This window comes from Rattus norvegicus, chromosome 6, assembly GCF_021556685.1.
Source record: "Rattus norvegicus strain SHRSP/BbbUtx chromosome 6, alternate assembly SHRSP_T2T, whole genome shotgun sequence".
Lineage (NCBI taxonomy): Eukaryota > Metazoa > Chordata > Mammalia > Rodentia > Muridae > Rattus > Rattus norvegicus.
The window spans coordinates 59,059,742-59,173,974 of record NC_141539.1 but is presented as its reverse complement, the minus strand read 5'-3'; the positions used below and the strand labels follow the sequence as shown (position 1 = coordinate 59,173,974).

General features: G+C 42.7%; 2 protein-coding genes and 1 pseudogene across 4 annotated transcripts; 1 reads left to right on the top strand and 2 right to left on the bottom strand.

Moving 5' to 3' along the window:
• Positions 1-4,559: 4,559 nt before the first annotated feature.
• Ankmy2 (ankyrin repeat and MYND domain containing 2) lies at positions 4,560-45,965 on the bottom strand. Of its 2 annotated transcripts, NM_001399649.1 has the most exon segments (10): positions 4,560-5,864; positions 6,944-7,073; positions 8,182-8,310; positions 15,567-15,702; positions 16,418-16,632; positions 20,566-20,726; positions 27,775-27,873; positions 33,781-33,919; positions 37,747-37,811; positions 45,703-45,965. In NM_001399649.1, coding segments are annotated over 10 exon segments (1,311 nt in total). In that variant the 5' UTR covers positions 45,770-45,965; the 3' UTR covers positions 4,560-5,694.
• Positions 30,151-32,610, bottom strand: LOC148005199 (non-POU domain-containing octamer-binding protein pseudogene; annotated as a pseudogene). The gene has a single exon (XR_015623001.1). The product of XR_015623001.1 is annotated as a non-POU domain-containing octamer-binding protein pseudogene, transcript variant X2 (transcript).
• A 366-nt stretch (positions 45,966-46,331) lies between the features above and the next one.
• On the top strand, positions 46,332-106,861 carry Bzw2 (basic leucine zipper and W2 domains 2). Its single transcript, NM_134402.3, is given in 12 exon segments — positions 46,332-46,459; positions 66,332-66,396; positions 71,279-71,455; positions 77,997-78,100; positions 81,533-81,598; positions 83,173-83,308; positions 86,961-87,070; positions 91,291-91,461; positions 93,896-94,042; positions 95,074-95,212; positions 106,071-106,193; positions 106,814-106,861. Coding segments are annotated over 11 exon segments (1,260 nt in total). The 5' UTR covers positions 46,332-46,459; positions 66,332-66,338; the 3' UTR covers positions 106,843-106,861.
• Positions 106,862-114,233: the final 7,372 nt, after the last annotated feature.

Below are 114,233 nucleotides of genomic sequence, written 5' to 3'. Positions count from 1 at the left end.
TGTCTGCACTTCTAAACTAACCACTTTCCTGACTTCTAGAGAGCAATTAATCATGTTTGATTAGGAAAGTCATATAAATGCAGTTACAGAGGATGAATACTGTGTGTGGCTTCTTGCACTTGCTGTCCCAAGACAGCTGTGTGTTGTTGCCATGGTGATGGCTCTTCCTCACTGCCACACAGCAGCCCCTCACAATTCAGCTAGCCAGTACACTGCTTTCACATCTCTGGGACATTTGCCAGATCTGGGTGTCGGCTAATGATGTTGGATCAGCCTTGCCAGAGGTCCAGTGCTGGGGAATAAAGAAACTAGACAGCCTTTACCAATTGTCTAGTGACAAGTTGAAAAAAAATTATCATTGCTGGTTTCTCCCTAACTTGAAGTTCTGTCAGAAGCTTATAAGTGTCAAGTGGCATTTCTCCCTATTCTGTATGCTCAGAGAATACAGGCACACTGGAATTGTGGAGGGACAACATAGAGGGCAAGACATGACAGCTGAAATAGTGAATCAACACTGTTCCGAGCTGCAACATTCAGGGGTGGTTCCGAAGCCAAAAGGTCAGATAGGATCAGAAAAAGCAACGATTTGCACATCTGTGGGAAGGTGTTTGATATTGTGGTGGGAGTACTGTGTGGTGTTTACTGTTAAGTGATAGACTGAATTGGCATGTTCTCTTCCTCTTTCCCTAATCTATTTGGGGGAATCCAGGCACTGTATCTTGACACCTTGTCTTCTGGAGAAACTCATAGTTTGTGTGAGACTCCAAGAGGAGGCTAAGAGTCATTTTCACAGGTCCTTTAGCAAAATCACACAGACATAGCAGAGGTCCACTTGGTCTTCAAATAGTCCTCAGCATTCTGCTCCACCTGTCATCATACTGGACAACTTCACTTAGTAACTGGAGCCACTCATAATGAGCTGAGCTCAAGGGGAACCTCCAAGTAACAATACAGTGGGCAGGTGTGTGTGTGTGTGTGTGTGTGTGTGTGTGTGTGTGTGTGTGTGTGTGTGTAAGAATCCATTTTGATAAAAACAGTGAAGTCAGGAACAGGCTTAAGCAAGCCTATAAGTTGTATAGGTAGTATTTTTAAATTATTCTAGTAAGAAACAGACAAAACATTGTAATCTCTAGATTAACCATAAAAGATAAAGATAAGATTACCAAGAAAGGGCTGCATTAACCATAGACTGCCTGCTGCAATCCTCTGTTGCTACAGAGTATGTGTTGTAACACTTTGTACCAAGAGTGCATTGTATATGGGGTTAGAGCTCAATACATTGCACATGTGTTTGTGGTGACTGTGGTACGAGCAAAGCATCTGTGCTGCTGGTCATATAAGAAGATAGCACGTGAAGTAGCTCCATGTAGCTCCCAACATTGTGATTTTACCAGCACCTTAGTGTACTCTTTCCATTTCTAAACATAATACACACAGTAATTCAAACACTGTGCTCTGATGTGCTGGAAATAGCGACACTTATCTCATCCCACCCCTACCCAAGACACGCAGTCCAGTTCACATTAAACACAGCCTAGGATGACAAAAAAAGGGGGGGAAAAAGAGTGCATGGTCTAGACCCCCAGACAAAAGAATGCACTGTAGCAGGGGTTTTTTTGGTTTGTTTGTTAGTTTGTCTGTTTGTTTTTTGTCTTAGTTTTATTTAAACCCACAGTAACTGAAAAGTGGCAAATTCACTTTATTTTTAAAAGTGCTTAATATCGCTTTAACTTACTCTTCACATTAGATGACAAATTGAAGCATGCCCCCATTTGAATGAAGAAAAAAATTTCATATGTGTACTGATTCTGTAGTACAAGGTCTTGTTACCTTGGCGTCACCCATTTCTTCTGACTCTTATACTCTTTAGGCTCCCTCTTTTACAGACTTCCCTGAGCCCTAAGAGGAGGAATCTGATGGAGACGTCCCATTTAGGACTGAATATTCCAAGGTCTCTCTTCTCTAGACATTGTCTACTGTAAGAGGAAGCCTCTGATGAGGACTGAGCAAGGCCCTGATCTATGAGTACAGCTGAATGGCATTAGGAGACATTTTATTGATGTTCCTTTAGTAGAAACAGTAGTTTTCAGTTTTACCCTAGGCCACTGAGTCTCAGGTCCTTGGTCACCTAAGCAGTGCTGGGTATGGGTTCCATCTTCTGGAGTGGGCCTTAAGTCAGATCAAATATTGGTTGGTCACTCCCACAAGCTTCGTGCTACCCTTGTATTAGCATAGCTTGCAGGCAGGACACCACTGCAGACCAAAGTGCTGGTAGCTGGGCTTTTATGTTTCTTCTTTGGAAGCAGGTAGAGTACTTTCCGGTATCAAGAAGCCTAGCCAGTAGGAATGAAGGCTGTACGTAGGTGCCAGCTTGACATCTCTGTGTTTACTGAGTCCTGTAGGTGCTGTCTTCAGCAACGGTGCCCTCAGTTTGTGGAGAGCCACCAACAGCCTGAGTGGTTTAGGGATTCCCATGTGGCCAACAACACAATGAAAATAACACAGGACCTGCACTAGGTCAGCATCAGATGGAGTCCTAGAGCTGAAAGTGTGACCAGCCCCCCACCCCTAAAGCATAGCTATCTCCAACCATTTGCAAATGCAAATTTGTCTCCAAGGGAGTCTCACTGGGGAAATGAACTACTCTTAAGGGTAGGTATACCAAGGTTTATTTTTTAAATTTTGTCCTTTAAAAAAAATCTCTCTCTCTCTCTCTCTCTCTCTCTCTCTCTCTCTCTCTCTCTCTCTCTCTCTCTCCTCTCTCATTTTCCCCCCCACAGTTCTTTGTATATATTATGACTTCTGGCTTTGTGTCTTTTTGTGTCTTTAGGAGATGCCTGACTACAAACAAGTAGTGTCTGCATCTCTCCTGAGTTCTCTTCCTTTTGTTTGTTTTGTCCTTTCCCAATGTATTTATTTTATCTCATATTTTATCATTATCATCCCTTAGAGGCCTATTTGTTTTCTAATAAGACACAGAAATCGGGTGGATTTGGGAGGGGAAGTGGGGACCAACTAGGAGTAGAGGGAGGGGAAACTGTATTTGGGATACATTGTATAAAAAAAAAAAAAAAAAAAAAAAAAAAAAAAAAGGCTACCAGCAGGATACACTATACAAAAGATCTATTTTCAACAAAAGAAAATCTTTCCTGAAGTACATTCTTCTATACTGGGTTCTTAAAATGTTATTAATAGACAGCTGACTTACTTGCTGTGAATGAGAAATACTGTTCTAAAGATCATTGATTTAAACACAAAATAGAAGACATGACTCATCAACTGGATAGAATTCTACTAACAGTGGAACACATCCTTAATAAGACCTTTTAATTATACTTCTTGTTTTTAAACAATGAAGAGCCATTAAGGTGGACTTTGGTGAAAACCTTTATCTCAGGATCAGTTGGGCGGTCACATGAATAAGAACTAAAATCTCTGGTACATAAACAACTTCTCCTGGTATAGACGGCTCTGGCTAAAAGCTGGGCCACACAATCAGTAGGTCTAGACTAAGCCTACTTGTTTCTGGAGGCTTTAGTCTCCTCTTAGGAAAACTAACAGTAAACTACAACAGAGTCTCATGGGTTGGGAAGATGATCATAAAGTTACGCGCGGCTATCCAATTCCCTGTGTAGCTGGGACTCTAGTGTGGTGGTGCCTCTAGGGATGAGATCTGGTATATCTCCCTTTCCCAAAGTCACATTGTAAAATGAAATCCAAGGTGACGTTTAGAGTTGGAGATGTTTTGAGTAAATTGAGTCGCAAAAGTAAAGCCCTCCTAAGTGGGGTTAGTCTTTCCACAGGGCTATTTTGACGTCCTCCTTCTCATAAGGAAAGAGCAAGATGGGCCTTGTCAGAATGAAGAATCTTAGGAAGACTCAAATCAAACCAGAGCCCTGATTTTGGATTTCTAGATTCCACAACTCTTTGCAATAAATATTTGTGGTTTAAGTCACTTGGAGTGGGTCATTTAAAAGCCCAACCTGGCCAAGACCACCTGATTTATTAGAGTTCCCTTGGAAAAAAGCACCCATCAAAATAGCTATAGAGAGTGTATAAGGAATTGCTCATGCCACTGATGGGGGCAGATGATCGAAAAGTATAGAGTGTGGCTACAAATTCAGATCTGAGGGGATGTTGCCTTCTTGGGTTTATAGCAGTGTGGGCTAAAGTGTGGCAGGCTTTTGTTGGGACTTTGGGGAATGGGGGTGGGCACTGAGTTTTCTGATGTTGTAGGGTTCTTCGGCTCTTAATTTGGGGACACATGAAGGAAAAAAAAACATGCCCAGAGAACTTACCACATGTCAGTGCGTGGACTCCAGGGTTCATAGGCAGGCTGTCAGAGCCTAGCAGAGTGTGGGCAAGAGCTCAGTGAGGCTGGGGTGAGGAAAACCATGTATACATTCAAAAATCACTGAGATGCATGGAGAGGAGTGTGGTAACATTCAGAGCGGTCTGGAAGGCTCACTCACAACCTAAAGGTAAGTGTTTATCACCACGCAATTGTGGCACGTTGATGAATGCCTTTATTTTGCAAGAGAAATCTTACAACTGACAAGTATAAATACCATAGTTAACTTTAATAGTTTACTCACGTGAGGTCATCACTGAATGACTGTATACATGTAGAAGGGGATACGTGTGCTTAGGCTGAAGAAAAAGGGCCACAAGGAAGATTAGAATGAACCAGGACTCGGGACCTGAACAGCTGAGAAAAGGAAGAACTCTAACTGTCTTACAGATTATATAATCTTAACTTCATTCCCCTACGGGTGTCAGCCTTGGTATTTGTTACCTTCTTTGCCATCCAGCCTCTCAACACAAACTGTGAGACAAGATGAACTGTGTATGTAGGTAGATTTATTTTAAAGCCAACAGAGGAAACGGAAAGACAGCACCTTCTTCAGACACGACACTCCCGCTTTGCTTACAAGCCACGTACACTGAAAACGCAGAATGGGACATTGTCGAAATGACAGCTATAAATCCATTTCTGGGCAGGAGGAGGGTCATGAAAAGCTGATGGGAAGGTAAGAGTTGGTAGGTAAGAAGGGTAGAGTATGGTACAGGGGTGGCTCTACGGGAAGTGTGTACAGTGACTACCCAGGGTTGGATCCAACCTTTCTGATTGTTCAAATCATGCAGAGTATCGCTGCAAGGAACGCGGGGTTCAAAGTGCTCTCGAAAATTCCTATTTAAACTACAGCAGGCTTAACTGTATATGACAAAGCTTTAGGAGCACGGAGAATTCCTCATGATAGCTTTGTATGTACAACTTCAGGACAACATTCACAGGTACGTTTTGTTTCTCTGCCCATCTCTGTGCCCACGATTCCTTCTTCCCTAAACATCACTTCTCTTTCACATCCTCCCTGTTCTCTTTGTTCCCTAGAACCCAGATTTCTTCTTTAAGGTGATTTACTTTCCTTTGTGTACAATCACTGGGGAGCCAGCAAAGGAATGGACTTGTTTGGGGGTATTTTGAAAAAAAAACTTTTTTATCCGCAGAAATGCCTGTTCAATTATAGAACAGAAATCAACAGGAAATCATGGCGTGGGAGGCAGCTTTGTTTGAAAGCCTCTATTCTAGGGATGTGCAATCCTGCCACTGTGCCCTGCACTGTCAAGGCCAGTGAAGTTCTGCAGCCATCTGCCAGGATGAAGTCCACCCAGGCTGGCCACTGTCGACAGCTTCTACTCCTCGGACAGCTGTGGCCCTGCAGGAGCATCCTGTGCACTGCCCAGTTCAGCCTCCTTGCTGGCTTCCTCCTCCCTTTCCACAGACTCGCCAGGAGTGGGATCTTCGTGAGAGATACCCACTTCAGCCTCTGGTTCATCTTCATTAACATGGTTAGAATTGGCATCTAATAAAGAGAAAAAGTGAAGGTATTTGTGGCTACTCCGTACCGTCTGACAATGTTTACTCTAGGAATCGCTGTTACTCTAAGAGGTGAATTATGTTTATTATAATCATCAAGATGAGGGGTTGGATACTTTGCTCCAGGCTTCACTCTGACAGTAGCAGTATCTGCATAGAATTCTCTAGCGCCAGAAATCGACATCAGAATTGTTTGGGGTTGAGAAAAATCTGCATTTAAGGAGTTTTTCTTTTAATTAACCTGATATCCTTAAGGTAGCTGCCTATGTTTAGTTATGTGTTTTCCACTGAAGATCAAAAGTAAAAGCCTACAGGATAAAAATGTCTGATCCACAGCAAAGGAAGCAAAAACAGCAAGACCAGTCTCTTAGTAACAAATGTTTCTTTTAAGAACAACTCTGAGCATAGCATTCAACCATATTAATGATAAAAGAGCCACACAATTCATGAGTAGAAATGAAAGTGTCTAGAAACTTTTATGTTGGGCATAGCCAATGTTTTCCAACTATACACCCTCCCTTGAAAGCAGAATATATCCAGGCTTAGGCCTGGCAGATCTCTAGCGTATGAGAATCACTGTAAAAACAAGTCTCAGCTTCAGTGGAAAAAATAGTCACTTAAATATCATGGGGAAAAGGGAAAGCGTGTAGCTCAGTGCTCTCATGCTTACAGAGTTGAGTGTGCATATCAGATCTACAACTCGATCTATAACTTATAAATAAACCACAACTTCATTCATAATATTGAACTGTCACTAAAAACGTAAAGGCTTCTAACTTTAAAGCCTTCTGGTTGCCATCAGGGTGACATTCAGGGCCTTAAAATGACCTTAGAATCCTCCATAAAGACTCATAGCACTACAGGGCAGGTAAATGTGGAGGAAGCCGCATCCTCGGAGTCATGTGTGTCTGACTTCCAGGGATGTCTCAGCTGACTGCGTTCTACTGCGGAGCAGAGCCTCTTCTGTTCTGAGAGCGACTCAGCTCCTTTGTGTCAGCGTCAGGATGGCCTAGCCTGCACTTCCCACACACGGAGGCAGCACGGGCTCCGTGGACTGGTACCTACTCGCTTCCTCCTGCCTCTTCTGTTTGGCAGCTTCGGTCTGCTGCTTCTCATAAACATCTTTCAGACTCTTACACATCTTCTTATGTGCGAACCAGTGTGTCTTCTGGCAGATCTGGTCACAATATATCACCTGAAAGCAATTGCAATTTTGATTTTATTTTAAGATCCAGAGTTCCACAGTTTCCCAACAAACATCAAAACCAAGAGGTATCCTAGAAAAACGCCATTTCCCACATTAAAAAAAAACTACTATATGAGGTGTGGTTGTATGTAACATAGCTGTGTGCTGGTCCAAATTTGTAATTTTAACCTTAGACTAGAACAATAATAATAATATCCGATAAGGGGCTACCAAAGACTTTCATTAAGTAGCACATTAAGAACCTGTGATCCCAGCATTTGGGAGGTAGAAGTCAAGAAAAACTGAAAGGAATCCTTCTGCATTTCTTGTCACCTACTTGTTCCTCTACCATAGCCTTGGGAACATGTGCACCGGCCAAATTGCCAAACCAGAAGGCAGCCTGCGCAGACAGAGTGACCATGCACTTAAACATGCGTTTACCGGGCTTTCCGGTGTGCAATAGTTAGCTCTAACACTTTGGGGCCTCTCTCTCACACGAGGAAGCAGCGTAAGGAAGTGGTTTAAACAGGTCAAGATGTTGAAGTACATGACCGTGGGAAATGCTGATATGTGAAAATAAATTGAAGAATTCTGCCCTCGAAATCAACAGTTACCAGTGGGATTGGGTCAGCGTAGTGGACACACACAGGAGGGCAGGATCAGGATGTGAGAAGAACATAGTCAGATGTGTACTTTACAAAGATTAACTCTAGGAAAGGGGAAAGTAGTGTTCTCAGGGACCATCACTTGCTGGCAGTTATAAGTTCTCATTTAAAGGGAAGAGTTGATGAAAGACTGGGAAGCCGATGTAAAATAGTTGTGAACTGTCCCGGGCTGGGTTTTCCTATCAGCACCATCCTGTGCCCTGCTGCTCTCTGATCTGTTTTCTCTTCTTCGTGTTCCGTTTCTTTCTGTGCGGTAGTAAACACAGAAACCACAGCACCCAGGCAGTTCTCTTTCTGAGCTACTGTTTAAGATTAATATGATTATATTCATTTATTAGAGCTTATTAGAAAACTGGTGCCAGTGCTGTGCCTGTGTGGCGTTAGGGATGCAGCAGTCAGCTTGGTGCAAACTCATCCACACATCAACGAGTTTAAAGAAATCCAGCTCTTACCATTTTACAAACAGAACATCTTTTGCTCGCTCCTTTTTCTCCACAGGTGGTACAAAATTCAACATCCACAAAGCCCACTTGTCCTGTGATGGCTTGGGTAAGTACAGAGAACGCCGTGGGATCAGAACCCTGGAGGAATGTGAAGAGGAGAAAATTCATTGGGATCCCCTTGCAAGACCACAGAGGTATGTATCACTGACACAAAGTGTCGACTGGAAATTGCTAATGTTCAAGACAGCACACACTCGATGACAAAGAGTCAGCATTCCGAGAACACTCTCTTCTACACAAATTGTATAGCAAGTAAGGCATGGATCCCCATAAACGAAAGAAAAAAGCATCCCTATTCTAGAATACAAGCATTTCCGATTAGTATCAGTCAGTAATGTCATGCTAACTTCAGAAATAGAACAGAGCTTGCAGATTTTTCTCTTCTTGCTGAAAATTGACATCAAGTCAATATAGCTACCCCATTAAGTCAATACTGATACTCCATTGTAGGGGGTCGGTCTGGGTGCTGCTATGGATTCCAAATGCTAAATACTGGCCCCCAAGATATGGTTGTCACCAGGAGCAGATTCTCCTGTACAAAGAGATGCTATGTAAACTCTGTTCCCCAATTTAAAACTATTGATTAAAATAAAGTGGCTACAGGGGTCACAGGTGGGGGGCGGGGTTTGGTAGGAGAAGGGAGGCAGAGGGGACAGGTTTCCATTAGACGTGATGGACCAGGAGCATATGTCTGAGTGAAACGCCCCACCATGACAGACTTCTGAAGCGGAAGTCAACAGGCAAGGTAGATTCAAACAGGAAGTATACAGAGAGCACCAGCTGGGAATTAGAAGTGCAGTGAACTAAATAGTTCTGAGCCTCATTTATTTGGAAGCTAACAGAGATATTAATAATCTAATTATTTTAGACCCATCAAGTTAATATCGATACCTATCATCGTGATACCCCATCAGGTCAACACTGATAGCCCACAGAATAAACGGAGATCTCACTAACTTCTATCTTGTCTTTTTTTTTAGTTGTTCTCTGACTTTAATACACACATACACCTCCTTCCACATACAAATAGTAAAATGTAACAAGAAGCCATAAATTCTTTAGAAATCAACAGAATAACACATGCATTTAGCAAAAACAACAGTGGCTCTCCTCCTAGTGCCCTGTGGCCTCTTCAGCTATGGGCTTTTGACTAGGTCTAAATTCCTTTTGATGGAACAGATCCAAACCTGTAAGTTGTCCGTTACTGGGCATTGGCCATGACACCATTACACCAGGGGCCACTTTAGTTTTTCACTGTAGTTGTTTAACACAAAGGAGACCCATCTGGGTAAGACTGTTGGCAACTACATTCTATTAATCTATTAATCTATTTTTTTATTAACTTGAGTATTTCTTATTTACATTTCGAGTGTTATTCCCTTTCCCGGTTTCCAGGCAAACATCCCCCTAACGCCTCCCCCTCCCCTTCTTCGTGGGTGTTCCCCTCCCCATCCTCCCCCGATTACCGCCCTCCCCCCAATAATCACGTTCACTGGGGGCTCAGTCTTAGCAGGACCAAGGGCTTCCCCTTCCACTGGTGATCTTACTAGGATATTCAATGCTACCTATGAGGTCAGAGTCCAGGGTCAGTCCATGTATAGTCTTTAGGTAGTGGCTTAGTCCCTGGAAGCTCTGGTTGCTGGGCATTGTTGTTCATATGGGGTCTCGAGCCCCTTCAAGCTCTTCCAGTCCTTTCTCTGATTCATTCAACAGGGGTCCCAATCTCAGTTCAGTGGTTTGCTGCTGGCATTCGCCTCTGTATTTGCTGAATTCTGGCTGTGATCTATATCCGGCTCCTGTCAGCCTGCACTTCTTTGCTTCATCCATCTTGTCTAATTGGGTGGCTGTATATGTATGGGCCACATGTGGGGCAGGCTCTGAATGGGTGTTCCTTCTGTCTCTGTTTTAATCTTTGCCTCTCTATTCCCTGCCAAGGGTATTCTTGTTCCCCTTTTAAAGAAGGCTATCTTGTCTTTTAAAGCATTTTAATGACTTTATACTTTTGAATGCTCTACCTTCTTTAATAAACATACACATAACTGAAATTTATTATTATGGGGTGAGTAAAAGAACAGGTTGTGAAAGGTTTATAAGAACTTTTGATGGAGAAAATTATAAGGGTAAATACTTATCTGCCTGAAGCAAAGGTATTAAAGGCTTTCGAGAAGCAAAACAAAGAGGCTACTTTAACTGACCCTGTTACCAGCTTCTTGTCCTCTGTGCTGGATCTGCATCTTTGCATATTCTGTGTAAAAACTGTTTTCACTGTCATAGTGGATCTTTAACAAATGTCACCTGAGAACAATATTCCATAGCTCCCTGCATACTGAAAATAGTCTAAGAAAATATTCAGAAGATTCAAGAAGCATTTTTATTTTTTTTATTTTTTAAAGCTTTTTATTCAATTAAATCTTTTGACAATTTAATAAACCACAAGAGGAAATTAATAAAAGCATATGATTAAAACTGTGTCACCATTAACATTTAGATAGTTTACAGAGAAATTATAGAGCTGTTTTGTTTTGAAGGTTATTTTCTTTTCTTTTTAAAATTTTTTATTAGATATATTTCTTTACTTACATTTCAAATGTTATTCCCCTTCCCGGTTTCCTGTCCATAAGCCACCATTCCCTCCCCTTCGTCCATACGGAAGCATTTTCAATTATCGGGTTCTTGAATATAAGTAACTTTCCATGTGGGAGGGCTAACAACTATCTTTTGAAATAAATAAGGTAATAAGGAAAAGTTAGGCAAAACGAGCCCAAGCAAATTTCATATTTCATCAGGAATGAAGGTGCATGGCCATTACCTTCAAATACTGACAGGACATGTAGCACAATGTTAAAAGTAGCTTAATGTCCCCAGCTCCGAAAAAAAAAGAAAAATAAAAAATGTAGCTTAATCCATATTTTCTAAATCAGAACTTCTAATGGGTGTGGTCTGGGAACCTGCATTATTATTAATGTCCCAGGTAATACCAAGATATACTAAAAGTGAAAAATACTTCGCTTAATATTATACTGAATCTTTATAAATCTATGTAATTCTTTTCTTTCACATGTAGAGTCTTGCTGGTTCTACTGGCACACATAGCTTAAGCTATGAGGAAATAGAGTTCTGTATCAGAAAGTAGTTCTGGCCCACCAACGGACTGAAGCATGGCACATTCGGTGGCCATCACCACCACGACATTTTCATGTTCAAATTTTTCTTTTAACAAAACTGCCTGAGACATCATGAAGACAGGAGCTATATGGGATATTTTGCTAAGAGTATAAGGACTGTACATATAAATACTACTTCAGAACAAAAAAAAATGTCATCATAGTACAAATGGATAACCATAGACTGCTTCCTGCAGTGGCTGTGTGAGAAGAACTTTCTCGATAAGCAAATCTTGTCATCTACTTTGCTAATCAGCCTGAAGACAAGCAGGATATTTTTACTCAGTGCACGTCACAAAGTCAGAGACAACGGATGATGCTCTGGAGGAGGGAGCTGTGCTGAGCCAATCGGAAGGTTACTAGTTCAAGGCAGTCTGGGCTCAGAGTAAGGCTGCCTCTCCCTAGAGTAGGACCAGAAAGAGTTAAACTTAGCATGTTAACACTGGCTACCATCTACCTTTAGGCAGGGGGATCCTGGCAACAATAATGGCAATGCAAGGTCACTCTTTAACACACAGTTCCTCAGCAGTTTAACTCTTAGTACCCCATGCTATACTACACAGATAGCCACTCCTAAGAATAACTGACCATGTTTGTTCCTTAGCAAAATAATGACATGTCTGTTTGTCCATCCAGGAATGAGCCTCACAAAGGCATCCTAACCTATAAGACCTAAACCACCAAGGCACTGGTGGTTTAGGCATTGATATTGAACCACTGCCTGACTATCCACAGAGAACACCCCATATTAATAGCCTCCCGGAATAACACTAGTAAAGAGCTCTTCTCTGTGCTGTAGCTCATTATGTCATATCTCTAATAAATCCTGCTTCTGCCTGCTTCTTCGTCAGTTCTCCCACAGTCCACACATCACTGGCTTATCACTACCTTCAACTACTGCAGATAAAAACTAGCAGGGAAGCGCCATCTGTCAATACAATGCTAACGGCCATAATGAGCTGAAACACAACTAGGAGGTGGGAGTTCCAACAGGGAGAGAGGAACTCTGGGATAGAGTCAGGTGTGGAAAGAGAATTGCCCTGAACTCTGAGGAAAAAAATAGATGCAGGAAACTGAGAAGAGGTAACCAGGCATGTGGCACCCATAGAGTAAAATAAATGGGTTAATTCAGTTATGAGTTAGTTGGAGAACAAGTGCAAGCTTATGGCCCAGGCATTTGTTGGTATAATTATGTCTCAGAGTTGTTATTTCAGGAACTGGGACACAGGTCGAAAACCCTGCCATTAAAACATGAGTTGTTAATGGATAGACAAGGCAAGCTCTCTACCATGTAACCTGCTACAGTGCTCAATTGAGATTTTCTAAAGAAAGCCAAAGCCACTTCCTGTTGAGCTCTGCTGGGAAGAAGCCAGAGTCCCACACTCATAAAGGGAACCAAAACCTATGTGGGGGAGGGGGGCGGGGGGGGGATTCAGAGCAGGCACAAGGAACAATGACTGTGAAGGCCACCGGCCTCATGTGATAGTAGTAACGGGTCAGTGTTCATTTAGAGATGGCAAACCTTACAGAATCACAGAAAGCATACATGGCTGCTACTTGGGAAACCCAGTCCTAAGTTTTCAAAATGTTCTTTCTGAAAACTCCCTCTTGCTCGGGGAACTACAACTAAGGCTTTGTGCAAGCCAGACGGCTGCTCGAACACAGAGCTACAGCTCGGTGTTCCTTTTGCTTTTTGAGACAAGATCCTACCAAGCTACTTTGCTTATGAATCCACTGCATAGCCCAAGGCCAGGCAGGCCTTGAACCTGCGACTCTCCCGTTCTAAATCCCTCAAGCAGCTAGAACAACAAGTAGCTAGAACAAATAGCTATCAGGCCTAGCATACATAGCTCTTAAAGGACAAAAACGTTTGAAAGAGAAGTCTCTCCAAACTCCACTAAATACTATCTCAATTTCATTATCAACCTTCCCCGACAATGTAAACTGCCAGGAAAAACATTAAGCATTATGCTCTGTAAAAATGTAATTAACAACTCTTTTGTGGGACAAAGATGAAATGCTGACTTGTCCCGACTCTTAAAAATAAATTTTTAAAAATGGACTTGTATTGTGTGGGGGTGTGCCAAGGTTGCACAGCTGGAGGTCAGAGGTCAAACAGTGAATCAGTTCTGTCTTTTACAGCACATACACAACTGGCTTGTCACCACCTTCATGAACAGCAGTTTCTTACAAGTTAGAAATTAAACTGATACCCTAGCTATTCATGTGGGTCTTGGTGATCATAATCAAGTTGTCACACCTGGGGGCAACTGCCTTTTCCTGCTGAGACCACCTAAACCTGGAAAAAAAATTAATTTGGGGCTGGAGAGATAGCTCAGCAGTTAAAGAGCACTGACTGCTCTTCCAGAGGTCCTGAGTTCAAATCCCAGCAACCACATGGTGGCTCACAACCATCTGTAATGGGATCTGATGCCCTCTTCTGGCCTGGAGGCATACATGCAGATAGAGAACTCACATAAAACTAAAAAGTAATTTTAGTGTGTATATGTACGCACATGCACATGCGCACATAGATGCTCTAACATATGCGTGCTATAGCATACATGTAGAGGGCAGAACACAAGTCTGGGAATTGCTTCTTTGTTCCAACATAGGATTCAAGGACTGAAGTCAGGTCTGGGCTTGCTTTTGACTTCTCTCCTGGAGGTACACTACCAGTCTCCTCTTACCAGTGGAGTGCCAGCCCTGCTAGTCACTTCTCTGACATAACTCTGCAAACTTCCCACCGACACAGAGTGATTTAGTTTGAGGCGCCGGTGTGCAAATAAGTCAAAACCTTTATTCCACCGGACATAGGTGCGTATCAGAGTGGCCCTGTGATACAGATTTAAGTGGCGATTGTGTGAAGAGCACTGTCCCCTCAGGGTAGAGCCTTTGTCCTATCTGCGTGCCTGAGATGAGCATTTGTCCTGCAGGATTCTGTGCACACAAACCAGGTTTGTTCATGTCAAAGCTCGAGGCCTCAGAGGGCTCACGCCTGAAGACCTGAGTTCAGTCCTTGAATCCAGTGCAGGAGCAAAGAAGCAACTCCTCTGAGTTATACTCTGCCCTCTACGTGTATGTGAGTCCGTACAGGTAAAAGTACGGGACAGAAACATGGGTGAGTGAGAGAACCCCCACCCCAATCCCTGTCCATTTCTAAGCCACTATGTTAGTCCTGGTCTCCAAGCCTTACTGTTTTAAGTCTGTTGGCCAGCCCTGGAATCTCCATCATGATTCACCCTCGTGAGGTGCTACCTATCTTCTAAAAGCTTAAATGACAAGTAGCCAACTGGATTTTAAAAGGAAGAGCTTCTATGTGAAAGGGGCAGAAGCTTGTGAACTCACGACTGAGTTTAAGCATCTTGCTGGGAATACCTGGGACTCACTTCTGTTTTTATATTCCACACTGAGGGTAAGAATACGGCCTGCAGTAGAGACGGAGAAGGGAACCAGACTGCCAGAGGGACAGGGGAGGCTATGTTGTAGGGACTACATCAGGCAAAAGACTGATGCAGGATTTGACTGAAAGGCTTATAAAAGCGTGAATCGGTATGGTCAAGGTGAACAGAAAACTACTCAGGACGAGGAAAGCAGGTGTCTCATGAAACAGAGCTTAAATGCGTGACAGAGAGGTAGTAAGTGATTTAAGGCAATGGTAAAATTTACCTGCAACTAGGACAGACGGATCTTTTTTTTTCTCTTCAAAGTATGACACATTCCTAATGAGAAGCACTAAAGTTGCACATCAGAAGCAGGGACACTTTGAGATTGTTACCAGGAATCACGGCCAGTGTTCTGTTGGCTCGTCCAGCTGTGACCCATTGTCCCAACCTTGGTAGACTAGATGACCAATCTGTGCATCCGTCTGCTCTGAAAATTCCCACTGGTAATTCTTCCAGCCACCAATGCATGCCTGTGTGTCCCTGCCCTTCAGCAGACAGGCATCCAAACAGCACAGCATTCACAGAGGGATTCACAAGCCTGTTCCCTTTATAACCAGCTACTTTCCTACGGAGAGAAATACTGCCAGCTAACTCATTTCCAGTTTTGTTCCTAAGATTTTCCTGAAGCCATAAAAACGAGTAGTAAGGAGGACTTGTCCTTAGGGACTCAGCATGCGGTGGTCTGATCTTACTGGACATTTAAGCTAGCAAAGCAGAGCCTTACGATTTCAACTGGAGCGATGCTTCGCACCAGCTGCTGGAGGAGTGTAGCTTCGCAGTAGGGAAACTTCCTGATGCTTTCTCTGATGATCTTTTCCTGATACACTGGGAAGCCGTCCGACGCTCTGCCTTTCAACAAGCTGAAAGACATTTTTTAAAAACCATTCTAAGTTGAGACATTAAAGCAATTCCTTCCTTGGAAGACCCAAAAGCCTTTAAGTTTCCTGTTCAAATTGTCAGTGTCTCCTCAAGCCTCAAGGATGGATTCAGTCTGGATTGTTATTCAGACCATATAGTAGGCCCGACTTTGTTTCTAAGATCTGACTAGCATAAGCCCTCAAAAGGCCTGAGTGCTGTCCTCTGGCCAGCTAGCTCCCGATGACCTAGTCAGCTGTTTGTAGGAAGAATAGAAGCTCTCAGAGAGCCACGCACTCGTGACTCAGTTCCTTTTCCCCAGTAAAGCAGTATATCTGATGGATCCCTATGGTCAGTGGGCAAAGGTCATACTCCGCTCTGGCAGGTGTGGTAACAGCACAAGAAGTACCAGTAAAAATCCAGCCGAGGCAAGGGATGTACACAGTCCTAACAGGTGTGGTAACAGACACAGGAGTGCCCGTACAGCAGCCTACTTCACAATACACTTGAGCTCATCGCTTGGACCATTTTCTAGCTGTGTGGTCTTATGGATGTCACTGACCATGTTTGACTAGATCCCTTGATTCCTCAAGAGTAAATCAGTAAAAACAACAACAGAAATGACCAAACTTCCGTCTGAGTCTAATACTGTCCCTCCTTAACTCTCGAAGAAGAAGGCATCTTGAGCATTATGTCTACAGGACATAGCAGAAGCCATACCTTTTGATCAGGGCGTCCAGCTTATTCTCCCCTTCCTTGAGGAAGGTAATGCATTTCTGAAAGATGCAGCTGATATAGTGCATTTTCATAGCCAGCACTTCATTCATGTCTCTTTGCTTCATGCATTTCTCACAGATCAAATCCATCACCTTGTAGCATTTACCGAGAGCGGCTGCGTCTGCCAGCAGAGGGTTCTCACTCACAAGCATCACGATCTAGAAGAGATGCCACGGAACACTGAAACCCCCCCCAGAAGACCTCTCCGAGAAGCACTTGGTGCAGCCAATATCCAGACCGTCCGGGTTTTTCTTAGAGTCATGGGTACTGCATAACTCAAATCAGAAGGCAGTTTGCTGCTCCCTGTTAGAAAGCTAACACAGCATTAGGGAATCTCTTGACATTAAAGTTCAGACGAAGCCTGTCATCTGCCCATATCGAGGTGTTAGCATGCCTCCCAGAGCATAGTTCACTACTCTTCAGTACTGACAAGTACTTTTATGAATGATAACATGCATGATACCTCTGCAACTATTCATTATACACAGGACAGTATCACCAAGCCATCGACTACTTTCAGTTGGCACTACAAAGCTCAATAACCCCATAGCTAGAGTACAGCTCTCCCTACTTTCTCTTGATGACTCTGAATTCCTGATCCTCCTGCCCCCACAGCCCAAGTGCTGGGATGACAGATGTGCGTTGTATTTATGGGGTGCTAGAAAGCGAACCCTGAGCTTCCTGAATGCTAAACAAGCATTCTGTTATTGAGTTAGATCCCGAGTCCTCAGATTCTTATTAATTTTAATAAAATCAGACCTCTACAGAAAGAAGTCTAGAATCAACATGGGCCTTTACTTCATTCCGTGGGAAAATTTTCCTTGAGATTTGTCCAGTCATCCCCAATAATTCAATTATGTTAAAATGAAAACGATAAACAATTTTGAAAGGGAGACTAGCAGAAAGTTATCCTATCTCACAAATTATGAGTCCCACATTGCCTATTTATGTACTAATTAAGCTCAAGTTTATCTCTAATAAGGAGTGCTTTCATGAGCTTTGCTACGGGGTATATTACTTGAAGCTAGTCCGCAGGCAACCACCACACAGTCTGCTGGTGAGAATAAGGATGAGAACCTGTGTGCTATGGCCAGAGGGTGGGCAGCAGACAGTACTCACAATCCCATGTGCTTCAGTTCAACCCCTGTGCCAAGGACAACTACTGCAAGGGAGGAGACTTTGTGAATTGTAATGTCTTCAGACATGAAGAGAAATCATCTGTGCACTGACAAACAATACCCAGGTCTGCCCTTCCCAGAAATCTCACATAACTTCAAGGTCAATTACCTTTGGCACTACTAAATGTTTTTATATAACCAAATATTTTTCCTAAGATACAGCACTTTATAAGAAATTGTCAGGCTTCAGGAAGTAACTAAACCTGAATCCTTATTAGTAAATTTGCTGATTATTCACCCTTCTAAAACAAATTTAAAAAAATAATTAATCTGTGGGAGCTGGAGAGGTGAACAGCTCAGTGGTTATGAGCAATGACTGCTCTTCCAGAGGATCCAGCACCCATATGGCTGCTCGGAACCAGCCAAAACTCCAGTTTCTGTGGCTCAGATGCCTGTTCTTGCTTCCACAGGTACCAGGTACACATGTGGCACAACTACATATATGCAGGCTCGGCAGTTAAGAGAGTTACTGCTCTCGCAGAGTTCCCAGGACGCACATGGCTGCTCACAACCATCTGTATGTAACTCCAGTTCCCCGGACCTATTGTCCTCTCCCACTTCTGAGGGCTTTGTACCTAAGCAGTGAACTCCATGCCCTCAGGTACATAAACAATTTGTAGAAAACCAATTTGTAGAAAAAAATTAATTTGTGATGTAGAGGACCCATTAATGCGTCTGCTAATTATGATCACTGAAAACTGTTCGATATTTTATATATGGTCTCAGGAATAAGGATATAGACTCAAACTTACAAATAATTTTTTTTAAAAAATCTAAAATGGAGCCTATATTAATATTTTTTTAAATTTTTGAGATGCTAGGCTTTGTTTATTCTACAAATCAGAGGAAAGATTTATGAGGACTATGATCAATAAATAGGGAATTACAGAAACATCCCTATGCTGTTCACAGGGGAATATTCTCACTGGCTTTCTTCATATTGTGGCATTACAAAAGGGGACAAAGGAAATCTTCATTATGAGCTACCAAAGAACGTGCGTTCCTTTCAGCGTAAAATCAAAATGAATCTTCTTTCTCCAAGGACTGCTAGCAAAGATGATGCACCTGCAGTAGCATTTTAATTCTTTTCCCTCCGTCCACCATTTTTTTAAAGTGGAAAGTCGACACTCCTGGGCTTGAAACCCATCCGGACAACGAAGGACTGGATCGCCACGCGTGCACCTGCCTGCTCTCCCCTGGGAGGCCCTTCTTGAGGCTCTTGTGATTTTCCCTGAGATTCTGTTTTTCTCCTAGATAGCCATTATCGTCTGGGCACCCGCGCAACTCCCCAAATCCCTTTTGAAAACAAACACAAGGCTATAGCAGCCACGTAACCTAGATGCAAAGGCAGCCATTTCGCCAAAAGCGGCGAAAAGGTGAGTTGTGCCTGGGGAGAAGTTCTGCACTTCTTTTTAAAAGATGTCTGACCTTAGCCGGGGGTTTCTCCTCCTCTTTAGAACCCTCTGAAGCTGAGTGACGACTTGCAAGGGGGTAAAGCAGTGAAGTAGGCCACCACCACAAAAGCAGTGGAGCTGCTTTTGTATCCAAAGTAGAGATGAAAGGCCGAGCTTCAGTTGAATGGCACGCCCGCTCCCACGCTGGGCCTCGAGAAAGGACCACGGTTCCAGCGGCCTCTCTAAAGACCCAGTCATGTAGATCACCTCGGACCATATATATGCCTTTCTTTGCATTGCCTGCATGAGTAGGCACATACTCTAATGTATTCATAACCTGTGTATATCTGTGAAAATAACTAAAAATAGAACAGAAACTGTGGGCGTCGTGCAAATGTCAGAAGCAGTTCCAGAACCTCTCTGCAATCTGAAGGCAAAGAAACAGATATGGAAGCCAGTGTGTGAGAAAGGAAATGTGTATGTCAGTCAGTGGGAAAGGAGGGAGCCTTGCGCATTCTCTGCATTAAACCTAGTCTTCCAGCCCAAGCTGGTTTGTGGGTAAAAGCCCACTGAATAGGAGCTTCCAGTACTCCTAGGAGTTCTCAAGAACTGCTGGGTTGCCCAGGAGAGAACAGAGTGGGCTTTACAGGCACACTAAGCGTCACCTCCACATTTCTTATGTAGTGTTTTGTTGTTAAAAACAAAACAAAGCTGTCAGTGCTGGTGCACGCCTTTAGTCCCAGCCAGAGGCAAGCAGCAGATCTCCTTGACTTTGAGGCCAGCCTTATCTAACAGAGTTCCAGAACAGCCAAGGCTACACAGAGACACCCTCTCTTGAAAAACAAATCAAAATCAAACCAACCAAACACCCAAACAAAACTAACTGAAAATGAAGAGGACATCAGGAAAAACAGCTCAGTGTGGCTCTTAAAGCTCACATCAAACAACCTGAACTCCGTCCGAAGTCTCAGCTGGCCGTTTGATTTCGCTAACAGTGTCATTCAAGGCGGCACATATCCACGTGCACTGAAAACATGCCCATGTTTAATGGAATGGCATACCCTTCTGAGTATCCCCACTAGGACAAGTACCGCCTGCGTGAGTAGCTAGTGTGACCTAGGTTCATATTGCCAGGTCTATCACACTCGGCATGCTCTAAAGGCACAGCAGTTTCCTCCAGAGAACTTCCCTCAATCAAGGGAGCCACCCATTTCCTCTCTCTAGGATGTTCTTTCCCTCCTGGGACAAGCCCAGGCCAATGACAGACTGAAAGACACTAAAAGGTTTCTGCTCTCTCGTGGCTGAAGCCAGGCTGTCTGCAGCAATGCCTCAGGAGAAGCAAAGTTAAACCTTCTCTTCTGGGCCTTCTCTTCTGGGCCTGCTCCTCCAGGCAGTGCACTGAGCTCACTCCTGCAGTGACTTAAGCAGGTACGAGAGCTCACTGCAAGCCCTGCCGCCAGAGAACTCAGCCAGAGATAATTACAACCCCACAGAAGACACTGAAGCAGCCCCGCGCTACCTTGACAGGGTGGAGATTCGTCGTGGTGATGATTTTGTGCAGTGGGCCTGCCAACTTTGGAGGGAGTTTTGGCTCCTTATCCAGTCCCTGGGGTTTGGTGTAATAATCCAGTCTCTCTCGAGGGAAAAAATTGTTGATGATAGCCACACAATCATACTGACCTTTAAAGGGAAAAACAGAAAAGTTGTTATTTTATCATTAAATACAGGAGTCTGGGTTGTTTTTACAACGGGACTATTTGCTTTTGGAGTAAACATGCATCCGTGTTTTTATTCTTCAGGAAAAGGAATAGAGAAAGAGAGGCAAAACATTTCAGAGAACATTTGTAAGCATCCAAAAGTGTAGAGAGATAACACTTAAAGAAAGGATTCATAGTAAATTTGAGCATTATGAAGACTGCCAAAATAATTAAAAAAAAAAAAACTTAACTTAAAAAAAAAACCCTAAAATTATTTTTATAAAAATTGACTATAATTCAAGTATTTCTTCTTCCAGCCTGACAGCAATGACACTCATGCTTCCCCCAATGTCATTCAGTTGCATTTATATAACTTTAATATATTCTATTCAAAGTATCTTTGTTATAGTAATTAATATTCTCAAGTAACCCCACCACCACCATCACCCCTGAATTGGAGAGAAGCTTGGTCCCTTTGTAAAATGACCTAGGAATTGTTGATCCCACAAGCTTGGAATCAACACCGTTGTTCCTCACAAGTTCCTAAAGCGCATCCTTAAGCCATGTCTCAGATTAAATAGAGTTCCACAACAGCACAGTGTTCCTAGGGAAACGGGTGGCCTTGCCTGATCCTGTTCCTGTTGTCTCCATCCACAGTTCCCTCTCCACTACATCCCGAGAGCCAAGAAGTGGCTACTGTGGGCAAACTGGTAGAATGGGCAGGGAACATTCCAGAGAACTAGCCAAGGTCTCTAGATAGAAGACACTCTTCTCCCTCCTCTCTGCCTGTCAAAGATGGCTAAGGGATGAGAGGCCGCCAGTCCCAGGGATAGCGGTCCACCCTGGTTTCCTGTCTGGCTCCGTCCACAGAGACAAGGTCCTGGGGGTGCCAATGATCCTGCTGACAAGCGACCTGTAGGGGAACTGCACTAGTGGCAACCTGGCCCCCACACCCGAGCTGACTGGGAGCTCAACCTGTCACTCAGCATTCCTGAGAAATGGAGAATGACTCCATTTCCACTAGACTCCACTAGAATGGGTCTAAGTGGCGCTAGACCTTGGACCACAGGCACGGAGGCTGCCGCACGTTGTTCCTCTGGCCCACAACCCTGGAGGCTTTACCTGGCTGCCTGGGCAACGCCAGGCAAAGGACTGCGACTGCGCAGTGCTCTCCAGGGCAGCTTCTGGTGTCCCAGCAACACGGATACCAACTTCCCTGCCACCGCCATCACAGGTCTCTAACAACTACTTAAGCCGACTCCGTAAGAGTCTCCAAAGGCTTTCAAGAACCACAGGAAAGCTAAATTTTTAAAAAAATCAATCAGCAAATTCAAAAGCAGAACCCATTTGCTTCTATGAACTAAATTGTAACAGATTAACTGGAGGAAATGCTTCAGAGCAGAAAGTCACTCAGACAGGAAAGTATAATGAGAGACACCAGGCAGCCCGCAGTACCCAGGTACTATCACCAAAAAGAATGAGAAGCCAGAGTAACAAACAAAAGGATAGGTGTAAAGTAAGTAATAGAGGAAAATATCCCTGATTTGGAATGATAGTTCAGTACTGACGACAGTAGCATTTTATGTCGTGCTACCATTAAAACGCCAACCATCAGTACCTTTCTGTTTCCAGGGGAAAATGAGAGAGAGAGAGCTCCTCTCCCTCATTCCCCCTCCTTGATGTCTTCTTTCTGCCTACTAGAAATTTCTATTCACATCTTGAGGAATCAACCACATACTAAGAATCTGAAATCAGCCAAGGTGCTATGTTTAGTAAACGGTATCTGCCTCCAGAACCTTCCAGGAGAAAAACAGCATTCATCTGAGCAAATCTCCTACAGCAAGCAAGTTATAAACACCACAGCATCAAAATCAATACAGGCGTCTCCGTGGGAACTGGCGGAGGCGCATAAGGGAAGGAAAAGGCTGAGGGCGACCAACCGCACTGATTCTTTGCATGTAACCTACACCAAGGCTCCGCAAAACAGGTTCGTAAGCCAAATAGCTCAACAGAAGTAGCAAAGCAGGCATGTGAAGACTGGGACGTACACGACCAGAAGAAAGCATCTATTTCTAGAAGTCCCTGAGATGTAAAGTTCTACTGTAACGTGATCACCTTTGGATCACCTCAGAGACAGCTCTGGGTGAGTTTGTGGAGGTGTTTCCTGCAAGGCGTGAGTAAAGACTGAGGTCCCACTCTTCTGATGTGACTGAAACCATCCCATGAACTGGAGCGCCAGAGTAAAAAAACAAACAGACAAACACACACACACACCACACACGATGCCGAGTCCCTGAATTTATTGCTTTTCCGGCTGTAGACAGTATGACCAGCCTCATACTCCCATGACTTCCCTACCGTGATGAGCCTCAAATCATGAGCCCAAATCAACCCTGCCCTCCTTTCAGAAATTGTTTTCGTCAGCTCTTTTGTCATTGGGAGAAGAAGAGTAAGCGAATATAGCCAGCTCCTAACTAGACAGTCAGAAAGGAGGCTAGCAACTGTACACATCCACACATAGAATGTCTGCAACCTGAAACTGACACGGTCAGAGAACCACTCTAACCTAATTCACTTGCTAATCATTATTAGAATGGCATATGCCTAGAGTTTATCTTTGTAAACTTAATTTTACTTGATAATTTTAAATTCCACATAAAGTTATATAAAAAGCAGGTTTCAACCCCTTTTCATTTAAAAATTCTGATTCTGATTAGCTACAACTAGAAAGCATTATTAATAAGAAAGCAAATGCTACGGAGTGGGGAATTTGATTGTTATGGACCAAACTAAATCATTTCCCACCAGCTCGAGTGTTTCACACTTGGTTCTAAGCTGGAGGCACTATTTGGGGAGGCTGCGGAACCTTTGGGACAGAGGTTAACTCGGGGTGAGCCTTGGGGGTTCTAGAATGGTTCTGTGCCAATCCACCATCTGCTTCCTGGTTGGCACCACCTAACAAGCAGCTGTTTGCTCTCCTGCTGCTACTGCAGAGACAGCTCTTTGCCAGGCTTCCCCACCAGGCTGGACTCTAGCCCTCTGAAATGTAAAGTCCCAGTCCAGCATTTTACTCTAATGCAGTCGAGATGCAGGTCTTCTCAATAGCAAAGACGCACTGACATGTCTGAGTAAATTTTGACTCTGCAGGGATGAACTGAAGGTCAAACTTCTTAAGCTTGGAAGGAAAACTGAACTGAATTCTCACTTTTAAAAGCTGTAGCACAACGTTCAAATGAACAGAGAGAAAAGAATATACCGTGATATAACTGTCGAGGAACAAGTGAGAAAAAAAAAACTGTACATACCAGAATGATCATTCAACTGTGGTGGGTTTCAAAAGATATAAAATCTACATAACTCATCTCAGAAGGTCCAGCAATGAAATCCTAAATGAAAACAGAGACCCCAGAGGCCAAAAGAGAGAGGGGAACAGAGGGCTAGGAAGGAGTGTCCAAGAAACCATAATGTCAAGAGGACCATTAAAAGATGTGACATCCTGCATGGGTCTTCTAGAGGAACGGGCACAAAAGACTGATCCAACAAGGTTCAAACAGGAGCTACAGGCACAGTAGTGCAGAAGGCTGAGAGTGAAGGCCTAGAGGGTGACAAGCCAAACACAGAAAGAAGAGAGATGAGATTATGAGGACTTCATCCTGCTGGAGATTATTAAACGGGCAAGCAGCACCTCAAGTATAGAGAGCAAAGTACGGGCTGGAGAGATAGTACAGTGGTTAAGAGCACTGACTACTCTTCCAGAGGTCCTGAGTTCAGTTCCCAGCAACCACATGGTGGCTCACAACCATCTGTAATGGGATCCGATGCCCTCTTCTGTAGACAGCTACAGTAATTATAATAAATAAATAGAGAGCAAAGTATAAGTGGCTATAACTGTCACCAAAGAAACACACACACACACACACACACACACTCACACACACACACACACACACACACACTCACACACAACCACCACCAAGTAAAATAAGGAGTAATGATGAGAGAGGAGAGGAATGGAATAGATGGATGCACATGGCAAATACTAAAAAGAGAGGGACTATCACTTGGGATTAGAAATAATTCTGTTTATAAAATATATCATTTAAATGAAAGACAGGAGTACCTGTCTGTAACCCCAACAACTGGGGCATGGAGGCAGGAGGATAAAATTACAAGTCCATCTTTAGCCACACATCAATTTTAAATGATGGGACCCTATTTGAAACAAAAACAAAAACAAAAAGGAAAGGAAAGAGGAGAAAAAGAAAAGATGAAAAAGAGAAAAAAAATCAAGTTATTGACAAATGTAAAACAGAGAACTCAGAAGATGACTCAGGGGGAAAGGTGCTTGTCACAGAGGGAGCTGAAACGAAGTCTCCAGAAACCATTCAGAAAACCTGGCTTGTTGTGAAAGCCATTGTGATCAATAATAATAACAATGATGATAAAAGTAAAGCCTACGATTCCTCTTTTTCCTCCATCATGAGCTAGAAGGAGCAGAATATAAGTGGGAGTGGGAATTCTTACAATGTGGACACTAGCTAGAAAGGACTTATTGGTCAACTTTGTAACAAATGCCAGACTAGTGCTTTCTAATGAGAGACAGAAAGGGGGTAGATCTGGATGGGAAGGGGAGTACGAAAGAACTGGGAGGAGCACATGTAGGGGAAAGGATAATCAGGACATATACATACACATATATATATATCAGGGCAGGAAGCTGGAGGCAGGAGCTGATGCAGAGGCCAAGGAGGGATGCTGTTTACTGGCTTGTTCCTCCTGGCTTGCTCAGCCTGCTTTCTAAGGACTCACGATCACCAGCCCAGGGGTAGTCCTTCGAACACCCACTAGGTCCTCCAACACCAATCACTAATTAGGAAAATGCCCTACGGTCTTACCTACAGCCTGATCTTATAGAAGCATTCTGTCAGTTGAGAGTCCCTCCCTCAGATGACCATAACTTGTGTCATGTTGACATAAAACTAGCCAGTACAGTATATGTTTTAGTTAGTGTTCTACTGATGCGAAGAGACAGGATGACCAACTCATATAAAAGAACAAATTGAACTGGGAGCTTGCTTAGAGTTTCAGAGGCTTGGTTCATTATCAGGATGATGGGGGAGTGTGATGTCAGGCAGGCAGGCATGGTGCTAAGAAACACCTAAGAGTTTTACAACCTGACCCTGAGGCAGCAGGCAGAGCATGATTCTGGGCCTGATGTGGGCTTTTGAAATGTCAAAGCCCACTCCCAGGGACATGTCCCCCAACAAGCCCAAGCCCAGTCTTTCCAACTGGAAACCAAGAATTTAAATACATTAGTCTATAGGGAGCCATTCTCATTGAAACTTTCACAGCATATATGACTGAAAAAAAAAAAAAAAGTATCTCCTACTTTTAAAATAGAACGGTATGCTAGATAATTTGTGTTTTCAAATTTTGGTAATGATGTGGTGTGAAGAAAGAAAGACAAACAGCATTGTATAGGCGTGGGAGAGCAGTCTCTTTCATTTCTAGTTCCGTGACTTTGGGAAAAGTTAACTTCCATTGGAGCTGTTTCATTTTATTGTGGACGCAATAAAAAGCTGTAGGGTTAAACAAAACTGAAGGTCACCCGAGTCCCTTCTTATTATACATAGTCAGAAACCTGAAGCCCATGAAAGAGATTCCCCCCCCCCCATAATCCTAATTATCAACAATCTGAACTAAAATGCCCACCCCTGATCTCCCAGCTCTGTGCTCGCACCCTCCACAGCCGCTTAGGCATTAGTTAGGGGCAGTCAGAACATCTCTGAGACTGAAACTACTTCTCTAAAGTGGGCACAGGAAGGCCATAGCTTTCTCAAACATTGTCATTAAAAGCTCGCCTAAGTAGTCTGCCTGGCTGTATGAAAAGAAGCAGCTACCAATTTCAAGAAAAAGTGACTGCAATATGTAGTTAATTTTGTCCATACCTGACTAATTCCTATTGTATCTCAGCTTAAAGATAATCTCTCTTAAAAACCTATTGGAAAAAAGGGTAGAAAATCCTTTTTCTCAAGGGATGTCTACAGTACTCAATACTCTCTGAAGAGTATAATCTCACACCGTTGGTCCATTGCTGGATGCATGGTGAAAACTCTTCCTTGCTCAGCACTGTAACCAAGGCACCTACAAAATACTCAACAGGGTGTGACCATCAAGGCTTGGTCATCACAAGACCACAGTGATACCACTAATTCAGTTGTTTCTGTCTTTGCTTTTCTATTAATGGGCTCTTGACTTCTAGTTCAGAGGCCATAATACCAATGACCAAGCACTCAGTCTCCCTTCATTATGTTAAATAACAGGACCAACATGCCAAGAACGAGTGGGCTTTGAAATCAACGATTACGGCTGATGAAAATAAAGAGGCAGTTTAACATTGTTATGACACTCCTTTCCAACACTGCCATTGTGGTTCCGATGACTATTCACAGACATAACAACTACTTGATTAGTCCTACATATGAAGATCTCAAGTCAGTCATCTCAATCCTTAAAACAGTCCTGTGTCTGTTCTACACTAAAGAAGCCGAAAGACAAAATTGTTAAGTACTTTGCTACAAAGTGGTGGCAGCCAGAACTTCAACTCAAGTTTGCCTAGACTTTACAGTCAAGTTCTCCATCTTGGCACTAAACTCCCTCCATTAGAGAACTAACACGCCTTCATTCAAAGAGTTGAGTGCAATGAAATGTTCTTGCCACGTTGTCTCTCACAGAGTGGGAACTCCACATAGCCATTCGTTTTCTCAAGAGAGCCATCAGGGATCTCACTACGTCAGAGTGAGCTATCAACATTTTGCCAGGCATGGTAGCCCGTGCATTTAATGCCAGAGCTAAAGAGGCAGAGGCAGGTAGATCTCTGAGTTCAAGACCAGCCTGGTCTACATAGCTCCAGGACAGCCAGAGCTATATAGTGAGAACCTGTCTTAAAAATCCAAACGAAATAAACAAATAAATAAAATATTAGTAACAGGAAACAGAATAATTCACTGTGAAGTCATACAAACCCTTACCCACAAAGGCTGCCATCTGGGAGGCCGTTCTTCCCACCGAGTTCACAACGTCTGTCTCTGCTCCCGCCTCCAGCATGGCCCAGGTGATGTCTTTATTACCTAGAGTTACAGGAAACAAATTGGTGAGATGCACAATTGAAACATCTTTTACATGTGCCTGCCCTCTCCTCTCTCTCAGGCCCCTCCCTGACTTTTAAGTTCCTACCACATAAGCATTTTTATTTTTCCAAAAGTATGAGTCACAACACAGTACAAGAAAATAAGTGTAGCAAATCTATTTAGTCAATCTTATTTCCTAAAACTTCCACTTGGTAATGCCAACATGGCACGGAATTGAACATCACTTTCAACAATGAAAGAGTATGTTTGCATAATGATTATGCTTTGTATAACATCAAAACATACATCGAAATTATCAAAAACAAAGATGAGAGAAAATGAACAGAAGCACTCCCTTGAGTGCCATGGACTCGTTCCTTCTCTCATACCTACAGACTCGGGTATTAAACTCCCAGCTCTTTCTGCAGAGTTCTGTGTGAACATCTCTCTTCGTTCTCAGCCTTTCAAATCATTATAGATATTTTACTAATATTATCTCCACTGAGTGAGCAGCAATTTTGGTTCATTTTTGGTATTTTTTTTTTAAAGAACATTTCCTAGAAAAGGAGGATGAAGGCTGTGTGTGTTTTAAACATCGTCATCCAGCAAGGAGAGACAGAACACATTCCACAAAACAGTGCAAAATTCCCAGGCTCTACCACTTTAGCTGTTGCCAATATAGTAAGTGCAAACATGATCGATCACAGGTGCTCTGATTAACGCTGAAAACATTTTACATATTGATCAACTGGCTTTATTTCTTTCTTTCTCTGTCCAGTTGTCTACTACAATATTTGTCTTTCTCTAGTTGGTTTATAAGACCTCCTTATAGATAGCAATGAGGCCGAGATACACAATAAATATTTGTCTTCATTTTTATTTGTATTTTAACTCTATCTATAGTGTTCCATTTATAGCAGTGTAATGGGGGGGGGTGGCCAATTTGGAGGGTGATACAAAAACCTAGTGCAGTGGAAAGTCCCTGGAATCTATATGATCAACTCTGTGAAGATGCATAGTAATGGTGGTATGGATCCTGGACCTGAACGGGACATTTTCTGTAACCGGGCATTCCAGCAAGGCTTTCACTGTGGGACTGGGACACCAATCCAGCCACAAAACCGTGGGCCTATAATTTGTTCTGACTGCAGGATGTGCTGAGGTAAAGGTGATGTAGAACTTGTGAAATTGGCCAACCAATGACTGGCCCAGCTTGAGACCCATGCCACAAGAGGGACAGTACCTGGATGGCTGGAACCGGAGGCTGGGCAGCCAGAGAACTAGGATAGAACCAAACATGATTGGAAAAAAGGAATCAATGAAATGATTCCTAATAAACGACTCTCTGCTATACTCATAGATGAGTGCCAAGCCCGATCACCAGAGAGGATTCCTCTGGCAGCCGATGGGAGCAGATGCAGAGAGCCACACATGAACATTAGGCAGAGCTCAGGGCATCCTGATGGAGAGGTGGAGAAAGGATTGTAGGAGGCAGAGGGGTTGACGACACCAGGAGAACACGGCCTACAGAGTCAACTAAGCAAGGCTCCAAGAGACTCAGAGACTAAAGGGGCCATCATGGGGCCTGCATAGGTCTGTGCTAGGTCCTCTGCCAATGTGTCATGGTTGCTTAGCTTGGCGTTCTTAAGGGACTCCAAAGAGTGGGACTGGGGGTGTCTCGTGACTCTTGCCTGCTCTTGGGACCCTGTACTTCTTACTGGGTTGCCCATCGAGCCTTGGTAAGAGAGTTTGTGCCTTGTCTTATTGTATCTTCTTATGCAGTGTTTGTTTTATCAAATACTGGGAAGTCTGCTGTGTTCTAAAAGGAAATGAAGGAAGAGTGCATCTGAGAAAGAAGGCGATAGAAAGGAATGGTGAAGGGGAAACTATGGTCAGGATGTATTATTGTATGAGGGAATAATAAAAAAAAATCTATGTAATTAAATCACTGATGTCCTCTTTGCTTATAAAGTATTATTATTGTTGTTGTTGTTATTTATGTGTGTGTGCCTACAATTGTTTACTGTACATGAGTCCAGGTACCCATGGACGCAAAAGGACATTGATCCCCTGGACTTGAGTTACAAGATGGATGTGCCAGAAACTGAACCCCAGTCCTCTGTAAGAATAGTAGGCATCCTTTTTTTTCTTCTTCTTCCTCTTCTCCTCCTCCTCCTCCTCCTCTCCCTCCCCCTCCTCCTCCCCCTCCCCCTCCCCCTCCTCCTCCTCCTCCTCCTCCTCCTCCTCCTCCTCCTCCTCCTCCTCCTTCTTCTTCTTCTTATTTTGGGTGGGAACCTCCAAATGTATTTTATAAGATAACATGGCATTACTGCTCCATTTCTCAGGAAAAAAAATCAAACTGCAAGTATCAGGAACAAATCAAACACTGCAGTACAGCAATAAAAATATACAGCTTAACTACTCGAGATAAGTAAGGCTGAGGGCGACCGTCAGACCTTCAACACAGCAGCCCTGTGCCCAAGACTGTACCAGGCCTATCAAGAAAAGCTGGAATGGCAACATCATAGACACAAAGTATCATTCACTCTCGGGTGGTCCTCATCCAAGAAAAAGATGGAAACAAGTTGCTACCAGGAGATTATTCTTAAAGACATACTAAAATGGAAATCTCTAAGAGCAAAGGTCTTCCTTAGAACACGGAGGGGTCACATATGAGACATAACAGAACTGCGAGGGTGTAGTAACCTCTGTGGACTCTTGTCTGAACTCTCACCAGGGAGAGAGTGGAGGAACGGGCAAGGTCACTGGGGGATGTTTAGGTGTTGTGGTATACAGGTCTCTGGGGTTGAAGGGAGTAAAGATGAAAAAGTAATTAAAACATTGGACAAAGAAAAAAACAAACAAAGAAGAACCAAAAACAAAAACAAAAAAAAAAAACCAAAAACAAACAAACAAAAAAAAAACAAAAAAAAAAAACCAGGAATGATTAAGATTAATGGGGCTCCGAGTCCACTTTGTTGTGGTTCCTTGGGTCAGGTCAGGAATCCCCAGGCAGGATAAGGCTCTATACCACAGACTTTGACTTGTTAAATACCACACGCCTCCCTTGCCTCGGCCCCCAAGGATGCTTCCTACAATAGTGTAGGCTGAGAAGACTGCCTATTGGGAAGAACCCCTTACACTTTTTTTTTTTTTTTTTGTTCTTTTTTTTTCCGGAGCTGGGGACCGAACCCAGGGCCTTGCGCTTCCTAGGTAAGCGCTCTACCACTGAGCTAAATCCCCAGCCCCTGTACCCCTTACACTTTTGCAGGGTAGAATTCTGGCTAGTCTGAAAAGGTCCTTCTTCTAAGGGTAGCAGGAAAACAGACCCTGTGACTTTATTTAATATGGACAGCATTTGCTTGGAGCCAGTGCAGCTCCATGAGCTGGACGGTTGAATGCAGGGGTTACACCAATTGCTCCAATTCCTTCCACTACGGCAGCTTGGCCGAATCATTGAATCGTCGGTGGGGTCAATCCCACGGTTCTGTCTGGCATCATGGTGCCAGGTTCTGGAGGAGCTGGGGTACCAGCTGGCACAGGAGCAGAAGAAATGGTGCCTCTACTGTTTATGCCCATAGCATCTCCCAAAGCTGGCTGGCCCATCCATATCTCTTGTTCTCTTGCATCAGGGCAGGGTTCCCTTAAATCCTTCCTGCTGTCTTTTTTTTTTTTTTTTTTTTTCTCACAGCATGAGTTCCTCCTCCTGCCTGAGTTCTAGCTGCTTTCATTTCCGAATGTCTTAGTTATGCAGCACCTCTATTCGCCAAGGCTCTTCTGGACACCTCATCAAATCCTGCCTCATTAGCATAACCTGGTATTCATGGCATGCTGTCCCCATCTCCAGCTTCTCACTAGCCGTCCTGATGTAGCGATCCACTTGATCCTGCTGCTGCTTCTCCACCTCAGAGAGCGCATTGCAGCTCATGGTGTGGTCATACTCAGACCCAGGCTGGGCACATCTAGGAGGCAGCGCTCACTCCTTGGGAAATCGCTGAGGGGTTTTATAACCAGCTTCTCTGGAAGTCCCTCTTCATCATGTATGTTAGCTCCACAGTCATAGGTTGAGAAAATGAAGTTAGCATCAAGGAGACTTTATAGAATCTGTCTAGAACTTTCTGAGCAGTTGATTTCCCTGAGGGACTTCCTAGGTCATTCCCAATGACCTCTCCTCCTGGCCAAACACAGAAACAACTTCTTCAAGTGATTCTCTTTAGACACACACTGAGGAAGTATGGGTACTATAAGCAAATTCCACAGAGTGGCATATTGTCCAGCTCCACTTTGGCAAATTCCACTCCGGTCCATGTTTCCAAGTGGGTAAAGCCAGCAGACTTCATCCTTATGAATGAAAACTGCACCTGCTTTTCCATATTTCTCAGAAATGTTCCCCATTTCCTCCTCAGTGACGTCAGGGGAAGGTTGCTCACAAAGAGATGGTTATGCCAGGTAAAGCTCTCTCCTGGTTTCCTAAAATTCTTCAGTTCCATAGTCAAGTCTTCATCCTGACTGCTGGCCTGGTGTCCACTCACAGGTACTGGGGTGGGGTTGTGGGGGGAGACAGGTCTACTGCTGCTGCTGCACTGATGTCCATGATGCTTTCTTGGAGAATGACTCTGCTTCTCCAAGTTAAAGGTGCTCTTGCTCTGCATTTTTTGCACCCCTCTGCCCACAGTTATTTGTTCAGACTAACAGCAATGTTGCACGGTCTCCACTGTTCCTAGAAGACATTCTTAACTGCTGAGCTATCTCTCCAGACCCTGGTGCTTTTATTATTTATGGGTCCATTATCACATGTACTACTTAGAAATGGTTTTGTGCCTCAAAATCATAATATATATAATATTATCTATACATATATATTAGTGTCCTTAAAATCAGAGCTTATTGTATCACACCTCTATTTTCTGAAAGGCCTACAAACCACCGGGCAGGTATCACACACCTTTAACCCCAGCTCTCAGGATCTCTGTGAGTTCCAGGCCAGCCTGGTCTACAGAGTGAATTGCAGGACAGCCAAGGCTACACAGAGAAATCCTGTCTTGAAAAAAACAAACAAACAAACAAAAAAAAACAAAACAAAACAAAAAAAAAAACCAAACACAAAAAAACAAAAAGGGAGGATGAGGAAGGAGGGAGAGAGACAGAGAGAGAGCCTCAATAACTTAAACCCTGTTTTAATGTACGTGACATTTTTCAATGATTTTATTCAGTAAACAGGCTTGTAAGCATGTAAGACTTAAGTTTCTACACAGATGATCCATCAAGCTAATGGCCAGCACTTTCACGGCAGCTGTTTGATCAAAAGACCAAAACAAAAACTGGTTTGGATTTCACTAAAATGTAAAGATTCTTTTCTCAAAGAAGCCAATTTGAAAGAAAAAATGCAAAGAGAACCAACTGATTTTAAACCACTAAAAGAATAGATCCCTGGGCTGGCAAGATGGTTAAGTGCGTAAGAGCGCTTGCTGCCGAAGCCTGAGGACCGGATTTCAATCCTTACAATTCACATGTTCTCTGACCTGCAGACTATGGTAGGCGCCAAAATCCTCCGAATCACAGTAAGCATGTTAAAACAGAAAAGAAACAGATCACTAATATTGTTTGTTTGTTTTAGTTTTTCAAGACAGGATTTCTCTGTGTAGCCTTGGCTGTTGTGGAACTTCCTCTGTAGATCAGGCTGGCCTCAAACCCTGATATCTATCTGTCCCTGCCTCCCAGTGCTGGGATTAAAGGTGTGCACCACCGCTGCCCAGCTGTTACAGCTTTTCAAAAGTCAATTCTCACCACTGTTTCCTATTAAACTTCTAAGAATTACTAAGGTAAGACATGCACTGAATTTAAACTATATGCATTTGTAGATCTTATAGGTAATTACCACTAATAAAGTAAGTACTAAAACCTTACCAGACAGTGCGGCAAACATGAGGGCCGTATACCCATGCACATGCTGATGGCAGTTGACATCAGCTCCATGTCGCAGAAGCAATTTGCACATTTCAAGTTTTCCCTTATATGCCGCATGCATTAAAGGAGTCATTCCATTCTTTAAAAGGAAGGAAAATTAGATTAATTATGGACATTTTCATTGTTATACCTCATAAACACAAACATAAATTAATAAAAGCATCTTTTAAAATCTATAAAATCTATTTATTTCCTCTCAGAGCTTACCTCAACTTCTGGGGATTAGCAAATAGAAAAGATATGTTTAACCTCACAGACCGTCAAACAAGTAAAGCAAACATCAGTACCTAGACTGCCTAAGGCCCTGTCTCCCCAACACGTTTGTCTCTTTATGACACAAACGAACAAACAGGCAGGCAAACAAAAGACAAACAAAGATGAGGACCACACAGTCAAAGCCTGCATAAGCTATAGCTAGGTAACTCAGTGAGACCTCATCTTAAAATAAGAAGCTAAAACTGGGTTTAGAATGTAGCTCCGTGGTACAGTACTTGTCTAGCATGTGCAAGGCCCTAGTTTCAACTTCTGATACCAAACCAAAGAACGAGAATTCTGAAGCCATCATAACACTTAGATAAAGGAAAGCTGAAGGAGATGCGGTGCAATCCTAATACACAATTGTAGAGCTATTCAATATGTGAATATGGAGACTGAGATGACCGACTCACTGGGCAAAGTGTTTGCCGCCACGACTGGCTTCCTGACTTTGATCACCAGGACCCACTTGGAAGGAGAAAAATGACTTCAAAAAGCCGTTCTTTGAGCACTTGTGCCCCCCACACAGAATAGACACCGAATAAATAAGATGAAGTTTTAAAAATGTTTTAGAGGAGATAAAGAGATGCCTCAGAGGTTAAGATTGCTTGCTGTCCTGGGGACCTGAGTGCACATCAGATACTCAAAACTGTTGTGACTCTAGATCCAAGAGGTCCAATGCTCTCTCCTCACCTCTGTGTACACACAGACACACAGACAGTCTCAGTCTCTCTCTCTCTCTCTCTCTCTCTCTCTCTCTCTCTCTCTCTCTCACACACACACACACACACACACACACACACACAAATAAATTTAAAATTTTTAATGAATACATCTGCGCATAGTGACTTAAAAATTCTCAGACTACTGCCTTTGAGAAAAAGCAGGTATGGGATATGCTGTGACATCATATCTTAAAACAAAGGTCCCCAAATCACATACATATTTAATTACAATATGATTTGATTACATATGATTACAAACATACTTGGCAATATTTAAACTTGACAGAATTGGTTGGCCTCCACATCTGTTTGTGTTTACCTAATGAAGTAATAATATTATGTAATATTACAGCATACACAGGGTTCTGTTATTTCTCATATAGGACCCCTTCATGTCCTAAGGAAGACATTTTCTCTTAGAGATTTTTACTTTAGTGTATCAGTTCTGTTGGATTTCTTGTCTTGCACTCAACTAGAAAGAGTCTCCTTTACCTCCTGTGTCCCTGAAATTGTCCTTCCTTTCTACCTTGCCTTAAACCACCATCTTAGAGGGATTTGACAATAGAATTGGAGTTGGGTCCTTTCTGGTGATTGTATTAGTGGTTAATCAGTAGGAGTAATCAAAATTTCTTGGAACTAAGAAGAGGAAAATAAGGAGACTATACAATATGAAGACTCCATTGATTGGGTGTTTAGACAGTGAATACTTTTCGTGGGTTTGATCTTCTGTTCTAAAACAACAACAACTCTTACATATGTGCACATATATACATGCTTACATGTGCATGTGGGGGTTAAGTCATGGAACTAGGCAAGGAACCATAAGAGATGGAAGCCTCCACAAAAGAGAGCCACTGAGGAAGAGAAGGGGGTCATAAAATAATGTGGAAAAAAAAAAAGAATACTGGAAGTAAAAAAGGAGGAGAAAGACTGGGGTAAGATGAATGACCAAACCAAATGATGTTTGAAAATGTCCGATAGAAACCCAGGGTTTTGTACACTAATTTAAACACACACACACACACACACACACACACACACACACACACACACACACACAACAAAAGACCTTTTTAAAGAGACAGACTTCACTCAGGTTTCCATCTTTTCTGTTCTTCTTGGCAATCCAGGAAGCCTACCCTACGGTGAGAGTTCATCTGCAGAGAACAATACTGAAACTACACAAGTTCATCTGCAGAGAATAATATTGAAACTATGTAACCATCTGCCTTTAAAACAGAACTTCTCAATACAATGTGACAATCCTTAGACTTCAAAGAGGATGTGCAAAGCCTTTACAGCCTTGGCTGCAGATGGTGCTGTCGCTGTGCTTTGGCTGTTAGTACCCTCTGCCTATCTGCACTCTAGCTGCCCTTTGTTTCCCATTTCTTCCCTTTTTAAAGTATCACCTCCCTCTTTCTTTGTCTTTATTCTCTTCCTCTTTCTCTTTCAGCAGTAGCTGCCTTAGCAAGATTGGATTTTAGGGCCCTAAACCAGGAAAGCCTCTTTCCAAAAGAGTTCTCTTTACACTAGGTGTGCAGACCAGCTGTCTGTCACGTCCACATGGGATGTGGGCTTTCCAGAATCATTATCTCAGGCTACCAGAATCTGAGAAAAGTTAGACTAGCTCTAAGAAGCTTGGGATATCATTCCTACTATCTTGTCTCTTGATTCCACTTTACATCACTCAAATGGAGGACAACGTAAAGGGGAATTATAAATTCCCAAGGCAGTGGTTAGCATGCATTATGTTGGTTCTAATGTTACACTTTATGACTCACGGAAAAAGCCTAAAGTAATGTGAACACACTTCTACATTCTGAGACAGAAGCGTCTACACTAGCCTTTCTGGTTGTTTTCATAGTATGTCACTGTAAAACAACACCAACAACAATCTTCAAGAACAGGAGACAAATAACTCAGAACAGAACAGTTAGAACAGAACAAAGCAGAACAGAATAGTAACATACACAATCTACTAGTACGTAAAAGATAGCACTGTAAAATATGATAAAGGCCAGCTCCAGGCATAGTAAGACCTTATCTCAAACAAAAACAAACAAACAAAAAAATTACAAACGGAAAACAAAAAAAAAAAAATATTTGAAGGCAAACACCTTTAATTACATAACTGTGTCCCAAAGCTTGGGAAACCAAGACAAAATGACCAACAGTTCAAAGGGTGTCATAGGCTATACAGTATTAAGACCCTATCTCAAAAACAACAATAAAATTTAAAAAAGAAGAAAGGAAAGAAGAAGGACAAAAAAAAAGATGAAGAAGAGAGGGGGAAAGGGAAGAAAAGGGTTTTATGACTTGAGCTTAATTTGTATTTATTTGGTTGCTCAAATTTTCATTGTCTCTAATCTTGGTTTCAGTAGTATAACCTGAGTATAACAAAGCTGCAAACAACTTCTATTGAAAAATCTTATATATATCTCCATTTTGGGGTGTGTATATATGGTGTGTGTGTGTGTGTGTGTGTGTGTGTGTGTGTGTGTGTGTGTGCGCGCGCGTGCATGCTCACATATGCGCATGTGCAGGTATGTTTGCCTACGTGGAAGCCAGAAGTTGATGTCAAGAGTCTTACTCTATTGCTTCCCACCTTATTTTTAAGCAGAGTCTCTCACTAACCCTGGAGTTCACTGTCGTGGCTAGACTGGCTGCTGGCCAGTGAGCTCTAGGCATCCCCTGTTTCTGCCACCCATTCTCTGGACCCAAGCTGGGACTACAGGTGTGTACCACCATGCCCAGTTTTCACATCAGCGCTGGCAATCTGAATTCAGATCCTCAGGCTTGCATGACAAGCATTTAACCTACTGAGAAATGTCCCCAGTGTCTAGGTTATTCAGTCTCTCAGGAAGTAAAATGATAATATTAATATTAATGTTAACATACATTAATAAAATGATAATATTAATTTTACCTCATCCAAGCAGTTGACATGAACATTCTTACTAGACAACAGTGTCCCGGCTTCTCGGACGGTACCTTTAAAAGAAGAAAGAAGGAAAGTGGTGAAATGTGAGGTCGTCTCTGTTGGGAATTGGTTCTAATGCTCTGTCTTAATTTGGCTCTCAAAGCTGCTCTTCCAGACCTGAGGGTCCCTGTCCCAGCTGGCTTCCACTAATAAAGAACTGCTGTACAGCCAATGGCTGGCAGGGAGATTGAGTCAGAATTTTAAGATTGTGGGGCGAGAAACTGAGAACAGAAGTAGGCGAGAAGAATCTCCAGGACTCAGAGTCAGGGGGATGAGATTTTAGAGCTGCAGGAGAGAAATCATCCAGCAGTGTAGATGAAAAAAGGGAAGCAGACTTATTGGCGGGGGGACGACTGCTGACCAGAAGGTAACAGGGTAGCAAAAATATAAATTTGGAAGGTATTAAGTCAGGGATATTAGAGGGGAGAGTTTGCTAGCCTCGGGGAGGTTTAGAAGTGCCTAGTCATTGATCTGGTCAAGCCATATCAAAATCACCCGGCACGTGCATGTGTGCCTTTCATTCCTGAATCCAGAGCTCTTGGGTGGCTTCAGCAGGCACAAGCGTACAACTGTCAGGAGCCAAAGCGGATTAACTAATTCGCAGTTACACATCTCTCACTAGAAATGGGGGGCGTCTACTGAGGAGGCAATAAACTTTAACGGGCTCTCTGAAAAGTCAAGACCAGCTAGGCTGGGTTCTAAGACATAGAGCACACAGTCACGGGCTCCTGAGAAACAGTTTTATACAAGCTAGCATAATTCCATCTTACATTTACTTCCGCTGACCTTAAATTATATTGCCTTGGCCCCATTTTCTTCTGGGCAGTCATACCATAACCACTCGGCATAGGAGTTAATGCCAAAACAAATCCTAAAAGCCATCTAATCCAAATCACCATCCCAAACGGTCAATCTCATCAGCGTAACGCTTGGAATTCAGGATGCAGTCTGTATGGAATCATTTGTCAGCCCTGGGTCTTGTAACTGATGGCACGTTTTAACAGAAGGCGTGGTTTGTAAACTGATAGGTAGGACATACCTACAAAGTCTGCTACTAAGTACTCTCTGGTCAGTATTTAGTCTCCCGTGCTATAGCGGGGATGGAATCAACATTGAAAACTCAGTTCTCTGCAGATTTGGAAGTGAGCTGTAACCGGGTCAGAACGAGCAGGTTTTTCCAGTTTTGTGTGCGACATGACAGAGAGTGGCTACAGAAGAGAATGTTGGTATTATCACCACGAATCCACGACAGCCACATCTTCTGCCAAATAACTTCTGGCCTGATTAGGAAGTGAACAATGAAAGCGAATGTCCTCAGAGGCCAAGGAAGAGAGATAGGCCTCAAAACAAGATAACAAATGGGAGCACCCCCATCCTGAGGGGGAGGAGGGAGGAGTGGAGTGCAGACGAAAGACCAGCATGCTCCTTTCCTCCTGTAGGATTTGTAGGAAAATCCTACCCCAGTGTAGGAAAAGCAAGGACACCACTGGCTGTGTTGGGAAAATGTCAACAAAACGATCCACACGCCCCTGGAGCATGATGATAGCTATTTCTATAAATACTGTGGGGTTTTCTTTTCCTGCCACTGAACTCCCTGTGAAGGCCATTGGTATCATTGGCTAAGTGGCTAAGGAAAAGGGGGAATTTGCTGTAGCACATGCCAGCCAGTCTGGCCTAACTAGTGAGTACCAGGCACATGGTAGACTCTATCTCAAAAGAGGAAGATAATGTTCCTGATAATGACACTGAAAGCTGACCCCTGACCTCCACCCAAATGAACAAACACCTATACACCTACAATTACACACACACACACACACACACACACACACAGACAGACACACATGCACACACACACTGTGGCTTCTAATCGGAACCTTTCTCAGACTCAAGGAAATTTGGGAACAAAAAGTCCCTTACCCCATTTGCACTTGGAGAAGACGCTTCAGTTGAACCACATTCTCCACTGAGAACTCATGGAAGTCATTCTCTTTCTGGCCAGAAGATGTTTATGGAGTAAAAGAAACTACAGGGCTGGTGAACACATCAAAGTCTGCCACATGTTAAGGGCAGGATGGGAATTGCAACTGTAAACATTTGGACTGCATTAGAGAGCAGGCCGTTAATGCTAGAACATGTTTGCCCAGAGGCCAACAGCCTAAAGAGAAAGTAGTAGGCATGCTATAAACCATAGTGTAGGGGATGCTTTCTCCTGTCCCAAGACTTTATCTATGACACCAGACAATGCCCCACCCCTGCCACCACACACACACACACACATCAAGCAACTCTCCAGCAGACAGGATGTCTTCCTCAGGTTTGACAACTCACAGGCCTCACATTAACACTTAACTCACATTCGCCTATTAAGTATAAAAGGTAACAGATCAGCAGTTCTCAACCTGTGGGTCATGATCCGTTTGGGGGGTCGGGGGGGAGTCAAACGATATAAGATACCCTGTATATCAGATATTTACATTATGATTCACAGCAGTGGCAAAATTACAGTTATGGAGCAGCAACAAAAATTTATGTCTCACCTCAATACAAAATTAATATGCAAAATAAATAAATAAATTTATGATTGGGATTATCACAACACAAAGAACTGTGTTAAAGGGTCACAGCTTTAGGAAGGTTGAGAGCCACTGATACAGATAAATAAATAAGGCATGATCTGTAGGAAGAGGCTTCCTATATTCCAGCAGTCTGAGCACTTCTTCAACCCGTTCTTTCACAAATATTTCTAGAGGCTTTGACACACAGATATGATCAATTATCAGCTCAGTCTTCAGCCCCTCCCCTTCCTGCAAGGTGATGGGAACAAGATGAAGCTGAAAGTTCCAACCTTGGAATACTGTCTTGGTCTTTCCAGTGACCAGCCCATGACGCAATGCTATCTCAGAACCTTCCAAACAGCAACAGATAAACAGACTCCACTGTCACCTAGGAAATGTCAAGAGATGGGGAACTATGTTCCCAGGAGCCAAGGTCAAAGACCAAATATTTAAATAAAAGATGCACCCAGCACTCCTGAGCCTGAGATGTGTGAGGGCCTTAAAAGCTGTGTCAGGAAATGAGGGCAGAGAGCACATACATATTATATCCCATCCACGCAGACACGTGTGTGCATACATACAGATCACACATCCGGCAACCTCAGCCTTTTGAGATATGGGAACCTGGATGAAAAGAATATCTCAAAGTGTTTGGGCCTTTGCAAAAGCAAACTATACGGAGGGGAAAATATATGTAGTATGACTTTTCCTTGGTATTCCCAATCTAAAACAAAACCAAAACCACAGGACAATCAGAATATCACAGAGATGTGAAATGTGTTGTTTATACAGGATTCGGACTTATTTTTTGCTGTCCATAGGAGACGCTCAAATGATATTTTAAGTTTTTAAAAACTCAATTGAGGTCTTACATTTTTAAATTTCAATTTTAAAAAAATCAATTGAGTTTTCTAAAACATGTTTTACTAGGGGAAAGAAACGTGTCTTACCTAATTTAACAAACTTTTGTGTCTTACCTAATTTAACAAACTTTTACGGTAGGAGAGCCAACCCTGTGAGAAGTACCTGGATTGAACTGGATCAGCCCTCAATGCAGACAAAAATTAATGTAGTTAAGCTATTGAAAGTGATTAAGGACTTGAGCCTTTTGAGAGTTTATGCCAAATGGCTCAACCAAAGAAAACAGAACCCAATTTCCGTCATTAGAGCGAGGCAGGTCAGTTTTATCTGGATAAAACCAGCATTGACTGACATACATTCTCATTGTTATCCCCTTCTAACAACTCTGACATTTCTGGGGCTATTGTGAAACTTAATAAAGAATACCAAGCCCTGAGTTTCCTGAACAGTAAAACCCCAGAGAATTCTGAGGAAGACTCAGGGCTAGCCCTAACACTGACACACTGCAAGCCTTCTTTAAAAAAAAAAAAAAAATTCCATGTGTGAAATTTTTTTGTCTGCATGTATGTCTGTGCACCCATCCTTACCTGGTGCCCAGAGGCCAGAAGAAAGCATCAGATGCCCTGGGCCTGGAGTTGGAGATGATGTTAGCCACCATGTGGTTGCTGGGAATGGAACCAGCATCTCAGGAAGAGCAGCCAGTGTTGGTCCCTGCTGAGCCATCTCTCTAGCCCCAACATGCTCTTCTTCTTATACGTTCAGAGCAATTGCTATCATTTTGAGGTGCTAGGCATTGAACTTAAGTCCTAGTTACCACGTCGGGTAAGAGCTCTATCACAGAGCTTTGCCCTAGGTGTATAAAGATTTGATTAACTTTTTAGTGGCCTTCAAAAAATGTACTTTGAAAAATTATGTATTTATGTCTATGAGCATTCCACTCAGACACATAGTTAATGACCATTCCATGATATTTCATACTACAATTCAGAGAAAACGAAACAAACACCTAAATTTAGCTCTTCTAGATTAAATGTATGTGGATATGGCACGTCCTCAAAATGGCATATGTACCACAAATCTGCCTGGGGACCAAGGAAGCCAGGAGATGGTATTTGGATCCCCTGGAACTGAAGTTACAGATGCCTGTGAGCACTGGGAACCAAACCCAGGTCTCCAAGAGCAATAAGTGCTCTTAACCGCCCTAGACTCTCAAAATGGATGCTTGAGGGCATTTATACCCAACTAAACATCTAAAATACGATTTGAGTCGGTAGTCACTAAAATGTTTGTGTATAGATAAAATGATATAAAAATGCTCCATGCACATTAACTGTATGATGTATGTGGAGTAGGTGTGGCCATGCCATGGCACACACATGTTGGTCAGAGGCAACTTCAGGAGGACAGTTCTCCTTCCATCATCATGTGGGTTCCAGGACAAACAACTCCGGTTGTTTAGCTTGCTCAGAAAGAATCTTATACACTAAACTGTTTGTGAAGCCCACATGTGCCTTAATTTTCAAAGAAAAATATATCACTATAAATTGGAGTCATCACAATTTAAACTATAAAATATTTCTGAGCAGACAATGAGAGGCTGGAAAGATAGTTAAGAATCCACACTGCTCTTGCAAAGGTTTGGAATTCAGCTCCCAGCACCCATTGCATCCTCATGGCTCCCAACAGTCTATACCTTCAGTTCCAAGCGATCTGATACCCTCTGGCTTCTGAGAGCACCTTCATTTTCCAACAAAAATACACATACTCAAAATATTTTAAATTTATTTAAAGGTAGATTTAGTATAATAATAATATTAAATAAATACAATATTTTATTACATATTAAAGTATAATATATGTAATATATTAGATATATTATGAAAATAAAAAATAAAATATTAAAAGTAGAAAATAATAAAAATATTTTTAAGATCGTTTTTTAGAATCTACTATATCTAATATAACTTGTGTTTTAAAACAGATTTCTCCGAGGTTTCTAGAAGTTCTCACATTCCACTTTCCTTCTCTATGAAGGTGTGATTTTTACCAAAACCACAGGCAGCAGAGGGTACTAGATCTCTTGGTCCTTACATCAATATTAGGGTTAGGACTATTATACCATTTTCCACCAGAGACCCTGACACAGAAAAGGTAACCTGCAGAAGTCCACACCACTAGGAAATGGTGGTGGTGCTGTTACAAACTAGGCTGATATGGTGATCTATTTAGCTTTCTATTGCTGGGATAAAAGATCATGCCCAAAAGCAACCTGGGGAGGATGTAACAGTCCATCATGCAGGAAGTCATCTGGGTAGGAACTCCGGCTGGTACTTGGAAGTGGGAACTAAGAGAGACCGTGGAGGGGTGATGCTCACTGGCTCGCTCCCCATGACTCAGCCTGCTTTCTTAAAGAACCCAGGACCAACTGTCCAACTGTGGCACTGTCCCAGGCGGGCTGGGTTCTCTCTTATCAATCATTAATCCAGAAGATGCTGGCACAGACTTGCCTTCAGGTAACTTATTGGAGATATTTTCTCAGTGGAAGCTCCTCTTCCTAGACGTCTCTAGCTCGTGTCAAATTCACACACGTGTGCGCGCACACACACACACACACACACACCTACCTAACTCAGACACGTAGTTAATGACCATTCCATGATATCTCATACTACAATTCAGAGAAAACGAAACAAACACCCAACTTCAGCTCTTCTAGATTAAATGTATGACATGGATGTCCTCAAAACGGCATTCAATGTTGTCTTCTCTTCTCCTATCTCCCAGTGTTTTCTCTGCGAGCAAAAAAGGCTCAAAAACCTGGATAGGGCAAGAAGGGATCCCTAGGTGAATCCACCTTGTATCTTTTTTCAAGGCTTGGGCGAACTAAGTCAATGAAAATCAGCACCTGTGCACTCACCAACCCTGAGCACAAGGTGGCCTAAGAAAAGCCAGTGACAAGCACACTAATTCTGTTTGATACAGCCTTAGAATAAACCCTGTGGACATGTCCACATACACGCAAGAACTCACACCTCTCCTTTCGCACACATATTTTTTTCTAGCTACCCAACTAGTTTTCACTTTTCAGCGGACATGCGATAGCTCTGGCCTGTTGACAATCAGAATCCCCATCGCTGGTGGATAATGCACTGAAATCTGCCCTTTCTTAATTTCGATTGGCACAGAAGGCAAGAAGCTCTCCCAGACTTACTAAAGGCAGCGAGAAACTGACGTAGAGATAGCACAAAAAGCCCAAACTCATCGATAACCATGCACTTCACAAAGTAAAAATCCAACCCAGGGCTATGAGATTTCTAGCAAATATCGATTACCCTGAGAATCTAATCATGACTGATTTAGAGGTTGAGATTGGTTCCTAGTCTTCTGCTGAGTTCAAAACCTGTCATTGTTTACCCTTCTCATACTCTTTAGACATGTGGACATTCCCTGTTAGGAAGAAAACATTTGTCTTCTTATCTGTGGTTCTATATGAGTTTAGCTAAGTAGAAGACTGTAAACCCAGGAGCTCTGTTTTACAATGTCCTGCTTCTCTGTTATTCAAGGGCACATGTTTAATTTTTTAACTTAAAGCATCCACATTAGTCACGCCCACAGGCCCCGCATTCTCATCTCAACAAAGCGACAGTGCACGCGGTCATGGTAATGTCACCTGCCAGGTAACAGGGATATGGTCAGGAACTCATCTGGGACATCCACTCAGTGACTGGTGAGGAAACATGGCCTCTGGCTGGCTTCCTTCCTACAAGCTGCACAGAGGAGAAGGGACTGGAATCCACAAAGTGGAAGGAAAAGCACCAAGGAGCTCGACAATACCAAGTCTAACATCCAACCAAGGTCAGTCGTGAGTGTCTCGCCCATCTCCTCGCCTTCCTGCTAGTTCCTGAGCTGGCCTGGGCTACAGGAACAGACACAGAAGGCCTGGATGCAGAAAGCTCAAGGATGAACATTCAGACCGACTTCTGTGCCCTTATAAAGAACCCCCCTTGCTGAAAGCTCCCTCCACCCCCAGCAGGGGCGGGGATCCGCAAGGAATCCAGATCCTTAGGCCTCCGGAAGTCGAAAGGGCCCTTGAGACATCCGCCTAAGAGCCTAGAACTACCAGGCCACTGTGGTCTTGACTGACTACGGTCAAAACATCCAAGAAGCTGGCAAGCATGCATACGCAAACACAGGCGCCCAGGGCCGCGCGTGACAGTCTAAGATGTATAGTGACAGTCAGTCGGTTTCCAAAAAGCTGATATAGAGGTCTAAACTCGGAAACCTAGATCTGATCGCCGCAATGCTTCTGCCTCCCATCCAGAAAGGCTCCCATCGTCCCTGCAATCCGTCCCCAGCCAGAGACAGAAAGGCTTTTTCTGGATTGCAAGTTGCCCAAGGTACTCCGGGCCTGGGGCACGCTCCGGGCTCCTCAACGCCCTGCGACCAGGTGTGCAGCGCCCGGATACCAGCCCTGCACCCGTACCTTTTCCGATCACTTCCAACAGTTCCTTTTCCTCCTGGGTCAGCTCGCCTTTCTTTATGTGACCCATCGTTCCCGCCAGCTTGACGCTTATTCTATTTCTTTGGAAAGGTTTTTTAAAAAACACCAGAGACGTGTGTGCGTCGTGGATGACGACCGGAGCAAGGAAACTCGAGGCCGGAGCAGCAGCCCAGTGAAGTGGCACTCGCCAGGGTCTCGCGGCTGGGGGCCGGCGGGTGCGGCGAGCTTGAGCGAGCCGGGCTGGCGCTCTCCGCAAGTCCCGCCCCCGAGTCTCATTGGCCCAGACGGGAGGAGGAGCTGCAAGAGGCAGCAAGAGACTCCAATTGGAGCAACCCACGAGGTCCAAACCAAAAGGAGAAATTCGAAAGGGGGTTCAATACAACTTCTAGATTTTTCTATCCCTATGTTAGTCTATTAAGAAGTACAGAGACACAGGTTCCCTTGAATTCTAAAGATACTATTTCTCTGCCTGCTAGTGACTTCTGTGGGCACGTACGGAGGCATTAAGATGCAGCTAGATGGGCTGCACTGCCCCTTGAGAGTGGAGCGGTTCGGGCGAGGGGCGGGGATGGGGCGGGGCCGGGGCGGAAGGCGGAGCTACGCCGGGTTCCGTGTGTCTGTGTCAATGTGTCTGTCCTTCACTCCTCCATTGTCTGCCTCAGCCGCTGCCGCCGCCACTGCTGCTGCAGGATCCGCCGCAGCCACCAGTCTCGCGCGTCGTCGCTCCCTCCTTGGACAGGTAAGAGGTGGCCAGGTGGGGCGGAGGGAACCTGGGGGTTGAGGGAGCGGTGACCGCCTCCGAGCCAAAGGCTCCTACGGGGCTGGAGCTGGCGTGGAGGAAGCATGTGCCACCTGGGGCGGTTGCCCTCTTCTTGGTAAAGGACCCCCTTGCCGCGCCATCATCCGTGCACTTACCGCGTATTAGTGCCTCTCGAGCAAGACCTAGACCTCGCTGCGTTTGCCCGCCCCAAGAGCTCCGGGGACCGCGGGCGGGCGGTGAGCTGGCCACGCGGTGAAAGTGGCGGGTGCACATGGTCTCGTGCGTGGCGATCCCCGGGGAGGCCCGCTGCCGGGAGGTGAGGGGAACACCCCATGACCAGCGAGAGTGGGAGAGGCTCGAAGAAGGTAATTTTCTTTTTGCAAACCTCGTCCTCCCCACTAACTTGTCTGTCATCTCTTGGCCTCTGTGGAAGCCATAGAACCTGGACCTGTGGTATTCGTTAAGGATATTTAGAAGCGCTTTACGCTTGTACTGATACTTCGTTGGGGTGTGGGGTCTTTTTGCTCTGAGAGAGTTGCCTGTCTTTATAACTCAGGTTTGGGGATTTATGGAACTAGGGAGGGGAGGCTGAAGAGGGCGGGGATTAAATTGGTGTTGCTGTCTATATATAGCCTTAGATTAGCTTCTTAATCCAGCCTTCATTCAACTGTGGCGTGGATCCTGGAGGGTCCACCGTACGTAGATAGGTGGTGAATAAAGTGTGTACCTTTCAGTGCCTCGGATGCAAGGTACACTTACGAAAATGTGTAATCATTCCTCCAAGGTGCTTATCTGTAACGTTCTACAGCGTCAATCAATCACTGCTTCTTCAGAAATGACTGTTTAGTTTTACTGTTGTTTCTCAAACAGACTAGTATTGATGTTTCCTTCAAGACGCGATTGTGCTAGGGAGAAATACTTGAATAATTAGGTAGGCGGTTTCTATTAAGTATCCTCAGCACCCACCACTCGTTCATTCTCCAGTGCCAAATATGATGCGAGATGCCTTTTCCTCTGGCCCTCTGTTTCATTTTGCTCAAAGCGTGTTCCGGCACTTCAGAGACCCAGGGATGATGTTCCCCATGTCTTGTCCCTAACCAAAACCTTTTCTAAACTCCTGCTGCCCATCCCCCAATGGCCACAGACAGACAGAGCTTCAGCTTGGGGAGGGAGGAGCAGATTCTCACATGAAAATGGTTGGTAATTATTCATCTCAATGTATAACAAAGAAACTTTTGTTTGATGGTGCTTTAAAAACGATGTAGCTGTTCAAACAAGCAGTAGGGCTTATGAGAGTGACCAGTGTTGTGTAACACATTAGTGCTTCTGCCACAGCAATTAATGTGCCAGAGGTAGCCACAGACCTAAGAGAATGCCTGCGCGTAACCTCTCCATGTGACTACACATCATTTCAGCAGATGCAGAGACAGAATTGGGTACTTAACTGCCAGGATTTCCATCTCTCGTGCCAAATCTGGGCCATGGTTACTTGAAGGTCACACCTGTTTGTCTCCCTGGGATCGTCCGTTCCTCGACCGATAGAGACGTTGGGTTGTGTTTTAAGCACCTGGTGGGTATTTAGTCTTCTGAATGCACGGCTTTAACTTAGAGTTGATGATCTTTCGGGACAAAGGAAGATATCCACCTAGAAGTGCAGATAAATCCTATGTTCAGTTTGAATTTTGGAATCAGATACCTAATGGAGAGTGTTCAGAACCCTTTCAATAGTAGCATAAATATTTAATGTCAAAATTAGATTAGTTAACGAGCTTATTGAAATATATTCTCATTAAAGAACTCTATGGATGATGAAATAACTATTCATTTTGACTATCTAATCTGTTCCAGATATTCTGCCAGATGCTGGCAGAGGATTATTTTAACCATTGTTACTATAGACCAGGAATTAGCCAATATTATCATCATTTACAAAAATATGAACAGAAACTAAAGGAGGCGAATTTGCCCACAACCCCAGAGTTGGAAAGTATGGAATCTGGAATTAGATTCTGGTCTGTCTGTAAAAACCTTTCTCAGGGTATGGTAGTACACACCTCTAATCTCATTATTCTGGAAGCAAAGACAAGCAAATCTTTCTACGAACTGGTTCCAGGCTAGATGGGGCTATGTTGCATAGTCTCAGAGATTAAAAATAAAATAAATAGAAACACAGCCAAACTGAATGGGGGAAAAAAGAAAAAGGAAGAACATAACTGTTCTATCTATGCTGGAGGAGAAACTTTATTGTCGATAAAGTAGCGACGAGTATAGGCAAGGACATCTGAGAGAGTCCAGAGTGAACATGACCCAGAGCTGTATAAGGAGAGGACAGCGAGGGGAACCAGGTACAGCAGCTAAGAGGACAAAAGGTAAAACAGGTATCCAACATGGCTGGATTATATAGGGAAGAGCGTCTGAGGGAAGGGCAGCCCAGACCTTGTGTTGGAGAGTTCATGTAGATGGCAGGGTATGCCTGTCAAACCCTGTAATAGGTAAGGACTGAGGGATGCTGGGAGAACCTGGCCACAAGGTTGGCTTTGATTTGTCAAATAAGCATCCCAGCCATTTGGCTCAGGTTTAGAAGCATAATAGAAACCTTTACACTCGCTCTTCTCCACATGCTTGGTGCTAAGTGGGGAAGCACATACCCTACCTAGCTATTTTATAAGATGTTTATGTGATCCAGCAGCCCATAAGGACAAGCCTCCTTTCCACTTCTTTCCCTGGGCCCTTCTCTTACTCTCACCTTCTTCAGATGGATATTTGTAGCTTATGTGTCTTATTTCCATGGTCTTTTCATATATATGTGTGTGTGTGTGTGTGTGTGTGTGTGTGTGTGTGTGTGTGTGTGTGTTCTGTCTTCACCTTTAAACCTTTTTAGAAAGCTCTACTACTACATCTCTGAACTGTCATGTGTGTCCTATTACCTTTTTCCTACTACCTGTATCCTTGGCATCTGCTGTGGATTCCTAAGCTTTTTTTCCTCACCTCTTCCTACCTGGCTATTTCAAGGAACTCTCAGTTGGGTAAACACCAAACACAATCACCCTTTCACTGGCCACTGAGTAAGGCTCCAACCTGTGGTCCCAGCAGGCCTTTCCAGTCAGCCAGCTCCTCCCACTCTCTGCCCTAAGGTCGCCATAGGCTGCTTCCCTAACCTGCCAGTAATTTCCACCCTTTGTTCCTCTTTTTCTCTTCCTGGAATTCTCTGCCTTTCCTGACCGCCCAGTCTCTCCTCTTCCATTGTTTGGAATTACTCTTCTTTCAAGATCACTACTTTTCTCCAGCCTGTATCTTTCAGCTTGTCCAGTGAGGAGCATTACAGACCCTCAAACAGTTGAAGGGACATACAGTCTTTGCATAGGCAAGGCACTGACAGATAACATGACGGCTGATACCATTATGGCAGCCTCTAAATTATAGTACAGAAACCAGCCAATCCCCCTCAGATCAGCCTTCAAATTAACACCATTGTTTCCAGATCTACATTCCTCATGAATTCTCATCACATCCTATTACGATTTGAAATAGTTGTTTGGACCCCTTTTTCTTCTTGATTATAAACTCACCAGGTCAGCTGTCTCGGTGCCTCCGAAGATACTGGCCCATATCTTGCAATTAGTAGGGGTTCACTCCATGCTGAGTTGAATTCATTTGATCTCTATGTTATTTTAGGTGGATTTGTTTCCCTGGTTGACTAATCCTTCCTGGCAGTGTGAAATGATGTGGCACTAAACACACATAGCCATAACCAAGGGCAAGAAGTCTTGAGACATTTGAGGTTTCTGAGCTTCTTGACACTCCAGGACTACCAGCTAAGAAAAAAAAAAAAACCTCACAAGTTTAGCATGCCATTCTTGGTTCCCCCTTTCAAGGCCCTGGTCTTTCACTGTCTGCTTAAAGGTAGAACTTTGCAGGGTTATTGACAACTAATTTTGAGCATTTTATCTGACAGGGAGATCCCCCCCCCCCCCCCCGCCCCCTCTGGTACTTGAACTCCTTGGAAACTAGGTACGTTTCTTGATTGACTGGACATTTAATGCTATCAAGCAGCTTTAACTTTTTAGACTGAAGTAGTATGCTTCTATTTTTTCAAAGATCCCTTATCCTTCAGAATCACGCCCTGTACTGTTCAGGAAGAAAATGGTGTGCAGTTTGCTGTGATACATCTGTGGCTTAAAGAGTATGGGACTGAGTGGGAACACAAGGGAGACAAGACTGTGTTGTTATTGGTTGAAGCTATTTGGAGACTTCACTAAGCATCCTTCTTTTGAAGATGTTTGAAAGATTTTGCCATTTTAGAAGGACATTTGGAAGTATTAAAGTCCCTAAGATATTATCCCACACACAACATAAGAAAGTGATATGAATACTTGGTGTTTAGGCTGTGCAGTTATTCCCTGGAGAGCTAAAACAGTCACACCGAACTTCACCGAGGACTAAACACATCTCATGTTTTAACTTCTCAACACAACTTTTTGGAAGACGGGTGTTACTCTTGCTTCACGGGTTTATGAATATATCTGGCTGGCAGTCAGTTGCTGTCCCTTTTAAAACTGACAGTTATTTGCAGACAAGTCTAAAGAAAGACACACATTCAATTTATCTGAGAAAAATCAAGATGTGAACCTAGTGGAGATACTGATTTTTCTTCTCTGTCTTCTAAGCCAACTAAGAACTCATTCCCAAAAAAGGCCTGGCAGAAGCACTGAGAGCCATGTCAACTTTGCTAACTGTTCAGAGCAGGATCAGCGCGGCTAGGATAAGCTGATTAATTCAGGAAAGTTGGGACCAGGGTCAGGACAGGGTGTGTGCCTAGGTTCTCACCCTTGGCTTACCTGAGTGCTTCCCTGGATGCTTTCTTCCTGATTCTTCCAACTTCAGAGTTTGTATTTCTTGATGTTGACAGTTTTTCTGCTCATTGGGGAACCCTTAACAATCATGGAGCACTGAGTTGGATCTCCTGTATTGTCAAAAAAATTTTTTTTCTCTTTTATATTTTCGGGACTATTGAATATTATTTTAACATCACTTTTGCAACTTTGAGAGATTTTTAGGAAGCATTTTATCAACATGGAATCCACCAATGAGAGCAAACTGGGTACAGTTACACTTCTCTTTCTTAGTCCTCTCTGGAGTCTGTTTATTGGGGACAGATCTCTTCAGCAAGTGTCTTTTGGGAGGTTAGGTGCCAAGTGGAATGATTTGGCCTGTTCTAAATTTGGCATGTGTTGAGTAAAGAGTGCCAGAAATGCTCAGATAGTCCAATTTGTAAGCTGTCTCCTTTGAAAATCGAGCTTGAGGTAGATTATTGAATGGCCATCTGGATTCAGTGCCAAAGATACGGGACTGACATTATTCTGATTGTCTTAGCTCTTTTCTTTGATTTTTGTTTATTTGCTTAAATCAAGAACAGAGGAATATATAATGATGGAGAGATAAGGGTAATGCTCCCACTTTAATATAAGGAAAGAATAACCATCTGGCTAGCTTTAATTCTTTTCATCCTATAAATATTAATATTTAATAGCAATAGGATAATCAGCTTGTATATGAGGAAAACTGCAGTTTTTCCTTCTTTCCAACTTATTTTTATGTTAGAAGAGAACTTTTTTGTTTGTTTGTTTGTTTGCTTGCGTTTTTTGAGACAGATTCTCTAGGTAGCCCTGGCTATCCTGGAACTTGCTATATAGACCAGGCCGGCCTGGAATTCACAGAGATCTACCTGCCTCTGCTGGGTTTATAGGTGTGTACCACCACACCCATTCTAGAGCAGGACTTTTTTAGAAGACAATTGTTAGATAACACTGTTGTTTAGGAATCTGAGGAAAAGCCCTGGAGCCACAGGGCTGCGAGGACTTCCAGAGGGCTGTCCAGATTACTGTGGCATTTATAGTTTCTTGGTATCCCACTGCCATCCTTGTCCTCACACGTACTTATACAAAAAGAGGTTAACACTTTAATCTGTAAGTTTCCTAGAACTGTGATTTCTAAAGGGGAAAAAAGCATAGCCTTTGTTTTCCTCAGATTACAAGCTAATAGGATGGGACTTTTATGAACAGGAAAGATAAAAGAAAGCCTGAAGTTCAATGGTGCCAAGGAGACTGCTGGCTTGAGAGGGATGTCACATAATATTTTGCGAGTCTGAAGATTGCTTCCGTTCAATTTGAGCCTCTTGCAGGACATAGTTGAAAATTGGAGAATACAGAAATCATGGAGCCATTAATTTCCCAATATCTGAGTGTTCCCAAGAGGCAATATAGTTAGGTCCTTTCCCTAAAGATACATGGACATTTTCCTTAATAAAAGTCTATAGAGAACCATTTGCCATTTTGATGGTAACATGCTGGTTCAATCTGTCCAAAAAAATTAATACTTATGCTTTACTCTGCCTAACTCTAAACTATAGAGTCTGTGGAGCCAATAATGGCAAAGCTTCTTTCAGGAACCATATAAATATCTTTCCAAGATAATTGTGACAACTGGGCTCTTCAGCCAGTATTCTGAAGGACACAGTAGACTTGTGCCATCTGGATAGACTCCAGGGGGACAAGACTCTTTCTGCAATATCACCAGTGCTAACATGAAATGCGTGAGCTTTATCTGAGGGGTCCTTGAGAACCTAGGTTAGGAATGGGGCTTTCAAAGTTTTCCATTCCTTCTCTATGTCAATGGTGCGTTAAAATGTTAAAGAAAAGCAATTCCACACAATGATTCCAACATCAGCCCAGCTACTGCTCAAGTAAAGGATACAGAATATTTTGATACATTAGTTGCCACCAGGGCCTCTGCTCTGCTAAAATGATTACAATTTAGTAAATCAGGACAAAACTATCTTCTGACAAGTGAGCACCAGGAAACTGCTCTGGTCCTTCTGTGCCTCCCAGACCTGGCATATTAGGTAAACAAATGATTTACCACATAGCTGAATCACATTAAAGTCAGAGGTGGGGAAGTGGTGGGTATTAGTAACAGGGCTCTGGCCTGCAAAGGCAAGGTCCTGGCTTCCATCCCTACAACTACTAAGGAAAGAAAAAGGTGTTTGAAACAAATTGTAACACTGTACCAGTTTGTATATTTTGTTGTTGATATGCCCTGGGCCCTAGAGAGATAGGACCCTGTGAAGGACTCCAGCTCAGTTCCCAACACCCAAATGGTGGCTACAACAGCTGGTAACTCCAATTTCAGAGGATCCATCATCCTCATCTGATCTCCATGGATACCAGAGAGGTTTGTGGTGTGCATACCTATACATGTAGGCAAAACCTTCATACACATCAAATTTTAAAAGTAAAAAAAAAAGAAATTTAACATACCTGTTTGTTTCCATTAGATTTGAGTTCACTGCCTGATCACCGATAAAACTGTTTGAATACAGTACCTTGTCACTGGTGTGCTGTGCCCTGTGTCTATTGAGTACTACTCTGGTACTTGGCAATTCTGCCTAGCCCATGCTTTCGTTGTCTAAAGCATATGCATGGGTGTGTGTGTTAAGCCTTCAACTAAAGCTTCATCTGCTAGGCAGGCTTGGGCAGGTCCTTGTCCCAGATGATAGGGTAGGAGTTTCTAGGTTGAAAGAAGTAATAACTGAGCAAATGTTTGGATTCATGCCACCACCATCTTTGACCTTGCTGAAAGTTCATTACCATGACGTTGGCAATTTCCTCCTCCTGATTACAGTAGTTTTCTGCAACAATTCTATTTTCCTCCTTGGATTAAAGCCCTCCAAGTAGTGGAATCCCGACTCTTACTGTGTTAGCCTAACCTCTGACTCTGCCTTTGGACCAGAAGCACAAATATGCCCATCAGTTTCTCAACATTTATGAATTGATATCTGGTACTTGACATTCTGTTCTTTGCTGATCTTCACCTCCTGGTTTTCTACAACTCAGGAGGCCTTTATTGTGCAATCTGTAAGCTTTAAGTGGAGCTGGGAGCTCTTGTATTGAAGTCATTTATATCACCTGGGTGTGGTGATATAAATCTTTAATCCCAGCATTCCAGAGGCAGGGACAGGTTTTTAAAAGGCCATCCTGTTTGACATGGTGTATTTCAGACAAACCAGAGAGATATATGTTAAGTCTCATACTCTGTGATAAATGGTTGAGGTGTCTATTTAACTAAGCAAAGTGGACCTGGCCACCAAGTTCTCCCAGCATTCCTTAGTTCTCTCAGTTACAAGGTATGGATAGCATGCCCTTCCCTATATAATCCAGCCATCTAGGGCTATGCCTCAGTCTTTTGACCTAAGCTACCTGTCTTAGTCAGCAGGTTCCTCTCTTCAGCCCTTCTCTCCTCACTTGGCTCAGACTCATGTCCACTCTGGACCCCCAGATGTCTCTACCTCTGACTATGCTCTTCCTTTTATGTACAATAAACTTTCCTTCTACCATACCCTGGAGCAGTCATCTTCTTTTCCTTTTTTGTTTCTTTTTTTTTTTTTTCCATTCAATATATATGGAGGGGGGGAGTGGCTGTCTCAAAAAAATAGTCATATTTCTCAAGACTGGAAGTTGCCAGGTGGGGAAGAGCACTTGCTCATCACCCATGGGAACTTGAATTTGAATCTTGAGCACTTACATTAAAAATAGCTAAGTATGGGTGCCCATGCTGTAACCCCAGAACCATAGATCAGAGACAGAGGGATCCTGAGAGCTTGCTGACCAACCAGTCTAGCTGAACTGGCAAGCTTCTGGTGCAGTGAGAGATGCTATCTCAAGACAATACTGCAAACAGCAATAGAGAAAGACATCTACAGCCTGCTCTGAGCCCCACATACTCAAGTGCATGCAACACACACACACACACACACACACACACACACACACACACACACACCTTTTTCTCCTGTACTCAAGTGCAAGATCTGCTCAGCTATGTAACCAGGAAGTAACACTTTTCTAAAGAAACGAACATTGAAGGTGATTACAAACTTAACTTTTGTCTTATTTAACATCTGTGAAATTCTCGTGGATAAAGACATTTTTTTTTGTTTTGTTTAAGGATTTTTTAGCATTTTATTAGATGATCATGGTTCACTTTTTCTTTTTTTTTTTTTTTTATTAACTTGAGTATTTCTTATATACATTTCGAGTGTTATTCCCTTTCCCGGTTTCCGGGCAAACATCCCCCTCCCCCCTCCCCTTCCTTATGGGTGTTCCCCTCCCAACCCTCCCCACATTGCCGCCCTCCCCCCACCAGTCTAGTTCACTGGGGGTTCAGTCTTAGCAGGACCCAGGGCTTCCCCTTCCACTGGTGCTCTTACTAGGATATTCATTGCTACCTATGAGGTCAGAGTCCAGGGTCAGTCCATGTATAGTCTTTAGGTAGTGGCTTAGTCCCTGGAAGCTCTGGTTGCTTGCCATTGTTGTACATATGGGGTCTCGAGCCCCTTCAAGATCTTCCAGTGATAAAGACATTTTTATAAAGGGATCCATACGGTAATGTTAAAGCATCAAAATTATCATTTCTCTAGGTCATAGGGTCAGAATAAGAAAGGTTGAGATGTAAACTTTGGTTTTTATTTTGTGCCTTTTTAAAAAAGGTTTATTCATTTACTATGTATATAGTGTTCTACCTGCATGTAGAACACTACACAACAGAAGTAGGCACCAGATCTCATTATAATATAAATAGTTATGAGCCACCATGTGGTTGCTGGGATTTGAACTCATAATCTCTGAAAGAACAACCAATTCTCTTAACTGTTGGGCCATCTCTCCAGCCCCTAATCTTTGCCTTTTTGAATTAGGTTAGTTTGATGGTGTTTCACTCTTGCCATAGTATCGTTTAACAGCATTAGAAGCTACTGACAAACCTTATTCTTTCTAAGCTTAGAACTACAAAGTAACTTGTAATTTGAGAATGACTTCCCTCTGAAGCAGTAGCTAGTGTGAAGTACTAAATCAGGCTTTTAGAAGAAAAACAAATGGTAAAATATACCACTGAGTTAGGTCACTTCATTCCAAGTCCCAAGGACAGTATTTGATAAGGAGCTAGAGAGACGACTTAGCTTGCTGCTTTTGCAGAAGGCCAAGTTTGAGTCCTGATACTCCTGTAAGGTGGTTCTCAATCACATTAAACTCCAGTTCTGAGGGACCTGATCCCTCTCTGGCATCTGTACACAGGTATCTCCCTTGCATGTATCACATAAACTTTGAAGACATTATCCTAAAGGAGGGGAATTTGGAAGTCTATTAAAATGATTTGAGGGTGGTGCTGGAGAGGTTTAGCTGGGGAGGAGATGTGGCCTTGTTGGAGGAAGTCTTTGAGGTTTCAAAAGCTTACAAGGTTCTCCCCTCCCTCCCTCCCTCCCTCCCTCCCTCCCTCCCTTCCTCTTCCCGCTCCCCTGCTGCCCATGGATCAATATGTAAAGCTCTCAGCTACTGCTCCCGAGCCATTCCTGTCTTTTAGTCCCACCATGATATTGGACTAGCCCTCCAAAGTCATAAGCAAGCCCCCAATTAAATGCTTTCTTTTATATGAGTTGCCTCGATCACAGTCTCTACATAGCAATAGAACAGTAACTAAGTCAGACGCTGCCTTCAGGCATGCATGTGCCTCGGAGGCATGCGTGCAGCTGAAATGTCCATACACATAAATAAAATTAAGTGAAAAACGAACTTTAAGAAAAGAAATAAAGATCTGATCAGAATTCCTCTTACTTTTTGCTTTACTAGAGTACTAAGTACAAGCACAGAGCACACTCAAATGCTAAAATTCTGCTACTAAAGTTGCATGGTACTTGAAAAAATGTAACTGCTGCTGATTCCCACAGGATCATAGCAACATTGTTATTCACACATACACAGAGAGATTTACCTAGGAATTAGAGAACATTTTTTAGCATCACATCACTTCCTACTAAACAAAACCAAGAGTCCCAGGATAGCTGATTGATTTCAAGGTTGAGTGGGATAGATTTAGTCTGGTCCCTGAGATACCTGGTTTCTAAATAAATACAAACCAACAAACATTTTTAAAATTAAAATAATAAAAACTAATTTGAAAACAGTTCTTAGCCTAGTTTGGGATGCTGTGACTGTCAACGATTCAGGGACATGAGTGACAATACTCTGAAAAGAAATCAGAGCTGGGAGGCCTGTACCTCTAACTTTATGTAAAAACAGTGGACAGTGCAGAGAAGAAAAGGATACAAGTGTGGAGGAGACATTTTGGAAACAGGGTCTCCCATAGCCCAGGCTGGCCTTAAACTTGACTTGTAGATAAGGATAGACCTCCAGAGCACTGTGATTACAGGTCTGTACCTGGCTCTGGGGATTCGACTCAGAGCTTTGTGTATGTTAGTGAGCGACGCCCCCAGCTCAAAGGAATCCTTTTTTCTTTAGTCCAATGCCAACTAATAAATATGAGTCCAGGGATTAGGAAGTTTTCCGTTTTGGAATTATTACATAAAAACAAAAACATAAAAGTCTACACTAAAAAATGTGTTATAAGCCTAGTATAGCAGCCCAAACTCTAATCCTAGCATTCAGGGAGTAGAGGCAGGTAGATTGCAGTAAGTTCAAGGACTACATTAAATTCACTAGATTTTATTATTGTCCTGTGTTCTATAGGAAACGCCTATTTTCAAGAAAACATTTTAATTATATTTATTTGTTTAGTGTGTGTGTGTGTGTGTGTCTGTCTGTCTGTCTGTCTGTCTGTCCATGTGTTTTGGGTATGTGCATGCTGCTATGTATGTGGGGACATCAGAGGACAGTTGGTGTGGTTCTATACTGTGTACGTTCTGAGGACTGACACAGGCCATGGAGTGTGGCAGCCAGTGGCTTTATCCACGGAGCCATCTCAGCAGCCCATTTTCTGACTCTTCAGAAATGCACACTCAAGTAGCAGACCGAGGCAGAAAGTACATATAAACTCTTCTCAAATCATTCAGAAATAAAAGTTACGCACACACAGAGCTACAGAGGAAAGGCAAACACAGGAAACAATAAATCATTTAGGAGAACTTGGGAAGAGGAAATGATTCAGAACCCTTAGGAGTTCTGCCTTCTCAGGGAGTGCTCAGAAACCTAAGTGCTGCCAAGAAAGATAACATGACTTTCTAAGTTCCTCGGAATGCTCAACTTCTAGAAATAACTCAGGTGTTCTGACATCTTCAAGGAAAACTAAAACACCTATTGACATGAATGTTTATAATACAGATATATGTATTCGTATATATAAATTTAAATACACATACATTCTTGTGTTTCACTGACCTTACACAAACAGAAAACACATTGTTTTGTATGGATTTAAAAAATAGTTTTAATGTAACAATATGCTTTGAACTACAAACTGTTATATAGTTAGCCTGTTAGTAAGCCCGTATTCCAAAATTTACACATCAAACTAACTTCTCTCCTTATTAAGGGATAGACTGTAAATTAAACTGACAATGATACCATTAACCACCACCTCCCCTTAAAAAGATTTGTATTTGTTGTGTGAGTGTTTAGCCTGCATGGCCGCTTGTGCCACTTGCTTGCATGCAGTGACTGTTGGGCCAGAAGGCTCAGATCCTCTGCAACTGGAGTTAAAGCTGTTGGGAAAGGCACTGTGTGGGTGCTAGAAACTGGATCTGGGTCCTCTGAGGAGTGGCGAGTGCTTTTACCAGCTAAACTTCTCCAGCACCCTCAAATCCCCTTAACAGACTTCCACATTCCGCCCTTTAAATAACATCTTCAAAGTTTCTGTGATGCAGGCAGGTAAGCCACCTGTGTGCAGAAACCATGGAGGCCAGAGAGGGATCAGATCCCCTGGTACTCCTGTTAATGATGATAATACTCATAACCTCTGAGACATCTCTCCAGCCCTTGCCTCTCTTTGTACTCCTCTCCTCAAATCTGATATTTTTCTTCTGTCTTCCATCCTTGTTCCTCAGTATCATAGGATATAAAATTATCAGTATGGAAAAAAATATGTAAGTATTACAGATGTGAGTTACATTGTTGCAGTGGGTTTGGACACATTAATAATAAATGCAAAGTCACAAATAACGATGTCTCATTAAAGAAAGGAATCGAATCCCCTTGGTGTCATTTGACCAAGAGGGAACCCAGATTTAAATTCTCCGCTTCACTCTGTCTCTCTTCCGTCATCCTGTCTATCTGTTGCATGAGTCTGAATCAATAACTGCCAGAACGCTGTCTTCAGAATCTCTCTCGCTATCCCTAACAGAAGGCTTTGTTCTCTTTTCATTGGACAGCTCAGAAAGTATCATGTGGGGAAGGAATGAGGGATACTTTCCAGCAATCTTTAACAGAGTTTTACAAGGAATTAAGTCACTGACTCTAACCCCAACTGACCCAGATAACGACCAATATTATAAACATCATTGTTTGGCAAGCAATATCTGTATGGCCCATCTGACATTTATGGTCAATATTCATTTTATAAAGCCATTTTTTCAGCCCGTTTGCTGTTTCCAGTAAGTGATTGTACACACACACACACACACACACACACACACACACACACACACACACTATCTGGGTCAGAGGCATGAGAGTGCATAATGTATAGAAGAGCTTTGCTAAGTATTAGGTTATAAAAGTTGATTACAGGAAAATTCAAGGCAAGTTAAAGTTGGTTGTTACACTGTTTCTTAAAGGCACAGGCCGAGCCCACATGGCCTGCAGTCTTAAACCACACTAAGGTATATTATTAAATCTGGCTGTGAGGTCTGGAAAAAATTCTCGTCTCTTAGAATGTAAGATATTTTCATCAGAATGCATTATCACAGCTATCGAATGGCCTAGCTATTCCACTCCTGGGCATCTACCCAGATCTCAGGTTAACCCTAACTAGCTCTCCCTGGATGTAGCCCTCACATGGGAAAGGACCTGTTCCCACCCACCGCCTTCCCAGGCCTTGAAAGTGTTTCTTTAACAAAAACAACGTCCATGTGACTTCTTGCTGGAAAACACAAAAGGTTGGTTCTTGAACCCCAAACCCTCCTAAACCAATAAGTAGAGGTGCCTTGCACATTTATAGAAATAGAGATGGGCAGAGGGAGAGAAGCTTGCAACCCAGGAGAGGAACTGAGGAAAAGGAAACTTGCTGACTTTCTTGGAGCCACCTTCACAAGGCAGCATCTCCGGTTGCCCTGAGGAGCCTCCCTTAACCACAGGAACCTGTCTTATGTAGGTGTGGGCAGGAAGAGGGCCAAAGATCACCTCCGTGATAAAGGGAGGTTAGCTGGCTGCACAGCAGAAAGGAAGGCCTCCTGTCCCCAGAGGTTCTGCTGGCTGTCTCCCTGGTATTCTTTCTGCTGAACAGGAAAGACCCTACCCCGCCAGGTCTAGGTCACCTAGGGTCCCCACAATGATAATGCTTCACAGTCACCTGTCACCTCACAGGGAGTGGCTTTACCATTGCTAATTCCATACCATTTTCCTAGGCGCCAGTCTCCTGGAAAAGTAGATGACCAACCCAATTCTATAAAGGACCTGGGCAACTTGTGCCAAGAAGCCCAGAAGCGGAGTTCTCTACAGACCGATATGTGAGAGCCAAGTTTCATAGGCATAACCGGGGACCACAAAAGCCTCATATTTGGCCTGAGTAAAACCCACTTTTTCATGGGCTTGCTCACATGCAAAACATGCACTACAGACTTAGGATCAGTCAGCAAGACAGCTCAGTGCGTAAGGGTGCCTGGCACCAAGCCTGGCTACCTGAGTATGATCCTTAGAACCCATCTGGGGAAGAGGTAGAACCGATCCCGGCAAGTTGCAAGTTGTTCTCTGCACACGATCTGTCTTACGGAATGAATGTAAGATTCTAGCTGTGGTGTTTCCCCTGTTCTCTGTGCTGTGGCTGTGAGCCCCCAGATTCACTGGGCACTAAATATCTACCCACCCACCCCCACATAAATAAAGTTGCAAATTGAATGGATCAGAGCAACTGCTGACCGCGTCCCCTAAGATGATAATCACCTCTGGTCTCTGAAACAGTAGCAGAGGCAAAGGCACAATAGTCAAGCTTTCTCTACAGCCTGGAAGCTCAAACCATCCATTCCAGGTAGGACACGACCAAGACAACTGGACAGTCCCCACAAAAACTAAGTGTATTGTTTGGGCTCCAGACACTGCTGCCAAAGTTACAATGTTCTGGGGTTTCCTCGGGTACCCTGATGACCTCCATGTATAACACCTATCAAATTTCAGTTCCTTCTGGTGCCATACGGAATGGTGAAGTACTAGTAAAAAGGAAGCACATCAAAAGCTATGAAGTCTCACCAACATGACTGACCAAACAAGAAGGAAGGATAGCCCGGACGAATTTGCCTAACTGCACAGAGAAAACTGAGCTCATGAGGCCTCAACCCTACACTAATAATCACAGGCAACTAAGCAAAGCAGGGAGTGGGGAAGATCACCCTCCCCAGGGAAGAGCACACCAATTAGTTGTCCAGTCCCAAATGGTCAGTCATAAAAGCATACATACAAGTAACATTATATGGACCAAACAGGTTATATTTAGGAGTGTGTGTGTGTGTGTGTGTGTGTATGTGTGTGTGTGTGTGTGTGTGTGTGTGTGTGTGTGTGTGTACAGATATGCATGCAATAACAATGAAAAAGAGGCCATGAATTTATCTTTTTTCTTTTTTTTTTTTTTTTTCCCCGGAGCTGGGGACCGAACCCAGGGCATTGTGCTTGCTAGGCAAGCGCTCTACCACTGAGCTAAATCCCCAACCCCGAGGCCATGAATTTGAAGTAGAGTGGAGAACGTATTTGGGAGAGTTTGGAGGGGGCAGAAAAGGAAGGGAGAAACATAATTACAGTCTTAAAACTCACCTTCCCCCAACCCAAAGAAAACATACAGTTTTATAGATATAAAGTATTTGAAGAAACCGGGAAGGGGAATAACAATCGAAATGTAAATAAGAAATTCTCAAGTTAATAAAGATGAAAAAAAAAAAAAAAGGACACAGGCTAGCAGGAAAAAAAATTATTTGAAGCTATAAGACTTGTTTTTAAAATCACATAGTCTATATGGTGGCCATTCGATTGATTATAATTTTAATTAATGAGAATGAAATAAAATTAAACATTTAGGTATTCGGCCCTACTAAGAGCTTCAGTGGTTAAATATATCTTGTGTGTTAGGAGCTGTGAACAAAGCAGTTCTTTTATTATGCATAAACATGCTGAGTGCATTGTTCATAGTCAGACATGGGGGTGGGGTCTCAGCTGGCTTCCCACCTACTTTGTTAATAAAGTTTTACTGCCCTATAGCCATAGCTATTTGTTTTCATATTTTCTCCTTTAAAATCTTTATTGAACAGTCTTTGTGCACACGTGTGTGTGAGGTGTGCACACATGGGGACAGGAGAGAAGGACATGTGTGACTCTCCGCATGTGTGGAGATCAGAGGACAACTTTATGGAGTCCGTTCTCTCTCTCTCTCTCTCTCTCTCTCTCTCTCTCTCTCTCTCTCTCTCTCTCTCTCTCTCTCTCCTCCTTAATGGGTTCCAGAAATCAAACTGACGTCACCAGCTCTGTAGATGAAAGTGTTTCCCCTCGGAGCCATCTTTGCAGGACTCATTCGCAGATGGCTTCTTCAGGCCGTAGCAATTGGAATGGAGACGAGACCATTGAGCTGAGTCTATCTTTCTCTCCTTTTACAGGGGAAAAAAAAAATGGTGTGACCTCTGCTTTATCTTCCTAAGTTGAAGATGTGTCCTGTGCATAGTGCAGTAGTATGCACGTCATGGAAGGAGGCTATCAGAATTTAGAGATAAACCAAACAAGAGCAAACAGCAGACAAAGCCAGAGCGTGTGAACAACAAACCTCCAAGGACTGGGGCAAACGATCACAGCTCAGAGAGACAGGAGAGGATTAAGTCCTTTTCTGGTAGATCATCTGTGCTTGGCTTGATACTGTGTCTGTCTTGTTCCATTTGACGTAGGCTCTGAGTAGCCCAGGCTGACATCAAAACGGTGACCTCCCCACCCCATCCCTATCTCGATCTCCAAAGTATTAGTAGGATTACTAATGGCCTCCAGCTACACCCACCAGGTTTTCCAGTATAGCGCAAAGAATGATTACTTCTTTGTATCTAGTTCATTGGTTTCAGATTATAATGTAGTGTGGCAAACATAATACCAAATAATAATAAACAGTAATAGAAGGTGGACTTTTAACAGTGTCCTACTGGAATATTCTTTGCTGCACATTCTTTGATACTGCTCTAGGTTTGAGCTATGTCTGTTTTTTAATCCCAGGTGGCCTGGCTTTTCTCAGGCCAGGATTTTCACACAAGCTCAGCAAGGACGGTATACAGGCTGACCCTCGCTGGAGCAGGTTATAGTGTAGCATGAAGAGCTAAATTTAGAGGGAAGTGTGTCTCTGCTGCAAATAGAAACAGCCCAGCGACAGGTACTCTTGGTCACCAGAGTCGTCCTTCAGCCTCAGACTGTAGGAGACAGGTTTGGTTTGGTTGAGTTTTGTTGGTTTTTATTAGTCTTCGCAGACACACACGTGTTTCTGTATCATTCAGTTATTCTCCACAGAGAGCAGACAGTGGTGACAACAAGCTGTATAAGCAGGCTGTGAAGGAAAATGCAAGCCCTTAGAACTGAAGTTGATTTAAAAGTTAAATGTGCTCTGTGGTAATTCTCCAGTAGAAATAAGAATGGGAATAAGGTGCAAGGACGGGCGTTAATTAGGGAAGTCCTTGGGTTTGTATTCCGGATCAAAAACCAAGCTTTCAGAGAAGGCTCACGTTTGAGATTTTCCAGATTTTTAAAAAAGGAAGACATTTTAATAGAGAGTTGAATTTTTCACTTTACTTTTGTCTCCATGTTTCCTAATGACACTTGAACCCTTTGTTGGTCGTTGAGGGATAATACACAGAGGGGTGTTTGTACTGGGGAAGGTGGACGTGTTGAGGGAGACATAGGTGTCACCACATTTGCATCAGTCGAATGTTTGCTGGTCTGGGGTGCATCCGATAAAAATGTCAACATGGAGGTTTCTGGATGGCTCTCACAGTTGATGTAAATAATCCACGTGCATTATTACTTTTCCAACATCCATCACGTGAAACGGGAGGACCCGCTGATGGAGACTCTGACCTCGTAACTATTGGCATCGCTTAAGGATTTGTACTCATTCCCCATCTTCCTCAGGCTGGTCAGCCTTGTATCTCCCAGAACACTTCCTTTCACTTTGTAAAGTTGTTAGAAACTCAACCCCAGTGGCAAAATCGACTGCCTTCCGCGTCTGTTGCTTTACTTGTAGTTACTTTTACTTCCTCAGAGCGATTGGTGGGGAAGGAAATTTTGGTTTTGTTTGGTGTTGGTGGCTCTGGGGATGGAGCACAAGACCAAGAGCCTGCCAGGCACGTGATCTACCACCGAGCAATAGCCCCAGCCCTAGGAAGGAGCATTTAATTTATAAAGTGAATCATGATTATTTTCTCATATTGCTAATGATTCTTTTAAACTTCATGATGTGATAATTATTTGGGTAGGGCTGATTTTCTTGATTACTTAGTGGTGTGATTGAAGAAATCCAGGCATTTTCAAGTCACGATTTATAAAGCCGTTTTCATGGTGTTGAAGATCGAGTGGGTGACTAGCACCCCAACACTGAGCTCTCCCCCCTTTTTATTCTTTATTCATTCATTTTGAGACAGGGGCTCACTTAGCTGCCAAGGTTGGCCTAGAACTTTTTCTCCATATCCCAAGCAGAACTTAAAGTGGAAATCCTCCTGCCTCGGCCTCCCAAATAGTTGGGGTTACAATACCACCAAGAATCGCTTCAAGTCACACTTTTTAAAATGGTAGATGGTAAATGCTGTCACGTTTGAATAGCACATACTGCCTTCTTTTGCTTCTGTAACTTAAGCAGTCTAGATATTTTTGGTATGTATTCCAACAGGTTACTACTCATTGTTAAAGGTCTTAGAGAATAAATTTTATATATCAATATTTAATTTTTTCCTTAGGCATGAGAAGCACATTATATTTACCCTCCTTTTAAGCAAACAAGTTGCACTTCATCTTCTTTAACAGAATTCTTTCCTATGAAGAGCTGACCAGTTAAGCATTTAGATGCTCACATGTTGCTTAATTTGTAAGTCTTAAAAAGTAGTCTTAGATTTTTAGTCCTTAAATCAATCAGATGACGATAAAATGGCTGGTCCTGAAGACGGAAGGAGCAGAATGCTAGTCAGCATACACAGGAAGCGGGGGACACTGCTATCAGAGACAGGAAGTCCCTGCAAAGGAGGTGTGAATGAGTGCGCGCACAGAGTAAGCACCAGGAACAGCCGGGGGAGCCTACCTGGAAGAAGCCAAGTGCGGCCTCAGAAACTAGACTTCATCCTGTCTTTTGGAGCAAAAGCAGAAGTCACTGAGGTTTCAACGCAGTGTATGATGGGGAAAATGGGGTCTTAACATAACTCCATCATCAGAGATGGAGGCCGAACCTGAGGCCACAGCAGAGTTCAATCTAATTCACTCTTTTCCAGGGCTAACGAGACACATGTTCAATGCCACAGCTGTATTTCACATACATATATGTCCGCCTTGGTGTGTAAGTGTGACTGTAGGATAGTGGGAATAAAGTAATTGTTAGACTGCGGGGTATATCACGTAAATATTAACAGATATTCATCATCTACTCCCTGAAAGCATTGCACGGAGTCTTAACTTCTGCCAACGTTGATGCCAGTGGTTGTTTCCCAACCTTGGTCCTTGGTAAATGCTCAATTTACTAAGCCAGGAGGGCAGAATCCACATTCACTCGTGGTTGAGCTTGAACATGTACTGTTATCTACATAGGTTTGTTTGGAATGCTAATTTGAAGTACATAAATGCTGTCTTTCTTTTGCAGTAATTTTATGAATAAGCATCAGAAGCCGGTACTAACAGGCCAGCGGTTCAAAACCCGGAAAAGGGGTAGGTTGTGTCGTGTCGTGTTGTCATGTCGTGTTGTCATGTCGTGTCGTGTCGTGTCATGTCGTGTCGTGTCGTGTCATGTCGTGTCGTGTCGTGTCATGTCGTGTCGTGTCGTGTCGTGTTGTATAGTGTATGTGTGTTCTAATCAAATTAGTAGGATTGAAAAGAGTTTGAACTGTCTCCTACTTCCCCTTACTGGTGCACTGGGACTCTTAATTAGCCTTTATTCTGTGGTGCAGCTGTGGAACTGAGTTTTCTGTTTAGTGCTGGACGGCTCTCGTGTCCTACTGGAGCTCTGCCCCTTCAAGGACAAAGTGAAAACAACTGATAAGTTTGGCTGCTTCTTACATGCACAGCCTTACTGATTGTGACCTCATGTTTTATATTTTAGTTTCCTGTTTTTTGCTTTGTTTTTTGAGGAAATATTCATGAAAAGGATAGTGCTCCTAGGGAAAAGAGGTTCCCGGAATCTGAAGTCAGATTAAATCTAGTATGGTACTAGCCCTTGAAGTGCATGGGACTTTCACTCATTCCTGCTGTGAGCAGAATTCACCATATAGTGAACGTCCAGTTGGCTTTGGACTTGCCACAGTCTTTCAGTTTCAGCCGCTTGAGTTCCTGACTAGAAGCGTCAGTCAGCACATCTGTGTGATTTCTCTGTCGGCTTTCTTCCCTCCTGAGCTAATGATGAGAGACGTGGCCAGGGCCTTGCATGGGTACATGTGAGACAAGTGCTTTATCTCTAAGCTATTCTATTCTGCTCACAGCCCATCATGCTGTGGAAGTTGAGGCACTGATAGCTCGTCACATTATCTCCACAGTCAGAAGATATCACTGAAGAAAAGGCTTCTCAGATATTCCCTGGGGACCATCTCCCCACATGATTCTAGATTTTGTCGGGGTGACAGTGAACATTGACATCACACAAAAGCATCTGTAGCCATGTTGAGCTGTCTCATATCTTACCTCTTCCTTGGCAGTTCCTTTAGGAAATTACTGAAAGTTGATAAGCACAAGTTGTCAAGTTGTTTGATTTTTGAGACAGGGTTTCTCTGTGTAACCTGGCTACTCTATAGACCCCAGAGCCTTAGATACCTGCCTGCCTCTGCCTCTTGGCCACCATGCACCACCACGTCCAGCTCAAACACAAAGTTTTAAGTTGTCTATTACATAAAAATATTTATTTAATGTGTATGAGTACACTGTAGCCACCTTCAGACACACCAGAAGAGGGCATCATATCCCTTTACAGATGGTTGTGAGCCACCATGTAGTTGCTGGGAATTGAACTCAGGACCTCTGGAAGAGCAGTCAGTACCCTTGACCCCTGAGCCATCTCTCCAGCCCCATAAAAATAATTTTTACTCTGTGGACTCTTGGCATAGCTTGGCTCCCCTTCCCTCCCCCCCAGCCCCCACCCCCACACACATACCCGCCCCAACCATATTTCTCAGTTCCTCGGTTTGTAATTTCCAAATTATCAAAGTCTGATCTACCACCTCAGTCAACATCAAAGCATAGTGTATTGTTGTGAGAATCGCCTCAGTTGAAGTCAGTCATAGACGTAATGGATGACCTATGGTCTTTCTATTTCCTGTGTTTTTCCTATTTCGAGGAAGCAAACATCTGTCTCCAGAGAAGAGAAATTGACCCTTGGGTTAGGTTCTGAGTCAAAAGGTGCTGTTTTCTCTGCTTGCCCATGGGTTCCCCCAGCTCAGGACTATGATTATTCTACACTCTAGCCTACGTACTCTGTTCTTCTAGAATGTTGACCCTCCTCCCCTCCCCCACTGCACAAGACTAATTATTTCTGTTGCTGCCATTTACATGATCGTGGCTGCATAATGTTTTTCTTAAGACATCAAAGAGTCTTTTATCTCTTGTTTTATAGTGAACACCGTTGCTATTAATCTGCATCTGTCTTTATGGCATCTCCTCCTTACGCACCTCTGACTAGCACTCCGGTTCTGCTGTTAGTATAAATGATGTCAACTGCTTATTATCCGTTCTTACGTTAGACAGCTACGAGTGGCCAATCTGTGCAAGCGAGACAGTTTTAATGATACCAGAGTTAGGCAAGCATGTAATTTAAGCAGAGGGCTCCATCGGCTGTAGTCACAGCGGCTGGGCCTCAGTGGACTCGTCTGGTTGGTGCTTTTGATTTCACAACCGTGAATGAAGTCAGATCATGTTTTCCTGTGGCTATCTCTTGCTCCTCCCCCCACGCCCCCTTCTTTCTTACTTTTGCAGTATTAGATGCTTACCCCCACTACAGAGACAGAGTGTTCAGCCCTGCTCCCTCTGACCATCTGTCCTCTCCTACGACTGTGGACAAGACCTTCATGGTACAGCTCTTACTTGGTTGTGTTTCTCTTTACATAAGCATCCTTGTGAGACCTTGTAATTAAATGAATTCAGAAGTTTTCTGATTTTGGCTTCATTTCCTATGGCTTAAAACTAGACAACCTTAACTTCCCCTTTGTAATATTAAAGAATTGATAACGGTGGTTGTATGGTGGAGGAATTCTTGTGTCATAGGTGCATCTCACGTTGTCGGTCCTTTGAGAATGTCATACAATGTATTTTAATCATATTCACCTTTTCTCTCTCCCCCAAAGCTTCCTAGGTATATCCCCTTTCCCTCCTCACACATACTCTACATCTATTTTTTAATTCCATCAAGACCAGCTTGTGCTGCCCAAACGTTCTTGGTTGTGTGACCTTCCACTCAGTTAGAGAAGCCTGATCAGAGCTGTACTTTTACAGCAAACTGACCCTTCTCCCAGCAGCTGGTAGATATTTCCCTCTCAGCTAGGGATGGAACTTTGTACCCAACTCCCTTCACCGTGCTGAGTTTCCTTTTCGGGACTCTGTGGGTCTTATACAAGATGTCGCAGCCACTGTTATAATGCATTCATGTGTATGTCTGTCCTGCCCATGTCCCTAAGACACTGTCTTCTTTCCACCCACTGCCTCTGGCTCTTAAGTTCTTTCCACTCCCTCATCCACGGTGATCTCTGAGACTTTGGCAGGTGGACTGTGGTACATAGGTTTCATTTCCCCTCACCTTTTATGATAGTGAAGCGCTCTTTTGGTCACATTGCTGTGTTCTTCAGCTTTGAGCTGCCTCCTAGAAGCTGGACTTCCTTCCCACTGTCTACACCTGCGCTATTTCCTTCTCCTGTGTCTTTTCCTCCTTTGTAGTATCTTGTGGCTTAGCCTATAGTTACCCCACACTTTTGAGGCTTTGAACATTTTAATACATCCCCACTTTGCCCTTGTCTTTGAAGAATTCTAGTTTGGCTGAACACTGGGACTCTAGGTTAGAAGTTGGTTTTAGCCAAATTTTTGAAGATAACTGGTGTTTGAACCCAAATTGTTCATAATTTTTGAACAGTTCGTGTGATTCTGTTTCTTGATACTTCATGTGTGACTTGGTTTTGGTTTGTGTTGCCTCAGAAACATCTGGTGGTTGATTTATTTCTGGCATTCAAAAATTTATGTGCATCCAATTTAAGGGTAGTATGTAACACTTTTCAACTAAAAATTCATTCTTCAATTCTGTTTTTGGTTTGGTTTTTTTTTTTGTTTGTTTGTTTGTTTTTTGTTTTTTTAAACTATCTGGAAATTTAAAAAGTAATTTCAATTGACTTGGGGTTTGCTATGTTTTTGCTGTACTATTTTAACTTTTGACTGCTCCGCCCTCTTCCTTGTCTTTTGACTAAGATTTTCTAGCGTGTTCACCTTTTTGTCTAGTTTTTTTCTGGCAGATAACTTTCAGCCTTCTCTTTCAGTTGTTCTTCTCTTTTTCTGTCATTTGTCACTGTCACTGCCCACTGTCACTCAGGAAGTATTTATCAGGTCCTTCCCTGCCCTCTGCCTTCTTCCTCTCTTTCTCTTCTTCAACATCAGCCTTCCACAAGACAAGACAACGCTCTAGAGTCTAGACCAGGACTCCTCCATCTCCCATACTTCTCTCCAACCACACAACACCATGTCTCTGAGTTCGTTTGTGAATACAGTTCATCACATTAGGTCATGATGTCTTTCATTGTGTTCCTCACCAGTGACCACCGCTGAATAACAGCTCTTTTCCCTTACATCTGCAGCCCTGTCAGATGACCTACGGTATCAAAACTGAGCTTAATCACAACACTAAATCATCATTTATCTCTTCTGCATGAGTCTACAGCACAGTATTTCAGAATCTAGACGATATGTGATCTTGGAATAGATTACAACAACTAGAAGAATCCATTAAAAAGATTGTAAGATTCTAAACAAGTATCTCACTGTCTTATTCAATGAATAAGTGTTTTGAATGTTATGCTTTGGATGCTAGCAAAATATGAATAGAGATAACACCCATGCACACACAGCAAGACATCTTTGGGACTCTCGAGACTGAATGTCACGTGCTGAGGAGAGACAGTACCTGCCCTGCGCATGCAGCACACAACACATCTTGTTTCTCGTATTCAGGGTTCTTTGCCCATTCTCCAGAGTAGTTTGTCTTATTGAAGAGGTATGTCTTGTTTCCTCCATCTCCGTCTTGTTCATTGTCTTCTTCTACAGTCCAGCGATTCTCTGCTTCATTTCTTTATCTTTGACAAAATAATAATTTAAGTTTTAGTTGACATAAATTTTTCCATGACGAGACTTAATAGATTGGGCTAGCCTATAAATGAACAATCGTTAAAGTTATTGTGTGTGAGATGCTTAAAACGCTTGGTGGCCTTATTATACAGAGTTATTTAGTTTGTTTGAATAAATATTTTAACGGGGGTTTTAGAACATGGAAGTTTACATTTACAGTTTCTTTCAGGACTATATGGATAAACACATGAAATCTATTTATTTATTTACTTACTTATTATTTCAGATGAAAAAGAGAAATTCGAACCCACAGTCTTCAGGGATACACTTGTCCAGGGGCTTAATGAAGCTGGTGATGACCTTGAAGCTGTAGCCAAATTCTTGGACTCTACTGGCTCACGACTAGATTATCGTCGCTATGCAGACACACTCTTTGATATCCTGGTGGCTGGCAGCATGCTTGGTAAGCCGTATAGTTGGGCATTTTCTTATAGTGTGCCTGTATTTCAATTCTACTGCCATATTTCCTCTTAAGATAATCTTTGGAAGCTTACATTAATGACATTTGGTTTAAAAAAATCTACAATATTTACCTAGATTATAATTTAGAATGGTATTAATGAAGTATAGGCTTAGATTTTTCAAAACCTACTTTAATAAGGGTTCTTGAATGTTTTCCCCTCCCTTCTAGTCCACCACTCACCAGAGGTAGTGAAAAGGAAAGATTAATAGGGCAGAGGGGGATATGCACCTGTTGCGAAGTAGTCCTTTTGGGCCATCCCAGGCTTCGATGGAGGATATCCGCAGATCAGTTCCCATGAGTCAGCAGCGGTAGCTTGATCCACTCACAATCAGCAGTGGGAGTTGGGTCCAGAAACTGCAAGGCTCTGCCACGCGGCCCAATCCACAGAAGCAGCAAGAAGCTGCTTATCACAAGCTGGGCTATCACAAAACATGATATTCTCTCCACAAATTCCTGACAAACCATGATCAGCAGAGAGCGGTAAGGTGAACCAGGCCCACACAGCATCATCCACTGTCTGTTGGGTTATACTTATACCCTTTCCAAACATCGCATATTCTCTCGTGTCCACTTCAGCAAAACACCACATGCCCTTTTTCCAGGCAGCTTCCAGAAAAACATGATGTGTTTGTAATCAACAAAACATCTTCCCTGCTTCAGCAAAGCATCCTCTTATAAGACAGTCTCCAGAAAAATATCACATGGCACAATTGAGTCTCAAAATTAAAAAAAAAAAATCCAGAAATTTCCACATCATAGCCCCCTTTCTGTTTAAAAATTGTCTTTTTCTCTAACATTAACAATCTACATGCAATAGGAACAATTATAAGAACCACAAAACTAAGACTTCACCTCATACCTTAAACAAATAGCTATGTATTGTACAAGAGAGTCAAACAATAGTCTAATAAAACGACCTTAAATTTCCATCGATGTGCAATAACCAAGCAAAACAACCTACCACTCTAGATGATAACGACCATAACACATCACAGAAGCAAAACTATCCACCCCAACAGTCTTACAATCGCTTCCTGCTGAATTGGGAAGAAGAATTCATGTATGAGGCCCAAGGGGAAGGGGGGAATGGTTCATCTGAAAAGAGCTAGCTGTAGCATTTGGTGCCCAGTCTCTGTATTGTCTGTCCAGTCTTTGTGTGACCAATGGTTTGGGCTAGGCCTTTTGAAGTTGGGTGCTTCTTTTTTTTTTTTTTTTTTTTTTTTTTTTTTTTTTTTTGGAGAGATCAGTAACAGACATTCTGAGAGTGAATCACCTGGGCTGTTTGCTTTGTGGAGACACTCATGTCTCAGCTGATAAAAGGTTTTCCCTGGTCAGATCTGAGTTTTATACATTTGGTTGGTAACCATATTTCTCATTCCCTGCAGATATATAAGAATAATCACATAATCTTAAAACTATTGCAGGTTTCCATTCTAATGTCAACACATCCTTATAGTGTATTGGTTGGCTTAGTTCCTGAGGTTTTTTCAATAATCCAATGTCTTTCAGCTGCTGTTGTAGCCTAACTTATTAAGAAAATTAACAAAGCATTATTTTGGGTTTTTTGCTCTCCCTTTGTGTTTAATAAACATCTTTTTTAAGGTACAGTTGACTCTCTCTATAACTGCCTGTCTTATAGGATTGTGTGGTATACCAGTAGTAATGCTTTCCTTTGTAACATTCAAAGAAGTCCTTCATGTTACTGGATGTATATGTGGAAACATTATCAGTTTTAATTTGTGCAGGTGTCCCCTTAATTGCCATTATTTCTAACATGTGCAATTACACAATCAGCCTTTTTAGAAGTTAAAGCAGTTGTCCACTGAAACTCTCAGGACCCGTCACTGGTATATTATATATACATTTGTTTCCCAATGCAGGCTTAAAATGATGGCTGGTTCATAGAGCATAGAAGTAGGAGTTTCTGTTGACATGAGGACATGGCCACTACTTAAGCCAAAAGCCGACTGCCTCGTGTGTTCCTAATCTGAAGTGTCTGTAGAAGGCTGTGCCCTTGAGTATTGCCTAAGTCTTTTATATCTTTGCTGTGTAGTTAATGAGCTCAGATAACGAATGGCAGCTTCTCTTTTCTCCTCCACAAACACATGCATGTGAAAGCCCAAGGTTAGGAATCCCCCTGTATAGCTCTTCCAAATTATTCAATGAGACAAGCAAAGTCTCTCAGTGAAAACCAAAGCTTGCTAAGATGACTACTCTGGCTAGCCCACTTGTTCTAGGGAAACCCATGTCCCTGCTTTCTTAATAGCCACTGGGTATTTTATGCAGCTCCTGGAACTCTTGAGTTCTGCTCTTTATAACAACTGAGCTCTCTCCCCAGCCCCTCTAGATCTTAGTTCCTGTAGTTGGCTTCTTTTGTAGCTATGTGTCATTAGAAGCAGTCAGTTTCCTGATGTTAAGCTATTTAACAGATATTTGGGAACTGAGAGGTGGCTGCTCTTCTAAAGGACCTAGGTTCAGTTTCCCAGCACCTACATGGTGACTCACAACCATCTGTAACTCCAGTTCCATTGAATCCAATGCCCTCTCTGGCTTCCACAGCTGCTACACACTTCCATCCAAAGCACCTGCACACATAAAATAAAATATGAGTGAGGTGGTTTCTTTATGAGATTTGTAAACCTGTGGAAATTGGTTGTTACCAATGGAAGTGGGGGCAAGTGTGCTGGGTAGGTGATACAAAGGCAGAGTGTCTGTCCCAGATGCCATCTGTGCTTTCTATTGAGAAACATTGGCTAAGCCAAGCTGCCTTGCAGTAGGGCAAATACCTTCCTCCGTTTTGATGTAGAGCCTCTTCTGAGCTCTGTTTACATGCTCTGATGTGGAACATGGCCCCAGACATCACCAGGGTGTGTTCTACACTGCCAACTTTCACTACATACTGAATTAATTTTGTGTTACCATTTATATAACTCATTCATCAGTGTAGAATTCAAGAGAGCTGTATATAGTATGGTAAATCCCAATACCTAGAAATACCCACTGATAATATTTTGGTTAATTCCCTTCTAGAAATCTCTCACCTCACACAGTTTTGAGAATTGAGTGTGTGTGTGTGTGTGTGTGTGTGTGTGTGTGTGTGTGTGTGTGTGTGTATATATATATATATATATATATATGCATTTTAATTTATGTTTACTAAGCAATATATTCTGCCTTTCACTTCCCATGAATATTATATTTGGGGTGATTTGTACATGGCCCAGCTGTGTTAAAGAATATTGAGTTCCAGGGTTGGTGGACACAAATCCTGTGTCCTGTGTCCTGCTCTGTGTAATTGGCAAGCACCAAGGAATTTAAGGGTGGATGATGGTAAGGATCCTAGCAGTCAAAGAGAATGTTTTAGTTAACATTTCACTGTAAATCACGAGTCTCTACTTACATCTATCTTTTTTTAGATCTTGTCAATTAAATTAACAATTGGTATTTTTGTAATGAATAATACAGAATGTTCTAGCATGACTTTTAGTATTCGCTGGTTATCATGTTCTTTATCATTACACTGGCAACTCTGTGCAGCTATAATGGTCAGGAAGTTTGTCACACGTCACTGGTGCCAAGTCCTGTGGAACCATGCTACTGTAACCAATCCTGCGGGCAGCTCATTTGCATAGACAATTCAAGTTCTCCTATCACAACTGTGTATTGTGTATTAGGCTGCCTGTGGCCTCCAGGTGGCACTCTTCTTTTTTTCTTTTTTCCTTTTTGGATATTTTATGTATTTACATTTCAAATGTTATCCCCTTTCCTGGTTCCTCCCTCTCACTCTCCCCTTCTATGTAGATGCTCCCCTTCCCACCCACTCCCACCTCACCACCCTGGCATTCCCCTACACTGGCCTTCACAGGGCCAAAGGTCTCTCCTCCCATTGATGCCTGACAAGGCCATCCTCTGCTACATATGTGGCTGGAGCCATAGGTCCCTCCCTGTGTACTTGTTGGTTGGTGGCTTAGTCCCTGGGAGTTCTGAGGGTCTAGTTGGTTGATGTTGTTCTTCCTATAGGATTGCAAACCCCTTCAGCTCCTTCAGTCTTTTCGCTAACTCCTCCACTGGGGTCCCCGTGATCAGTCCGGTGGTTGGCTGCAAGCATCCTCATCTGTGTCAGTAAGGCTCTGGCAGAGCCTCTCAAGAGACCTCCATATCAGGCTCCTGTCAGCAAGCACTTCTTGGCATCAGCAATAGTGACTGACATTGGTGGCTTCATATGGGATGAATCCCCAAGTAGGGCAGTCTCTGGATGACCTTTCCTTCAGTCTCTGCTCCACTCTTTGTCCCTGTATTTCCTTTAGACAGGAGCAATTCTGGGTTAAAATTTTGAGGAGAATGAATGGCCCCACCCCTCAACCCAGGGCCTTGCCTAACCCCCGGATATGGTCTCTACAGGTTCTCCCTCCCCTTTGTTGGGCATTTCAACTAATCTCATCCATGTTGGGTCCTGAGAGCCTCTTGCTTTTATTGAGCTGTTTGTTTGTATTTCCTTCCTCTCTTACTAGATTGCTACATTTCCTTCCCACCAGTCTTTCACCCTTCTCCACCGGCCCATGAAAGTGTTGCAGTATTTGCTCACTGATCATTGATGACTATCTGGAGGGCTTATTTACAATCAGTAGCCAGTTTAGCTCTGCAGCCAAACTCCATCGTTCACACTGTGTTATTATGTACAGCAAGAAAGTAGGACAAATGTTTAGCATAGTTAGTCCAGGTATACAACCCCAGGTGCCTTTGAATCCAGATTTATGGTGTAATTAATGAGCTAAGACAAGTTCATTCCTTCGATGTGAATCCTTTGTTAAACAACCAGTTGAGCAGGAATTTCCTTCATACCACAGAGTTTTCCTATTGTTCTTGGTCTTTCTTCAAAGAATATTTTTCTTTTCTCTACCTCTACCTTGAGAAACGGTCTCGATACAATGAATCTATTTTCTTTTACTACTACTACTACCTTGAAAACTAGTGGTATTCCAAAACCTAGAAGTGACAGTTAACTCTTGCTTCTAATATGATTAAAAAAAAAATTTAAATGTGAGTGTGCCATCAGCATGTGACAAGTGTATCTATTGTGTGTATGAACGAATGCAACTTTTAAGACATTTCCCTCCATGTTGTCCCAGGTGGTTGTGTACACTATGTGCATTGGGTACATAGGTTGGTTTAAGGAAAACAGACTCCTGCTAGAGCCCACGTCTCTAAAATTAATTTACTTACAAAACTACTTGCTGAATTCTAAAGCCCCCTGGAAGAGTCTGTAAGCTAAGAAATTCTCACTTGCCTATGTCCAGTGACACAACTGGCTGTGTGGCTTTTTCACCCAGTCACAAATTACATTAAAGCTAGAGCACACAAATGTAGGAAGTGACTGATAAGGAGATAACAAGGTTGGTCTCTTTGTTGCTGTACCCAAGGTGCAGAGCACAAGAACTTGTTATAAAACTATATGCTTCAAATACTTGGTAAGTATAGGAGAGGTATCACTCTGACACGAGCTATTCAAACACATCTTGACCATAGTGAAATAGAGCTGAAAAAACGGAAATGGTTAATTCTCTGATCCCGCCCTTGAAGTCAATCACTGCTTATAGCAGCCATTGTTAGAACTTACGGGAACATGGAAATTGAACTCTCATAAAAAAGGCACTCTTGTTCCAGTCCATTTATTCTTCTAGCAAAACAAATAAGAGAATAAAACATTGTTCCAACCAATGCAGGTACTTGATGACTAAGTACGAGTTCAAGGAGTCAGTACAGACTATTAATCACATATGGGAAATCGTGTTAATGAAAGAGGAAAGGATTTTAGAAACATTCCTGTGTCCCAATAAAAGCCAAAAATGTCCATAAAAATTGTTTAATATGGTTGACACCACAGTCAGGACTAATAACCTACTACCAGCACACTTGCCATGTATAAAACTTGGATCTTGCACTAAGAGATGGCTCAGTGATTAATAACTTCAGCTTCAGGGCATCAGACATTCTCTTCTAGTCTCTGCCGTCATCATCACTTACAAGTGCAAAGACACACATAATTGAAAAAATAATACAAAAACAAACAAAAAAGAATCGAGTCTGTGCAATCCTACAGTTATGTAAACACAGTGCAGCAAGGCATTTACCAGTGCAGAAAATGTCAAGGCCCGATGGGGGAATCTTCAAAGTGCACTGAGACTAGTGGAATTCAACTCATTTCACTGAATAAAAGTGAGTTTTCGTGGTTAGGTACCCACTTAGGAAAGGACTAGGTTTATAAGGACAGAATCTAGTGAAGGCCAGGATATGGCGCCGATGTGGTCAGGTGTGATGTAAGCAGCTTATTTGCATTGTCTTGACTAAATACATGTGTATCCAAGGGAATTTACTGTGGCTCTTTTTTTACCTCTACTCTCGGTGTTTTTCCTTGCTTCTCTCTTCATATTTTGGTGTCGTCCCTCTGCTGTATCCTAACTATAATGACTTGTCTTTACAGCCCCTGGAGGAACACGCATAGATGATGGTGACAAGACCAAGATGACCAACCACTGTGTGTTTTCAGCAAATGAAGATCATGAAACCATCCGAAACTATGCTCAGGTAGCATCTGGCATGGAAAGAGTGCGTGTGCTGGATCACAACCTCTGAACAAAATGGCAGGGAAAGCGCTCCCAGTCACACTGCTAGATGGACTCTTTTAAGTGTGTGAAAATACACAGTTGCATTCCTGCTAGAACAGAGAGCATTAAGTACCACACCTTTGCCCCTCATCTACAAGGCTCCAGGTGCCCACTGCAGCTGAATTTTTGCTACACAGTCATCCTATCTTTTGGAGAAAACCGTTTTGCTCCTTCTTGTCATACTAAAGTTGCCCATTCCCTTTGGCCCATTGGTTTTACTTCTTTTTTTTTTAAAGATTTATTTATTCATTTATTATATTTATATAATACACTGTAGCTGTCTTCAGACACACCAGAAGAGGGCATCAGATCTCATTACAGATGGTTGTGAGCCACCATGTGGTTGCTGGGAATTGAACTCAGGACCTCTGGAAGAGCAGTCGGGTGCTCTTAACCGCTGAGCCATCTCTCCAGCCCTGGTTTTACTTCTTGGTCTTAAAACATCTTACAGCTATGTTTGAGCATGTATGAAATGGCAATTAAATTAGCATCACAATATTTCTTATAGTAATACCAAGGAGGGGAACTGTTGTAAAAGCCAATGGAAAGTTTTGCGATTTATATTAACAGAATACATACTGTATAGCTATTAAAGAAAATGAAGAGAGCTGGAGAGATCGCACAGTGGTCAAGACCTGGGTTTAATCATCAGCACCCATGTGACAGCTTACCACTCAAGTCCCAGGGAATCCAATAACCCCTTCTGGTCTCTAGGGTACTCTGCATGCATGTGGTGCACAGACATACATACCGACTAAACACTAATGCACAAAAATAAAATAAACCAATTTTTTAGCAGTCATAAAGAAGGAAGGGACTATGAATGTAATCTGGCTAGTAGAGTATTTACCTAGCATGCATAAAGCCCAAGCTTGAGCCCCAGGCACTGCATAAAGTGAGTGGACACCTGGTGCATGCGAGCAATCCCATCACTCTGGAGGTAGAAGTAGGTAGACCAGAAGTTCAAAGACATCCTATCCTCAGCTACATAGTGAGTTGAGGCTTTATTGGACCCAGTCTCAAAAATGAATAAGAGCTGAAGAGATACTTGTATAGCATAAAACCTATAAGAGATTCATGAGTCAATAATAAATTGGGATAAGCATCCTTTCTAAGAAAGGATGCATAGAGACATTTCAAAGGAGAAGAAACAAATCCCCATTAAATGTGTGCAAGTATGTTCAAACTCACTGGTTTTTAGGGCAATACTAAGTCAAATTATGGAGTGTTAGTTTGCCCACATTAGCTTGGTTAAAAAAAAGTAATGAATTTTAAGGCCTACTGAAAGGTCAGGAAGCTATCCATTCATTGCAAATACAGCTAACCAGATCTACTCTTCCTGTCTGATTATATATGGACTCTTCGAAAGTCTGATCTGGCAGTGCGGCTCAGTGGGGAGCATGTGTCTGTGTAGCTTGCACAAGCTTCACTACCAAAATAGGGGGTTAGATTTTTTTTGCATGAAACAGAAGATTAAGCATCTAGAGGACGCTGGTGTGTCCTCTAGATGTCTTTGTTTCTACTGTGTATACAAGAGCTATAAATACTCGGAGAAGGCATAGGCTTCAATAATAACCCTGAGTTCCATAGCTCATCTTTTTTATTTGGGGCTGGGTCTCATAGCCCAGGCTGGCTTCAAACTCCTGCTGCCTGTTGTGCTACCACAGCTGGAAGGACCATAATTCCTAAGTCTGATTTCTTTGATACCTAATAACAGTTTAATGTCTACCGTGTCATAATAGAACATTCAGCATCAAGTTACTGCAGATTATTGTTTGCATCCCAATGAAAACATAAATTAAAATGAAACGAAACTGGAAGTCAAAAGGACAACTGTTCCTATAGGAATATATTTGTATATTTCTAAATGTAAAGATATAGTACTGTTTGCCTTTTTATCCTGTATTAGTAGGGTGGTATCTTTTAGCAAGTGATTCCATTTTTCATATTTAATATGAAGGAAGATCTTTTGGGGCTCTGATGACTTTGGGTAAAGATAGCTGCACCAAGCCCGATGGCCCAGCTTCAATCCCCTGAACCCATTTGTCAGGAGGAAAGAAGTAACCCGAAACGTTTCCTCTGGACTCCACATGAGTGTGATGATACTTGTGCACCCACACACACAGAAGGAAGGAGGGAGGGAGGGAGGGAGGGAGGGAGGGTGGGTGGATTGATGGGTGAGTGGGTAGGTAATTAGATGGATGGGTGGGTGATTGGATGGATGGATTGGGGGTGGTAGATGGATGGACGACTTTTATAAAACCAAAGATCTTCTGGTCTGTGTTTGAGCTTTTAAATCATTGCTTATTTATAGATTGTCAGAAGAACCTGACCAATGGGATGTTCAGTCAGAAGAAAAAACTGAATAAAAAGCGTGTTTGAGTTGAAAATTAATTTTCTATAAGCTATATACTTGGCAAGTACTTTGATTGAAAGCCTGAGGTGATTTTAGTGTTGTTCTTGGTACTCTTAGTTATATGAAGAAACACACCAACTTAAAAGTATGTTACATGGACATTAGAGAAAGCAATTGGGTTCAGACATGTGCATGGTTACTAAAGATAATCGGTACTTACAAGATCGCTGTCTCAGTAAAAGAACCATTCATACATAACAGTCTAGACTCAAGACAGAAAGGCAAACCCTGCTTGAGGGTTCTGTAGAAATAGTGAGGCCGGTAATTCTTCATAGCTAAGTAGATTGTGTTTTTTGTTCACCTACAAAAAACACATCTATGATTCATCCGGATAGTAATGTGCCCTGAGCTCTGCTCTCCCGACCTATACCACTGGCCGAGTGATTTTATCGTTAACCCCTTTGTTTCAGACATACTCAATGCCTGTAACTCACTCGAAGATTAAAAAATCCCATTTTATTTTCATAAACATTTATTTATTCATTTTCTCTCTTTAATTTTTTTCATTTTAGATTGTATTTTTGTTTTTAAAGTGCATGTATTTGTCTAAGGATATGTGTACAAGCGTAGGAGCCCTTTAAGATTGGAAACATTTCCCTATGGCTAGAGTTACAGGCACTTTTGAGCTTACCAACATGGGTACTGGGAATTAAGCTCAGTCCTCTGAGAAAGCAGCAAGCACTCTTAACCTTAGATCCATGTCTCCGGGCCCTGTTTCTATTCTTCAGTTCGCTTTATCCTCTGTATGTATTGGGTCTTACTTTTCTTGGGGTCATGGTACCTCTTTTGAAGTGCTCATGGTTCCCATGTCTTAGTATGAGCACACTCGTCTTTTTTATTATTGTAGACCTGTGATGGTACATATGGTGGATTCCACCCCTCTATCTGTGACCTTTAAATTATTTGCATAATTCAATGATTCTGCTTTGTGTTTAGGTCTTCAACAAACTCATCAGGAGATACAAATATTTGGAAAAGGCATTTGAAGATGAAATGAAAAAGGTAAATTCAAATATCTAAGGAAGAAGGATCCTGAGCTTGGGGTCAACCTGAGCAACAAAACAAGACCATATCTAAAAAAACAAAGCACACACACACACACACACAGACACAGACACACACACACACACACACACACAGACACAGACACAGACACACACGCATACACATACAGATAGATACACACAGAGAGAGAATTTTGAACTTCAGCTCTTTCTCTCACTCCTTGGCATGAGGTGATTTGTTTGTTTGTTTGTTTGGAGCATACTAGACATGGAATAGAAGTCAAAGGCTCTGATTAAGGGTCTTCCACTCAGTATACATATCTAGAGAATGACATAATCTCTCTGAGATACCAGGGATGGTGAGTTAGTGTGTCCTACACACATTACAGAGCTGGTTAAAAATCACGTCACCCCCAGGTAAAAACAAACCTATATTAATGCTGGGAACTTTTCATTGGTTTTGAGTGATGAAAAGTCAGTCAGGTCCCTTGCTGTGTATTGGGGTCCCCTGGGGAATCTCAGCATCATACCTAAGAGATGATGAAATTGAGAAACTTTAGTCATAGCACAAAGCAAAGGAGAGTTGGGAAAAGGAGGACCACAGCCCACAGCTTTGCAGACTTAAAACTCACTGTGAAGAGGGACATAAGTTCCCCTTTGCTTTGACTTGTTTAAGACTTTCTAAGTAACCCTCTCTCACTCTCTTACATGTTAAGGTTTGCAGTATTGGGGCACACACATCTCCCACTCCTAAAGTCAAGAGTCTTTTCAAATTCTATTTAGAAATTCCTTTATCTCGAATCTTCCATTGCCTCTTTACCAAAGCTAGTAGTTAAACCATGATCCAAGAAATAATGTGTTTGATTCTGATGTTTTAAAACTGTAGACAACTCTTCTCCCTCAAAGGTCTTCCTCCAACTCTTTTCTGCTGTTTTGTGTTTCAAAAACTTATATTCAATGGCTGGAGAGATGGGACAGATGATTCAGAAGTTAGAATACTTATGCTCTTGCAAAGGGCCTGAGTTAACTCCTAGCCTTCATATCACGTGACTTACAGCAACTACAACTCCAGTCCCAGGATCTGACACCCTCTTCCGGCTTTCCAGTCATCTGCATGCACACACACACACACACACACACACACACACACCACGGTTACATGTAAATCAATGAAAATAAAATTTTATTCTTTGCAAAATAAGGTTTTTATGTATGCCACGGGGGTGGGGAGATGTGAAAGTCAATATATTTCAGAAAACATGTTTGCTGTGTGCTTCCTCTCCTCCATATACACAGGCAAGTGTACATTATGTATACATACCATTCCCCAAGCGTCCCTTATCGTGACTATTTATAACTACATGTGTGTGAATCCACAGGAAAGTACTGTGTCCGACAGCGTTTCTTTCTACACTATCCATTTATGACTGAACATGCGTTTCCAGTGTCTGATAAATGCACTATATGGTGACCTGCTTTACCACGTAGGACGAATGACCACACTGCATTGTTATTTATCTTCCTACATTGTTGTCTGGTTTATAGTGGTATTTTCTCTTTTTTTACCTGCAGCTTCTCCTCTTCCTTAAAGCATTTTCTGAAGCAGAGCAGACAAAGTTGGCAATGCTGTCTGGGATCCTGTTGGGCAATGGAACCCTCCCGGCCACCATCCTTACCAGTCTCTTCACCGACAGCTTAGTCAAAGAAGGTACTTAAGGCTTGTCACATGTGTGATGGAAAAGAAAAGGAACAATAGAGACAGGAGAAAACTGTCTGCCTTTCTTGTGTGTGTGTGTGTGTGTGTGTGTGTGTGTGTGTGTGTGTGCGCGTGCGCGCGCGTGCGTGTGCGCATGCGCATGCGCCTGTGCCTGTGCATGCACATATCGCCAAGAAATGATGTTTTTCATGTACATGTTCACTATAAGGAATCAGAAAGAAGAATGTGCACACCTATTATATATTAGCATTTGACTTCGACTCGCAGATTGGGGATACCTTGAAACTGATTAGATCCAAACCTTTTCTTCCAGCTCAGATGCTCCTCTTTGTGTGAATAACACAACATGGTCTGGAAAAGTTTTGTCCTCTGTAGGACCCTTTTGCTTTGAAGATAAAATGCCAGCCAGTAAAGAAAGTAGAAGCCAGAGATTTCCTGTTTTCAAAATATCCCCTAAACAAAAACCTAAACTGTTACCACCTTGGATCTGTGGAGCTGATCAGGAGGCTGAGGCCTTAAGGGTCATAGCAGGTTTAAGGACGTCTTGGGCTACATAGTGAATTCCAGGCCAGCCTGAAAAACATAGCAGCACCCTCCCTTGTGAAATAAAATACACAGAGACTGGGCAGGAGCCTTTCTGTGGTATTCATTTCACTCACATTTCTCAGACGTTCAGGACGAGATAGCTTATTGGCTAGGAGCACTTACTGCTCTGGTGGAAACCAAGTTCCTTTCCCAGCAAACCATCACTGCCTGTAAGCACAGTTCCAGGCCCTCCTACACTCTTCTGACCTTGGACATCCACACACGCACATGGGCAAGCATATACACAAAACATAAAATATCTCTTATTAAAAGACATTCGGTTGTCCAAAAGACAATGAAGACTTTCAAAGTCAAGAATGCTGCAAATGTTAAAGTATTAAGAGTTTGGCAGGCACTACTGAAATAATTGATTACACAATGAGACAAAAGTGGGCTGTTCTCTTGTAGGAGGATAATGGTATGCAAATTACAATTTACCGCAAAACAGTTATTTTCCTTAAAAATAAATTAAAGGCACTTTTGTGAGAGCATCTGTTTCTTTCTGGGGAGTTTTCCTCCTGCGTGTAGGAAGGCCCAGCTTCATTCATGCCCGTAGTGAGAGGGCTAATAGTTCTCTTGTAGCTAAGGAAAAAAAATAGTAAGTCAAGAGACAGGTGCCATCATGCTGATTGCCTACTGTGTTTGGCATATGATTCTGGAATCACTAGTACATTGTTAATACTGGGCTTTTTGACTGAATATGTTTCTAAAAAGAATTCAGGACACTTCATATATCTTACTTATGTTGTTAGCCATTTTTTTTTGCACCTAAAAAGAAGGTAAAATTTACACTCTATACATTGATAATATTGAATTACCTAAGCCATCACAACAGGAAATATTTACCCTACTAGTTAATGTCAGACCTAAGTGAGAGAGAGGCTCAGCTGTTAATAGCACTCTCTGCTCCTGACAAAGATGAGGACTCAGTTCCCAGCACCATCCTTCAGTTCATAACACCTACAACTGTTATTTCAGGGGACCCAGTGCCCTCTTCTGGCCTTATGTGCACATTGCACACACATAAGGTGTGTAATGTGTGTGCGTATGCACAGGTGCACATAAACTAGAACTAATCAGTCTTTAATAGCGACCATTGTAGAATTTAGGTGGTAGTTGTATGACTTAATGTATTCACCGTTTCTGTGGTTGAAACTGGTTATAGTAAAATAGGAAGGAAAGGACCTTTGCTATGGGAGTGGCCTTGTGTTTGCATCATGGTTTTCCCTTGTGCTTTACCACCATTAGAAACTAGACATTTAAATGCTGATTCCTAGTTGAGAATGGATTAAGAAATTATATGAATAGGAAATACCATTCATGGCATGGACTTCATCCCAAGAGCGTTTTCCCTGATCATCATCGAAAGTCTAAAGATCAGCCATGATATGTATCTCCCTCCGTGTCCGTGTTCAGCAGAATGCCACTTAACACAGGCTCGGGAGCTTGCCCAGCTGATGTACATAGCCAAGGTCACAGAAAGGAGGAGGAGGAGGAGGAGGTGCCAGGACTGAGGCTTATCAGAAGTCAGTGACCAACATAGAAATTCTTTTAGACAGGAGTGAAAAAGACATTGGCAGTAGCTCCTGCCACCAACACTAGGCAGAATGTTTGATGTAGGAAAATCAATTCAGAATTTCCACCACGACATAAGTTTTCATCAAATGCAATATAAATTTAAAACTGGAAATCAGAAGCGTTTACAGAAGAGTTGTCTGCTAGCTAGCTAATTGTTTATTTTTGGAAGTAATCATGATTCAAACATGGATAAGGGATTGAGCGGTTTCTTGATTAACATCTGTCAGAACTGCTGTTTTAAAGTTCCAGACATGTTGATTTTAAACAGCCCTGGTGTTGTGAGTTCATTTAAGGGTTTTTTTTTTTATATTTTATTCTTTCGTCCAAAGAGAAACATACATTGAAAGGTCTGTGGCCATCCACACTGATAGTTCTCTTCAGTTACCGGCATCGTGGCATCACTTGACAAGTCAGCTGTCACTAGAATCTCACTCCTGTCCTTTCTATTGCTGAGGGAGGGAATTGCATGTTCCTGGCCAGCTTGAGCTACAAAGCAAGATCCTGACTCAAAAAAAAAAAAAAAAAAAAATTAAAAATTTAGGAGTGGAACCTTAAATAGCACATGTTTGTAATTGCAGTGCTGAGAAGCAGAAACAAGAAGGTCCCTGGGGCTTAATGTCTAATAATCCTAGCTTAACTGGAGAGCCTTGGACCACAGAAGAGACCCTGACTCAGCAAACAAGATGAAGAGCTAGTGGTACTGATGCCCACCTTTTCTCCTAGCACTCAGGAAGCCGAGGCAGGCATATCTCTGTGACTTTGAGATCATGCTGGTCTTCAGAGCTAGTTCAAGGACAGCCAAGGCTACACACAACAACAACAAATACAACCAAACAAGAGGAGGGCTTCTGAGGACTTCAGTGTTGACCTCTGGCCTCCATACACACATGCACACATTTATTAAATGTGAATAAATGAATTAAACACTTGAATGATTCAGTTATACCAGACGGGAATCAGTATCCCTGCTGTGAAAAGATGTTGTTGTTGTTGTTGTTGTTGTTGTTGTTGTCGTTTTCCAGACAGAGTTTCTCTGTCTAGTCCTGACTGTCCTGGAACTTGCTCTGTAGACAAGACTAGCCTTGATCTCAAGAGATCTACCCGAGTTTGCCTCCAGATGCTGGAATTAAAGGCATGTACCACCACTGCCTGGCTGAAAACTATTTTCATTGTTGATTTTGTTGTGGTGGTTGTTAATTTGTTTTTGTTTTAGAAGTGGAATAGCACCATGTAGCCCTGCCTGTCCTCACACTTACTGTGTAGATGCAGCTGGTCTGGCTCTTACAGCAATGCTCCTGCCTCTACTTCTTGTTGCTGGCATCAAGGGCATGATGGGTTCTGGCTCATGAAGATGTTTTCATGAGTATGAAAAGAGCTGTGCATGCAGGTCTGTCTACCTCTGTGGAAACCCATTCAGAAATGTTCGTCCTCGCAGGCGGTCTCTGTACCCAGGAATGACATTCTCGCTCTCTTTTAACAGGCATCGCAGCCTCGTTCGCTGTCAAGCTTTTCAAAGCCTGGATGGCAGAGAAAGATGCCAATTCTGTCACCTCTTCATTGAGAAAAGCCAACCTGGACAAGAGGCTGCTTGTCAGTGTCTTTGCATCAAGCTTATATGGGTGACGGGCACTAGGGTGTTGTCGTGTCGGTGAAGTACCAGGGTCTGTGCTGAACTGGAGTGTGTTCCTTTTATTTATTCTCTTAGAGAAACTGATTTGGTTGTACACATGCTAATATATTTTAGATAAATGAAATGCCCCCTAGGCCCATCATGAGGAACACTTCTGGGAATGCACGAAGGCGAGGCTGTATGATGCTAGGACCATCTCGTGAGGTGTCATAGCGCATGAACTAAAAAGCGGGGAGGAGAGAACCAGCTGAGCGCTGGAATTGCCCTTTCTCTGCTTCCAGGTTGGCTCTGTGAAGCAAGCCACACTTACCAACATGATATCCCCCAACTGTGACCCAAATTAAACCCTTCACCTAAAGTTTCCTTCTCTCATATATGTGGTCATAGCTACCTATATAGAATTATAAGAGCTATAAACGCGTAAGTTCGGAAGTTTGCTGACAGGGTATTAACATTTTGTCAACAGTAAACCTTTTTCCTGGCGGCCACAGTGATACTTCAGTGAGACCGGACTTGCCTAACACACTCAAAGCCATCCTGGTTGCAGTCCGCAGTGTAAAAAAAACAAACCAACACTTTCAGTATCAAATAACTATTTGCAAAACTGAAGGGTTGTTTTTTTTTTTTTAAGACTGTGTTTAAAAACTAATGTATTTTTTAAAAACTCATTCTCAACAAATAAAATACTTGTGAAATGTTCATTAGGAATTATATTACCTCTTTCTTTCTTTCTTTAAGGGGTAGGGTGTGTCTTGCATTCCTTGATGCACATATAGAGGTCAGGATGACTTGTGGGAGTTTGTTGTTCTACTGTGCTGTTACAGGGATCAAACTCAGGTTGGCGGGCTTTGCCGCAAGCCTATTTACCCAGAGAACCTTCCTGCCAGACCCACCACACCATAGCATTTTTGGTGAGGCTGTGAATTGTCCATGAATTAGCTGGATCTTGTCTAGTCACAGCTGGGTTCCACATGTCTTTTCATCTCAGGAACCAGACTGAAGGATCTCTCATTTTGGACATTGTGTCTGCGTAAGACAGAAACATGTCATAAACTAAAGCCCTCGGGCACATTAAAAGCCTACTTGCTATTGGCCACCCAAAGTTTATTGGCCCTGATGGAGACATGGCTCAGTGGTGAAGAATGCCTACTGTTCTTGCAAAGGGTCCAGCATTCATGTCAGGAAGAGGTAGTTCCTAGCTATCTGTAACTCCATCTCCATGGGCTCCAATCCCTCTTCTGGCCTTCAAATGCGCCTGCACTCACACTCATATATCTACACTCTGACACATGTGCGTAAATACCATTTAAAATAAAAATGAGGGAAAAAAAGAGTCACTGGCAAGTCTGGAAATAGAGTAGGACATTTAGCTACTCCTGCTTCTGTTTGCAGCACTGAGGGAGGGGTTTTGTTGATCCACTCTGACTGAGAGGAAGTTGGCCATTGGTAGCAGAGATAGAATGTATCGCAGAGTGCCACAAAAGACTCACAGTCTGGTTTCTGAAATAGCTATAAGTTGGTTAATTAGGTCACTGGATATAAAAATGCATCTGTCTTGAAAGCACGTGGCATTTGACTGTTCTTACTAGATCTGCATGCTGTGAGAAGACGAAGCACCCAATTGCTTCCGACTTCAGTGGGGCGAGGACAGGGTGCTTGTGATATCCAAGTACAGGAGGTGCCTGAGACTTCCTGACTCAACCCATGAGACAATTGGCATCTGTTACATTCTCAAGGGAGTGATTTTTGTTGCATGAAGATATGCAACAAAGTTTTATGTAACCATTCACAAAAATAGTGATGTTAGCCATTACTCAGCCCTGTTCCAGATGAAGGAAAAATTTGTATGGCTTGAGAGGAGAGGGGATGGGAGAAACTATTTCAAGTCCCTAGAAAAAGGACAAGTGAAGTGGCCTTACCTTTTATTTATTCATTTAGTTTGTTTTTGGTTTATTGTGTGCCAGAAATTCTGGGAATGGGGATAATTGAAAGATAGCAGACAGACCCTGGCTTTTATGAGGTAACATCCAACTTCAAGGGAATGGGCTACACACAACTAAAACATGCATTTTTTTTTTTTAATGGTGAATTAGTGTCACTGTGGTACATGTCTAGAACCCTAACACTGGGGGCAGAGGCTAGAATATTACCCTGAGTTTGAAGCTAATCTTCTGGTACATAGCCAGACCGAAGCCTACCTTCATGAGACTCTACCTCAAAGTCAAAAACAAAGGGAAAAGTCAAGGTCCAACACTGTAGAGAGAAAAAAAATGACATAGACAAAAGCTAGAGGAAAACAGATCATGTCGAGTAATAATTAATACAGACTTCTGGTAGTCGGGAGGCCTATGTAATGAGGGTATGCATCTGCTTTATAAGTGAACTGTGAACAGTATGATTGACATGCACTTGAGCACAACATCAGATCCCATTTTGCAGTCCTGTCTTCCTGGCAGAGAATGTTCGGTGGTTATACTGAGCTGTGGAGCCAATATTGACTTTAGTCCCAACAGCACTGTCCTTGAATAGTTCTAGCTATACAGTCCACATCAGCTGCTGTGTTTGGTGATGCATTTCTACTTCAGGCCTGGCAATATGGATATATGAGTGGGAGGGCCTGCTCCCAAGCCTGAGAACTGAGTTTGACTCCTCAGGACCCACATATGGAAAGAGCAGATTTCCACAAGCTGTCCTCTGAGGACCCACACATGTGTGAACACACTAGTTAGATAGAGAGAGGTGACTAGGTAGGTAGGTAGATAGATAGATAGATAGATAGATAGATAGATAGATAGATACATAGATACATAGATACATAGATACATAGATAGATACATAGATACATAGATAGATAGATAGATAGATACATAGATAGGTAGGTACATAGATAGGTAGATAGTTTTTGTTTTTAGAAATACTTTTTTTTATTATAAACAGTCTAATCTAAAGTGCCAATACAGTTTGATTCTCTGGGAGAAGTGCCAATACAGTTTGATTCTCTGGGAGGAGAGGGGACCACTCCATAAAATGAAATGGGTCCCTTCCCCCTAAATCTGGAAGGTTTTTGGTGATACTGTAAATATTAACAGTGAAATTTCATTGTGGTGGGAAGTGGTGTTTTGATATGCATGCACATTTGATAGATTTTCCCATTGACTCTTGTTCTGAAATACAAGATATGACTCAAGGGAAATTTGCTGGTGATGATATGGGAAGGTTGAGGTTTGAGTCCTGGCCCAGCAGCCTCTGCTCTGCTCCTCTCCTCAGTGGTGGCCCCATGACAGTTCTTAACACTAAGGTGGAAATACGGAGCCTTGGGCAACATGCGGGCAGATCTAACCAATGCAAAGCACATGCCGGGTGTTTAGACTTGCCAGCAGTTGGGGGGAATGTGAGAGCTTTGAAAATTGCCTGCATCTCATAGTTGGCTGCTGACTTCACACAGGATTAGACGGTGAGTAAGCGTTACCGAGAGGGTGCCAGGCTGCATAGGGTAAGATGAAATGATGACGGTATCAAAGCAGCTATGGGGTTCTGCTCTTTTTTGTTGTTGTTGTTTTGTCAAAAAAATAAAAAATAAAAAAAAAAAAAAACACCATCTGAATTATGTAAGAACCCAGGCAGTTGATGAGGTAAGTTCAGATTGGGTCTCACTCAGACCTTAGTTGAGAGCCACCCTCAGTGTAGAATGGTAAAGTCCCCCATTGCTCCCTCGCTGTATTGGAATAGCCGCAGCATTTACTTGGAATGAGAGTGGAGGTCCCTGGAGACAAGTGGTTTTTCTCCTACTGTTTCCAATCATTTCAGCCTTGCGGAGAGAGCCCTGTTAACTCAATTAAGGAAGCAGTGCGAACAGCTAACTTGTGTCCATGTTCTTCTCAATTTAAAAACAATTCAAATGCTGCTCAGAGTTTTATCGAATTCGTGTAGTCAGACAAATTTAGCCCTGTGCTGTCATTGATTAAAGCGAAAGGAGAAAAGATGGATGGGCACAGTGCACAAAGCAAGTTTGTCTGCGTTGCTCAATCCTTTTCATAAAATCATCTTATTTTAAAAGTCACTGTATAGGAATATGTTAGTCCTCCTCATCTGAATGTGAGAGTTCACAAGTGACATTGGTGTGAGAATTCCTTCCTCGTCTGAATAGGCTGGACTTTACACACCTCCTTTTCTCCCTCAGGAACTCTTCCCAGTGAACAGACAGAGTGTGGATCATTTCGCCAAGTACTTCACTGACGCAGGACTGAAGGAGCTGTCAGACTTTCTCCGAGTCCAGCAGTCACTGGGCACCAGGAAGGAACTGCAGAAGGAGCTGCAAGAGCGACTGTCTCAGGAATGCCCCATCAAGGAGGTAAGAGGCCGTGTAGTGAAGCCCTGCACAACACACACAGATACAGGGTAAGGATGGAGCCCGTCAGGGAGCGAGGAGACCACGGTGAACTCCAGTTCAACAAACATGGTTGATGGCTGTGGGTGTATTCAATGATAGAGCACCTGAAGAAGTATTCACTAGGCCATGGTTTACATCCCCAACGCATGCAAAAAACTATGCATGCTAGCGAGGGTGTGCGTGTGTGCGTACATTCGTGTGTAGAATTATATAGGTCATATAACATAAGCTTCCCCTGTTGTGGTAAATTCCCCAGCCCAAATAAGCCGTTGAAAAGAAAACGCAACTCAATATGAATACAAGCTGTGCACCTAGATTGGGCAGATCTAACACTGCACTGCTCTATTCCCCAGCTATGAGATCTCTTATCACTTGCAGTTTCTCCAGGCCTCATGCTTCAGCTCCATCTTCCTCCCTCCTCCTCTTCCTCTTCTTCCTCCTCTTCCTTCTCCTCCTCTTCTTCCTCTTCCTCCTCCTCCTCCTCCACCATCCCTTTTCCCCCTCCCCTCCCCAACTCCACCTTTCCTTTCCCCTGCCTAATCACCAGCTCTAGCCTTTATTTTACAAGTTAAAATGGGGAGAAGGTCCTGACCTCTCCTAGGCAGCCCCTCTTGGGGAAGAGTAATTAGCATCAAAATATGAACAGCACCAGGGCAACCCGCCTTCCCCTCCCTCGCCTTCCCGTCCCTCCTATGTGTTACCATACACTATTCCCTTGCTCCTAACATTGAAGTTGGCTCAAAGTACTGACTCAAAATCCTATTTTGTTATATTTGGGAGTATTCTAGAAACTGACGTTATTTTGGCTCACACTGCTCATTTTCACCAGGCTGCCATGATTATCAAACGGTTTTGTCAACACGCAGACTTGGCGCTCTGCTGGTAAAATCTCCCACACAGTGATGATTTCCGTTGAACTGTCGATTCTCTACCTGGTGCGAGCATTAACTAGCACTTAGTGTCAAGGCGTGGGCATTTTGCATCACTGGGTATGAATGTGTTGCTTGTTTCTATTTTCATGGCCCCTGGAGTCAAACCCAGGACCGTGTGCATACACAGCAAGAGCCCCACCATTGGGCTATATTCCAGCGTCTTTGAAGAAGAAAACACAAATCCACACAGGGAAAGATCAGTTGGGCCAGCATCTTATGTACCCCATTATAAGAGCTCTGTAAAGGCTACCGGTTTTGGAACCGTGCTTAAGCATGGTTTGCCATGTGTTAGAGAGCAATGACTGTCTACACATCTGGAAAGGCATTGTTTAAGCTGAAAGAAAAAACCACCCTTTCTACATGATAAACTCAAACTTTAGCTGGGGAGTCCTCCTCCTACTCCCAAATCCTTGAGTTTCAGCTGTATCTGCTGTACTCTGAGCCTTACCTGGCTTCTCGAGAGAGTGGGGGCTGGAGAAGCTCAAACTGCTAACTGTCCACCAGGTGGAGGTGTTAGAACAACAGACGCTCTTTCAGCCTGCAGCCTGCAGCAGCTGCAGCCATTTTCTTCAAACTAGAGCTGTGCTTGACTCTCATACGCACAGAGTGAGGTGTGAGCTACAAGGAAAACCACAGTGATGGTTTTAGATGCAGCAGTCCCTGTTCCTAGTCATTCGAGGGTCCCAGGCAGGTCTGAGTCTCGGGTTGCCACTTCTCTCTAAAGGTACCCAGCCAGTCCTCTGTTTCTGAAGTTCAGGAGTAAAGAAAACAGTTATCTTCTCACCATAAGGGAGGGGAATGGATGTATTGCTAATTGCAGAATACACTGGATTGACGTGAATCGAGGAAAGAAAGTGACAGGATTTGGGGTGTGGCTTGTTTGGTACATAGGAGCCTTCAGTTCAATGTCAGTGCCTCATAAACCAGGTATGGTAGCTAATCTCAGCAGCTAGGTGGTGAGGAGAGGAGCAGTAAGTTCAAGGTCACCCTCGTGTATTTATCAAGGTTCCCTGTCTGGAAATTGGGGAGGGGAAGGAGGGAGGTGGTGCCTTTGCGTTCAGGTTCTTTACCTATTGGCTCTTCACTGGGATGGGGCGGGAGAGTCATCTCAAGAGCAGGACTGAAAGGATAAACATCAAGAAGTTTAATTTTAAGCAACAGAAAAATTCACAGAGCTGTTGCTTACTTCGCACCCACGATAAGTCAGCCTGACTCAAATGCCCTACTCTGCTGGACCCAAAGGGTTCCCCCATAGAATGGTTGTCCAGGAAGCTAAGCCTTTCTCTTACTCTATGTCATCTAGCAGCTTCTATACTTCTCATTTATCATTGGAGGATGTGTATTAGGGATGGAGAGGCTGAACCCAGGATTTTCCACCCTGCCCCAGGCCGTGGAGAGGAATAGCTCCAGCATTTATGGTTGCTCAGTTGTTCCTCTCCGACTCTCTTTTCCATGAAACGTAGGTGGTGCTTTACGTCAAAGAGGAAATGAAAAGGAACGACCTTCCGGAGACAGCTGTGATCGGGCTGCTGTGGACCTGCGTCATGAACGCTGTGGAATGGAACAAGAAGGAGGAGCTGGTTGCTGAGCAGGCTCTTAAGCACCTGAAGGTAACGGGCGTTTGAAGGGAACCAGCTCTGAGGCGGGTCAGCTGCACCTCCTGACGGTGTGGCGGGTAGAGCCAGCGCATCCCTGAAACCCCAAGCACTGAGAAGGTGGCGTCATGCAGATCAGTTCTAGGCCCGTCCTGGCTACGTGAGACCCTGTCACAAATAACGAGAAACGAAAGAGCTAGTGAATGCAGAGCCCATTTCCCCAGAGCCAACCCTGGCTACGTCATTTTCCTTCTCAAATCTGCCACTGCCTAAAATGTTTAGGCATGAAACATCTCCAGATGGGTTCTCGTTAAAAGACATCGGAAATATACAGTCACCTGTAGCGTCATACGTTAACAAGAAATGTGAGCTAATTATCGACTGTGTTCCATAGGGAAAAATAGAAGCCAGAATCTTTGATTTAAGTAAGCTATGAATAGACATTAGGATTAGAGAAGTAAATTGACTGTGTCGGTTGACTATTTTGAGGTACAGCATGCCCTGGCACTATGGCGAGCAGAAACAGTAGGAGATCTTGCATGGAGAATTCAGTTAGGAAGTCGAGGTCAGAATGTGACCTAAGTGGTCATAGACGACTTTCAGTGTCTCTGAGGTCGGGGGAAGAAACACTGTTCCAGATGGGAACGTCTCTATGAAAGGGAAGTGAGTAGGTCTTAGAAAAAGCTCTCTAGCACTAACGGAAAGTCAAAGATATCTGGGATTCAGGAATAACAGAAAGAGATCCTTCAGGTGGCTTGCAGTGCCTGGGACACAGGGAAGGAGAATCCCACCATCCTCACAGTAGAGCTGGGCTGCACCATAGCCTGTGAGGATGTGATTTCAATTCCACAGTTCCCAATATACACAAAGGGTTGTGTAGTTGCTTGTAATACAGTTGAGGATACAGTGAATAGAGTATACACTGGTATAAAATTCACTCTAATTGGACATAACATAATAACCGCGAAAGGGGCCTCCAAGGCGCTGTTGAGATTCCAAGAGTGTTGGCTCCAGGTCACACACCTTTTCCCTCTGCTCTGTTCTAGCAATACGCTCCCCTGCTGGCCGTGTTCAGTTCCCAAGGCCAGTCAGAGCTTGTCCTCCTGCAGAAGGTTCAGGAATACTGCTATGACAACATCCACTTCATGAAAGCCTTCCAGAAGATCGTGGTTCTCTTTTATAAAGGTACCGTCCGTGCTCCGCCCCTGTGCCTCTGTCTTTGTTGAAGCTCTGTGAGAACAGAGGTGCGTAAGGCAGAGGTCACAAGCCTATCCTTAGGGAGGAACACTACAGATGCTAACTGGGGAAGGTTCTGGAGATTGGCCATGTCACAGAAAGAGAAGGCATGGGCTCAGGATGCCCTTCACCAGGAGCCTTGCTAGTTAGACACCTGAACACTTCTTACTGGTCAGAAGCTGCCAGAAGACGGGATGAACTGGTTGCTTCTTGGCTATAGGGAACGAGCGTAATTATATAAGATAATTGAGTCTTCTTCTGAATTGAAACAATTAGCTGTAATAACAGTGATTATCAAAATGCTATATATACTGCCTTCAGACCCATTTAGGTGCCATAAGGCTGACTTGAAAATTATTGCAATAATTAGCCTTTCGCTTGACATTTTAGTTATTTGGCCCAGCCATTCTCCTGTTTTTCTAAGGCAAGGCTATTTTTAAATAGTCGCATTTACTGTCTCTTTATTGTATTTATAAGGTTTTAGGTTGCCATGACAACTAGCACTAAAAATGAGTGTTGAGCGCTCTAGCTGATCTCCGTCTCCATACCTACAGCATACAGAAGTGATGTTCGGCTGCCCGAGGGCCAGATTGCAAGTTCTGTGAGGGGGAAAGGAGCAGTTGGGAGATAGATTTTGAGCATTGCAGAAGGCCCATTAGAGGTGTTACATGCATAAGTGGCAGTGGCATAATATCACATATATAAAGTAATATAAGCTAAGCCCTTACTTTCCCTTTGTGATTTCAGAATTGACAGTAGTGTCTTTCTTAGTTTTTTTACTAGTATCAATTGAACATATGATGGATTTTGATCATATTCACACATGCCCTGTTACCCACTCCTGTCCCCTTCCTACCCCCGCCCCCGACTCCTACCCATTTCCTTTATTCCACCCAGCCCAGCCCCTTATCGCCTTAATTAGGGTGATGGACAGCTGCGTCTCTCACACCTGCCCAGCAAAGTTGTCTACTTTGAATAATAACTTTAGACTTCGTGTTGCAAATTTTTTTAACATGATTGATTGATAGTTATTTTTTAAATGCTTAGTGGAAAATTCGTTTCACTATGAATTCATCTTATTCACCAGTGGTTGGGATGGGGGGGGTGACATTCATGTTTGCAGAACGATAAGTATACTGGCTACTTTTAAGTAACCTTAACACTACTAGAGTCACTTGGAAAAAAGAACCTCAGTTTAGAAAATGCCCATACCAATTTGGCCTGTGGACAACCTCTGGGGCGTTTTCTTAATACAATTGGCTAATGTAGGAGTGCCCAGCTCATTTTGCACGGTGCCACCCCTAGCACGGTAGACCAGTATGCTATAAATAAACAGACTAAATAAACCATGAGGAACAAACCAGTAAGCAGCATAGGACCTCCAGGTTCCTTCTCTGACTTCCTTGGATGACAGACTACAAATTGTAAACTGAAATAAACCCCTTCTTCCCAAAGTTGCTTTTAAAGGTCATTGTTTTATCACAGCATTTGAAACCTAAACTAAGACGGTGAGGTATTTTGTAATATTTATTTTAGTAAAAGAATATAGTAGCCATTCCAGGGAGGTGGCTCAGTAGATAAAGGAACTTGCTGCCAAAGGTGACAATTGATGTTAGATTCCTGACACCCACGTGGTGGAACTGGAGAACCAACAAGTTGTCCTCTGATCTCCACATGTGGCTCACTGTAGCATACACACGATAAATAAACTAAGTATAATTTGATTTAAAATTAAAAAAAAATTTAGTAACTGTTAGATCTCATTTGAGATTATTCATCATTGGTTCTGTTTGGATGTGGACCAAAGATACTAGTAGTGCTTTAAATTTGAGGCTCACCAAAATGTCTCATTAAAACTAAACCTGGGGCTAGAGAGGAGACTCAACTTCAGTTAAGAGCACTGAGTGGCTGCTCTTGCAGAAGACCCAAATTCAATTCTAGCACCCATATAGTTACTAGCAATTGTGCATGACTCCAGCTCCCTGGGAGAATGAACCCCCTTTTCTGGCTTCTTCAGGCACTGCATGCATATGATGTTGAGACATGAATGCAGACAAAAACACCAATATACATAAATAAAAATAAGAAAATTCTGGGGGCTGGAGAGGTGGCTCAGTGGTTAGGGAGACTTGTTGGTCTTGCAGAGGACCTGGGTTCAGTATCCAGCGCCCACATGGTGGTCCGCCATTATCCATAATGACAGATTGAGGGGATCTGACAGCCTCTTCTGATATGGTGTCTGCATGTTCTGTGCATACATACCTGTTGGCAACCCCCTCGTTTGTACAAAATGAGTTTCCTTAAAGAACTGTTCAGGTTATACTGCCAGCACCTCGCCAGCAGTTCTGACCACCCACACCACAGCCGACTCATCTGAGGCTGAGAAAGGGGGCTCTGCGTTTGCCTTCTACCCTCTGCATCCGCAACCAAACACTGCGTTACTGAAAGGTTTTCTGTCTGAGGCACCATAGCTTAAATGTTAATTTCTCTAAAATAGCTCCCATTTTTCTATTTTATTTAATTCACAGAAAGAGGGAGAGAGAGAGAGAGAGAGAGAGAGAGAGAGAGAGAGAGAGAGAGATGACTTGTTACTAGGAACAACATCAGCACAGTTTGTCCTTGCTTGTAACCACAGTACCTGACAGAAGTAACTTGTAGAAAAGAAAATGTTCATTCAAGAAAATGGTGTCACTGGTTTCAAACCATGATAGTAGGCATGTGGCAGAAGTTGTTCACAGGAAGCAGAGTGAGACCAGTACCTGAAGCCAGGCACAACCTTCAAAGACCCACTCCGAGCGCCTTATTTCTGCCACCGCCCCTACCTGCAAAAGGGTCTACCACCTGTAATAGTCCCATGAGATGGGGGACAAGCCTTCACACATGAGGTTTGTGGAGAGCAGGCAGGGTGGAAGTGGCAGGTGGAGTGCTGAGTTCTCTCTGTACCTGCTGATGCCAGCATCCTTCTCCAGGATGCTCCTCATGGCAACCGATGACAAGAGCTAAAACTGACGGACTGACTGGTCTCCGGTCCCAAATTCTATGGAGTGATGGCCTGAAATTATGAAATCACCTAGAATATAAAAGGCAGTGGTCCTTCCACTGACTGGGCAGTCAGCTCATAAAGTAACCTGAAGCCAGTCATGTCTGTAGCCAGAAAGGCTCCTGCATCACATTTATTTTCCTGGTTTGAATGGAAATCAGATTGTTTTTCTTCTTCTTCTTCTTCTTCTTCTTCTTCTTCTTCTTCTTCTTCTTCTTCTTCTTCTTCTTCTTCTTCTTCTTCTTCTTCTTCTTCTTCCTCCTCTTCCTCTTCCTCTTCCTCTTCTTCTCCTTCTCCTTCTCCTTCTTCTCCTCCTCCTTCTTAATCTTCTTTTCTCCTCCTTCTCCTTCTTTTTCTTCCTTTCTCCTCCTCCCCCTCCTCCTCCTCCTTTTTTTTTCTTATTTTTTTTATTTTTTTTTAAAGTTTATCAAAACTTTAGTTAACAGAAAAATGAAAACGTTAAACTACAACAAAATATTGTAGCAATAAAATAAATTGAATGACTTAGAATTTTAAGACATTTTAAAATCACTTTGGAAAACTATAACTTCTAAATATGCACACATGGGAACAAAGAACTCTACCATAGTAAAATGCAACAAAATATACATAAATCTGAGAAACACTGTTTCTTGTAGCCTATATATAGAAATAATATATCTGTTAACATTTGAATATATCTTGTATGATTCTATACATGCATGACTCAGTATACTCAATAACTTGAATGAATCTCACAAACATAATCAAATTATATAAGATAAGCAAAATAAATATATAATGTTAGAAATAAAGAGAATCATGATTGAAGACTGAGAGTCATTGAAACCTGGAGAGTGAATGACATAATAGATTTAGCTGAAGGTCTGGCAATAAGTTCTGTTTATTAAGTAAGGCAATAGTTTATCACATTTGTGAAAATTCAATACTCATATTTACATAGTTGGGCCATATATTTTTTTTTCTTAAATTTTATAGACTTTCTATTCCGACAGTAAAAATTTGATTAGTCTCATAATTTTTTTTTCAGTTACTACTGTACTTTATTGTGTTCAACCAAATCACCATGTTACAAAAATAGCAAGCTGCCATAATAAAAAATAAGGCTCCTCTATCCAGCACCAGATAGCATCATTTTACTTTCAAGCCTAGAAATTGCACACTTGTATATAAACCAACCGAAGATGAGGATTGAGAGTTCATCTTGGTGGATTTTTCCTTTGATGAATATGAAGTGTCCTTCCTTATCTTTTTTGATGACTTTTAATTGAAAATTGATTTTATTTGATATTAGAATGGCTACTCCAGCTTGCTTCTTCTGACCCTTTGCTTGGAAAGTTGTTTTCCAGCCTTTCACTCTGACGTAGTGTGTGTCTTTGTCTCTGAGGTGTGTTTCCTGTAGGCAGCAGAATGCAGGGTCCTCATTGCGTATCCAGTTTGTTAATCTATGTCTTTTTATTGGGGAGTTGAGGCCATTGATGTTGAGAGATATTAAGGAATAGTGATTATTGCTTCCTGTTATATTCATATTTGGATGTGAGGTTATGTTTGTGTGCTTTTCTTCTCTTTGTTTTGTTGCCAAGATGATTAGTTTCTTGCTTCTTCTAGGGTATAGCTTGCCTCCTTATGTTGGGCTTTACCATTTATTATCCTTTGTAGTGCTGGATTTGTAGAAAGATATTGTGTAAATTTGGTTTTGTCATGGAATATCTTGGTTTCTCCATCTATGTTAATTGAGAGTTTTGCAGGATACAGTAACCTGGGCTGGCATTTGTGTTCTCTTAGGGTCTGTATGACATCTGTCCAGGATCTTCTGGCCTTCATAGTTTCTGGCGAAAAGTCTGGTGTGATTCTGATAGGTCTGCCTTTATATGTTACTTGACCTTTTTCCCTTACTGCTTTTAATATTCTTTCTTTATTTTGTGCGTTTGGTGTTTTGACTATTATGTGACGGGAGGAGTTTCTTTTCTGGTCCAATCTATTTGGAGTTCTGTAGGCTTCTTGTATGCCTATGGGTATCTCTTTTTTTTAGGTTAGGGAAGTTTTCTTCTATGATTTTGTTGAAGATATTTACTGGTCCTTTGAGCTGGGAGTCTTCACTCTCTTCTATACCTATTATCCTTAGGTTTGATCTTCTCATTGAGTCCTGGATTTCCTGTATGTTTTGGACCAGTAGCTTTTTCTGCTTTACATTATCTTTGACAGTTGAGTCAATGATTTCTATGGAATCTTCTGCTCCCGAGATTCTCTCTTCCATCTCTTGTATTCTGTTGGTGAAGCTTGTATCTACAGCTCCTTGTCTTTTCTTTTGATTTTCTGTCCAGGGTTGTTTCCATGTGTTCTTTCTTGATTGCTTCTATTTCCATTTTTAATTCCTTCAACTGTTTGATTGTGTATTCCTGGAATTCTTTCAGGGATTTTTGTGTCTCCTCTCTATGGGTTTCTACTTGTTTATTTATGTTTTCCTGGAATTCTTTCAGGCATTTTTGCGATTCCTCTCTGTAGGCTTCTACTTGTTCTCTAAGGGAGTTCTCCACGTCTTTCTTGAAGTCCTCCAGCATCATGATCAAATACCATTTTGAAACTAGATCTTGCTTTTCTGGTGTGTTTGGATATTCCATGTTTATTTTGGTGGGAGAATTGGGCTCCGATGATGCCATGTAGTCTTGGTTTCTGTTGCTTGGGTTCCTGCGCTTGCCTCTCGCCATCAGATTATCTCTAGTGTTACTTTGTTCTGCTATTTCTGACTGTGGCTAGACTGTCCTATAACCTGTGTGTCAGGAGTGCTGTAGACCTGTTTTCCTGTTTTCTTTCAGCCAGTTATGGGGACAGAGTGTTCTGCTTTCGGGCGTGTAGTTTTTCCTCTCTACAGGTCTTCAGCTGTTCCTGTGGGCCTGTGTCTTGAGTTCACCAGGCAGGTTTCTTGCAGGGGAAAAGTTGGTCCTACCTGTGGTTCCAAGGCTCAAGTTTGCTCGTGGGGTACTGCCTAAGTCCTCTCCGCGGCGGCAGCAACCGGGAAGATCTGTGCCGCTCTTTCCGGGAGCCTCCGTGCACCAGGGTTCCAGATGGCGTTTGGTGTTTTCCTCTGGCGTCTGGATGTGCACAGAGTGCAGTCTCTTCTGGTTTCCCAGGCGTGTCCGCCTCTCTGAAGGTTCAGCTCTCCCTCCCACGGGATTTGGGTGCAGAGAACTGTTTATCCGGTCTGTTTCCTTCAGGTTCAGGCGGTGTCTCAGGCGCAGGGGTCCTGCCGCTCCTGGGCCCTCCCCTACGGGAACCCAGAGGCCTTATACAGTTGCCTCTTGGGCCAGGGATGTGGGCAGGGGTGGGCAGTGTTGGTGGTCTCTTCCGCTCTGCAGCCTCAGGAGTGCCCACCTGACCAGGCGGTGAGGTCTCTCTCCCACGGGGTTTGGGAGCAGAGAGCTGCTGCGGGCCGGGATCCGCCTTCTTTTTTTTTTTTGATAGAGACCTAAAATTCTTTTTTTTGATAGAGACCTATATATTATTGAGATGTTAAAATAGTGATTTTTTTTGGTAATTTTATAATTTTCAGTAAGATTTATACATACATTTTTTTTCTTTAAGTAAAATACTCCTTATTTTCTCTTGAACAAGAAAAGCCTGAAGAATAGTTGTTCCTGCCACCATTAAGAGTGTTGCTAGGTTACCCTATTTATCCTTTTTTTCGCTTCACTATTATTTTACACAGCGGGCACTTGTGCAGTAGCAGATAGATATGAGGACTTAGATGTTCTTGTATTGTGCCTGGAAAGACTGGATGAGCAGTGAGTTTCAAGCTCTCTCTAGCTCTAGAGAACTTGCAGACCAAGGCGTTGAAAGAGGGATCAGCAGTTTTAAAAGTGAGTATTGCTGAGGCCATGAGTTCAGTTCCTAGAACCACATCAGAGGGCTCACAACCGCCTGCGCAGTAACCTGACTTCCAGGGTTCCCATGCCTCTGACTTCTGAGGACTTGCTGTTTTTGAGGGGTGTGGTAAAAGATAGGGGTCTCTCCCAGTATCCCTAGTGTCCTGGAACTCTGTGTAGACCAGACTAGTTTTGAACTCAGAGCTTCCCCCTGACTCTGCCTCCCAAATGCTGAGATGAAAGGCACTCATCCTCCCCACTGTGCCCAGCTGCATTTTACTTACAGAAAACTCATAGGTTAACTCTGTGCCTTCTACACATATTCCTAAAAGGGCATTTCTTGTTCTAAGGCTTTTGGTTTGGTTTGGTTCAGTTTGGTTTGGTTTGGTTTGGTTTACTTTAAAGAAAAAAAAATGAGCCAGGCAGTGGTGGTGCATGCCTCTAGACTAAGCACTTGGGAGATAGAGGTAGACAAATCTCTGTGAGATCAGGTCCAGCCTGGGCTACAAGGCGAGTTCCTGGAAAGACAGGAAGGAAGGAAGGGAAGGAGGGAAGGAGGGAGAGAGGGAGGGAGGGAGGGAGGGAGGGAGGGAGGGAGGGAGGGAGGGAGGGAAGGAGAATTAATTATTCTTTGACTTGTTTTCCTGTGTGACAGTTCTGGATTTTAGGTTTAACTATAAAGATAACATGTTGCAAAGTTAAGTCTCCCTCGGCCTCTTTGTTGTTTCCTGTGTTTGTCTGCTGTCTGTATAATGAATGTGTGCTATGTGGCCACTCCCTTGTTCAGAGCTGGAAATTACATACACAAAGGAGTTCCTAACTTTCTAAACTGCAAGATGGAATGAAAATAAACCGTCTAGCCTGAGGGAACACCGTGTGCTTTGTAGTTTTAACAAACCCCTTCCTCCACTTTTTCTTAGTAGGACAAAAACGCCCAGTGGCTCTTGCCCGTGGTCCCCGCTTCTTAAGAAAGCTGAGGCAGGAGGATTACAAGGTCAGGGCCAGCCTGAGCTAGAGAATAAAACCTAGTTTTAGAAAAATGCTTACTATGTAGACCAGGCTTGCCTTGAACCCACAGAAATCCATCTGCCTCTCTGTCCCCTGTGCTGCTGCCCTTAAAGGCATTTGTTTGCATCAGTCTTTGTATACAGATGCCTTTTAAGGCCAGAAGGAGGAGTGTAGGCCTGGAGGTGTGTAGGGAGTCAGTCATGACTTGTAAGTACTGGGAACCAAAGGATCTCAGAGGGCAAACAGAGAAACAGTGCACACTTACCCACAGCTATTTCTCTAGCCCTCTTGAGCTTTTTAATATCCACGTGTGCCTAACTGTCTCAGTTAGTGGCTTTAGGTCTCTAGTGCTGGAGATTTGATCTTTCAAAGAAATATTCACTGATCAATGGTGTTCTTAGCTTCTCAGACTTCTCCATTGTACTGTTTGGTGATTTTAGCAGTCGATATATTTGATGTGGTTTTGCCAGTCTTTTGGTATCATTTCCGTCCCTGTCACTGACCCATTTTAGTGTGTGCCTGGCTCCTTTTGTCCCCTCTGTGCAGCTATAACAGAAGCATAGGCTCTGCCTTCAGAAGGCCTCCAAGCAACATCCCTGAGCAGCAGGTGAATCAGCTGTCTAGCTCATTCTGTCTGATCCCCATTCATTCATGTGTGGAAAGAACACCGTTTCCATTTATATACTTGTCAATTTCCCATAAGTGTTGCATCTTATGATGTATTTTTTTTATAAGAATAGTAGTTCAGGGCAGAGATGGAGAACAAAAACGGTATATGACTGGGCACACAGCTGAAAATTCTTATATTCCTGGGGATAAGGGGTGGAGGGGATCACGATCAAAAGGACTTGGAAAATACTAAAATGAGTAGTGTCTGAAAGACAATGGACCGTTCATGAGGTTCTTCAAACCCTAATTAGTATTCTTGAAAAGTTACTGCAAAGCATTCTTGAATAGCAACAGGTAACTTCCTACGGCCAACATCATGGCTTTTTCCCTTTTTGAAAAATGGGCTTGGACTGGTGGTTCAGGCTGTGGAAAGCTGAGAGTAGAAGCAACAAAAAGGCTGGAGGATTAGAATACTTCTGTAGGGTCATGACTGTTACAGAAACACTTATAAATTAATAAGTCTAGACATCTTTAATTTGTAAAGTGTAGTGCATTAAATGATTGTTTTAAGTGGAAAAACACCTGTTTTCTAAACCAGCCACATGCATTTATTTATTTTATATAAACGAGTGTTTTGTCTGTATGTCTATGCACCATGTGTGTGCTCTGTTCCCATGGAAGCCAGAGAGGATATCCTATCCTCTGGAATTGGAACATGAGATGATTGTTAACTGTCACATGGGCACTAAGAATTGAACCTGGGTCCTCTTGAGGATCAGCCCAGGCTTTTACCCACTGAGCCACTTCCCTAGTGCCTCCTCCCTCCCCATTTCTTCAATTTAATCTAAGAGCCCTTTCTAAAAGCCAGGTTTTGTTGTTCTTGTTGTTGTTTTTAAAGAAAGGGAAAGAAAACTAAATTTTTGTTATTAAAATGGTATTGGTGTTTTAAATGAATGCTGTCTATATTCAACAGTTTCTGTGATATCTATCAGTCAATATTATAATTGCAAATATGTCATTAGAAGGATCTATCAATATTGCATTAACAGTACATGTAATGGATTAGACTCTTCCAGGGGACAAAAATCCCGAAAGGCAACCCTACAGGACCCTGGCAGAGTCTGGAGACTGTCATTTTCCTATTTCCCTTCCTTAAGTATCCTCTATTCATGGTAATGTCAGACATTTACATTACAATTCATAACAGAAGCAAAATTACAGTTAGAAACTAGCAACGAAAATAAATTTTGCTGGAGAGATGGCTCAGTGATTAAGAGCACTGTCTGCTCTTCCAGAGGTCCCTGGTTCAATTCCCAGCAACCACATGGTGGCTCACAACCATCTGTAATGGGATCCAATGCCCTCTTTTGCTGTGTCTGAAGACAGCTACAGTGTACTTCTAGACGTTAAATAAATATGCAGATAAGTAAGTCACCTGAGATCAAATTTTTAAAAAAAGAAGTAGCAGGTTGGGTTATCTATCAATCCACCCCTGAGGGTCTTTATCTACTTGCTGGTCTCATCCCTGCACCCTGCCTCCACCTTGTCTATTTGCTGCCTATTTCTCCTCAACAAAAACAAAGTCTTCTTTAAAGAAAAAGTAGCCCATTCATTGTTGTTCATGAGGCCAGGTCCTGTGTGGGCTACCTAGTTTAACATTCAGTGAGTAGTTGGCATGACTTCTAATCTCTGATTCTTTGGCCTCCCCCTTCCAACTCTTGGAATTACATGTATGTAGCCCATAGCTAAGTTTGCACTATAATCAGGTTTCAGTAGAATTTATCCATCCATGGCTTTCTAAACTGTTGGAATTGTTGGTTCATTTGCAAAATAAATAAATAAATAATATTTCCTCCTTCTAGTACTGACCTGCGTTGCTAGCACTGTATCCTTACTGATAAGGAAGCTGATTGTAAGGATACCAGTCTGAGCTGCTTAGAGACAAGCTTGGGGAGGAGGGATTCGGGGACAGATGCTCTAATGGAAGCCAGAGAGGAAGTCAGGTGTCCTCTATTTCATCTTACCTTGAACCAGAGGCTCATGTTTCTCAACGGCTCTGCTAGGATTCAGCGAGCCACCCAATCCTGTCTCCCACACGCATACCCTTGGGGCTAGGGTGAGAGGCTTCTCCTGAACACAGATCCATGGTGGGATCTGAATTCTTGGCCTCATGATTCTATAGAAAATGCTTACAACTCCTCAGCCACCTCCAGAGCCGCCCCCGCACCCAGAGTTTATTTTTAAACCTGGCATTCGTGTGGTAACTTGGCTTGCTTTCTAACTGCAGCCGACGTTCTGAGCGAGGAGGCGATACTGAAGTGGTATAAAGAAGCACATGCCGCCAAAGGCAAAAGCGTCTTCCTTGACCAGATGAAGAAATTTGTGGAGTGGTTACAAAATGCAGAAGAAGGTAACTTCACGTAACAGCCCTAGTGGTCACTGGCCAAATGCTTACTGCTTTATTTTAGTCAGTCTCTCTCTCTCTCTCTCTCTCTCTCTCTCTCTTTCTCTCTCTCTCTCTTTCTCCCTCTCCCTCTCAATCTCTCTCTCGCTCTCCTTAAAATCTTACTATGTCTTCGTACACAAACGTTCTATTCTGCCTACATCTCAGTGTTCATTTCAGAAGGCAAGGTAATAACATTTTTAAAAGAAAAATAAAATCAAACTCAGATTATCCACTTGGCCACACATGGTGGGGTTGGAAGGGGTTTCTGCACCGTCGCCAGGTCAGTCGTGCCTAAGGTGGAAACATCTAATGAAAAGCAGGTCTTAGAAGACCCAGCCAAGGCTATACTCTTTAACAACGTACATGGACTCACCGCATTGTTAGAGAGCTGGAGGTCACTGCGAAGCAAAAGTTACAGACGGTTTTCCATCTGCTCTCTTGTGTTACATAACTAATACATGGGGGAAAATATCCCAGGTATTGGGATATTACCCATAATATACCCCAGAGCATCGGCCTGCTCATTGGAATCTTATCCATAATCTAATAATACCTAATTTTTCTTTCCTTTTTTTTCCTCTTAGAATCTGAATCAGAAGGTGAAGAAAGCTAAATGTCTCCAGCACACTGCCTAAAAAAAAAAAAAAAAAAAACCACCACACTTTTTCGGTTGGGAATGCTGAAGTGTTTGGGGAGGGAAACTTGGCTTCTGTTTGCACCAAGGAAATAAGTGATAGGCAAGGCCTCTCCCTCAGAGGGGACGTTTCATTTCTGTTTTGTTTAAACGGAGCCCTGAGGCATCAGCTACTACACTTGGGACTCTACCTCTCACTGTATGCTAACTAAAGCCATTCAACCAGGGGTCAGGTAGGAGCCTGAAGCTCAGTACTTAGCAGACCCCTTTTTTAGCTGTATTTTCAGGTACTGTGTGAACGCCCCACTGGTGTCTGTATTACAGGGCCACTTCAATAGTTGTGTTTCTTCTGCTCGTGTATGTGATTTGACAACCCAGTTTTTTAAAATAAACGGCTTTTTAAAAATCCTTGTGTATATCGTCAGAGCACATTTTATTTATTAGTATAGTGTTTGGTGGGGTGTGAGAGCAGGCCCGGGCATGGAGGTCAGAGGATTCCAGTTCCCTTCTCAAGCACTTTTAAATGCTAAGCCATCTCATGGGCCCCCCACAGGTTGGTTGGTTGGTTGGTTGGTTGGTTTTTAGCATTACTTCTTACACAGGTGTCAATTTTTTTTTTCTGTCCAAACATTAAATGGTTACATTTCTTATCTATAAAAACAACTGTGGCCAGCATGGTCACTCAAACCTATAACCCAAGTATTATGGGGTCTCAGGCAGGAGGGTTCCTGCAACATTGAAGCTGGCTTGGGCTGCGTGAGCTTCAGGCTAACTTGGAGTTCAGTGCAAGACCCTACTTAAAAAAATTTAGTGGAGGGGGGAAAAAACCCTTACTCTATTGTTTTGGTTATCTTCATGGTAAAATAGAAATTAGCCTCAATGTGTGTGTTTACTGCTAGTAGAGCCTCGAAGTTACCAACAGCTGTTAAATAAGTAAACTGAGAGTTGCATTCTGCTTCTATTTCCTTGCATAAGGCCCTGGGAGCTTAGAGATGTGTACATGCTAAAGGATCTGTTTGCATTCCTATGTATTGAGGTGAGTTTTATTCTATGCCCCCTCCCCCCAGGAGTCCTGTTTCCAGTGCTAACAGTGTAATAATGCATCTCTCGGTGCTGACAATGCAGTAATGCATTTCTCAGTGCTAACAGTGAAATAATGCATCTCTCAGTGCTGACAATGTAATGCATCTGACCATTTGGGAATCTCTGCTGCCTTTACTCTTGAAAACCCGGAGTACTTTTGCTGTCAGGGCCATGGTAAGGTTGGAGAAAGCTAATGTATTCCATAGGCAATTGAAACCAAATGAGTGTGCCTGGCTAACTAATTCTCCATAAGGCCAGGATAAGAAAAGCTGCGTAACTGTTGGGTAAAGTCAGTTTGTTCACTGCTGCTTCAGTCACGCCCTCTAGAAGAACAGAACCAATGGGATGAAGACATATATGTATTCTGTAGATATCATAATTTATTAAGTGGATTTCCAAATAGTAGCCGGGGCCAAATCACACTTGATATGCTGAGAAGCCAGTATTCATCTGTGAGGCTGGCTTGTCCACAGTTGGAGTCGTTCCAGAGCAGCTGTTTGTCACTGAGGGGTGACAGCCAGTAGTCATTTAGTCCACCAGGTGGGTCCAGAAATCTCTGGAGAAATGCTAGCTCTGTCAACAAAGGATTCCGAAGCGAGGTGGCACAGATCCACTCAGCAGCCTTTTGGAATCTGAGCTCCTACAAGAAGGTGCCACCCACAGTCAGGGCGGGGCTTCTCACATCAATCAGGACCCGACTTCAAAATGACCTCCTACTCACGTGATTCTAATTTGTAGCAAGTTGCTATTAAAACTAACCATAATTGCCTTGGAGATGAAACTATTCTCAAATGTGATATCCTGGGTATATGTATATACACACGTATGAGTTTCACCTGCATGTATCACATGTATGCAGTACCCATGGAGGGCAGGTGTTAGATACCCTGCGACTGGAATCATGGTCAGCTCTGAAGCACTTGTAGGTGCTTGTAATTGAAGCCCAGTCAGTCTGCTGCAAGAGATCCAGTGCTCTTATCCGAAAAATCATGTCAGTTGCTGTGATACTCTTTTTACTACATTTATACACCTGCCCGTGGTGCTTTGATAGAGGTCAGAGGAGAGCAGCAGTCAGTCCTCTCACCAATGTCGGTCCCAGGGATTGAATTAGGTCACAGGCTTGGTGGCAGGTATAACCACTGAACCATCTTGCCCTAGAATCTGATATTTTTAGAGAGTCCTTTGAGGGAAAAAAAAAAAGGGCCAGGAAGAAAGTGATTTCTTCCAGATCATCAGTTTACATAACTCTATTTATTACCTAGCTTCCTTCCCACCTATGTGAGAGTGAGAACTGTGAAGTTAAATGAGCGTCACATCATAGAACCTGTATTAATGTGTTTGTTCGAGTAGAAGATGTTTTAATTTCAAAACGACATAATGACACGTGCTAATCTCGGCATTCAAAAGCTGTACGCAGAAGAACATTTGAGGCTAGCCAGGACTATGTGGGAAGAAAAGGTAATGAAAAAGAAATAATAATAATAAATTTGGTCAACTAATTTGACAAATGTTAACTGCTACTTAGGATACATAGCAGGCATGCTCCACAAACGGTAAATTAAATTGGTTTTCCCAATACATGGATTTTTAAAAACATTTTGGCTATATCAAGGGTAAAATACCACATGGTACATTCAATTTACCACATAATGTTTTATATATTTCATATTAAATGTTTCACATTTAATTTTGTGTCAGTTAAAATGTTTCCTCTTCATTTGAGGGGAGCACTCCCTTTCAAAAGCAGAAAAACAGAAAACGGGCAGTTACCTGAGGTTATCTGAGTTGGTGACCAATGGCCAAGATGGCACTTCATGTCCCGCCTGTGCATCTCACATCTATTGCTGCTTTGTTTGTTTTCTCTTTTTTTTATAACTTATTTAATTTTTAATTTTATGTGCATTGAAGTTTTGCCTGCACTCATGTCTGGGAAGGCATCAGATCCCCTGGAACTGGAGTTACAGGCTGTTGTAAGTTGCCATGTGGGTGCTGGGATTTGAACCCAGATCCTCTGCAAGAGCATCCAGTGCTCTTTATTGCTGAGCCGTCTCTCCAGCTTCTGCTTCTTTTCTGTTATTTGATTGTTTTTAGTCCCGAAAAGTAAGTTTATACAGTTCAAGCAAAAGTTAAAGAACAAAGCCTGAGTTCCGTTGGTGTGGGCTACTCTTAGTGTAAGTAAGGTCCCTGCACAAAAGATAAGACCACACAGCCCTTCTATTTAAGAAAACTTAACTAGCCTGCAACAAACATGGCAAGTCGGTTAACTCTCCCAAAGCTGATGGTAATTTTGAAGTACTTAAATGTGAAGATGTGTACTCCACAGACAGAGCTTAATGAATCCTTAAACTAGAGTTATGTCTTCCTCAGAACATGCTTCCAAAAGGCTTCTGCTATGTTGGGTTTTTTTTGAGACAGGGTCACACTTCGCTTACAATTGACCTCTACTCTCTATATCAGAGTCTGACCTTGAACGTCTGCTTGTCCTGCCTTCACCTCCAAGTACTGGGATTACACTCACACACCACAACACAGGATTTGTGGACTCCTGGGAATTAAACCTAGGCAAATGCTTTATCAACTGAGCTGTATCCCTATTTTCCTTTTTAAAGTAGAATTTGAACTAGTTATAAAAGTGGTTAACTTAACTAGCATAATCAAGTAGCCCCAATATTTAGCTTTAAGTACACACTTATGATTTCTCCGTTTTTTCCGGTTTTTATCTGGGAGTGGTTTTGCCCCTAGCCCAGGCCCTCCTGTAGCTACAGTCAGAGTTGGCTGTGGCTGCCATCCTCTGGAGGCTGCAGGAGGTGCTTCTACGCTAACTACTTTGGATTCCTCCGCTCCCCTTCCTCTTATCCAGAGCCTCCTTTTGGGCTACCTGATCGACCTCACAGCATAAATTGACTTGCTGTATCTCTGAGTAATTATAGGGGGAACCCAAGAAAGAGGACAATCTTTAATAAACTCATATGGGAAATGACAGCATGCATCCTCTGTTCTTCAAGGCCAACCCTATTGAATGTAAAAAACCGTATACAATACACTGGGGCATAAGTAGCAGGATGTAAGGATAATGTAAAGTTAGTTACAAGACTGACTACTACAGTAAAATAGATAGACAGACGAAAATAACTTTCAGACATTAAAATTTTTACCTTATGGTCAATAAAAACAGGGCTGGGGAGCAACTCAATTGTGGAACAGGGACCTAAGCTATAGATGTGTAGATATGTAATATTTTATTATTTTATTATTTATTTTATTATTATAAGGTGATTTAAGCATGAACAATTTATAGAGCTTTATATCTTTGGCAACTTTTCTCCACTGGGAAGTACCTGACTGATAAACACTGTGGAATCTCTGGGGTTCAACGGACTGAACAAAATGACAGCTAACAAAGTTTCTGCAAATTAAAGAGGTAACCCAACTGAACACAAAAAGTGTGTGAAGGGGGGTGGACAGTTGATCAGCGGTTAGGATCACTTGCTCTTTCAAACGACAGGCTTTGAGTCCTGGCACACAGGAAGCGGCTCACAAATTCTCTTTACTTCTTTATGCTTATTTAAATTTCTTTCTTAGGAAAAAAAGCAGCATCTTCATACTTTTTAAAAAAAAAAACGTGTATGTTTATTATGGAATACAATTGAAAAGCCTTGGGGAGAAACACATTCTAACATGTTTACAAACATGGTTGTTTTGCGTATTGTCGTGGTTGCTTTGAGATAGGCTCTTCCTACACAGCTGTCTGCCCCAGAACTTGCTATATAAACCACACTGACCTTGAATTCACAGGCCGAGAATAGAGTCTGTGAGAGAATTCTGAGTGCTTGTGAGAAAACTCCAAGGAAACAGTCCAGAGTCTTATGGCCTCTGTTTCTTTAGAACACGGAATTGGGTTTGGAGTGTGTTTTCATGCTCCTCCCAGGTATGGCGGGTAGGAGTGAGTTTACTTCAACTGTTGTGATTTATGTGCCTCTACGGATAAAAGCATGTTTTCTGTCACATGTGACTTGTCTTTGTGATTGTGTACTTAACACAGTTCCTCTTGGTGACCCCAACAATAAAATATTTCCATTGCTACTTCATAACTGTAGTTTTGTTAGTTATGAATCATAGTGTAAACGTGTGTTTTCTGGTGGTCTTAGACAGCCCCGGTGTAAGAGTTGTTCAAATTCCCAAAGGAGTCATGACCCACAGGTTGAGATCAACTGCTTTGGTACAACTCATTTTTAGGTCCCACTCTTGCAGTAAACAGAGACCTACCTACTTCTACCTCCTGAGTGCTATGGTTAAAGGCATATGCCACCACTCCCAGCTATAAATATGTTTTTGCTTGATTCTTTAAGAATTAAATCTATATCCTGTCATAGCAGTATCCTGTAATATTTTACCATATCAATACAGTATTCTTCAAAACATAAATAGAAGATAAAGACATACTATTGGTATAAAGAGGATATAATCATTCGGTTCTATGTGTGGTATTTCCCAACTTGATTTTATGCCTAATTGTTCTTCTATTCTTATTTAAGGGGAAAAATGAACCATGTGTTCTATCATTAATGAAATGAAGAAACAGAACACAAGCTCCTTCAGGCCACCTCCCGGGCCTAGTCCTTCCCAGTCCAGGACAATCATAACATTGACTCCTGAATTCATTAATTCTACCCTTGTCTGAAATAGATGGTTAGATAGTGTTAATTTGTTCTGCCTTCTTTTTCTGGATTTCTTGACACTTCATTTTGCTGTTCTCTGTGTCCAGCTATGTTCTGATATATGATTAAGTGAGCATAATTGCTCTTCCAGTTGTAATGGCCAGCTCTTTCAACATGAGTATGTCAATCAGGAAGACTGTTGTGTTGTTTCAGTTCTAGGGCTCAAACCCAAAGACTGCTTATTTTAGACAGGTACCCTACCATTGAGCTATCTATAACCCCTCCTTTTCATTTCCATCTTTTACTACATTCACATAATTATGAGGAGGGAGTCCATGAATTCTACAGTGTATGTGTAGAGGTCACCTTGTGGGAGGAGGTTCTCTTCATTCACTATGTTGGTCCATGGGACAAACTCAGGTCACCAGGCTTGGCAGCAAAGGCCTTACATGACGAGTCACCAGCTCACACTTATTTGGAGGCCATACTTCTCTTAGTTGCTCAGGTTGACTTTGAGCTTTCAGTCCTTCCTCAGCCTTCCATATCCCACTGAGATTATAGTTCTGCTTTGCTTTTAATAAGCTAGAATGTTCTTGGGGACCAAGAGTAATTAGGAGGCATGAGTCTAGTTTTCAGAGTTAATTTTGGAACATGTGCTTTCCTTTATACTAGTCATTAAAACAAACAAAACAGCCAAACACAGTGGCTTATGCCTATAATCTTAACACTCAAAATGGCCAAGGCAGGAAGGATTACCAGCCTGGGCTACATGGTGAGTTCCAGACCCGTCAGATCTACAGAAGACCATCTCAGAGGGGAGAAGAGAAGAGGAGGAGAAGGCAAGAAGGGAGGGAAGGGAAGAAGGAAGAAAATACTGTTCCTTTCTCTGAAGGGCATTTTATATGGTGTGTATGGGTAAAGTCAACTGTCACGATGAAAGAAAGCACAATGCACTGTTGCCTCAGTTGTTTGCATTTCTTGTGGCATTTGCTGCTTGTGAGTGATTGTGCAGATAGGATGAACCTGGATTTCTTGCCTTGGGCTTGAAGACAGCCCTCTAATTACTTCTTTAGATAATTATTAAGTCACTTAACGCTTGGTATTTTCTTAATTGCAAAATAAGGGCCTAGAGAAGATCCATTCTTAAACAGTGCGAACCACAGAAAGCAGCACGCAAAACTGCCTCACGTTCTTAGAGCAGAGGCCGATCGATCGGTCAGATCTTAGATGACATAGGTGCTCCCCTGGCCTCATCCTAAGCTGAAGCCTGAGGTCCTGAGAGTTTGACTCAGTCTGCCTACTTGGGCTTCAGGGTCTGCTTTTGTTAACAAGTTCTGGGGTGCTGGTAGATTTCTTCTCTATGTTCAATAGTCTCCAAGATCTAACCTTGCCCAGATCTGCTTAAGTCCTTACAGCTTCAGCCGAGGAGGTTAGGGTGAAGTTATAGTTTTTAGAAAGAGAGCTTGCCAAGAAGTGCATGCTGACAGGAGTCTGATATAGCTGTCTCCTGAGAGGTTCTGCCAGAGCTTGACAAATACAGAGGCGAATGCTAGCAGCCAACCATTGAACTGAGAATGGGGTCCCCATTGGAGGAGTTAGAGAAAGGATTGAAAGAGCTGAAGGGGCTTG